The sequence below is a fragment of the Procambarus clarkii genome, unplaced genomic scaffold, assembly GCF_040958095.1.
Source record: "Procambarus clarkii isolate CNS0578487 unplaced genomic scaffold, FALCON_Pclarkii_2.0 HiC_scaffold_107, whole genome shotgun sequence".
Lineage (NCBI taxonomy): Eukaryota > Metazoa > Arthropoda > Malacostraca > Decapoda > Cambaridae > Procambarus > Procambarus clarkii.
In genome coordinates this window covers 2,417,719-2,534,856 of record NW_027189140.1, presented here as the reverse complement: position 1 = coordinate 2,534,856, position 117,138 = coordinate 2,417,719, and the positions used below count along the sequence as shown (strand labels likewise).

The 117,138-nt window shown below is 45.5% G+C and overlaps 1 protein-coding gene across 1 annotated transcript; it reads right to left on the bottom strand.

The window, feature by feature from the left end:
- Nucleotides 1–35,537: 35,537 nt before the first annotated feature.
- On the bottom strand, nt 35,538–88,925 carry LOC138360309 (origin recognition complex subunit 3-like). The gene is made up of 5 exons (XM_069320224.1): nt 88,819–88,925; nt 80,886–81,049; nt 59,026–59,262; nt 40,607–40,794; nt 35,538–35,890 (listed from the first exon to the last, which is right to left on the bottom strand). The coding sequence occupies exons 1-5, from the start codon at nt 88,919–88,921 to the stop codon at nt 35,785–35,787; spliced, it is 798 nt and encodes a 265-aa protein (XP_069176325.1). The 5' UTR covers nt 88,922–88,925; the 3' UTR covers nt 35,538–35,784.
- Between the last annotated feature and the right edge of the window lie 28,213 nt (nt 88,926–117,138).

Below are 117,138 nucleotides of genomic sequence, written 5' to 3'. Positions count from 1 at the left end.
AGGTTCTTCTCTTCCATTGGTTCATCCCTTGCAAATGATATTCCATCTTCCAGTACTGACATTAAGGACTATCTTACAGGTAACTATCCACAGTCTCTGTACCTAAAGCCTATTAACTCCACTGACGTCAATGAGATAATCCTTTCCCTTAAAACCAAGTCTGGTGCCCTTGAGGAGATACCAACTTTAATTTACAAAAAAACCTCCAGATCTTTAGCCCCTGCTATTGCTTTGCTCTTCAACAAGTCACTTGAACTCCAAACCTTTCCAGATATTCTAAAAAAGCGAGAGTAACGCCTGTCCACAAATGTGGTGACCCCACAGATGTTAACAACTACAGACCTATATCAATCCTGCCAAACTTGTCAAAAATTTTTGAAAAACTTATATATAAGCAGCTTTACTCATATCTAGCCAAACTCAATATACTTAGCCCTTGCCAATATGGCTTCAGACCCAAAAAAAGCACTAACGATGCACTTATTAGTATGCTTAACTCGATTCATACAGCTCTTGATAAAAAGGAGTTCCCTGTTGGGTTATTTGTGGACCTGCGTAAAGCTTTTGATACTGTCAACCACCATAACCTTCTTCTTAAATTACATCATTATGGAGTCAGAGGACACTCCCTACAATACCTCGAGTCCTACCTTACTGACAGGGTCCAATATGTTTCTGTGAATAATGCAATTTCTCCCACCCTACCCATCAACATTGGTGTTCCTCAGGGCAGCATACTTGGCCCTCTCCTCTTTCTCATCTACATTAATGACCTTCCAAATGCCTCCCAACACCTCAAACCAATTCTATTTGCTGACGACACAACCTTCATTTACTCCAGTCCTGACCCTCTTGCTCTAAATGCCACAGTAAATACTGAGCTAAATAAAGTCCATCTTTGGCTAACTGCCAACAAACTCACCCTTAACATTGACAAAACTTTCTATATTCTGTTTGGCAATAAATCCTCTAATCAAATAAATCTCAAAATAAACAATACCCAAATTTGTAACAAATTAGATGGCAAATTCCTTGGCATTCTCATTGACCACAAGCTGAATTTCCAGGGACACATTCTAAATATATCAAAAAAAGTTTCAAAAACTGTGGGCATTCTTTCTAAGATCAGATATTATGTACCACGCCCTGCCCTGGTGACTCTCTATTACTCCCTTATCTATCCTTATCTCAACTATGGTATTTCTGCTTGGGGTTCTACTACCCAAAATCACTTACGTCCTCTAATTACCCAACACAAAGCTGCTATTAGAACAATATCCAACTCTGGCCCCAGACATCACTCGGTACCCCTACTCAAATCTCTGAATATGTTAGATATTAAGTCACTGCACATTCTCTCATGTGTATTATACATATATAAAACGCTAAACTATAATGCCAATCCTGATCTTAAAAGCTTCATAGAAGGTTGTAACAGAACCCATGAGCACCACACCAGAAATAAATACAGTTTTGATATTCCTAGAGTACGTCTTAATCAAACTAGAAATGCTCTGCAAATCAAGGGGCCCAGAATGTGGAATGACCTTCCCAACCATGTTAAAGACTGTACCTCTCTCAACCAGTTTAAGATAAAAACTAAACACTACCTAATAAATTCCTTGTAATCTACCTCACTCCTCTATTGTCAACCCATGTCTGTTATTTTCTATTTTCTTTTTTTTTTTTTTTTAATCAACACTGTCAACCTATTGTATTTGTGCTGCTTTTTCAGTCATGTTCCCCCTTTTTTTATCTTTATTTGTATTTGTTCTCAACACTTTTTATTCTTTATGCTCAGTTAGTATTAAGTTCTAGATATTAATGTTTTTCTTGCCCGAAACGCATTGCGTAATAGTGGCTTTAGGCATTGTATGTACTAGCTCTATCTATATATCAATCCATTAATGTAACATCACTTGTATGTATATACCTTACCTGAATAAACATCTGAATCTGAATCTGAATTTAAATAGTTAAGAAGAGCCGCCAAATCTGAATATTTTGCGCCGTTTTGGAGAGTAAACAAGGTTCGAGAAGGTGCAGCCCCGCTGGAGAAGTTCCAACAACGCGCGCCCATATTGGTAAACAATACAATACAATACAATTTTATTTAGGTAAGGTACATACATACAATAAATATTTACAAGGATTGTTTGACTTATAGGTAGAGCTAGTACATACAATGCCTAAAGCCACTATTACGCAAAGCGTTTCGGGCATATGTATTACCAAACATCTAAGTTAACAAACATCTAAGTTAACGTTAACAAAAAAACCTATAAGTCCCTGTTAACCTGATGAGCTCCAGAAGCCTAATTGGACTTTAATAAAATGGTGTTTGCGTTTCATTGTTTCTGTGAACAAAAAATAAATAAAAAAGTGTGTGTGTGTGTGTACATTAGGCTCCCACACCTCTCACGGCCATGGGGGGGAGGGGGGTTACATAATAATGTTAATAAGGGTGATAGTGAGGATGCTGGTAGTTGTGAAGATGGTGGTATGTTAATATGGGTGATAGTGAGGATGTTGGTAGTAGTGAGGATGCTGGTATGTTATGCCCGAAACGCTTTGCGTAATAGTGGCTTTAGGCATTGTATGTACTAGCTCTACCTATAAGTCAACCAATCCTTGTATAAATTTATTGTATGTATGTACCTTACCTAAATAAAATTGTATTGTATTGTATTGTTAATATGGGTGATAGTGAGAATGTTGGTATGTTAATATGGGTGATAGTGAAGATGGTGGTATGTTAATATGGGTGATAGTGAAGATGCTGGCAGTTGTGAAGATGGTGGTATGTTAATATGAGTGATAGTGAGGATGTTGGTAGTAGTGAGGATGTTGGTAGTAGTGAGGATGCTGGTATGTTAATATGGGTGATAGTGAGAATGTTGGTATGTTAATATGGGTGATAGTGAGGATGCTGGTAGTTGTGAAGATGGTGGTATGTTAATATGGGTGATAGTGAGGATGCTGGCAGTTGTGAAGATGGTGGTATGTTAATATGAGTGATAGTGAGGATGTTGGTAGTAGTGAGGATGTTGGTAGTAGTGAGGATGCTGGTATGTTAATATGGGTGATAGTGAGAATGTTGGTATGTTAATATGGGTGATAGTGAGGATGCTGGTAGTTGTGAAGATGGTGGTATGTTAATATGGGTGATAGTGAGGATGTTGGTAGTAGTGAAGATGGTGGTATGTTAATATGGGTGATAGTGAGGATGTAGGTAGTAGTGAGGATGTTGGTAGTAGTGAGGATGCTGGTATGTTAATATGGGTGATAGTGAGAATGTTGGTATGTTAATATGGGTGATAGTGAGGATGCTGGTAGTTGTGAAGATGGTGGTATGTTAATATGGGTGATAGTGAGGATGTTGGTAGTAGTGAGGATGTTGGTAGTAGTGAGGATGTTGGTAGTAGTGAGGATGCTGGTATGTTAATATGGGTGATAGTGAGAATGTTGGTATGTTATTATGGGTGATAGTGAAGATGTGGTAGTAGTGAAGATGGTGGTATGTTAATATGGGTGATAGTGAAGATGCTGGCAGTTGTGAAGATGGTGGTATGTTAATATGAGTGATAGTGAGGATGCTTGTAGTAGTAAAGATGATGGTATGTTAATATGGGTGATAGTGAGGATGATGGCAATTGTGAAGATGGTGGTATGTTAATATGGGTGATAGTGAGGATGCTGGTAGTTGTGAAGATGGTGGTATGTTAATATGGGTGATAGTGAGGATGCTGGCAATTGTGAAGATGGTGGTATGTTATTATGGGTGATAGTGAGGATGCTGGTAGTTGTGAAGATGGTGGTAATTACCTAAGTGTAGTTACAGGATGAGAGCTACGCTCGTGGTGTCCTGTCTTCCCAGCACTCTTTGTCATATAACGCTTTGAAACTACTGACGATCTTGGCCTCCACCACCTCTTCTAACTTGCTCCAACCGTCTACCACTCTGTTTGCGAAAGTGAATTTTCTTATATTTCTTCGGCATCTGTGTTTAGCTAGTTTATATCTATGACCTCTTGTTCTTAAAGTTCCAGGTCTCAAGAAATCTTCCCTATCGATTTTATCAATTCCTGTTACTATTTTGTATGTAGTGATCATATCACCTCTTTTTCTTCTGTCTTCTAGTTTTGGCATATTTAATGCATCAAACCTCTCCTCGTAGCTCTTGCCCTTCAGTTCTGGGAGCCAATTAGTAGCATATCTCTGCACCTTTTCCAGTTTGTTGATGTGCTTCTTAAGATATGGGCACCACACAACCGCTGCATATTCTAGCTTTGGCCTAACAAAAGTCGTGAACAATTTCTTTAGTATATCGCCGTCCATGTATTTAAAAGCAATTCTGAAATTAGAAAGCGTGGCATAGGCTCCTCGCACAATATTCTTTATGTGGTCCTCAGGTGATAGTTTTCTATCTAGAACCACTCCTAGATCTCTTTATCAGAATTCTTTAAAGATTTCTCACATAATATATAGGTTGTGTGGAGTCTGTGTTCTCCTATTCCACATTCCATAACATGGCATTTATTAACATTAAATTCCATTTGCCAAGTGGTGCTCCATATACTTATTTTGTCCAGGTCATCTTGAAGGGCATGACAATCATCTAAGTTTCTTATCCTTCCTATTATCTTAGCATCATCAGCAAACATGTTCATATAATTCTGTATACCAACTGGATCATTTATGTAGACAATAAACATCAATGGTGCAAGAACTGAACCCTGTGGTACTCCACTTGTGACATTTCTCCAGTCCGATACATTGCCTCTGATCACAGCCCTCATTTTTCTATCAGTCAGAAATTTTTCATCCATGTTAGAAGCGTACCTGTCACGCCTCCAATATTTTCCAGAACAACCTCTTATGTGGAACTCTGTCGAAAGCCTTTTTTAGGTCCAGATAGATGCAGTCAACCCAACCATCTGTTTCCTGTAATATATCTGTTGCTCGATCATAGAAACTGAGTAAATTCGATACACAGGATCTTCCAGATCGAAAACCATACTGTCTGTCTGATATTATATCATTTCTCTCCAGGTGTTCTACCCATTTAGATTTAATTATTTTTTCCAATATTTTGACTATTACACTTGTCAATGATACCGGTCTATAATTAAGGGGGTCTTCCCTGCTTCCACTTTTGTAGATTGGAACTATGTTAGCCTTTTTCCACACATCAGCTACAACTGTAAACAGGGATGCCTGAAAAATCAGTTGAAGAGGAATGCTGAGCTCAGGTGCACATTCTCCCAGAACCCATGGTGAAACTCCATCTGGACCAACTGCTTTGTTCTTATTTAGCTCCTTGAGCATTTTTTCCACTTCGTCTCTAGACACCTCTATGTGCTCTATGTTGTTCTCTGGAGTTCTTATTGTGTCTGGTTCCCTGATGATTTCATTATGTATAAACACACTTTGGAACTTTTCGTTTAATGTTTCACACATTTCCTTTTCATTTTCCGTGAATCTATTTCCCATTTTCAACCTCTGAATATTATCCTTTACTTGCAATTTGTTGTTTATGATGTGACGGTAAAGCGTTGGTGTTCGGCTGTTTCAAAAGCTGGGGGCACGGCCTCGTCACATAACAAAAAAAAAAGAGAAGTTTGTCCTTTCGTCTGTGGTAAGGTAATGGGAAGACACACAAAACACAACGTATATAAACAATGAAATTTTAATTACTCTAGAAAACAAGACATGAATAAAGACAATCTCATAAAATTCAACACTGGTCAACAAACAAAATAACATGGATAATAACTGGCAATGAAAAGTTACTCTAAGACCAGAATGCACATTATAGTGATAGCAATATAAATTAAATAAGTGAGGTGCTGGAATACTGGCTTCAAGCTGCCACCTCCCTTACTACACGAAAGCCAAGGCTTAGTCTACTAGCGAGAGATGTCAACTCCAAGGAGCACAGAGATATTCTGAGGAGTATGGCGTGCTGCTGCCCAGACGACGACTCTTGGTGGTGGCGTGAGTGCAGGTGCGGCGAGACACCAGCCAATCAGCAACAGGCAGGCGGAGTATGAGCAGTTTGCTGGTTACGGCGGCTGTGGCCGGTGTCGGGGTGTGCATGGTACGATTTGCTTCCTGGGCAAAACGTTTGGCGATACTGGTGGACGTATCTTCTATATAGTATCTTGTATTTGAACGACGTAATGATGTAGGGAAGAGCAGGCTCAATCTCTCTTGAAAGAGATTATCGTCACAACTCTCCCCCGAAGCCTGCGGTTCTGGAAGAAGTTACATCTTCATGTGGTGGAGTGATAGTTGGAGTTGCTTCTACTTCATAGACTCTGGAGAGGGCGTCGGCTACGATGTTGTCAGAACCCTTGATATAGCGGATCTCCAGGTTGTAATCTTGCAGATATAAAGCCCATCGTAGAAGACGTTGGTTATTGAATTGGGCTTGATGTAAGAAGCGGAGAGGATTGTGGTCTGAGAAGATGGTGGTAGACCTGGCACCTTGTAGGTATGGAGCAAAGTGCTGGAGATTCAGGACGACTGGAGAGTAGCTCCTTCTCGATAGTGCTGTAGTTCCTCTGGTGGGGTTTCAACTTGTAGCTGTAGTAGCTGACAGGTAGAACCTCCTCGCCTCGTTGCTGCATCAAGACACCACCGATGCCGGTACCACTGGCGTCGACATGAAGGACGAAAGGCTTGGTGATATCTTTGGCAAAGGTGGACTTGCCCAGGTTGATGGTGAGGCCGGCTGTCAGGAGCTTGGCGAACAGTCGTTGCAGCTGGAGCAGATGTTCGCTCCAGGTGTTGGATGCTACGACGATATCATCCAAATAGGCGTAGGTGTTATCCAAGCCCTGGATGACGCGGTTGACAGCTCTCTGAAAGGTGGCTGGGGCATTACATAGTCCAAAAGGAAGGCGTTCATATCTGAAAAGTCCAAAGGGAGTGATAAAGGCAGATATTTCTTTGGCTCGCTCTGTTAGACACACTTGGTAATATCCCTTAAGCAAGTCCACTTGGGACAAGTACTGGGCATTACGAATGGCGTCAAGAATGTCATCTATCCTTGTTAAGGGGTATGCATCCTTGACAGTCACATTATTTAATTTACGGTAATCTGTACAAAGTCTCACCTTACCTTGGGGTTTTGGCACCAAAATACAGGGTGAGGCCCAGGGGGACTCACAAGGTGTAGCCAGTCCATGATCCAAGAGGTACTGCACCTCAGCACGCATGACTTCCTTCTTGCTAGGGCTGATTCGGTAGAAGGGTTGACGAATCGGCCGGGTGTCAGGGAGCAGTTAGATGTCGTGCTGGGTAACATTACACTCTTGTGGATCATCTCGGAACAACTCCTGATGTTCTTTGAAGATCTTGATGAGAGGTGCACTATGATTGTCCTGAAAATAATTGTGAAGATCAGTTAGGATTTCCGAATTGGAAAGCGCTGACTCCTTGTCAGTGCTTTCGGGAGGAGAAGCAGGGAAGGTCTCACTGTGGATGTACGGCTCTTTAAAGGAAGAATAGGTCATCATGACAGTGGGAGGAGTACCGTTATATAGCTTCAGGAGGTTGACGTGGCACAACTGGGTCTTCCGCCGCCTATCTGGAGTCTCGATAACGTAGTTGTGGTTGTTTCTGCACTCCTTGATGCGGTAGGGTCCTGAAAACCTGTTTTGCAAAGGAGAACCTGGGATAGGGAAACAAGCAAGCACGAAGTCTCCCGGTTTAAATTTCCTTACTTTGCTGGTCTGGTCGTAATGAGTCTTCATCCTCTCCTGTGCTTTTAATAGATTATCTTGGGCAAAACTGTGGACCCTCTCTAGAATGTGTTGTAGGTTTTGAAGAAACTGGGGCACATTCTGATGCTCACTGAAGGTGGCATCACGTAGAGAGTCTTTGAAAGTCTTGAGAGGAGTACGGCACTTACGTCCGTAGAGCATCTCATAAGGAGATACTCCTAGAGACTCATTGGGAAGACTTCTATAGATGCACATTATCAGGTCAATTTGCACATCCCAATCCTTAGAGGTTTCATTACAAAACTTCTTCAGGAGTGCTTTAATAGTCTGATGACTACGCTCAAGAGAATCCTGTGAAGCAGGATGATAGGGGCTGGACAATACCTGTTTGATGTTGAACTCTTCCAGTGTCCTCTTGAAGAGATCACTGGTGAAGTTGGTGCCACAGTCGCTCTGAACCTCCCTTGGAAATCCATACTGGGTGAAGATCTTCAATAAGTGTTTCACAACCGTAGCAGCCGTAATGTTCTTTACTGGAACTGCTATGGGGAATCTGGTGGTAGGACACAGGATGGTTAAGATATAGGCGTTACCTGAACTGGTCCGAGGTAAAGGACCAACACAGTCTATAATAAGTCTGTGGAAAGGTTCCGCAGGCACCTGTATGGGAGTCAGTGGTGCTCTGGGGATAGAGATGTTCGGTTTACCTGCCATCTGACATGTATGACACTGTTTGACGTACTGTTTGACGCTATTTACCATACCTGGCCAGTAGTAGTCTTGACGGATTCCATGGTAGGTCTTGTTAAATCCGTAGTGGGAGAGTGCTCCGTGGGCCAGGCGTAGAATAGTGGGCCGCAGGCTGCCAGGAATCACTAGTTGTTCGACGTTGGCCCAATCGTCCTTCTCCTTCAGTTTACTGGGTCTATATCTGCGGTAGACCAACTCGTTCTCTAGGAAGAACCCAGGAATACTGTCAGGTTGAGTCTCAGCCTGGAAAAATAATGGTGTCAAGGTAAGATCTTCCCTCTGTAACTTACGGAACTCCAACTTGGTCAGATTCGGGGGTAGTTTCTGAGGGTCTTGAGGGACAGCGGTAGCAGTAGGGTCAGCTGGCTGTGGTCGTGCAGCTTGTGCACGGGTGGTCACTAAAACCGGAGGAGAAACTTCATCACTCTCTTGAACCTTTGCTGTAACATACTCAAAGATGGGATTATCCATTACAGAGATGCACATCTGGGGTTTGTCCATGACGATCAGGTTGGTCGGTTGCAGGTCTTCTGCCAAGTCGTTGCCCAGGAGAAGTTGCACTCCAGGCATGGGAAAAGGCTTTTCCCTGACGGCGACTTGGACTTCTCCGGTTACGAAGGGACAATCCAGGTGGACTCTGGCGAGAGGATAAGGAGTGGTAGCAGTGAGGTCAGTGATGAAGACAGTTTCTCCGGTGTAGGCGATATTGGGCACAGCTGATTTCAAAATAATTGATTGAAGAGCCGCTGAGTCCCTCAAGATCTTCAGTTTGAAACGTCCCTCCGGATTTGAGCCGTTGGTAGAGACAGTTCCAGTATACAGGTGTTTACTGAAAAGAGAAAGATCATTAACATGAACACCAACATTCATCACAGGCTTACCGGACTTAGGAGGAGTCTGTTTGGGTTTAGGTGATTCGGTATTTCCTTTGTATTGAGACTTGTATAGTCTCACATACAACCAAAGTGTACTTAAGCTCTGCCTTTCCTTTCCAAAGGTGTTTATTTTTATTTTTATTTTAATTTTTACTTTATTTTTTGTTTGTCATCTTTGCCTGTTTTATACTCTTAATTATTTGTTCTTAGTTAATCCCCTTGTCACTAAACCTAGGGCTTTTTATTACCCTGTTAATTAACCATTACTAAGCTAATTATCTTCAAGATCATTTTTTTATGATTATTATTTTTCTTATTATTTTTTATTTTACATTTATATTGTCAGTCTCTACTGATTTTTTGTGTTTTATTTTATGTAACTTCTGTGTCCTCCCTGGCTAACTATTGGAGCTTTATTTTACTTCTAAATTGTTACTATTTTATTGTATCTGCTTTTATTCTTGTGTTTTGCTTTATCGTGTATCTTGTATCGTGATCCCTCTGCATCTCTATGCACACTGATATTGATCCTGATCAAAATCTTCTGTCTCATATCTATACCAACCAGCACATTGATCATCATTATTGTAAGTATTTCACAGCACACCAGGCTAAAAACAAACTCCAAAATAGCACCTATCTATCAGTTTATAACCAAAATGTTAGATCACTTGGTAAACATTTTGACGATTTAAATGCACTACTCACAGCACTAGGTACTAACCTATCGTTCATTATTTTAACAGAAACTTGGCTAAATAAAGACTATACCCAACTCTACAACTTAGCTGGTTATAAAGCCATTCATAACTGTAGGCCTAATAAAAAAGGTGGTGGCACAGCTATATATTACCGAGATACATTTATCTGCAACAGTGTTATTAGTGACAGAGATGACTATTGTGAATATACTTTTGCTCAGTTTACAATTAAATCCCGTAAATCCTCTTTGACTATTGGAGCCATCTATAGATTTCCTAATACTAACATAGCTTCTTTCTCAGACAACCTAAGGAATCTTATTATAAACAACAATCTCAACAAAAACCACATCATTCTGGGAGGAGACTTTAATATTGACCTGGGTCAACAAAACTGCTCTCAAGTTGACTATTTCCTTAACAGCATGAACTCCTGTATGCTAATCCCCACTATCACCAAACCTACCCGAGTCACTCAAACATCAGCCACTACCTTGGACCACATATGGACAAACATAACAGCTCCCCTTGTATCTGGTATAATCTACGACAGAACAACTGACCACTATCCTACCTTTCTCATAGCGAACATGGACATAACACCACCAAAAAGCAAGAAATTTTCATTTAGGCTACACAGTGAATCAGCTTTAGACAATCTTACAGAGGCACTTCACAATATTAACTGGGATTCTGAATTCAATAATACCCATGATATAAATTCATTAGCTAACCTCTTCCTCTCCAAAACTCTAAGCCTCTACAACCTTCATTGTCCCCTTCTTACAAAGCAAGTAACTGACAAAAGATTAAACAATCCATGGCTCACAAATGGCATTCTCAACTCAATCAACAAGAAACATGAATATGAAAAGAAAGTTAGGATTGGCCTAGTTTCAAAGGAAGTAGCTAAAAGGTACTCATCAATGCTTACCAGTATCATAAGAAAGGCAAAACTTGCATATTATGTGAATAGATTCAATGAAGCAAAAGGCAACATGAAAAACACTTGGAAAACTATCTCTAGTATCCTAGGAACTAAACAACACTCACATAACCAAATAAAACTCTACAAGGATGGGGATATACCGTCAACTGATTTAGAAATGGCAAATGAATTTAATAGTTTCTTTTCATCGGTTGGTGCTAATCTTGCCAGTAAAATCCCACAGACTCAGACACATATTAACACATATCTCTCAGGCAGCTATCCAAACTCTCTTCTCCTTTCACCAATCAGCCCGGCAGATGTTGTGTCCATCATACACTCTCTAAAAACCAAGGCAGGGAACACCAGTGAAATTCCGTCCATTGTGTACAAGAGAGCCTCCCATGCCCTTGCCCCACCCATAGCACTACTGTTCAACAAATCTATAGAGTGTCACACCTTCCCTGATATCCTCAAAAAAGCAAGAGTAACGCCAGTCCATAAAGGAGGCAATCCGGCGGACATAAACAATTATAGACCAATATCAAATCTACCCATTCTATCAAAAATATTTGAAAAAATTATTTACAAACAGCTCTATTCCTACCTCGTAAAATTCGACATACTCAGCCCCTGCCAGTTTGGCTTCCGGTCCCAAAAGAGTACCAATGATGCAATCATTAGTCTCCTTGACATTATCTACTCAGCCCTTGACAAAAATGAGTTTCCGATTGGACTCTTCATTGACCTAAGAAAAGCCTTTGATACTGTTAATCACAACTACCTCTTATTTAAACTCCAGCATTATGGAATCCGAGGCCTTGCCCTTGACTACATCCGATCCTATCTTAGTGACAGACACCAATATGTAACCATCAATGATACAACTTCTTCCACTCTACCAATTACCGTTGGAGTGCCACAGGGCAGCATCTTAGGACCTCTTCTATTTCTTATATATATAAACGATCTGCCTAATGTCTCTAATATTCTCAAACCTATATTGTTTGCTGACGATACTACCCTTATCTACTCAAACCTCAACCCACATACACTAAATAATGTTGTGAATAATGAATTAAAAAAAGTCCACTTATGGATGTCAACGAACAAACTAACGTTAAACATCGAAAAGACTTACTACATCTTATTTGGAAGCAAATCATCAAATGCAATTCAGCTACAGATAGACAACATTAACATCAGTAATAAAAATGATGGCAAGTTTCTTGGCCTATTCCTAGACAAGAGACTCAACTTCAGCACCCACATTCAACACATAACTAAGAAAGTCTCTAAGACAGTTGGTATACTCTCCAAAATCAGATATTATGTTCCTAACTCTGCTCTCCTCTCACTATATTATGCACTAATCTACCCCTATCTTAATTATGGTATCTGTGCATGGGGGTCTACCACTGCAAACCACCTTAAGCCCATCATCACACAGCAAAAATCTGCTATCAGAATAATAACTAACTCTGCTTTCAGACAACACTCAGCTCCCTTGTTTAAATCTCTAAACTTGCTAAATATTAACTCCCTCCACACATTCTCTTGTGTCAACTACATTTACAAAACCCTGTTCTTAAATGCAAACCATGCTCTGAAACTCTCCCTGGACAGATGTAATAGGACCCATTATCACCACACCAGAAATAAATATCTCTTTGATATCCCCAGGGTCAAACTTAATCTGTGTAAACACTCTATGCAAATTAAGGGACCTAGTCTATGGAACTCACTCCCTAGTGAATTGACAAACTGTAAAACTTTTGCCTTATTTAAAAGCAAAACCAAAAAGTACCTTACTTCATCTATTTAGTTTCCTACACTGAGCTTTAAATTTGCTCTGTACCTAGTGGTACCCAATCTCCTAATTTTTATGTAATATCAAACAACCTTATCATTGTGTTCATTGCTGTCTTCTTTTATGTGCTAGCCATATGCTGCATTGTGACTACCAATTTTTGTCAACTACCATTCAAGCTGTCATTGCAATCAATCTTATATTGTTTCTGCTGTATTGTGCCTACCAATTTGTTGTCAACTACCATTTTAAGCTGTCATTGCAATCAATCATAGCTACCTATGTGCTTTAATATACTGTACCTATAATTTTCTCTCATTTTTTTTTTCATTCCATGTAATCTGTTATCATTTTTTTTGTCTATAAATTTTGCAAGTATTTACCTCCTTAAAATTTTCTTAGATTAAGGACCTGCCCGAAACGCTGCGCGTGCTAGTGGCTTTACAAGACTGTAATTACCATAATTGTATCCTCACATTCCTTATGTACATTCTTGTATATGCATAAATAAATAAATAAATAAATAAATAAATAAATAAATAAATAAATAAATAAATAAATAAATAAACTTACCACATTTATCTATGGTATGTCCATAGAGTCTACAATACTTACAGTACAATTGCGAGCCAGCTTGATCGGTACTCACTTTCTCGTAACTGTACCAAGACTTCTTACTGGAAGATGGTTCTGGTGTCAGCCGGTGGATGAGGCTGTAAGTGTCAGCCGACTTAGCACACTTTAGGTAGTCGGTTTCTTCTTTATCTGCTAAATATAGACGAACAGGAGGCGGCACACGCCTCAAGAATTCTTCAACTAGCATGAGGTTGACGAGTTCTGCAAAGGTAGAGACATGTGCTGCTTCCAGCCATTTCATAAAATATCTCCTTTTCGTATTAGCAAATTCGAGAAAGGTAGTGGTACTTGCCTTCAGTTGGTCACGGAATTTCCTTCGATAACTTTCGGTGGAGAGAAGGTAGGCGTCCAACATTGCTTGTTTCAGAGTCTGGTAGTCATTCTCAGACGCCAAAGTACTGAGGGTAACTGCAGCTCTACCTGTGAGATGTACTCTGAGAAGGGTTGCCCATTGGTCAGCAGGCCAACTAAGTTGATTAGCAAGGGTTTCAAAGGTGGTGAAAAACACATCAACTTCTGTCTCTACGAATGGTGGCATTAACTTACTTGCATATGATATATTGAAACTGACGGGAAGATTGGCGGTAGCTTGCTGGCGTTGAGCGAGGTGTGTAGTTTCCAACGCGAATTCTCGTTGACGACATTCCATAGCCAGAGCTGCTTGTTGTTTGTCATGGTCGCGTTGCATCTCCAATTCGCGTAGTTTTGTTTCAAGCTGTATTCGTTCCCGCTCACGGAGTATTGCAATCTCACGTTCCTTGAGGGCGATTTCACGTTCTTTTTCTTCCTTTCGTATGGCAGCTGCTTCCCTTTGTTGCTCGAGGGCTTCTCTTTGCATGGCAGCTGCTTCCCTTTGCTGTTCGCGTTCCATCTTGGCCAGCTCTAGTTTGAGTTTCATCGTTGTCAAATCAGTTTTATCTGCAATAAAGTAAGTTTCGTGAGTTTCAGAGTCCATCTTACCTTCCTCTAAGAGATGATCCAGTAACAGGTTATGTATTTCATTTTTGTTGGCTTGGTAGGGAACTTGTAGTTGATACTCATGTGCAAGAGTTTGTAATTCAGTCCTCTTGGCACGACTTAAAGTCCCTATTTCACCTGTTGAATCTGTACGGAAAGTTTGGAGACGAAACATGGTGAAATTAGCAAATAAATGCACAACGAATATACTGTTGTGATATGGTGAATGTCAGAAACAGGACAACGTGGCAACTGGTACCTATCCTGTGGAATCGTTAACAATTAATGTTAATTTCAAGATGATAAATGATTAATAAATCAAGGTCGCAGGAAGTCTTGTACCCGGTACTCAATGTAAGAGGATAAGAGCAAGAAAATCCTACTAAACAAGCGAAACTGAGTTTCTAAAACAAATGAAACAGTTAATTGCCTCAAAAGTGAATTAGGTAGTCCAAGAATGTAGGCATACCTTGCCGAGTTTCTATAGGACATAAGCAAGTTTTCCCACTGAAATTAATATGATACTTACAGAATTAGCGAACTTTTGTGCTCTGAAAAAGAAGGCTAATTCCCTACCAATGTAAATATCATCATCTCTGACTGACGTGTAGGGGTGCGAGGTGTCAACTGGTGACGAGAACTGCTGCTGAGGTCCCAATTCAGCAACTAAAGTTCGTGCGAGAGGAACTATGGCCCTCTTCATCCTCCTACTGTCAGATTGCAGAAGATTAGGTGCTCTTGACCCGGGGACAGACCACAGTACCAGGTTACCAATATGATGATCTGCCGAAAATATGAGAAATATCCTAGGGACAAAAGATGGTAAACACGAGTAATAACACGGAGGGAGAGATGACCAATTAAGAGAATGACTGAGGCCTACAGTCACCACGTAATCCAAAGTTGTCTCACCTTCACCATATGCTACTCTCGGAATGCACAATACACACAGCACCATATGAAAATAAAATTGAATATTGAAAATAGTAAAAAGCTACTTTACCAAAGCCAAATACGCTTACCACAAATTTACAATTTGGCACCAGTACCTGAGTGAAGCTCCTAGGACAGGCCCCCATGTAATGTGACGGTAAAGCGTTGGTGTTCGGCTGTTTCAAAAGCTGGGAGCACGGCCTCGTCACATAACAAAAAAAAAAGAGAAGTTTGTCCTTTCGTCTGTGGTAAGGTAATGGGAAGACACAAAACACAACGTATATAAACAATGAAATTTTAATTACTCTAGAAAACAAGACATGAATAAAGACAATCTCATAAAATTCAACACTGGTCAACAAACAAAATAACATGAATAATAACTGGCAATGAAAAGTTACTCTAAGACCAGAATGCACGTTATAGTGATAGCAATATAAATTAAATAAGTGAGGTGCTGGAATACTGGCTTCAAGCTGCCACCTCCCTTAGTACACGAAAGCCAAGGCTTAGTCTACTAGCGAGAGATGTCAACTCCAAGGAGCACAGAGATATTCTGAGGAGTATGGCGTGCTGCTGCCCAGACGACGACTCTTGGTGGTGGCGAGAGTGCAGGTGCAGCGAGACACCAGCCAATCAGCAACAGGCAGGCGGAGTATGAGCAGTTTGCTGGTTACGGCGGCTGTGGCCGGTGTCCGGGTGTGCATGGTACGATTTGCTTCCTGGGCAAAACGTTTGGCGATACTGGTGGACGTATCTTCTATATAGTATCTTGTATTTGAACGACGTAATGATGTAGGGAAGAGCAGGCTCGATCTCTCTTGAAAGAGATTATCGTCACAATGAATTTATAGAATAGACCTGGTTCTGTTTAACATTTATCTGCAATCCCTTTTTCAAAATTTCTTTCTGCCTCTCTCCTCACTGCCGTGTAGTTGTTTCTCGCATCTTTGTATCGTTGGTATGTTTAGGGGTTTGGCCTCTTCCTGTATTGATTCCATTTTTGTCTTTTAGTCTCTGTCCCTCTCGTAATTTCTATTGAACCAATCCTGTTTCTTAGTTCTGCATCTCTGTTTTGGTATAAACTTTTTTGTGCCTTTATCATATATTTCACAAAACTTGACATACGTCTCATTCACTTCCTTGCCTAGCAACAGGTCTGTCCAATTATACTCAGTAAAAAAATTTCTAAGGTCGCCATAATGTCCTCTCCTGAAGTCAGGTTTTTCAACTGCTTCAACCTTCTTATTTTCTTCCAGATTATAACGCATTGCATACTTTATTCCCAAAAAGACATGGTCACTTTTACCCAAGGGAGGAAGGTACAGTACTGAATGTCAAATATCTCTTCCTCCTTTCTGGTAAATATCAAATCTAGCATGGAGGGAACGTCCCCTTCCCTCATCTTCGTAGCTTGTTTAACATGTTGATACAAGAATGCTTCCAGGATGAGGTCTACAAATCTACAGGTCCAAAAATCTTCTGTTTTAGCTTCATATGCTTACCAGTCTATGGATTTCAAGTTGAAGTCACCGACTATCAACAGTCGTGAACTATCGTTATCCGTTCTCGCTATGACCTCTCTCATTATTGTTATAAGACCTTCTCGTTTACTATCTAGCTCCTCCTTTGACCATGTGCTGCTTGGCGGTGGACTATATGCATTTGTGATCATTAGTTTATCATCTTCATGGCAGATCTCTAGTGCTATTATGTCAACTTCTTGTGGATTGGCAGTCATTATTTCGTTCACCTTTAGGTGTTCTTTCACCAGCACAGCAACGCCACTGCCTTTCATAATTTTTCTGTCCCGTCTCCAAATTGAGTAACCCCTTGAGAATATGACCTCATTTAAAATAGCATCTTCAAGTTTTGTGTCCGTGAGTGCAACAATGTCTGGTGTCTGCAGCTGTATTACATCAGTTAACTCCAGTATCTTCGATCTCACTCCATCTACGTTGGTGTATGCAATCTTCAGGAACTTGTTCCCCCTCTCCTTATTATTCACTCCCCCTCTCTCTATTGATTTTGTTGGTTTGCCTTTATGTACCACTTTACTGGTCTGCCTACCCCTATCACTTTGTAGAAAAAAGAATTTATTTCTTTTTCATTCCTGCTCTCATTTAAACGTTTTGCCTCGGCAAGGTTTAGTTTCAGCTTCTCTCTGTCTGTCTATCTCTCTGTTTTATCTTGGTTGCTGCAGTGTTTGGCTTCCTTTACTGCTTCTTCAATTTTTTCCTTCTCCTTGGCCACTTGTGCATAGGTGAGTTGCATATCTTTCTTGCATTGTTCTATTCCCTGTGTAACTTCCTCCATCTGTGCTGACAAAAGCTGTTTCTCCTGTTGAATTTCCTTACTTAACCTATTAACCATTAAACAAACTTGGAGCACAATTTCACAAATATTGGGATCAAAGAAATCTTTAAATAACAAACCGACTCTCCTGTCTAATAACGATGGTCAGCTTTCAGCCTCTGATTCTGCTATTGAGTTCAATAGGTTCTTCTCTTCCATTGGTTCATCCCTTGCAAATGATATTCCATCTTCCAGTACTGACATTAAGGACTATCTTACAGGTAACTATCCACAGTCTCTGTACCTAAAGCCTATTAACTCCACTGACGTCAATGAGATAATCCTTTCCCTTAAAACCAAGTCTGGTGCCCTTGAGGAGATACCAACTTTAATTTACAAAAAAGCCTCCAGATCTTTAGCCCCTGCTATTGCTTTGCTCTTCAACAAGTCACTTGAACTCCAAACCTTTCCAGATATTCTAAAAAAAGCGAGAGTAACGCCTGTCCACAAATGTGGTGACCCCACAGATGTTAACAACTACAGACCTATATCAATCCTGCCAAACTTGTCAAAAATTTTTGAAAAACTTATATATAAGCAGCTTTACTCATATCTAGCCAAACTCAATATACTTAGCCCTTGCCAATATGGCTTCAGACCCAAAAAAAGCACTAACGATGCACTTATTAGTATGCTTAACTCGATTCATACAGCTCTTGATAAAAAGGAGTTCCCTGTTGGGTTATTTGTGGACCTGCGTAAAGCTTTTGATACTGTCAACCACCATAACCTTCTTCTTAAATTACATCATTATGGAGTCAGAGGACACTCCCTACAATACCTCGAGTCCTACCTTACTGACAGGGTCCAATATGTTTCTGTGAATAATACAATTTCTCCCACCCTACCCATCAACATTGGTGTTCCTCAGGGCAGCATACTTGGCCCTCTCCTCTTTCTCATCTACATTAATGACCTTCCAAATGCCTCCCAACACCTCAAACCAATTCTATTTGCTGACGACACAACCTTCATTTACTCCAGTCCTGACCCTCTTGCTCTAAATGCCACAGTAAATACTGAGCTAAATAAAGTCCATCTTTGGCTAACTGCCAACAAACTCACCCTTAACATTGACAAAACTTTCTATATTCTGTTTGGCAATAAATCCTCTAATCAAATAAATCTCAAAATAAACAATACCCAAATTTGTAACAAATTAGATGGCAAATTCCTTGGCATTCTCATTGACCACAAGCTGAATTTCCAGGGACACATTCTAAATATATCAAAAAAAGTTTCAAAAACTGTGGGCATTCTTTCTAAGATCAGATATTATGTACCACGCCCTGCCCTGGTGACTCTCTATTACTCCCTTATCTATCCTTATCTCAACTATGGTATTTCTGCTTGGGGCTCTACTACCCAAAATCACTTACGTCCTCTAATTACCCAACACAAAGCTGCTATTAGAACAATATCCAACTCTGGCCCCAGACATCACTCGGTACCCCTACTCAAATCTCTGAATATGTTAGATATTAAGTCACTGCACATTCTCTCATGTGTATTATACATATATAAAACGCTAAACTATAATGCCAATCCTGATCTTAAAAGCTTCATAGAAGGTTGTAACAGAACCCATGAGCACCACACCAGAAATAAATACAGTTTTGATATTCCTAGAGTACGTCTTAATCAAACTAGAAATGCTCTGCAAATCAAGGGGCCCAGAATGTGGAATGACCTTCCCAACCATGTTAAAGACTGTACCTCTCTCAACCAGTTTAAGATAAAAACTAAACACTACCTAATAAATTCCTTGTAATCTACCTCACTCCTCTATTGTCAACCCATGTCTGTTATTTTCTTTTTTTTTTTTTAATCAACACTGTTTGTCAACCTATTGTATTTGTGCTGCTTTTTCAGTCATGTTCCCCCTTTTTTTATCTTTATTTGTATTTGTTCTCAACACTTTTTATTCTTTATGCTCAATTAGTATTAAGTTCTAGATATTAATGTTTTTCTTGCCCGAAACGCATTGCGTAATAGTGGCTTTAGGCATTGTATGTACTAGCTCTATCTATATATCAATCCATTAATGTAACATCACTTGTATGTATATACCTTACCTGAATAAACATCTGAATCTGAATCTGAATCTGAATCTATTGTAGTCATTTATGTTTAAATTTACTTTAACTTCTTCCAAAGCTATTTTTAAGAGTTTATTTTCTTCCATGGCTTTGCAATTTGTTTCCAATTGATTTTTATCCTTGCATAAGTCTTTCACTCTATCCTCAAGACATAAAACTTTGCTATTCAAATGGTCATTACTTTCTTTCAATTTACTAATTATTTCTACCTGAGAGTTCACTATATATTTCACTAAGTTTAGAGTTAAGAGTTCACTAAGTTTACCAACTTGTTGTGTAGACTGCTAATATCAATGCTTTCTTCATTGAATCCCGCAAAATCAAGCTCTGTTTTGTTTTTCCTCTTGCCGGCGGCCATCTTAGATGTTCTTCTCTGCACTGGAAACACTGGGGCAACTTTTTCTCATCCGATTTTTCACTTCCCTTGGCACATTCCTGTTATCTCACCTATTTTTCAAAAGCACTATACCTTTATGTTCTCTGGGACACCACTCACTATCATCAACCTGTACTACAATACTTAGGATTGTTGAAATATGCTGGAGCTCCTCTGATGCAAGTGTTGACCCTAGGGGTGTCACCTTTTGAATTTGAAAAAACCTTTTGAATAGTATTAAGAGAACCTTGCGCTACCCAAACTCGTGTATCCAAACTAACCCAAATCAGAAAACTGGCATTATCGGATAAATGACAGTCATAAAGTACATGGATGTCTGTATACGATTTGCGGCGTTTAAAGGTTAATCTACTTGGGCGTGGGGGTTATATAAGCTCACACCAATGCATAATCTGTCCACTGTATTCATTGTAAATGTAAATCATGACAGCACCTGGATTATTTTCATTTCATTTTCCTATAAGGATACTTCTATGAGGTGTGGAACAATGAAGGTCTGGTAGCAAGGGATGGGTCTCTGTACCATTAAGTGCCGTTAATATTATGTTGCCCATACATTATCTAATTAGACATCCACAGAGTCATTAGAGGCAACACCAATATGACTGGAAACTCAGTAAAATTCGACTCTTATATCTATTGAAGATGAGGAAGAGCCAATATTAAATTTGACAACTATGGGACATGAAGAGTTAAAAAGACTCCAGGGAAATGGGAGGATTGTGAAAGTCAACAATAATATGATATATATATATTGGTAATCATCTTTAGAACATATAAACCATCATAAAGCTCGGCCATAAAAATACTTGTCTGGAGGAGAGGGGACAAAAGCAGCACATAACGGTTACAACATAAAAATAACAGAAGGAAAGGGAAGAGAGGAGGACGAAGAGAAGGGGCAGCAGACATGAGGAGGATGGAGAGAAGGGGCAGCAGGCATGAGGAGGATGGAGAGAAGGGGCAGCAGGCATGAGGAGGATGGAGAGAAGGGGCAGCAGGCATGAGGAGGATGGAGAGAAGGGGCAGCAGGCATGAGGAGGATGGAGAGAAGGGGCAGCAGGCATGAGGAGGATGGAGAGAAGGGGCAGCAGGCATGAGGAGGATGGAGAGAAAGAGCAGCAGACATGAGGAGGATGGAGAGAAGGGGCAGCAGGCATGAGGAGGATGGAGAGGAGCAGCAGCAGGCATGAGGAGGATGGAGAGAAGGGGCAGCAGGCATGAGGAGGATGGAGAGAAGGGGCAGCAGGCATGAGGAGGATGGAGAGAAGGGGCAGCAGGCATGAGGAGGATGGAGAGAAAGAGCAGCAGACATGAGGAGGATGGAGAGAAGGGGCAGCAGGCATGAGGAGGATGGAGAGAAGGGGCAGCAGGCATGAGGAGGATGGAGAGAAGGGGCAGCAGGCATGAGGAGGATGGAGAGAAGGAGCAGCAGGCATGAGGAGGATGGAGAGAAGGGGCAGCAGGCATGAGGAGGATGGAGAGAAGGGGCAGCAGGCATAAAGAGGATAAAGCGTCTTGCTGCATGTGTATTTATTACTAGTTTACAATTATGTTTGTTTATCATTTTGCTTATCGCTTTTAAGTTATTATGTAAAGTCAGCTAGGTTAAGCTAGCTGCTGTGTCACAGGCCTCCGGCCTCTAGCTTTAAGTTTTTCATGGACTTGTATTTTCCATAAGTTTCCTTAATTTATTCTGAATTTTATGCAGTGTCAAGCTGCATGTTTTCTTTTGCTGGTTTTACATTTAGGTTTGTTTAACTTTTGCTTATTACCTTCAAGTTATTATGTAAAGTCAGCTAGGATGTGATAGTTGCAGGGATCGGGCCCTTGCCTCTTGCTTTAAGTTTATTCTGGCCCTGCATTTACGTTTAGTTTCCTCTGCAAATTTCCTGCATTTTACATCGCTCTTGCTGCATGTTTTACTTTACTGGTTTACAATTATGTTTGTTTAACTTAAGCTTCACCTTTAAGTTAAGTAAAGTCAGCTAGGATGTCCTAGACGCTGTCTTCGGGCCTCATGCCTCTCCCTTTAAGTTTATCTTGGACTCGTATTATGATTAGTTCCTTCAGCAATTTATTGCTAGTTATGCATTGCCTAAGTGTAAGTCATTTTACTTACCGTTTTACCTTTATACTTGTTTTCTCGACTTTGTCATTAAGTTATTAAGTACTGCCAGCTAGACAGTACCAGTTTCGTTTACCAGTACCAGTAAACGTTTCCAGTCGTTTTGTCTGCCCGGTGTAGCCCGAAAGAATCTGCTGCCTCCCGGCTGCTGGCTTATCCAGACATGTGTGGCCTCCCAGGCCGCTGGTTATCCGACATGTTGTCTGCTCGGTGTAGCCCGGAAGAATCTGCAGCCTCCCGGCTGCTGGTTTATCCAGACATGTGTGGCCTCCCAGGCCGCTGGTTTATCCAGACATGTGTGGCCTCCCAGGCCGCTGGTTATCCGACATGTTGTCTGCTCGGTGTAGCCCGGAAGATACTGCTGCTTCCCAGGCCGCTGGTTATCCGACATGTTGTCTGCTCGGTGTAGCCCGGAAGATACTGCTGCTTCCCAGGCCGCTGGTTATCCGACATGTTGTCTGCTCGGTGTAGCCCGGAAGATACTGCTGCTTCCCAGGCCGCTGGTTATCCGACATGTTGTCTGCCCGGTGTAGCCCGGAAGATACTGCTGCTTCCCATGCCGCTGGTTATCCGACATGTTGTCTGCTCGGTGTAGCCCGGAAGATACTGCTGCTTCCCAGGCCGCTGGTTATCCGACGTGTTGTCTGCTCGGTGTAGCCCGGAAGATACTGCTGCCTCCCAGGCCGCTGGTTATCCGGCGTGTTGTCTGCTCGGTGTAGCCCGGAAGATACTGCTGCCTCCCAGGCCGCTGGTTATCCGACATGTTGTCTGCTCGGTGTAGCCCGGAAGATACTGCTGCTTCCCAGGCCGCTGGTTTATCCAGACGTTTTTGTCTGCCCAATGTAGCCAGGAAAGTTGTCATAGCCACTGCCGTCTTGGCTGACTGCGTTCAGGGGCTGCTCTCCAGCCGACGTTCTTCCTGTGATGAGTTAAGCCGGCGATGTTATTCAGGTATTATATTTAAATTGGTCATATAAATATGCGGCCTTCCAGGCCGCTGGAAGGGTCTCTCACACTCACCCATTATGTTAGGGTCTCTCACACTCACCCATTATGTTAAGGGCTCTCACACTCACCCATTATGTTAGGGTCTCTCACACTCACCCATTATGTTAGGGTCTCTCACACTCACCCATTATGTTAGGGTCTCTCACACTCACCCATTATGTTAAGGTCTTTCACACTCACCCATTATGTTAGGGTCTCTCACACTCACCCATTATGTTAAGGGCTCTCACACTCACCCATTATGTTAGGGTCTCTCACACTCACCCATTATGTTAGGGTCTCTCACACTCACCCATTATGTTAGGGTCTCTCACACTCACCCATTATGTTAGGGTCTCTCACACTCACCCATTATGTTAAGGTCTTTCACACTCACCCATTATGTTAGGGTCTCTCACACTCACCCATTATGTTAAGGGCTCTCACACTCACCCATTATGTTAGGGTCTCTCACACTCACCCATTATGTTAGGGTCTCTCACACTCACCCATTATGTTAGGGTCTCTCACACTCACCCATTATGTTAGGGTCTCTCACCCTCACCCATTATGTTAAGGTCTCTCACACTCACCCATTATGTTAGGGTCTCTCACCCATTATGTTAAGGTCTCTCACCCTCACCCATTATGTTAAGGTCTCTCACACTCACCCATTATGTTAGGGTCTTTCACCCATTATGTTACGGTCTCTCACCCTCACCCATTATGTTAGGGTCTCTCACCCTCACCCATTATGTTAAGGTCTCTCACACTCACCCATTATGTTAGGGTCTCTCACCCATTATGTTAAGGTCTCTCACCCTCACCCATTATGTTAAGGTCTCTCACACTCACCCATTATGTTAGGGTCTCTCACACTCACCCATTATGTAAAGGTCTTTTACCCTCATCCATTATGTTAAGGTCTCTCACACTCACCCATTATGTAAAGGTCTTTTACCCTCACCCATTATGTTAAGGTCTGTCACACTCACCCATTATGTTAGGGTTTCTCACACTCACCCATTATGTTAAGGACTCACACCCTCACCCATTATGTTAAGGGCTCACACCCTCACCCATTATGTTCTTGATTGCCCGTTGATTAATGTATATAGAAACACTGAGATAAGGAATGTTCCTGAACAAATAGTCTGGATGTCTCACAACGGAAAGGTTGATGATATTCTTGAGAGATATAAGAATTGCAGTTCCTGCTCACAGAGTTTGCACCTGGAGTGCTCAGGATTGGGAGACCCGTCACCTGTAGCCACCTGCCACAGGTAACGGTAGCCACCTGCCACAGGTAACGGTAGCCACCTGCCACAGGTAACGGTAGCCACCTGCCACAGGTAACGGTAGCCACCTGCCACAGGTAACGGTAGCCACCTGCCACAGGTAACGGTAGCCACCTGCCACAGGTAACGGTAGCCACCTGCCACAGGTAACGGTAGCCACCTGCCACAGGTAACGGTAGCCACCTGCCACAGGTAACGGTAGCCACCTGCCACAGGTAACGGTAGCCACCTGCCACAGGTAACGGTAGCCAACTGCCACAGGTAACGGTAACCCAACCTGATCCTGGCAACCACTGTGTCCCACAGTCTGGTCCACGTTTTGTGCTGTCCATATATATAGGTTTCAGATCTGAACAAATCATAGCTTTTTATGCTTCTGCTTTCAGGTTGTTAGGAGTCAGTAATTTCTTTCCTATCAGACTTGAGTGTTTGGACCAATACAGTTTTGACAGCAGAGATGGGGATACCGAGATCTAATTCAACTTCATCTTTGTTACACGCTAATTTGGCTGCAATGTCTGTCTCATTTTGATGGGTTATATTTATGTATGATGGTATCCATACAAAGGAGATTCGAGACCCTTTACTCTGTGCAGTGATTGGGTCATTTATGATTGGTAGTATGAGGGGTCTTGCTGTCGATCTTCCAGAAGTTTTCGATTGCTAGAAGAGCAGACTTTGAATCACAAAATATTATTCCTACTCCAATGTTTTTTAATGTACAGGTAGCTAGTTGTAATGCCGCTAGTTCTGCTTGTGTGGAGGTCAGCCTGTTGTTTAACCTGACACTGACAGTCTTTATATAAATATTATTTCTAAAAAACGTACATGTTACTGCAGTCCGTCTTGTAGAAGATTGGACTGAGCCGTCGGTGTAGACACAGTGTTCGTGAGATCTGAAATTTTCTATGGAGGAGGCAATTGTTTCATGTGTGACAACTTTGAGAAGAGCAAGATTCTCATTACCTTTCTTGGTGACGGGTGTATGTTACTTGAAAGGTGGGGTACAGATAAATAGGAATATCAGAAACATATAGATAGATCTTAAAAGGAATGTTAAGTTAAATGAGATTATAGGCATTTTGTTATGTTCTTGTTATGTCATCTTATGTTCTTATATTGTATTGAAATAGATAAGAACAAAGAACATAAGAACTGACACTATCTAGCTCAAATTGAGCTAGATGGTGTTGAGATTGCAAAGTCAGATTGCAAAAAGGATCTGAGAGTTATGATTAGTAAGAATTTAAAACCAAAAGATCAATGCATGAATGTTTGTAATAAGGCAAATAGGACACTGGGATTTATTAATCGAAGCGTTAGTAACAAGACATTTGGCGTTGTTCTTTAGCAAAGCTTTTGATACAGTGCCACATGAAAGACTAATTAAAAAGATAAGAGGCTCACGGTATTGGGGGTGCTATATTAAGTTGGATTAGGGCATAACTATTCCAAAGGAAACAGAGAGTTAGTATAAATGGGGGTTAAGTCAGAATAGGATAATGTTGTAAGTGGAGTGCCTCAAGGCTCTGTCCTGGGACCTCTGTTGTTTATAATATATATAAATGATTTAGATTCAGGTTTGAGTAGCAACATTTGCAAATTTGCCGATGATACAAAAATCGGTAAGGAAATAAACACGAAAGAAGACTCACTATCACATCAAGTCGATCTAAATAGGGTTTTGAAATGGTCAAGAGATTCGCAGATGCAGTTTAATGCTGATAAATGTAAAGTTCTGAGGCTAGGTAATGATGATAGAGTTACAAGATACGAGATAGATGGGGTTGAGACTGCGAAGTCGGATTGCGAAAGGGATCTGGGAGTTATGATTAGTAAGAATTTAAAACCAAAAGATCAATGCATAAATGTTCATAATAAGGTAACTAGGACACTGGGTTTTATTAACTGAAGTGTTAGTAACAAGACACCTGGTGTTGTTCTTCAGCTATATCTGGCTCTGGTTAGGCCCCATTAAGATTATGCAGTTCAGTTTTGGTCGCCATAGTATAGAATGGATATAAATTCACTTGAAGGTGTTCAGCATAGGATGACAAAGTTAATTCCCAAAATTAGAAACCTATCATATGAAGAAAGATTAACAAAGCTTAAATTGCATTCACTGGAAAGGCGAAGAGTTAGGAGTGACATGATAGAGGTTTACAAGTGGATGAATGGACATAACAAAGAGGATATTAATAGAGTATTAAAAGTATCAACACAAGACAGAACACAAAACAATGGGTATAAATTGGACAAGTTTAGATTTAGGAAAGACTTTGGTAAATACTGGTTCGGTACCTTTAGAACAAAAGAACACAGGTAACTGCAGAAGGCTTATTGGCCCATACTAGGTAACTCATATTTATAACCACCCAATCACACTCATATACATGTCCAACCCACGCTTGAAACAATCGAGGGACCCCATCTCCACCACGTTACACGGTAATTGGATCCACAAAATCAACAACCCTGTTACTGAACCAGTATTTACCCAAGTCTTTCCTAAATCTAAACTTATCCAATTTATCCCCACTGTTTCGTTTTCTGTCTTGTGTTGATACATTTAACACCCTATTAATATCCCCTTTGTTATGACCATTCTTCCACTAGTAAACCTCTATCATGTCACCCATAACTCTTCGTCTTTCCAGTGAATGCAATTTAAGCTTTGTTAATCTTTCTTCGTGTGACAGGTTTCTAATTTGGGGAATTAACTTTGTCATCCTATGCTGAACACCTTCAAGTGAATTTATATCCATTCTATAGTACAGCGACCAAAACTGAACTGTATAATCTAAATGGGGTCTAACCAGAGCAAGATATAGCTGAAAATTGTAGATAATTATAGATATTGCTAGATATTATACATTAAAGTGGACTAATAATAATCTATAATTATGCTTACTTTAAAATGTACAAATAACTAGGCTATCCATCCTTAGCTGGAACATTGCATTCCTCAAAAAAAGGTTCTCAGATTTACATCACAAAGTAACAACTGAACAAATTGATATTGTATGTCTCCAGGAGTGCAGAGTTCCCGCAAGATCCTCACCCCCGAAATTGGCCTCATTTGTTTCTTACAACCTCAGATCCAGTAACTCTTGCATTCTGTACATTAAACGATCTCTTCCCCATCAACTTCTTCCAGAAAAGCAGACTGAGGGGCAACAATATCATGGCATGAGGATCTATGTGAGCAATGCTATCCTCAATGTACTTAATTGATCTATATGTTCCAGTAGGAAAGTTATATTATATTGATCTTCCGACCTGCGCTCAAGCAGAGCCAACCATCATTCTTGGTGACTACAATGCTAGACACAAGGACATTGGTGGCTCTCGCTTCAGTAACGGTAACGGGAATCAACTGCTGTCGCTACTAAATAGTCACCAAGATGTGAAGATTGTGGGTGACCTTGAACCCACGCATAGTTGTGGAGGCATTCTAGATCTGTGTGTTGGTTTCAACGTCTCTCACGTCTGGTGCACATCATCTATTGTAACAGATTTGTTGTCAGATCATCACCCTAGATTGACTGCTCTATGTATCGGAAATACCATCCTGCCCGGTGGAACTTTAAACGCAAGCGGCTCACTGTTCCTCCTGCTCGATGTGAAGACTTTGTTGCTCATGTGTCAGAGTGGTACAGCACCTATGATCCCTCCACAGTCCAGACATTTAACAACGGTCTAGTACAGAGCATTCAGATGTTCGCTGATCCTTTAGGTCGGCCCTCAGCACCATCCAATGGTGGGAACGATATGAAAAGTAATAAACACCATGCCTATTACAATGACCCCAAACTGCGTACTTTGAAGCGCACTGCCAAAAGAGTTGGACGTGCATACAGGGAAACACTTACACCTGAAATGGTCAAACACTTTCAGAAAGCTCTAGCGAAGGCGAGGGAGCGCATGACAGAGCTCAGGCAAGATAACTGGGAAACTTTTGCTAACAGTCTCAACTCTCACACCCCCTCAGTCAGGAACGGAAGGATATTAAAAGAATTAAAGGCGATAAGATCGGCCAAGTAGCACACCCTCACCCTCTACACAGAGCAAACGAGTTAGTCGATGCTTGGGCAACCACCTCTAGCTTCAATAATCTTCCTCTAGACACACAATACAGATTAAATGCTAGTTACAGAGATCGAAAAAGGCTCATTGACTTCATGCTCCACAAAGATGAAGAATGCAACGTGCCATTTACTGAGTTTGAGTTATTTTCGGCCCTAAACAAAGGTAAAGCCACATCCCCCGGTGAGGATGGTATCACTTATGACATATTGCGTCTGCTCCCTTTAGTACCAGGGAATCCCCTACTTGAGCTGTATAATATGAGCTATGTTACTGGGGAACTTTCTATCTCTTGGACCAACAGTATAATCCTTCCGATTCCCAAGACAAATCAAAAGAATGCTTTCCGCCCAATTTCCCTTACTAGCTGCATTTGCAAAACATTCAAGAGAATGGTCCTAAACCGTCTCCTCCATAGAATAAGAACCATGCTATACCCCCAGATATATGGTTTCAGGCATGGAAGGAGTGTGCATCATTGCATCACCACCTTTCTTACCCTGCACACTGAAAAGTCATATACCACCTTCCTAGATCTCAAGTCTACCTTTGATATTGTAAATAGACATGTTATCTTGAGTGAGCTTGCAAGAATGAATATGTGTGGTCGACTTCTTTGTTGGATCAGGGGTTACTTATCAAATAGCAAGTCATCTGTATTTTTCCAGGGGCATAGGAGTATAACAAAAGATTTTGAATTAGGTACCCCACAGGGTGGTGTCCTCAGTCCTACCTTATTTAATATCTTAATAAACACGCTGTTAAACTCTATACCGAACAAACCCAACGTCCACATCATTAGCTATGCTGATGATATAATGCTACACACCACTGGGTATGCTAACACGCAGAACACTCTTAACTCTGTATTAGACTCATGTCAGGACCTAGGCATGTTCAACATGCCTGTTCTATGCTACACATGCCAGCAGGTTTACCTTTCTCAGTAAATCATGGGCCAGTCCTCTACAGTGTCGTTACAGTATCAAAACACCACTTCACTTCCAGCAACACACTGGCCTCAATTATAACAAGTCTTAACTGACGGACATTTATTTATTTATTTATTTATTTTATTTATTTATATATATACAAGAAGGTACATTGGGTTTGTGAGAATACATTGGATAGTACAGTATTTACGTTCTTGTAAAGCCACTAGTACGCACAGCGTTTCGGGCAGGTACTTAATCTAGCAGATAATTTTAAGTAGGTAATTTCAATCAGAATTGATAAATGATAAAGATACATTACAAGAGAAAAATGAGATGAGAGAGATAAGTAAGTATATTAAAGCACATTGTTATATTAAAGCTCTGATTGATTACATTGACAGCTTGATTAGTAATTCCATCTCCTAACTCAACTTGGCAATCCCGGGATACGCTAGTCTAATCACCAATACTTCACCAAGTGTCACAGATAAATCACAGTCTACACCAACTCAACGACTTGTTCCCACTGGAACACGTCTTGAGTTCAGGACTACCCTGGGTGAACTGATTTCTGTCGACCAAGGTTCCACCCACATCACTTCTGAGGAGTAAAAGATGAATAGTAAGAATGAAACTACAGAGGTGTCAGTAAGATCATAGCCTTCTACCAGGGAACAGAAAAAGGGGACAGGTGTGCTCAACAGATGGAGTCGTCATCGTCACATTGCCCATATGCATAGGCTTTGGATTTTAACAAGTCATAGCATTTTATACTGGTGCTGGTGCTATCAGGCCTTTTGAGAAAGGTAAGGTTGTGTCATCAGCAAATAGAACTGGTTTCAGGTGTTGTGTAGGATTTGGTAGGTCATTGATGTAAATAAGAAAGAAGAGTGGCACAAGTACACAGAACTGCCCTGTAGAATGCCAAAGTTAATTGCCAGTGTGGGAGAAGCAGCATCATCCACAGACACTAGTGCCTGTTACTGAGGTAAGATCTGAAGTACTGTAGGAAGTGACCCCTGATTACATGAGAAGGTTATTGTGGTTAACTGTGTCAAATGTGTTATGCAGGTCAACAAACAGACCTATGGGGGTTACTCAGTTTTGTCAAGTCAAACACATTAATTAGAGCATCAAAAGGCCTTCAAATATTTTGGACAAGGCGGGCAGGATTGATACGGGTCTAAAGTTTATTATTTCAGTGAGATGACCATGTTTATGGACTGGGATTGGTCTAGCCTTTTTAAGAATATCAGGGAAGATTAAGTGATTTATTGTAATGTTAGGATAGAAGATAGAAGAAAAAGAGGTGATATGATCACTACATTCACAATAGTAACAGGAACTGACAAAATTGATAAAGAAGAATTCTTGAGACCTGCATCTTCAAGAACAAGAGGTCACAGACTCAAGCTAAGGAAACAAAGGCTCCCCCCCCCCCCAAAAAAAAAAAAAAAAAAATTAATTAGTTATCTTTTGTAAACAGAGTGGTAGACGGTTGGAACATGGTAAGTGAGTAGTTGGTGGCGGCCAAAACCATCTGTAGTCTCAAAGCATCATATAGCAATAGAGTACTGGGAAGATGGGACACCACAAGCATAGCAATAATCCTTTAACTACACTTAGGTAATTATAACTATTTTCTAAAGGAACGAGTGTACAGGCATAGGTAATTTCTATAAAATACGATATTATAAAATAAAGAACATCATAATTGTTGTATTAAATTAGCTGGAACTCTATACCTACACTTCACTTCTCAGCTTTGCCATTTTGAGCACCATTTAATATAGAAAGCCCTCCATGTTAATTTATGTTTCTAATATCAGTTTAAAACTGCATAAACTGAATAAAGAAAAAACAACAAGCATTCAATGTAATGAAACGCCATTTTCTGGATAAGACCCGGAGGCTTCCCGGAGCTATCCAGGCTGATATGGATATATTAGATTTCTGCCATCAGTCAATGTGCTAGGAGTTCTTGCCTACAGGGGACCACGAGCCAGAACCTGGCCCCTTCACAGAGGCACGAGGAGCAATGGCTTATAGAAACCCCCCGTGAGGTTGGAAGCATTCTATGTCTGCCATTGACTTGGTCAGGTACCCAGAAAGATAAGTGCCCCAAAACAAACCCCTGTTCTGGTTAAGAAATTGCTACTGAAAGCCGAACTAGTGGAAAGAACTACCCAAACGAAAACGAGTAAATGAGCATCACGTCTCCACGTCACCACGCCGCTTGTCTGTGCAGCACCCCCCCCCTCGCCAGAAGGGGGGAAGGGGAAGCTCCAGACCCCTGCCACTGGCTATCCACATCCCAGTTCTGAAGCTGGATGTCAGAAAACATGCAATCAACCACCGACCAGAGGGAGGGAGGGTTGCCGGAGAGCTTCCGGGTCTCATCCAGAAAATGGTGATTCATTACATTCAATGCTGGTTTTCTGGGGAGTGGGGGGGGGGGGAAACCCCTTCAGCTCCCTGGAGCTACTTACCCAAAGATAAAACAAGAGGGACAAACCCGGGAGATGATCGCCAACACAGCAAACACATAAACGTCCTGGGCACGATGATAAACCGCAGGCGGGCTGGACTGAAGGACCCAGCGGGCAACCTGGGAGGCCCGAACCCTGGAACAGGGAAGACATCAAAACCAGTCAAACCCAATGCGTGTCCCTGGCCACCAAGGCTATGGTGCGCAGGAAACGGCAGAGAGCCGCAACTAGACACAACACATGATGCACCCCAGCCAGACCAACCAAGCATCAACGACCCAAGGACCCCTCTGGAAAGCAGCCGTCTCATTCCTCGCTGGAAAAGGAGAACTGCAAACGAATAAAACAACTACCAGGACCAAAAGAGCAGAAACCCCTTGTGCCAGCGCAGGGCAGTGGGGGGGGGGGGGGTCAGGAGAGCATAAAGCTCCCTGACTTGACCCCCAGAGGCCAATGTCAACAAGAAAAAATCTTTGTCAAACAAACATGAACTGAAGAAGCCACCACAAACTGAGGAGAAGAGAGGAAGGAGAGCACCCGGTCCAACGACCATGACGGCTCAGGCAGTGCATGAGCAGGCCAGAGGTGAAACAGCACATGAGACATCTTGCTGAACGGCACGAAAATAATATCAACGCCGAATTCAAACTACAGCTGCTCCACCAGCGCCGCACGATACGAGGCAACAGTATTCAGCATAAGATGACGGTCCTTGAACAACCACGAAAGGAAAGACAAAACAACCTGAACAAAAACAGAAGTACACCTACGATGGAACAAGAAATAATGGAAGGACCACCAGGAAACTTCATACCACCGCCGAGACGAAGAACGCAGGTGGGACACCATCAACGAAGCCATCTGCTCACCACACAAGTGGTGATAAACTCGAGTCAGAAAGACCAAATGTGAAGACTCGAGGAGAAAATCGAACCAGCCACGTAACGGACTGGACCGATCTGCTGAATGAGGCGGAACCTGCGGGAAGGCCCTCAGGTTCAGACACCGAGCAAGCGACGCCTGAAACCAAGGCTTAGCCGGCCACCAAAGAGCCAAGAAGACTACTCTTTCCTGGTAAGTTTCCAAGCGAGCTAGGACCTGGAGCAACAGCAGTTCAGGGGAAAGAGGTACAGGTAACCCCACCTGTACATGTATGTAAAAATACCAATCTTATGTAATCTCACCAACCTATTAAACCTTTATGTAAATAAAAATTATTATTATTATTATGGCAGCCCTATAGCCTCAAGGCATTGACCCCGATGGCCTCACAGTTGGGGAAGGGCGCTACTTATACCAGAGACGCCTCGACCACGCCGATGCGAAAAGGTCCACCTCCGGGAGCTTGTACGTTTAGCAGAGCCAACTGAAGGAGTCGGGGTCGACTATCCATCCCGTGGAATGAATGGGAATGAACCGCAACAGGCTGTCTGCCAAGACGTTGGACACCCCCGAACGTGAACGGCCAGGAGAGCCAAACCCCGAGAACTCAGCAGACGAGTCACCCGAAGCGTTCAGCCAGCCAAGAGCCAAGGACTGCATCGAATCCCCTCGGTTCAGGCGATGAACTACCGGGGAGCAGTGCGAATGGAGCCGGATCGTCGATCCGCAACCCGAACCCTCCAAAGTGACATCCACACATCCGCGAACTCCTACACTGCGTTGTGCGCCCGACGGAAGAACGGACCCCACCGTCCCTGGCCAGCCTGGTGAGCACTGGTCATAAAGCCATAGCCAAGAGACGACGCGTCTGTGAACAAATCTAGTGAGGGCTCAGGTAGGCGCCAAGGCACTGAACCCCGAAAAACCCAAAGAAGAAGTCGGCGACGCAGCAGCTGACACAAGTCCCATGGGGGTCGAACCCAGCATTCAATAGAGGCGGTAGGACGTCCCCGAAGGAACCAGAACAGCCGACGAGGCCAAACCCAACCCGGCAGGTAGACCACCATCACAAGTTTCAGGCTCCTGCAAACACCTTCAAGCAACCGCCGGGTGACCCGGGAGCCCCCCCAGAAACAAGCACATGCGGGATTGCAGCCAAAAGAGAGACTATGATGGGAGAGACGAGGAAGAGGTCCAAGAGTCATACACAAGACCCAGCCAGGTCCGAACCTGGGAGGGAACCAGCTGGGACTTAATTCGCCAGTTCACCAGGAACACGAACCCGGCTAGATGGAAAAGCACCAAACCCCTGGCGAGCAGACACGCGAACTGACTGGGAGCTCCAAGCCAGCCAGTCGTCGAGGTAAGCCAACACCTGAACACCTAACAGATGCAGATGGGTCATGACGACCCAGGAAAGATGTGTGAATAGACAAGGTGCCAGGTTCAAATCGAAAGGGGGACAATGAAAGTGGTAACTCTGAAGCTCCACAACAAAACCGAGCCAGTCCCTGAACCGCTGATGAACCCCCCCATCGCCCCGTCAATGGGGTGAACCACAAGAGGGCTGATGCCACTTACAAGAACCCGACCTGCTCACAGAGCACCGCGCCGACCAGGTGCAGCCGGGATCAAAGGTGGCACCGGCTCCGAAACTGGCACCTGTGGCCTACCCCGACGAGTGGAACCGCGAGCCCTGGTACAACCCTTCCGGGAAGAACCCACCCGGGACCCCCGGAGAACCAACAAGTCAGACATAGGGAGGCAGCTAGAAGAAGCCGCTTGCATATGCCATTCGACCACAGAGGCCGCAAACAGCAAAGGACAAAAGGGCGAAGACAACCTAAGAGCCAGGGCCCAAGTGGACTCCAAGGACGAAGCAAGCACCACCTGTCGACACGCGAGATGCACCACGAAAAACCATGACAGAGCATTCCGCAAGATTGGCGCAAACAGCTTCAAAACTGCAGACGACGCATGAGCAGCCAAGATCAATTGCCACACCCAGGAACGGCCCCAAGCGCCTCCACATCCTCCTCAAGCCAATTCGAAGACAGCTCCTGGAGGGAAAAGATACCCAGGACTGAAGCCAACAAGCTACGCACACGCAAGTCCTCAGCCACAACCGCAGCCGACAGGTAAGGAACTTGCATGTGAAGCTGAACCGCGCCAACAGCCTGCAGAAGGGCAAGAGCGAAAAGGCACTTTTGTTGCCTTGTAATAGTGGGAATGTTGCCCACGATTTTTTTTTTTAAATGGCGTCTGTTTACAAGAGCCCTGAGGAAGCTGATGTGAACCGCATGTAGCTACAAGCCGTTTAAATCTTGCATGGTACCCCAAACGTCATATGAAGTGGTGCACACTTTCGCGACAGTTACTCAACATGTCATATGAATTGTTGCACAGTTCTAAGGGTTAAATTTGGAAGCAGTTAATAATACATTTAGTTAATGGTAAGTTAAGAGCAATACTGTACATCAGCCTTAATACAGTAAGCTTTTAACCTTTTAGCACTTGAGCCCAGACCTGTATTTGATGTTTCACTACAATAAAAAACAATAATTGGATAAAATTTTATTAAAAAATACAGATGCAGTTTTATTAAAAAATATTTTAACATTTATTGATTTCTTAATCATAAAATTCATAAAATTGTATTGAAAAATATAATCAAACAAAAATTAATAATTACTTTAGGAATCTTGACAATTGTTTGATTTAACCATTGCATAATAATATACTGGTTAAATAAATGACATGTGTTGTTAGAGGTGTCTTCGTCGCATGATGTTTAAGGCATTGGTGATGTTAGCACCCGCCCCACGTCAGCCTGGCCACATGATCAGTTTTGCGACTAGTTGCTTTAACAAAGCCTAAAAACTGTATTTCAGACACAGCCTGAACAAACCGTGCTCTGGTAAGCTGTTAAGGAAAACAATGGCTCCTAAGCTCAATTAAAATTTATCTTTACTTAATACTTAAAATAAATAAATAAATAAATAAATAAATAAATTATATAGAAGTGAGTACCACCTCTGGCTGGAAGAAGGGGGACCCTTAGCCTCAGAGGAAAGCACACACAATGCATTAGAAGGAATGTTTATATATATATTTTTTGTTCCACTCTTCCCATCCAAAATATGGGTTGTCTGCTTCTACCACACGATCCCTTCATTTCACCTGTGCGTGTACACTCTTCTCATCACACGTAACCATGCAGTCTACAGTCATATCTTGAGGTTATCTTGAGATGATTTCGGGGCTTTTTTAGTGTCCCCGTGGCCTGGTCCTCGACCAGGCCTCCACCCCCCAGGAAGCAGCCCGTGACAGCTGGCTAACACCCAGGTACCTATTTTACTGCTAGGTAACAGGGGCATAGGGTGAAAGAAACTCTGCCCATTGTTTCTCGCCGGTGCCTGGGATCGAACCCAGGACCACAGGATCACAAGTCCAGCGTGCTGTCCGCTCGGCCGACCGGCTCCCATTGTCTATACTATATGTCTATACTTTCTCAATGGATTGTGCTTCAGGCACTCTACAACACATTACATTCCCTCATCTCTTTTACTTGTATAATTCCTCATTGCTATACCCATTCCACACACCTATACCAGCTACAGAGATAAAAGTACTCATTTAAGGTTAGGAAATTATCAGGAAAAAGTGCTAAGCCAGTATAACTATATAGCACTTGGATGGGATATGAGGACAAGGAGGTGCAATAGGATAGGGCAAGGAATGCTGCCCAACCACTTAAGACAGTTGGGGCACCAATACTGAAGTGCAAGTAGTGAGGTGTTGGTCTACCAACCAGTACAAGTAGTTGAGCACTCATTTAAACTGCTGGTATTATTTGAGCCCTTCCACACTAACATAACTTCTCTTCATTATACTATTCACCTCTCCTACCTCTCTTCTCATCCATAAAGGCAGTATACAGCTCCTCTGTGAGGAGCCCCCCCCCCCTTGATGGCTTCCTGAAGCTATCTCACTCACTTCTCTGTCGCTCCTACTTCACCATCTAAACTCTCATTTATCTAATACTGCCCACAAGTCTATAGAGCTTACTACCTCTTCTAGTACCTCTTGCCAAATTTTTATCCTATAGTTGACTACTGTACTACAGTTCACTACTTTGCAACTATAAGGCTCCTCAAAATCCATGTTAATACAGTATCTATTTTTTCAAACCAAATACCCTTACTTTTTCTATAATTACTAATTTTCTTTCCTTGAACACACTACTGAAGTCATTCACAATATTTTTCCAATTCTTCCTCACTCTCAGCAAAGAACACATCATCTGCTTTACAGACATGTCAATAACCAGAATTTACCCCATCACAACAATACATTACATTGCTAATGAACTTCCACTTACTCAACAGTTCTTCATAACCACCAACAATGCTTCCTGATTATTCCAATCATATACATTTTTTTAAATCCATTAAGGCAGTATACAGCTCTTCTGTGAGGAGCCCCCCCCCCTTCCTTGATGGCGTCTTGAAGCTATCTTGCTGAGATGACTCCCCACTACTGGGTCACACGAGTCCATTTGCCCTACCAGATACCAGGGGTCAGAACCTGGCCCCTTCACAGGGGTGTAGAGAGCTGGGATGTATTCTCGTCACCTCACCGGAAAAGTATCCATAAAGTCAGAGTGAAGCTTTACAGACAACTGCAAGATTCATAGCACACAAGGCAATGAGACTGCCAAACGACTCAGCAATCTATTCAGGAGAAACAGTGAACCACTCAGACTAGAGTGGCAAGCGACATATAATAGAGTAAACCCATCACAGTAGTACCGCTAGCCACCATCAAACGGCCTGGAGCCCAGTCTCTCAGTTGACACCAAGGCTAGTACTTCCATTGATGCAGTGTTGTAAACATGGTGTAGTGGTGCTTCCTGGGTCATCGAAGTTTGCCCAAGTCAAATCTTTTATCTTTCTGGATCTTTTAGCCATGTGTCTGAACCTGGGCATTTTCCACGACTCCAACTCTTTCTGTTGGTTGGCCTAGCAACATTTCTCATTGGTTTCGGCCTTCTGCCCTGTGCATGTGGAGTTTCTGATGCAGGTCTTTGCCATTTGCATTGTGAGCAGTTGGTTGTGTTATTGGTGTCCCACCTGTGTCTGTCTTCATGGTAGGTGTATGTTGTCTGGTGCTCATTTCCCTCTTCTGTCCCTGCTCCTCCTGTTCTGTCCCTGCTCCTTCTCTTCTGTCCCTGCTCCTTCTCTTCTGTCCCTGCTCCTCCTCTTCTGTCCCTGCTCCTCCTCTTCTGTCCCTGCTCCTCCTCTTCTGTCCCTGCTCCTCCTCTCTTCTGTCCCCTGCTCCTCTCCTCTTCTGTCCCTGCTCCTCCTCTTCTGTCCCTGCTCCTCCTCTTCTGTCCCTGCTCCTCCTCTTCTGTCCCTGCTCCTCCTCTTCTGTCCCTGCTCCTCCTCTTCTGTCCCTGCTCCTTCTCTTCTGTCCCTGCTCCTTCTCTTCTGTCCCTGCTCCTTCTCTTCTTCCCTGCTCCTTCTCTTCCTGTCCCTGCTTCCTCCTCTTCTGTCCCTGCTCCTTCTCTTCTGTCCCTGCTCCTTCTCTTCTGTCCCTGCTCCTCCTCTTCTGTCCCTGCTCCTCCTCTTCTGTCCCTGCTCCTCCTCTTCTGTCCCCTGCTCCTTCTCTTCTGTCCCTGCTCCTTCTCTTCTGTCCCTGCTCCTTCTCTTCTGTCCCTGCTCCTTCTCTTCTGTCCCTGCTCTCCTCCTCTTCTGTCCCTGCTCCTTCTCTTCTGTCCCTGCCTCCTCCTGTTCTGTCCCTTCTCTTCTTCTGTCCCTGCTCCTTCTCTTCTGTCCCTGCTCCTCCCTGCTCTGTCCCTGCTCCTCCTGTTCTGTCCCTTCTCTTCTTCTGTCCCTGCTCCTTCTCTTCTGTCCTTGCTCCTCCTCTTCTGGTGTACTCTCTGGGGTTCCGTTCCAAGTGTTGTGCCTCTCCTGCTGCTGCCTGATTCTGTTTCCTCTTGCTGTTTGGTGTTGGCGGTGCTGCTGTTGATTGTGTTTGGCGTCATTACAGTTTTGGCATCATTCTGCAAGTTGTCTCTGACATTTGGTTCTCCTCCGACTGGCTCCATGCTCCTTCTGATCAGTCTTAGTCTCTTGATGAGGTTTTGGTCTTTCTTTCCCCTCCTCGGTTCATGGTTGCTCATTCAGTCTGGAGTCTTCTCATTACTATATGGAGTGGTATTTATGTGACTCTCACCTCCGGCTGAGAGACTGGTGAGTTTGTACTCTCCTCCGGAAGTGGAATGGGTGGGAGAGGGTTTGGTTTATTATCCACCTAGGGGGATGCAGCATTGTTATACCCAAACTAGTGGCATTTTGCCACTGCCTCTGTGCCATCAGTTCTGTCACAGTGGGCTACCATGTTAGTTGACCCTGTTTTCTTTGGTCCCTGTTCTTAGGCTCATTTTCCTCTAGTTCTTGGCAGTGTTTTCATGGCAGGTCTGCCTATAGTCTGTCCTCGGGGGGGGGCCCCGTGGTGTTAATTTGTACTCTGTGCTGGCTGCAGTTTTCTCACCCATGGAATGGGTTATTTTTACAGGCTCGGGGTTTTGGTGTTCAGACAGGGTCCTGTGGTGCCTTGTTTGGTTCTTGCTGTTCATCCTTGTCAATCGTGTGTGTGTATTGCTGGACAAGGTTCCCAGCCTGTTATCTCTTCTTTGTGATAGTATTTGCCATCTCTCCTACTCTCTGGCATGTCTCTTGACTCTTTTTCTCTCTGGATTGTTAGCTTCAGGAAGGCACCAAGACATTCCTCCCAGAAAACAGCATTGAAAGTAATAAAATGCCTCTTTCGAGTAGAGCCCTTGCTCCCTCTCTCCTTCCATACCAGGTTCATTGGTTAGGCTCTAGACTGGCTATGGAGTCAGCTGTGAGCTGGGGACTCTGGGTCGCCTGGGGGCAGCTAGAGGCATTAATGGGTTAATGCTAGTTTGAGTGGTTCACTGTTTTCTCCTGAGCAGATTGCAAAGTTGTTTGGCCGTCTCATTGCCCTAAGTGCTATGAACTTGCAGCCGTCTGTATAGCTTAAGTGACTTTCTGATGCTTTCCTCGTAGGGTGATGACAATATGACTCTGCTCTCTGTGTATCTGTGAAGGAGACACGTTCTGGCTCTGGTCCTTGGTAGGCCAATGGGCTCATGTGTCCCAATAGTAGGAAGCCATCTCGGCGAGATAGCTTCAGGGAGCTACTGGGACTCTACCTTGAAAGAGGCATTTCATTGCATTCAACGCTGGTGTCCCCTTAAACAAGAAACTTTGCAGTAACCATTTTCAGGGTAAATAAATGTTTTATACACATTCTTCCCTTCCAAAACATACGTTGTTCCATCCCTATCCTTTTCTTTGTTCTCTGTTACTCTCTCAACATACACCCTCGCACACACTTTTCTTGGGATGCTAATTAACAAAATCTTTCCTACTACCCACTACCTTCTCCCTAACATAAAGGTGTTCTATATGCAAGGAGAAGTTCTATTTCTTACTTCTGTGTTTACTGCACAATCACTATATTTGCATTTATACTTATACAAGTCAATAACATGGATGTACTAGTAAATACTTTAATAGCTTAAACAGTAAGAAAAGGATACTGAAGTCTCTGATCTATTGCATTCTTGCTGGATGTATCTTCCTCTGGATCAGCCACTGAAATATAGGCCTGAAGCCAGTCATACAAATTGATGAGGCGCCCACACTCCAAGTGAAGCTTGTAGACCACGCTGACGTCTGGTAAGGTTGTCACCACACTTGACGGCTCCTCCAGCTGACAACACTCGCACTGAAACACACAATACAAATGAATAATATTTATAAATATCTCAGATGTAACTGGACACTATTTACAATGTATAAATGATAACATCTAAAGAAATGATGTAGATTTATTGATTAGATCAGAGTAGCAACAGATCTGTGTCTCTAAATGAGCAGCTTCTCTCATCTGGTGATTACCAAATTAACAAGAATGGAATTTTTTTTTATGTTTAGCAGCCTTGAATTTTACTCATCATGGGTAAGTAGATGTGAGCTTGTGTAGTCCATATCAAGAAATCAAAATGTGACTAATACAATTTGGTAAACTCTCACCTTAGCATCTTTCTAAAGACACTACTACTGCATCACATATCATACTATTATTATTATTATTACAGTACTGTATAAGCTCGCTTATGCGAAGCCCACTTTACCGAATCTTTGGGTTATTCGGCTGTTTTTGAAGCCGGATAAAAACTTCACCATATCAGAAAAGAATTTGGATAACCGAAGGTTTTGCAGGATAATGCAGTTAGGCATCGGGTCATACTGTAGCAGTGGCTTGAGATGCAGGGTATGGGAGGGGTTGAGGTGGCTGGTTTCAGGGTAGGGGGTGTTGGAGAGAGGGTAGAGTTGGGAGGGACTGTCTGGGATGTGGTGGGTGTGTGTATGTGTAGGTTGGTGTGGGGTGTGTGTGTGGGCTAAGGATGTGTGTGTGTGTGTGTGTGGGGGGGCGAGTGTGGGATCTGGTGGGGTGTGTTTGTGTAGGGATCTGGTGGGTGTGTTTGTGTAGGTGAGTGGTGTGAGGTGTGTAGGGGGTGTGGGTGGATGTGGAGTGCATGTGTGTGGGTGAGTGTGGGGTGTATAGGGTGTGTGTAGGGTGTGGGTGGATGTGGAGTGCATGTGTGTGGGTGGGTGTGTGGGGTGTATAGGGGTGTGTGTAGGGTGTGGTTTTATGTGAGTGCATGTGTGTGCAACCCGTTCTCGCAAATCTAATAAGTCAATATTGACTTATTAAATATGTGCATAGGTGACATACTTAACATAATAGATACCCTTAAAAAGATTCATAGAAAACACCGACCTTACCTAACCTTGTTAGTATCTTAAGATAAGCATTTTATTGCTTCGTAATTACAATTATTACCTAACCTATAATAGGTATAGGTTAAGTAATAATTGTAATTACGAAGCAATAAGATGCTTATCTTAAGATACTAACAAGGTTAGGTAAGGTCGGTGTTTTCTATGAATCTTTTTAAGGGTATCTATTATGTTTAGTATATCACCTATGCACGTAGTTAATAAGTCCATATTGACTTTACGAATTTGCGAGAACGGGTTGGTGTGTGGGTGAGTGTGGAGTATGTAGAGGGGTGGGGGTGTGGGTGGGTGTGGGGTGTATAGCGGTGTGTGTAGGGATGTGGGTGTATTTGTGTGGGGGTTTGGGATGTGTGTGTGATGTGGGGGGTTTGGGATGTGTGTGTGACGTGGGGGGTGAGTGTGGGATGTGGGGGGTGTGTATGTGCAAGTGGGTGTGTGGGTGTATTTGTGTGGGATTTTGAGATGCCCGCCCTCCCTCCCTCCCTCCCTGCCTCCATCACTGCCTGACTCCATCTTTCCCTCCCTGCCACTCTCCATCTACCATCCTTGTGAACACTCAAATCCTCCCCTTCTACCCATGCCATGCCCTCATTCATCCCATTCCGGAAGAGCTAGGAGGGGAGGATGGGGATATAGCATGGTAGAAGGGGGATAATTGAGTGTTCACGAGGGTTGGAGGGAGGGAAGGAGGGAGCCATTGGAAGGGATTATGCAAGCACACAGGATGGCTGGAGTGGGTGTGGGGGATCTGGAGTGGGTGTGGCGAGGGAGCCGGTCGGCCGAGCGGACAGCACGCGGGACTTGTGATCCTGTGGGACCTGGGTTCGATCCCAGGCACCGGCGAGAAACAATGGGCAGAGTTTCTTTCACCCTATGCCCCTGTTACCTAGCAGTAAAATAGGTACCTGGGTGTTAGTCAGCTGTCACGGGCTGCTTCCTGGGGGTGGAGGCCTGGTCGAGGACCGGGCCGCGGGGACACTAAAAGCCCCGAAATCATCTCAAGATAACCTCAAGATAAGTCTCTGAATGTGGTTGTGGGTGTGAGGTGTGGGGTGTGGTGGGTCTCTGAATGTTATGTGCCTGCCTACCAGCCAGTTAGAAATCCATCTATTCATCCAGCCCTTCCTCCTTCCCTGTCTGTTCACCTACTTGCCTCACCCACCTACCAGCCAGCCACACACTAATTATAGTGTGTGTGGAATTTAAATTATGTTGGTTGTGGTACCAAAAATTGCTAACATATTCACTTTTGAACTTCCCGGTAAAAATACTGCTTTTTTACCTGAAACGCCCACAAATTGTGGGACCAGGTATGAGCGAATAGAGCAAGCCTCTTTCCCTATCACCCTGTCAATGGGACAAACTGCGAAAGCGTCGATGCCCCTTACAAGAACCCGACCTACGCACAGAGCCAACACCTCGCCAACCAGATGATGACGGTTCTGAAGGTGACGCCACAACGAAACTGGCACCAGTGGCCTACCACGACGAGCGGAACCCCGAGACCTGGCACGATCCCTCCGGGAAGATCCCCCCGGGATCCCTGGAGAACCAACAAGTCGGACATCGGATGACAGCTAGCAGAAGCCACCGGCATATACTCTACCACCGCAGAATCGAAAAACAGCAGGGGAACAAAAAGGCATAGACATTCTATGCCTTTTCTATTCTAAGCCAGGGCCCAAGCAGATTCCAAGCAAGAAGCAAGCACCGCCTGCCAACACGCGAGCCAGGAGGCATAAAACAGCGACTCTGCATCCTGCAGGATCAGCGTAAATAGCTACAACAAGGCAGCCGACGCAAGTGCCGCCGAGCCCAAGGCGCCAGACCCAGGAACGGCCCCAAGCTCCTCTAAATCCTCTTCAAGCCAGTCCAAAGACAACTCCAGAAGGGAAAAGAAACGCAAAGCTGAGACCAGCAGACCACGAGCGTACAAGTCATCAGCAACCAGTGCAGCCAAAAGGGAGGGAACCTGCATGTGAAGCTGCACGACACCCAAATCCAGAGGAGGAGTAGGGGCCAACAAGTACTCATTGAGGTGCTCAAACTCGCCCCTCCAGGAAAACCTGGACCACCGTCAACACCTCACGTCACTCAAGCGTGCGGGAATGACAGAAGGTATGCTAAATCTCCAAAGCAAACACAGGACAGTCCGCCAGCGAGGACAAATCCGGATCCTCATACAGAATCCAGTAGGGAAACGAAGACCCAAACCTGAACGTAGTCGGATCCATGATAAAGGTGTAATTTGGGTCGCGCAGGAGGTAAGCCGCAAAGGCCTCCTGCACACAGGAGGGTGAAATGCAGGAAGCCGAAAACCTCCGGAAAGACGGAGGGACCCGAAGGGACACGGAACCGAACCCAAGAAGGGTCAGACACCAAATCCAACTCGTACAAAGAGGGGGGGGGGAAAGAAACCCTACTCCCTGTAACAGTAAGCCCCGCTCAGAGGGGAAGAATAAACCCAGGCGGGGGCCAACGGGGCCCAAGCCCCCAAGTCAGTCCCTCCCTAGCCCCCGGGAACCACCACATCAGGATCCGGGGTCGAGTCATCTCTCAAAACCTCGGCCTCAAAAGAAAAGGCTGGCACAGCCGTAGAAGTCAGAAGAAGAGGGACCGACTGGTCAGACCCAGACGTTTTGGCAGGGAGGAATGACTTGAATGCCTCCGTCGCCAACCCGGAAGGGGCATCCCCCGAGTCTCAACACCACCTAAACCCTGCCCCGACCCCGAAACCCTCAGATATTTTTGGAGCTGGATGCAGGGGAGGGAGGGGACCAGACCAAAGCACAGCAGAGGAGGGACAAGGGGGTGCGAACCCCCTTGACCAAGGCCGAAGTGAACAACACCCCCAAAGTCCGGGTCCCTATAACCAAAACGGGGCAGCCTCGGGGCTTCCGGGTCAGCAACCAAACCTAGTGCATTGCAACAACCGAAACCTAACATGCAACGCTTGCACTGCTTGTACCCGAATATCGTCATCAATAGACTTGATGAACCGAGTCACCAGCAAGCAACAAAACTCGCAAGACTCCGGGTCAAAGTGTCGCTGACCCAGCAGGCAGTGTGATGGAGACAAAAATAATGATAGTCACCGAGACAAGGGGACAGAGCAACCCTCGAACTCACACAAAGTGAAGGGAAACTCAGGGGTCACATCCATCGGACCCACGCGCCGTCGTGGGGATTCCTAGGGTCCTGAGACGGAACACACGCTCAGGGAAGCCCAATCAGGGTACTGCTAACCGGCTTTCAAGCCCACCAAACAACTTTCTAAATAACTGAACCCCTGGGACGTGTACACTCACGGGAGCCATGCAGGGGGTACCACCAGAACAGACACACTAGGGTCAACAACAAAAGGAAGATCCCCCTACTAAGCAGGGAAAACAAAAAGAAAAACAAAACCCCGCAAGAGCACAGTTACCCAGGCGGAACAGAGCCGGCCGCTATGAGAGGTGAAACTAGCTGCACAGAACCCTGCACCCCTATGAGAGGTGAAACTAGCTGCACAGAACCCTGCACCCCTATGAGAGGTGAAACTAGCTGCACAGAACCCCTGCGCCCCTACCAATACAAACTGCCTCTTACCCTAAGGTGAACAAGGATGCCAGAACCCTGCGCCCCTACCAATACAAACTGCCTCTTACCCTAAGGTGAACAAGGATGCCAGAACACTGCAGCACACAAAGGGCGGCCAAAAGCTGAGCAGCAAACACCCAAGGAACTTGTGGAAGGAGGCTCCAAGCCCCAAGGACAGTACTTACCGGGCACCTAGGGAAAGTAAATCTAGGCGCATGTAGCCCGAGTACTGAAGAATTATTTCTGGCTTGCACACGCCCCAATAAGACAGCCACCACACCACACAGGCACAGAGCTGAGCACCAATGCAGGAGCCAGAGCACACGACTTTCTCCAAGAACATCAGCCTGAGAACTGGGGGTCTTGGGTAGCCGACAGGAGGGGTCTGGGGCTCCCCATTCCCCCTCCCGGGGAGGGGGGAAAGCTGCGCAGATGGCAGCGCGGTAACGTGGTGACGTTATGCTCGTTTTTGTTTGGGGAGTTTCTGTCCACTAGTTCGGCTCTTGGTAGCCATTTTTAACCAGAATAGAGGATTGTTTTGGGATGATTGCCTTTCTGGGTGCCTGACTTAGTCAATGGCAGACATAGAATGCGTCCAAACCACATGGAGGTTTCTATAGGCCATTGCTCCTCGTGCTTCTCTGAGGGGGTCAGGTTCTGGCTCGTGGTCCCTGGTAGGTCTAAAGACCTCCATTCACACTGACTGATGCCAAAATCTAATATTAGCAATATCAGCCTGGATAGCTCCGGGGAGCTGACGGGGCTACCTCCCCCCCAGAAAAACAGAACAAAACAAAGAATGAGAAGTCAGATACTGTGATAGTATCAGAGACTTTTCTTGTCAGTGTTGGGACAAGAAGTCATTGAGCGCTACAAAATATCACTTCTATTCTGCAAATTATGTCTATCCCATTTTATCTGAGTAATGAACATAAGAACATAAGAATGAAGGTAACTGCAGAAGGCCTTTTGGCCCATACGAGGCAGCTCCTATTTATTCCCACCCAAACTCGTTCATTACACTTCAAGAATTCAATTTCTTGAATTTTACAATTCAAGAAATTGTTCACGACTTTTGTTAGGCCAAAGCTAGAATATGCAGCAGTTGTGTGGTGCCAATATCTTAAGAAGCACATCAACAAACTGGAAAAGGTGCAAAGACATGCTACTAAGTGGCTCCCAGAACTGAAGGGCAAGAGCTACGAGGAGAGGTTAGAGGCATTAAATATGCCAAAACTAGAAGACAGAAGAAAAAGAGGTGATATGATCACTACATACAAAATAGTAACAGGAATTGATAAAATTGATAGGGAAGATTTCCCGAGACCTGGAACTTTAAGAACAAGAGGTCACAGATTTAAACTAGCTAAACACAGATGCCGAAGAAATATAAGAAAATTCACTTTCGCAAACAGAGTGGTAGACGGTTGGAACAAGTTAGGTGAGAAGGTGGTGGAGGCCAAGACCGTCAGTAGTTTCAAAGCGTTGTATGACAAAGAGTGCTGGGAAGACGGGACACCACGAGCGTAGCTCATCCTGTAACTACACATAGGTAATTACCACTTAGGTAATTACACTGTATATGTCTAACCTACACTTGAAGTTGTGGGTGAAGCTTGGGGAACTAGGGGAACTAGAGGAACACTTAGTGTTGCCCTAGTTTGTGGCACAGTCCACCCAAAGAACACTGAGATCACAGCAAATATTAAATGACTTTTCTGCTGAGAAAACTCCAGAAATATCCTAAATACAGGTATGTCACTCAGAAAATTGCAAATTTTTCCATCCCAAAACTGTGTTCAAATTAACAAAACAAGAAGGAATATTTTAACAGCCTGCCCAAACCCAAAATGATAGGATGAATTATGAGAACTTTCAAATCCAGGAATCCCTTCACAATGGTTGGACTATTCAAATCATTTGTACTGTCCTGTCTTGAGTACTGCTTAGTACTCACTTCTCCCTTCAGAGCAGGAGAGATTGTTGAAATAGAGGGAATACAGAAAAACATATACGGCATACATAGACGCGATAAAGTGATAAAGCACCTAAATTATTGGGATCGTCTCAAAGCTCTATAAATGTACTCACTAGAAAGGAGACGAGATAGATATCAAGTACTATACACATGGAAAATACTAGAGGGCTAGGTGCCAAAAAAATAACATACTGGAGTGAACGATATGGAAGAAAATGCAAAATAAGAACCAGTGAAGCGCAGGGGTGCCATAGGCGCAATCAGAGAACACTGTATAAACATCAGAGGTCCGCGGTTTGTTTCAACGTCCTCCCAGCGAGTATAAGAAATATTGCCAGAACAACCGTGACATCTTCAAGAGAAAACTAGATAGCTTTCTTGCAAGAAATGTCAGACGAATTGGGCTGTGGTGGATATGTGGGCCTGCGGGCCGCTCCAAGCAATAGTCTGTTGGACCAAGCTCTCACAAGTCAAGCCTGGCCTCGGGCCGGGTTTGGGTTGTATAAGAACTCCCAGAACCCCATCAAGCAGGTATATCAAAGGAACAAATTGAATGAAATCAAAAGAACTACATTAAGAATATAGCAACACCTGTACATACCAGGGAGGTTTTAAAGTAAGAGAAGAGGAAAAGAATGGCAAAAAGTGCCAAACTCGGTCAAATGCTAGACAGGACACAGATAATGTGGCACCCCTACAAGAACCACAAATATTAAACAAAGTAAAAGACCCAGCCCTTCCACACATAAGCTAACCTTCTCTCATATTTGCCAACATACAAGGTACAGGTATGTTGACAAATATGTTCACTTTATTCACTTTATAAAGTGCCTCTTAATGACCCGCCAGGACCCTGTTCAACCTCCAAAAGCCCCATGCCCGAATGTCAGCCCAGGACATGTTACTAAAAACATCAGCCAAAGCTGCGAACTTACAAATGTCATAGGTACGGGATAGACTGCAGGCTGGCTGAACCGAATAATCCTGTGGACAACCTGAGAGGCCCGCCCCCTGGAACAGGGAAGAAGGGAAATCGGGTCAACCCAAAGCGTGTCCCCTGCCATGAAGGCCTTGGCACGCAAGTAATGGTGAAGAGCTGCAACTGGACACAAAACATTATGCCCGCCCAGCTGAACCAACCAAACCTCAACAAGGACCCCCAACAGAACTAACCCAAGGACACCTCTGGAAACCAGCAGCCTCATTCTTCATCAGAAAAGAAGGAGATGGCTGCAAAGAAACAACCCCGACCACCGGGACCAAACGAGCAGAAACCCCTGCGACAGAGAAGACCATGAAGCTCCTCGACCGACCCACAGAGGCCAATGCCACCAAGAAAAGAGCCTTAGAAAAGCATTCCTAAACCGAAGGGGTTACCACAAACCGAGGAGAACAGAAAAAAAGAACACTCGGTCTAAAGACCTGGTCCTTTTTTTGCTAGTTCGGCATTCGGGTTTGCAATTTTTAACCGGCTGTAGTTTGTTTTGGAATTCCTATCTTTCTGGTGCCTGACCTGGTAGATGGCAAAAACTGCTTCCAATTACACGGGGATGTCTATAGGGCCATTGCTCCTCATGCCTCTCTGAGGGGGGCCAGGTTCTGGTGCTGGTCCCCAGTAGGCTTAGAACTCATCGATTGACTGTTGTCACAGTCTAATATATACAACATCAGCCCGGGGTTTCTGGGGAGCTGAAGGGGGTCTCCACAGAAACAGTACGTGTTATTGTTCAAAGAATATAGCATTTAACTGATACAGTGACAAGAATATATCTGTGTGTACCAATATTCTATACAGTCTATAATACAATAAGTATTAGTGACAGCTCATAACATTACACTTGAAAAACCATGGTAAAAATATTCAAAACACTAAAGAAAATATATATTCATGCAAAATATGCGTGACTAAGCTGAACTCTGATAACCAGTTATAAATTATACACTCACCAGAATGCTCAGTGCATTTCTGGTGAGTGTAATATTTCGCGTTTCTGGGTTCAGGACTGAGCCAGTCCCTGAACCCCGGATGAATCGGGACGTGCCAATAAGCGTCCAAGAGGTCCAGGGACAACCATCCAAGAGAAGCGCAGGGAAAGAGGCCTACCCTGCCAGCCTCAAACTCCCCGGAGCCTCAGGCCGAAAGGAAAGGACCCGAAACGCCCTCAAACCGTGGGATCAGGCGTAAGTGAACAGTGGAAGCCTGCCCCCTCCCATCGCCCCGTCAATGGGGCGAACCACGAAAGGGCCAGCGCCCCTTAAGAGACCCCGAACTTCGCACAGAGCGAACACACACACCAACCAGACGAAAGTGGTTCCGAAGGTGGGGCCGGACCGAACCTGGCACCAGTGGGCCTACCACGACGAGGGGAACCCGAGCCCTGACACGACCCCTCCGGGAAGGCCCTCTCTTGGAACTCCTGGACAACCAACAAGTCAGACATAGGACGACAACTAACCGATAGCAGCCTGCAAATACTGCGCCACGGCAGAATCCGCAAAACGCAGAGGACAAAACGGAGAGGGACATCCCAAGAGCCAGGGCCCAGGTCGATTCCAGAGAGGATGCAAGCACCGCCTGCCGACACGCAAGCCGGGAAGCATAGAACAGCGAAACTGCATTCTGCAGGATCGGCACAAAGAGCTTCAACAAGCAGCCAGCTGAACCCAAAGCAGCGGACCCAGGAACATCCCCAAGTGTCCCTGGTTGATACCTGGTTGATGGGGTTCTGGGAGTTCTTCTACTCCCCAAGCCCGGCCCGAGGCCAGGCTTGACTTGTGAGAGTTTGGATCCACCAGGCTGTTGCTTGGAGCGGCCCGCAGGCCCACATACCCACCACAGCCCGGTTGGTCTGGCACTCTTTGGAGGAATAAATCTAGTTTCCTCTTGAAGATGTCCACGGTTGTTCCGACAATATTTCATATGCTTGCTGGGAGACGTTGAACAACCGCGGACCTCTGATGTTTATAGTGTTCTCTGATTGTGCCTATGGCACCTCTGCTCTTCACTGGTTCTATTCTGCATTCTCTTCCATATCGTTCACTCCAGTGCGTTGTTATTTTACTGTGTAGATTTGGTACTTGGCCCTCCAGTATCTTCCAGGTGTATATTATTTGATATCTCTCTCGTCTTCTCTCTAGTGAGTACATTTGGAGGGATTTGAGACGATCCCAATAATTTAGGTGCTTTATTGCGTCTATGCGTGCCGTATATGTTCTCTGTATTCCCTCTATTTCAGCAATCTCTCCTGCTCTGAAGGGGGAAGCGAGTACTGAGCAGTACTCAAGACGGGACAACACAAGTGACTTGAAGAGTACAACCATTGTGATAGGATCCCTGGATTTGAAAGTTCTTGTAATCCATCCTATCATTTTTCTGGCTGTCGCAATATTTGCTTGGTTATGCTCCCTAAACGTTAGGTCGTCAGACATTATTATTCCCAAATCCTTTACATGCTGTTTTCCTACTATGGGTACAATTGATTGTGTTTTGTACTCTATTATGTTTAAGGTCCTCATTTTTACCGTACCTGAGTACCTGGAATTTATCACTGTTAAACATCATGTTATTTTCTGATGCCCAGTCGAAAACTTTATTAATATCAGCTTGAAGTTTTTCAATGTCATCAGCCGAGGTAATTTTCATACTGATTTTTGTGTCATCTGCAAAGTATGATACGAAGCTGTGACTTGTATTTTTGTCTATATCTGATATGAGAATAAGGAAAAGCAGCGGTGCAAGGACTGTACCCTGAGGTACAGAGCTTTTAACTGCACTTGGACTAGATTTTATATGGTTGACCGTTACTCGCCGAGTCCTGTTTGACAGAAAACTGAGTATCCAGCGTCCTACTTTACCAGTTATTCCCATTGACTTCATTTTGTGTGCTATCACGCCATGGTCACATTTATCATGTCCATGTATATCACATCAGCATTCTGTTTTTCTTCTAATGCCTCAGTGACTTTATCGTAGTGCTCAAGTAGCTGTCAGGCACGATCTTCCCGCTCGAAATCCATGTTGGCCTGGGTTGTGAAGGTCATTGGTCTCCATGAAATTGGTGACCTGACTCTAATCACTCTCTCAAATACTTTTATGATGTACGATGTTAGTGTAACTGGTCTATAATTCTTTGCCAATGCTTTGCTCCCTCCCTTGTGTAGAGGGGCTATGTCTGCTACTTTAAGTGCATCTGGTATCTCCCCCGTGTCCAAGCTCTTCCTCCACATTATACTGAGTGCCTTTGCTACTGGCACTTTGCATTTCTTTATAAATATTGAATTCCATGAGTCTGGACCTGGGGCCAAGTGCATGGGCATGTTTTCAATTTCTCTTTCAAAATTTAGTGCGCTCGTGTTGATATCAGTTATATTTACAGAGGTTTGAATATCCCGCATAAAGAAATTGTCTGGATCTTCCACTTTCATGTTGTTTATTGGAGTGCTAAACATGTCCTCATACTGCTTTTTTAGGATTTCACTAATTTCTTTGTCATCCTCCGTGTATGAACCTTCACTTGTACGAATAGGTCCAATACTGGCAGTGGTTTTTGCTTTTGATTTCGCATATGAGAAGAAATATTTTGGACTTTTCTTTATTTCCTGAATTGCTTTCTGTTCTAACTGCCTTTCTTCAGTTTCATATGAGTGTTTCAATTTCCGCTCGATTTCTTCAATCTCCCTATTTAAATTATTCCTTCTTTGACGGGAAATTCGTGTCTGCATAAGCAGTTCCGTTATTTTTTTCCTGCGTTTATAGTGTAGTCTGCGTTCTCTTTCTACGTTAGATCTCTTTCTGGCTTTCCTCAAAGAAACATGTTTCAGACAGACTTGATACGCTTCCAAAGTAAGTTTTTCTATTCCTTCTGTAGGACTTGTATTACTTAGAACAGTTTCCCATGGAATGTTTGTAAGTTCCCTGTTTATTATCTCCCAGTCTATACTTTTATTATTAAAATTGAATTTACTGAATAGCCCCTCTCGCTTTATCAACGTTTTAGGTCTATTCTGAGTATTGATAGTCGTTTGCACTTCAATGACCTTGTGATCTGAGTATGTGGTATCTGATATCGTAATGTGTCTGATAATGTCTTCATTGTTCGTAAAGACCAGATCTAGAATATTTTCATTTCTCGTTGGCTCCGATATCTGCTGATTGAGTGAAAATTTGTCACAGAATCTAAGTAGTTCTCTAATCTGTGGTTGGTTAGGTCCCGATAGATTTCCTGGTATAATATTATTGTTTGCTATTTTCCACCTGAGACTAGGCAAGTTGAAGTCACCTAGGAAGATAATATCAGGTATCGGGTTCTCCAAATTATCAAGACTATTCTCTATTTTGTTTATCTGTTCTGTGAATTCCTCAGCCGTTGCATCTGGCGGTTTGTATATTAGAATAATCACCAAATTTATTTTCTCCATTTTTAATCCCAGTACCTCTACCACCTCATTTGTAACGTTTAGGAGCTCCGAGCATACAAGGTCTTCCCTAATATACAGACCCACTCCTCCATGTGACCTAATTTTCCTATCACACCTGTATAGGTTATATCCTGGAATCCAGATCTCACTGTCCAACAATTCCCCTGCATGGGTTTCTGTGAAAGCTCCAAATACTGCATTTGACTCCGTGAGGAGGCCATTTATGAACTGTACTTTGTTGTTTGTTCTTGTTTTCAGTCCTTGTATGTTGGCAAAGATGAATGAGGTTACTCTATTAGTGATAGTTTGAATGGGAGACTTTTTCGGCAAGCCCATTATGCGTGGACATAATGAGTTTGTTCTGACCAGTACTGATTGTTGTAGGGCAGTTGCCTGTCGTAATTGTAGTTCCTTTTCGGTGTGTAATTGTATCTGTAATTCTGGAATGCAAGTGGATCTGGCATTCAGTTCCATACACTCTCCATGCTGCTCCTTTTGAATTATCTGTCGGTCTGGTATAAAAAATTTATAGAGTTTCCTCCAAATTCATTACTCTGCTTGCCACTCTTTATGTAGCGTTCCGTGCCTTTCATGTGAAAGTGTGGGCAGCTGAGGTCATAGCATTTTCTGTCCTCCAGTGAGGTTTGGCACATGTCAGGATGGAAAAACCTACATATTGATCCAAATCGACACTCACCTTTCCTAAGCATATTTAAACATTTTTTGGGATGTTGGTAACTGCATTCTAATCCTTTCTTATTACCAGATAAGCAAAGCAAACACAGGACAGTCCGCCAACCAGGACGACTCCGGAACCTCGTAACAGACCCAGAAAGGGAACGACGTCCCAAACCTGAAAGAAGATGGATCCATAACCGAGGCATAATCCGGGTCACACTAGAGGTAAGCTGCTAGAGCTACCTGCACCGCAGACAGTTTGATGCAGGAAGCCGAAAACCTCTGGAAGGACGGAACCAACACACCCAGGGGGGACACGGAACCAAACCTAGGGAGGGATAGATACCAAATCCAATTCGTACACACACGGGGGGGGGGGGGGGAAGAGAACCCCACTCTTTGTAACAGTAAGCCTCAGAGGGCAGAAAAACCCAGGCGGGGTCCAACAGGGCCCAAGTCCCCAAAGTCTGCCCCTCCCCAGCCCCAAGATCCTTTACCGCAGGATCCGAGGCCGAATCATCCCCCAAAGCACCGGCCTCAAAAGAAAAGGCCGGCACAGCCACGTAAGCCGCTGAAAATCACTGGAGCAAGAGCAACGACCTTCGCCTCTAACATCAGCCTTAGAAATGAGGGGTAGATAGCCGGCGCGAGGGTCTGGGGCTCCCTCCCCCTTGGCCCCTCCCGGGGACGGGAAAGCTGCGCAGACTGCGGCGCGGCGACGTGTGACATGATCGTTTGCTTGTTTCCTTTTGGGGAGTTTTATCTACTTGTTCGGCTTTTGGTAGCAATTTTCACCAGAATAGGGCTTTGTTTTGGGACACTTACCTTTCTGGGTGCGAGACAACAACCCAAGGTATAGCATTCTCCAGAAAAAAGGGAGAACGGCCGCAGACGAAGAAAACCTAAGACCACGACAATAGGAGTCAAAAACCACTGCGCCTGAGAAGAGCAAGAAGCTCTGCCACACGGCCCCCAGAGGCGAATGCCAACACAAAAAGAAAACCGAGGCAAAGCAAACCTGACCCCAAGGAGCCACAACCCCCAAGGAGAAGAAAAACAGGAGAGCACCCTGTCCAAAGACCAGGACGACACAGGCATAAGCAGGCTGGAGGTGTAACAACGCACGATACAACCTGCGAAACGGCGCAGAAGGAATATCGATACCGAAAGCTAGCAGCAGAAACCAAGGTGCCAGACCCAGGAACGGCCCCAAGTGCCTCTACATCCTCCGCAAGCCAATCCTATGACAGCCCCAGGAGGGAAAAGAAAACGCAGGACCAAAACGAAAATGCCACAAGTGTGCAAGTCCACCTCCACAAGTGCAGCTGACAGGGAAGGAACTCGCATAAGGAGCCGCCCCGCACCAACATCCTGTAGAAGGGCAGGAGCGAAAAGACTCATTAGGAGGAGCAATCTCGCTCCCAGGAAAACTAGGAGCACCGAGGCAGTGTGAAGAGAAGAGGTATTCACAAAAGAACAAAAAGGCCAACACCCAGAAGCTGCTGGGAAAAGGACCTACAAGCCCTAGAAAGGACCGGAGGGAAGCTCAACCGAATGACGACAAACGCACCAGAAAACGGGAAGGAGCAAAACAGTCCCGAAACCTCGAGAACAAAAAAGCAAACACAGAGGACGAAGGCCCCAAAACCCCGTCGCACCCGAGACCCCTGCAGGCCCCGGGGCCGAGCTGTCCCCTCAAAGTCCCAGCATCAAGAAAACCCCGGGGCAGCCGTGAAAAACACGAAGGAAGGGAGACCACTAGGCTCTGGAACTTGAACCGAAACCAGAGGATAGGCGAGGGGCGAGACGAAGACCCCAAGCTCATTCCCAGCCAGCACAATGAGGCGAGGACAAGACAGTCAAACCAAGGAACATGGAAAAACCAGGCCCGGCACGGCAAGACCGGCAAGGAAGGAGAGCTCCAGAGGGAGCACGGAAGGGCCGAACATAACGCCACAACCAACCCCGACATGCAGCTGCAGTACCAAAACCGCAGCAAAACGTCACCACACTCCCCGAGGAAGCGACAGAGAAGATAGATAAATCGTACACGAGTGGCACACAAGGGGACATAGGCGGAAACCAAGCACCCAACTGAGCCACAGGGACGGTAGAAGAAACGTGTGCAGTGTAACAGGCAATCAAAGGAACACATTAGGCAGCCCAACATGGGCTGACCCCATACACAGCCCCAAGAGCAGAGATGAGAGTGCCCAAGAAGTACAGAATCCGCCCGACAGGCAAACGACAGGGAAGAGGCGGAAACAAAGCCAGAACCCAACCTGCAAACACAAGGAGGCGAACACAAAACCTCCGACACAGGAAAACTTACTACCAAACAGGCACCCCCACCGTTGCACTGCGAAACAAGGTGGAGGCGGGGCCCCGAACTCAAGCAAGGTTAGACAAACATAGGAGAGGGGCAGGAGTAGTACAGGCAGGAACCGCCTCGGAAGGGACAAGAGGCCACCTGCAGACACCCATGAACCGAGGAAGGAATCAGGTGGAGAGGACAAGAGCTGCCCAGTATGGGCTAATAGCCCTGCGTTAGGCACCTCGGGTGATACGGTCCACGTTCTCAAGTACGTATGTACACCCATTCCTACTCCCAAAAACAAAAACAGCGTCAGGACGAAGGAGACGCCAAAACCGCACCAACTCACCTGCAGAACATAGGCCCTGAAGGGCCATGACGCAAGCGTTCGAGGCCGCATCCGCCGGAGGCGGCCAGTGCGCCCATGCTGGAGAGGAGGAGGGGAGCAGCGAAAGAGGCTCCCCACCCTAGAATGCAGGGAAAAACCTCATGAATCCCACACAGCGGCACCCCAGAACACCCCCAAAGCAACGGGGCACGGATGGGAATAAGAAAAGAGCGAGAGGCGAAGCCCCCTCCGAGAGAATTGGAGCAGAACACGTGTGCACTCCGCCAGGAACCAAAACAAACTCCCACGGCGCATGCGCAGAACGCAAAAGAAAGTAGCCCAACCAGGCGAGAAGTAGCCCAACCAGGCGAGAAGTAGCCCAACCAGGCGAGAAGTAGCCCAACCAGGCGAGAAGTAGCCCAACCAGGCGAGAAGTAGCCCAACCAGGCGAGAAGTAGCCCAACCAGGCGAGAAGTAGCCCAACCAGGCGAGAAGTAGCCCAAACGGCCACAAAGGAGCCCAAACGGCCACAAAGGAGCCCAAACGGCCACAAAGGAGCCCAAACGGCCACAAAGGAGCCCAAACGGCCACAAAGGAGCCCAAACGGCCACAAAGGAGCCCAAACGGCCACAAAGGAGCCCAAACAGCCACAAAGGCGCCCAAACGGCCACAAAAGAGCCAAAACGGTCACAAAGGAGCCCAAACGGCTACAAGGAGCCCAACCTGTCCAGAACAGAAGGAACCAGTATGGAGGCAAACTCCGGGACACGCAGGAGGAAGCAGCAAAGGCCAACCGCACCGCAGGCGAAGAAATGCGGTTAGCCGAAAACCTCCTGAAGACGGAACCGAAGAAACCACAGGGACATGGAACCGAACCCGGGGAGGAGCAGAACCCAAGCCCAAATCGTACGCAGAGGGGGGAAAGAAAACCCCACTCCTCTTAACAGTAAGCCCCGCTCAGAAGGACGGAAATCCAGACGGGGCGCAATGGAGCCCAGGGCCCCCAAGGCCGCTCCTCCCCAACCCCAGGAGCCTCTGCACAAGGCCCCGGGACCGAGTCGACCTCCAAAGCCCTGGCCTCACAAGAAAAAGCCGGGGCAGCCGAGAGAGCTGAAAGAGAAGGGGGCCCACTGGTCAAAACCCCAGAGCATCGGCCGGAGGAACAGACTCAAATGCCTCCGCAGCTACCCCGGACGGGGCAACCCCCGAAACTGCCCAAGTCTCAGAACCTGTAACCCCGCCCCGACCCCGAAGCCTGCAGACGCGTAGGGGGAAAAACAAGGGGGGCGTGGAGGGAACCAAGGCCGAAGCGACCAAAACCACCCAAGTCTGGGTCCCTACACAAGCTGGGTAGCATCGGGGCGTCCGGGTAAGTGACAAACCAGAGCGCGTTGCAACATCCTACCCTGTAACGCGCGAGTTGCCTGCACCCACGGGAATTCATCAGCAAACTGCGTGAATGGAGTCACGAACAAGCAACAAAGCTCGCAGGACTCAAGGGTCGAATGTGTCACCGACCCAACAGGCAGCATGGCGGAGGCAAAAACAAGGAGAGTCACCCTGAGACAAGGGACAGAGCAACCCTCAACTCGCCCAAAGCGAGAGGGGACGCAAGGGTCTCCACTATCGGACCTGAGAGCCCCCGGGGGGTTTCCCAGGGCCCCTAGACTGGGTCTGCTAAGGGTTATCCCAGGCAGGGTACTGCTAACCGGCGCCCCAAACTACCAAGCAAACTGCTAAAGCTGAACCCACGGGACGTGTCCACTCGCAAGGGCAAAGCAGGGGGTGCCACCACACAAACGAACCTAATATAGGGGGGGGGGAAACACATGGAAGACCCCCCTACCAGGCAAAAACAAAAATAAAAGAAAAAAACACACAAGTGGACAATGTACCCAGAGGGAACAGAGCCGGCCGCTGTCATAGGTGAAAACCAGCTACGCAGTACCCTGCGCCCCACCAGTGCGATAACTACCACTTACCCCAAGGTAAACAAGGGAGTGAAACCCCCAAACCCTCGGGGCGGCCAAACGCTAAGCAGCGAAAAGCCAACAGAGGTAGACCCAAGGTGACTTGTGGAAGGCAACCCCAAGCCCCAAGGGCGGTACTTACAGGGCACTCAGGGAAGGTGACCCTAAGCACATGCAGCCTGAGCACCTGAGAATACTACTACCAGCTCACACGACCACCGTAAGAGCAGCACTGCAAACAAGTCACAGCACTGAGACAAGACTGGAGCTGGAGCCACACGACCGTGCATGATCCCATCAGCCGAGGAACTGGGGCGGGGATCGCCGGCGTGGGGGTCAAGGGCTCCCCCTTCCCGGGGAGGGGGGAGCTGCGCAGACATGCGGCGCGGCTCGCGTGACGTCATGCTTGTTAGTTCGTTTTCCTGGGGGAGTTCTGTCCACTCGTTTGTCGATTTTTGTTGTTTAACCAGAATAGGGGTTTGTTTTGTGGCGCTTACCTTTCTGGGTGCCTGTCCCGGTCGATGGCAGATATAGAATGCTCCAAATCACATGTGCATTTCTATGGACCATTGCTCCCCGTGCCTCTCTGAGGGGGCCAGGTTCTGGCTCGTGGTCCCCGGTAGGCCTAGAACTCCACCCACATCGACTGATGCAAAATAGTTAGGGTATCCATATCAGCCATGGATAGCTCCGGGGAGCCGTAGGGGCTCCCCCCCAAAAAAAGAATAAACATTTTTGGCGTTGCCGAGCAGAACATTGAGATGTCCGGAATAGTTTGAGCCGGGAACGTGCCGACAGTTCAGAATATTAAAGCATTCAAACATTAAAGGATACTGTACAGTACTTGGAAACATGCAACATGAAGCATAATACAACTAACTCACCTGTAAGTAGTGGTGGGGATTTGACAAAGCTGTAGTGAGAGGAGCTCTTGGCATGCCCACCAGATGTTGCTTCACTGACGACGAAGATTCGAAGAAGAGTATCTCGTGAGGTGGCTGTTTATTTACAGGTTGTAAGTGTAGTTCAAAAACATTTGACAGCAGTTGTAATACTTCTGAACGTAGCAGCTCATAAGCATTTGGTCTCTTGTTTTTCTTCTTTGCAATTTCAAGTAATTTCTGAGAAAAAATAGCATGAAAAAATAACACGAACATAGTTTTTTTTGTTTAGAATTCATAATTAAGCAATATTTTTAATACAAGATACAAATGCCACTCTGGTTGAGACCTGGTGGTTCCCTGAAGCTACCTTGCTGATATAGCTGCCACCTACTAAGTCACATCAGCTGTGAAGCTCTGTTGGCATTCCAGAACCCAGAGCCAGAACCTGGCCCCCACACAGAGGCGGAGAGCAGGTGACACTCCGCCACCCCCACTGTTGGCATACCAGAACCCAGAGCACCGAAGCCTGGGCCCCCACACAGAGGCGGAGAGCAGGTGACACTCCGCCACCCCCACTGTTGGCATACCAGAACCCAGAGCCAGAACCTGGCCCCCCACACAGAGGCGGAGAGCAGGTGACACTCCGCCACCCCCACTGTTGGCATACCAGAACCCAGAGCCAGAACCTGGGCCCCCACACAGAGGCGGAGAGCAGGTGACACTCCGCCACCCCCACTGTTGGCATACCAGAACCCAGAGCCAGAACCTGGCCCCCCACACAGAGGCGGAGAGCAGGTGACACTCCGCCACCCCCACTGTTGGCATACCAGAACCCAGAGCCAGAACCTGGGCCCCCCACACAGAGGCGGAGAGCAGGTGACACTCCGCCACCCCCCAGTGAGAAGTGACACTCCGCCACCCCCACTGGGAAATAATTAAGAAAGCCAGTGAACAAATACAGACTACTGCTGGGTTTAAAATGACCAAAGCCTCAAAACTACCTAACGAACTTCCACACACAAGGTAACCAAACGAGTGAATCTCAGGAAACTAGCACGAACTCGTTAGCACCAACTCCTCCCACCCCCATGCCAGTTGGGGGGATAGAAAGTTGGAGCTCCAAGTTCCTGCTAGCTCTCCACACCAACTGTGGAGCAAATGTGCAGAACCAACCAACCAACAACCTGGACGGGAGGGAGAGGGCAATCAGGGAGCCACCAGGGCCCTCCCAGGAGGAGGTTTTTCTTTATATTTAATACTGCTTTTCTGGAGGAAGCCCCTTGTGGATCCCTGAAGCTAATTACCCAAGGAGAAGACAGACAAGGGCTTATTATGGAGAAGAAACTGAAAACAGTCAAGACGAAGACGAGACACTTGGCCGAGAGGAATGACCCAAGCGACGCGACAACCCCAGCCGAGAGACGACGCATCCGTGTACACATCGAGCGAGGGCTCGGGTAGGCGCCAAGGCACTGAACCCCGAAAAACCAGAGAGGAAGCCTGTGACGCAGCAACCGACGCAAGGCCCCCGGGGATCGAACTCTGCGATCGCGAGAGAGGCGGAAGGGGGAACCCCGAAGGAACCAGAACAGCCGTCGAAGCCAAACCCGACCCGGCGGGTAGACCACCATCGCGAAGTTCAGGCTCCCGCACAGCCCCTCGAGCAACCACCGGGTGACCTGAGGGCCCTCCAGAAACAGACGAAGGCGGGACTGCAGCCGCAGGAGAGACTCCGGAGGGAGGGAGAGACAAGGAGGCGGTTCGAGAGTCCCAAACAAGACCCAGCCAAGTCTGAACCTGAGAGGGAACCAGATGGGACTTTCTCCAGTTCACCAAGAACCCGAACTCGGCGAGCTGGGAAAGAACCAAATCCCTGGCTAGCAAGCAAGCTGACTGGCTGGGAGCCCAAACCAGCCAGTCGTCGAGGTAGGCCAACACCCAAACACCTAGGAGACGCAAACGAGCCACCACAACCCGTGTAAGGCGCGTGAACACGCGAGGTGCCAGGTTCAACCCGAACGGGAGACAACGAAAGCGGTAACTCAGACGCCCCACAACAAAACCGAGCCAGTCCCTGAACCGCGGATGAATCGGGACATGCCAATAAGCGTCCCGGAGGTCCAGGGACACCATCCAAGCTCCCGGCTCCAAGAGGAGCCGAACCTGAGACAGCGAAGTCATCCGAAAGGAGGGGCAATGAACCCAGGGGTTCAGACGGGACAAGTCCAGAATGAACCGCAGGTCCGCGCAGTCCCGTTTCGGAACCGGAAACAGACTGGAAACCCATCTGAGGGATGACGTCGTTTCGACGACGCCCAAGCGTACCCACTCCAAGACGACTCGACAGAATGCAGGAGAAGAAACCTGCCCTGCCAGCCCCGACCCCCCAAAGGGAGGAGGGGCCACCCAACGCCACCGCAGGCCGCGAGACACGACCCGAAAGGCCCACGAATCGTGGGACCAGGCGTGGCAAACAGCGCAAGCCGCCCCCCCCATCGCCCCGTCAAGGGGGCAAACCGCGAAAGGGCCGGCGACCTTTACGAGACCCAGAACCCCGCACAGCGCGAACACCACACCGACCAGACGAGGGAGGGTCCGCAGGAAGAGCCAACCCCAAACCTGACACCAGAGGCCTACCACGACGAGAGGAACCCCGAGCCCTGGCACGACCTTTCCGGGAAGACCCACCCCGGGACCCCCGGAAAACCAACAAGTCCGACATCGGACGACAAGCCGCCGACGTAGCCTGAATAAACTGCGCCACGGCCGACTCCCCAAACAGGAGAGGACAAAAAGGTGAAGAACGCCTAAGAGCCAGAGCCCAAGCAGATTCCACGGAGGAACCCAGCACCGCCTAACGACATGCGAGACGGGAAGCATAAAACAGGGAAACCGCATCCCGCAAAATCGGCGTGAACATCTTCAACAAGGCAGCCGACGAACGCGCAGCCGAGGACAAGGTGCCGGACCCCGGGACGGACCCAAGCGTCCCCACATCCTCCATGAGCCAATCCGAAGACAGCTCCAGGAGGGAAAAGAACCGCAAGGCCGAACTCAAAAGGCCCCGGGCACGCAAGCCCTCCGCAACGAGCGCCGCCGAAAGGGAGGGAACCTGCATATGGAGCTGAATAACGCCCACATCGCGGGGAAGGGCAGGGGCAAACAAGCACTCATTCAGGTACTCAAGTTCGCCCCCCAGGAAAACCTGAAGCACCGTGGAAGCTTCCCGCCACTCCAGCGTGCGGGAACGACAGAAGGAATGCCAGGAATCCAGACCAAACAAGGGGCAGTCTGCTAGCCAGGACGACTCCGGAACCTCGTAACGGAGCCAGAAAGGGAACGAAGTCCCAAACCTGAACGTGGACGGATCCATTTCCGAGGCATAATCCGGGTCACGCAGGAGGTAAGCTGCAAAGGCCGCTCGCACCACACCAGGTTGGATGCGATAAGCCGAAAACCTCCGTAAGGACGGTACCGACGTACCCGGGGGAACACGGAACCGAACCCGGGGAGGGGCCGACACCAAATCCAACTCGTACGCAGAGGGGGGAAAAGAAAACCCCACTCCTTGTAACAATAAGCCCCGCTCAGTGGGAAAAAAAACCCAGGCGGGGTCCAGCGGGGCCCAAGGCCCCCAAGTCAGCCCCTCCCCAGCCTTGAGGTCCTTCACCACAGGACCCGAGGCCGAGTCCTCTCCCCAAGCCCCGACCCCACAAGACAAGGACGGAGCAGCCGGAAAAGCTGGAGGAAGGGGGGCCCACTGGTCAGACCCTGAAGCTTCGGCCGGGAGACAAGACTCGAATGCCTCTGCCGCCCCCCCGGAAGGGGCAACCCCCGAAGCTGCCCGAGTCTCGAGATCAAGTAACCCCTGCTCCGACCCCGAAACCCTCAGACGCTTCGGGGCCGGAAGCAGGGGCGGGGGACCAGAACGAACAGAAGGGGAAGGACGAGGAGGTGCGGACTGAACCAGGATCGAAGCGACCCCCACCCCCAAGTCCGGGTCTCGAAAAGCAAAGCGGGGCAGCCCCGGGGCATCCGGGGAAGCAACCGAGCGCGTTGCAACAGACGAAACCTAGACTGCAACGCACGCGCCGCTTGTACCCGAATAGAATCATCAGAGGATTGGGTAAATTGAGTCACAAGCAAGCAGCACAACGAGGGTCACCCTGAGACAAGGGGACCGAGCAACCCTCAAACTCGCACACAGCGAGTGGGGACTCCGGGGTCACATCCATCGGACCCACGCGCCCCCTAGGGGATTCCCAGGGTCCTGAGCGTTTACTTTAAGAGGACTCGCGCTCAGGTAGTCCCAGGCTGGGTGCTGCAAACCGGCGCCCAAAACTACCAAGCAAACTTCTAAAGCTGAACCCCAGGGACGTGTACACTCACGGGGACCTAGCAGGGGGCGCCACCGAGGAGAACAGTGGAAGGGCAAAAACAAACTGAATAAAATGACAGAACCCCCCACCAGGCAAACACAAAAAGAAAAACAAAACCCCGCAAGAGGACAGCGAACCCCAAGGAACAGAGCCGGCCGCGATGTCGGGAAATACAAGCTGAGCAGCACCCTGCGCCCCTACCAGTGCAAACTGCCTCTTACCTGCTCGTAACAAGGGAGAACAGAACACCCAAGAGCCCAACAGGCGGCCGAAAAACCGAAAGGTAAAACGGACCAGCAGAGGCAGACCCCGAGGAGCCTGTGGAAGGTGGCCCCAAGCCCCAAGGGCAGTACTTACAGGGCACCTAGGGAAGGCAGCCCTAGGCGCATGCAGCCCGAGTACTGGAGATAACTCCTGGCTCTCGCACCCACAAAACCAACACCACACGCAAAGCACAGTGCAGTAGCGACACCGGAGCCAGAGCACACGACCATCGCCTATAGCATCAGCCTCAAGAACTGAGGAGTGGGTAGCCGGCGCGGGGGGTCTGGGGCTCCCCCTTCCCCCTCCTGGGGAGGGGGGAGCTGCGCAGACAGCGGCGCGGCGGTGTGTGACGTCACACTAGTTTGCTTGTTTTCGGTTGGGGAGTTCTATCCACTAGTTCGGTTTTTGGTAGCAATTTTAACCAGAATAGGGGTTTGTTTTGAGGCGCTTACCTTTCTGGGTGCCTGTTCCGGTCGATGGCAGACATAGAATGCTTCCAACTACACGGGGGCTTCTATAGGCCATTGCTCCCCTTGCCTCTCTGAGGGGGCCCGGTTCTGGCCGTGGTCCCCGGTAGGCCTAAGAACTCCATACACATGACTGATGCCAAAGTCTGACATTAGCATATCAGCCTGGGATAGCTCCGGGGAGCCTCCGGGACTCGCCCAGAAAATGGCGTTTCATTACATTCAACGCTGGTTTTTTGCTGTAATATTATTCAATAGTGTGTAGTGTGATTTATTTATATAATAAAATGAGTGAATCATCACTGTACTCAAAAATATGGTGTGCATATTGTTGATTCAATTGTGTTCATCAAACAGTGAACAAATACTTTGTCGGTTATTACACTACATACACAGGTTATATATAAGTATCTGCATGTTTTGTTCACCATAACTGTACATCTAAGCTTGTATGGTGAGTAAAGGCACAAAGACGTAGGACCTCACACAGTCAGCTGATGTCTGCCGCCCTCAAGGCCAGACGCACTAATATTTCTCCTCCAACAATACTGTGTGGTGTTATTATGCTATATACACACATTATATATAAGTATCTACTAGTACCTGTTTTATTCACCATACTTGTACAAGTAAACTGGTATGGTGCCCAAAGACCATCGTGGTCATCAGTAAACAAGTTAAGTCCTGCAGACGACGCTCCTCCCTCACCAAAATGGCGGCTCCCAACCTACCCATCTCGCTGTTTATACCCTCTATGCACACGTTATATGTAAGTATCTACATTTGTGTTCACCATAGCGAACCACTAAGCTGGTATGGTGAGTGCAGTCAATAAAAGGTGGCCACACACAGTCAGAAGATAAGGCAACTACCCTCCCTCCCACAGCATTACTCCTCCCTCCATGGAGCACAGCGCTAAATATCACCACAATCCTGCTATTATCAGAACTCTGGTCAGTTTTATCAGTCAGGGGTCTTCTGTAATAATATCATCGCTACATAATAGCATGAACAAGAATATTATGGCATTTTTAGGCGATGCTGTGGTCACAAGCTGAACAGCAGTGCTGTGAGTTCATGCTGCGTGCGTCAGGTTTGGTTGCTCACTCAATACTGAGGCCAATAACACCCGGGAGTTTGGCCCACGATTTTTTTTTAAAATGGCGTCTGTTTACTAGAGCCCTGATGAAGGTGCGGTGAACCCCGTGTATCTGCGGGCCGTTTAAATCTTGCGTAGTACTCCAAAGCATCATATGATGCGATGCGCAATTAAAGGGTTAAAAAAAAAAAAAAAAAAAAAAAAAAAAAAAGCGTTAACTGTAATGAAACGCCATTTTCTGGGTGAGTCCCGGAGGCTCCCCGGAGCTATCCAGGCTGAATGGATATGTATAACTTTCTGGCATCAAAGTGCTAGGAGTTTTTACCTACCAGGGACCACGAGCCAAAACATGGCCCCCTCAGAGAGGCACGAGAGGCAATGGCCTATAGAAACCCCCTTGTGGTTTGGTGCATTCTATGTCTGCCATTGATCGGGATAGGCACTCAGAAAGGTAGACGCCCCAAAACAAACCCCCTATTCTGGTCAAAATATTTCTATCAAAAGCCGAACGAATGGACAGAACTCCCCAAACAAAATTATCAAACTAGCATGATGTCATCACGTTGCCGCGCCACCGTCTGCGCAACCCCCCCTTCTCTGGGAGGGGGAAGGGGGGAGCCCCAGACCCTCCACCCCGGCGATCCAACTGGCAGTTCTTAGGCTGGATGTCAAAATACGCAAAAAATGAGGCCAACTGGGAGGGAGGGAAGGATGCCGGGGAGCCTCCGGGACTCACCCAGAAAACGGCGTTTCATTTACATTCAACGCTGGTTTTCTGAGGGAAGCCCCTATGGCTCCCCGCAACTACCTCACCACAAATAAGGAAAATAGGAAAGGATCCAGGAGGCGCGATGCCACGCGCCCTAACCTAAAAAACCAAGACCACAGACGAAACAAAGACCCTGCAGACCCGAACCCCGAACAGGAACGAGGCAAGGGAACGCGAACAACCAAAACGCATCCACGACCCCAGATGCCAAGACGTGCAGAGAACAGCAAAAAAACTGCAACCGAACAACAAAGGAAGCAGCCCCCCCCCTCTGCCAGACTAACCAAGCAGCAACCCAAAGACCAAAACGAGAAGAAGATAGATCACCCAGGCCAACGACCAGGACAGCACCAGAACTGAAGAGCAGGCCGGAGGTGAAACAATACCCAGGACAGCAAGCGGAACGGAGCAGAAGGAACCGCAACACTGAACGCAAGCTGGAGCTGCTCCACCAGCACCACCCAATAGGAGGTGACAGTACACGGTCCCAGACGACGAACCCGGAACAACCCCGAAGGGAAGACAAGCCAACCCTATCCGAGAACGAAGGACCCTTCGCAAGTGATAGGAAATCGGAAGGACCGCTAGGAAAACCACACACTGCCCACAAGACGAAACACGCAGGTGAGAGACCAATAACGAACCTACCAGTGCCGACACAAACGACGAGAAATGAGCACCATCAATGAAAGCGCAAAACGCGAATCGAAAAACAGCGACCCCGCAACCCAAAGGAACAACATAACCAGCTCCAGCAGGGAAGAAAGACGCAAGCGTCCCTGAGGCATCCAAGAGGAGAACTACGTAGGACATTAACCGCAGGAAAGCAAACATAGCCATTTCGGAAAAGGATCAAAGAAAAACCGGAGCCAGGACCGGAACCCAGCTACCGGTTCCAAGAAAAGGCACCAGTAAGGCAGAGCGGCGGACTGCCCCACAGACAGTGAAACACCGAAGCCTGCAGTAAGTCACAAAGAAAATCGTAGGAACTCAGAACCAAAACGGAACACCAGAGAAGTCCAAAAGCAGGGAACTGAACATGGACAGACCCACCTGAGCACCCAACATCAGGATAGTCAAGAAGCACCGACCCAGATACACAGACAAGTGTAGCATAGGAGGAGGAAAAACGGAAATAGGCAAGGAAAACGCCGAATACGGATCAAGGAGCAGCCGGGAAGTAATGCACACGACCAACCACAACATGTGTAGTGGAGGCCGTACATACCCGAGGGACCTCATGGACAGCAGGGTGCAGTCAGGCACCGAAGATAGGCAAGGAATGAGTGTCCAGATAGAGAAAAGACCCAGGTGCCAACAAACGAAATCAAAAGCACTGAAATGCGGGGCAGAGCCCCACAGGACAACAAAGAACAAGATACATGGACAAAAGAAAGCCACTGAAGACACACAAGGTGACCAAACACAACACACTACACCTTCTTCACCACCTTCTCCCCTACAAGTTAGGGGAGAAGGTGGTGGAGGCCAAGACCGTCAGCAGTTTCAAAGCGTTATATGGCAAAGAGTGCTGGGAAGACGGGACACCACGAGCGTAGCTCTCGTCCTGTAACTACACTTGGGTAATTACCAAACACCCCTGTTAGAAGCCATCGACGCAACCCCGCCAAGTGGGGAAGAGACAGTAAACAAGGATGGAGCAGTGACCAAGGGTGGCACATGCCACCCTTGAGGCATGTTTTGTACAAGAAACAATGGGTATAAATTGTTTAAGTTTAGATTTAGGAAAGACTTGAGTAAATACTGGTACAGTAACAGGTTTGTTGATATGTGGAACCAATTACCGCATAACGTGGTGGAGGTGGGGTCCCTCGATTGTTTCAAGCGTGGGTTGGACATGTATATGAGTGGGTTTGGGTGGTAATAAATAGGAGCTGCCTCATATGGGCCAATAGGCCTTCTGCAGTTACTATGTTCTTATGTCATATGTTCGTATGCACAAGGGGACATAGGAGGAAGCTGAGTACCCAAAGGAGCCACAGACATGAAAACGAACCTGATCAAAGTCAGAAGAGATAGAAAGTGGAAAGCACTAGGAAGCTACGTGGGGGAGGCAGACTCCACCCACAGGAGTAAACGCAGATAAGATAGAGCCCAGGAGGCTCTGGAAACTGCACAACCGTCAACTGACAGGAGAGAGGCGGGGCCAAAGAGCCAGAGCTCAACCTCTGCAAGCATAACTAGTCAAGCACCCCACCAAAAAGCCAAGAACCAGCACCTTGCCGACAGAGGCGCCAGACGTGACAATCTCACCTGCAGAGCAGAGACACGACAGTGCCACAACACAGGCGAGCCAAGTAACATACCAGGAGCATCGCTAGTGGTGCGTTTGAACGCCATGCATACTAGAGGCAGTAGGCATTGTATGTACCGTTACCTGAACAAAAGTTGGAAGTCTAAGGAGAAATACGTCCAGAGGCGCGCGTCCCGCAGAAGACAAGGAGCAGTACAGAGGGGGAGGAGGAGGCGCCACTCCGAGGCATCCCACACCCGGAAGCAGAGGAAAGAACGAAGTGATGCCCCCATATATAAAACCCAGAACACCCCCAGGATCCAGAGGGCTACGACTGGAGGGAGAAAACGAGCAAGAAGCCAAAGAAAACCTCGGAACACACGAGCATACTGCCCATAAACAAAACGCACACCCCGGCTCCAGCGCGCGAGGTACGAAACGTACCACCTGTCCACCGGGTGGGGTGGCTCGTACACCAGGTGGACACACATATCGTGCAAAACATCGTATACATCGTATACACACATCGTACAAACACCAGGAAGGCATACGTAACGAAGACGAGGAACATCGAAACTGGAAGGAGAGACGACGCAAAAACAAAACAAGGCGAAACTGAAGCGAAAGAAGACAGAGGACGGAAGGTAACCAACGAGGCCGACAAAAGACCAGAAGGAAAACCACATCGGAAGTCAACAGACGTTCCAATAATATTGAAAGGTAAGAAGAGACGAGTGAACCAACGAGAACCATGACAAGTAAGCACAAACACACGGAGGTACATATGGACAAAAATATACCCCTGATCAAGGGACACACAGGGATGCCGATACAAAGGGAACAGTATCGTGACGTAAGCGCAAAAAGGGTAAGAAAAATGGGCGAAACACACCCCCAGGAACGACAGGAACGTGAACTCGAAGGGACATGGAACCGAACCCAGGGAGGTGTACTGTATACCCAAAACCAACATGAACACAGATGGGGGAAGGAACAACCCCACTCTGAGGAACTGCCAGCCCCTCACCAACTGTACAAAGACCCAAGAGGGGCAAATGGGGCCGAGGCCCCCCAGGCAACTCCTCCCTAACCCCAGGAACCTCTACGGCAAGACCCAGGGCCGAGCTGCACCCCCAAAGCCCCAGCTTAACAAGGAAAAGCCGGGGGAGCCGTACAAACACTAAGGAAGGGAGCCCACTGGTCAGACCCATACGGCACAGCTGGAGGAACCAACTCGAGTGCCTCCGCCGCCAACACGGAAGAGGAAAATCCCCCGAGACTGCCCGAGTCTCAACCCAACCAGACCCCGCTCCAACCTCGAAACCCGCCTATGGTTCGGAGCCGGAAGCAAGGGAGGAAGTGTGCAGAACAGCAGGGGAAGGACGAGGAGCAGAAGGAGCCAGAGCCGAAGCGACCCCCTCCCCCAAGTCCGGACCCCAACAACCAACAAAACAGGGCAGCCTCGGGGCATCCGGGGCCACAAACAACCAAGAGCATTGCAGCAACCTACACCCAGCAAGCAACGCAGCAACCGCTTGCACCCGATTATTATGACTAGTGGCCTGGGTGAACGAGAGAACGTATCGACAACACCCGTCACATGACTCCGGGTCACAAGAAACACTGACCCATCAGGTAGCATGGCGGAGGCACAACCGGTGAGTGTCACCCTGAGACAAGAGGACAGAGCAACCATCAAACTCGCAGGATGCGAGGGGGGACTCCGGGGACACACACCCATAGGACCACGGAGCCCCCGTGGGGTTTCCCAGGGCCCTTAGCCTTGGGTACATGCTAAGGGAAGCCCAGGCAGAGTACCATGAACCGGCCCAAGTCTACCAAACAAACTTCTAAAAGCTGAACCCCCGGGACGTGTCCACTCACGGGGGCCAAGCGGGGAGTACCACCAACAGAAAATATCAAAATAAAAACACCTAGAACAGTAAAGGGGGACCATAAAGACAGACCTCCCCCAACCAAGCAAAAACAAAAACAAAAGAAAAACCCTGCAAGAGGACAACGTACCCAGGCGGAACAGAGCCGGCCACTGTTATTGGTGAAAACTAGCTGTATGGTACCCCGCGCCTCTACCAGTGACGAAAACTACCACCTACCCAGAGACAAACCAGGGCAACAAAACCCCAGTCGATTCCAAGGGCAGCCCAGTATCGAGCAGTAAAGGACACAGTGGAGGTAGAACCCAAGGTGACTTGTGGAAGGTGGCCCCAAGCCCCAAGGGCAGTACTTACAGGACACCTAGGGAAGATAAGCCTTAAGGTTAAGCGCATCCAGCCCGAGTACTGTGGAATCTCACTCCTGGCTTACACCCCACCGGTAGAGACAGTCCACACCACAATGCATAGAACTGAAACAAAAACCGGAGCTAGAGGCACTAGACCGGCCAGTAATTCCATCAGCCAAGAACTGCCAGTTTGATTGCCGGCATGAAGGGTCTGGGGCTCCCCCTTCCTCCTCCCGGGAAGGGAGGGGGCGGGGGGGTTGCACAGACAGTGGCGCGGCGACGTGATGATGTCATGCTAGTTTGATATTTTTGTTCGGGGAGTTCTGTCCACTCGTTCGGCTTTTGGTAGCAACATTTTCACCAGAATAGGGGTTTGTTTTGGGGGCACCTACCTTTCTGGGTGCCTATCCCAGTCGATGGCAGACATAGAATGCTCCCAACCACAAGGGAGTTTTTATAGGCTATTGCTCCTCGTGCCTCTCTGAGGGGGTCAGGTTCTGGCTCGTGGTCCCTGGTACGCAAGAACTCCTAGCACTTTGACTGATGCAAGAAAGTTATACATATCCATTCAGCCTAGATAGCTTCGGGAGCTGACGGGGCTCCCCCCAGAAAAAGCTTACTTTGACTGTGGCACGTGGAGAAAGTGCAATGAAACATCATCAGGGTCTGTGCGTATGTGCAGGAAGCTTCCACAGGCTGTCACACGGGCCATTTATGACTCACGAGTTGCCACAAATATATTTACATTAATTTTTTCAATGAATTTTCAATGCTTTATACTTAGTTTTATTTGTAGTATATTGTAACGGGGGGTGGGGGAAATAGCTCTATCTTGTCCATTATTCCACCCCCCAGTTAACTAACGAAGCCGGGGGAAACCGCTCTCTCTAGTCCGTTATCCCGTCTCCAGTTAGCTAACTATTCTAGAGCACCCTCCAGAGTTCCTAAGGCAGCCTCTCTCGTTCAACACCTTGTAACCTAGGTATTTGACTACCTAGGTGCTAAGACTACAAGGCGTCGTAACTTGATCAGTTACCCGAAACTCTAGAGAGAACTCTAGAATACAGAATCATTGCCACACTAATAGACAAACGTATAAGAGGAAACGAAAGGAAAGAAATGAATAGTGAAGTAATTAGTGAGGGTTTGGGGTAAGAGGTAGGGAGGTGGGAGGAGCGAGGAGGGTCATTAGTTGAAAGTGAGAGTTTAGAGATGGGTGGAGGGAGAGGTGTAGATAGGTAGAAGTAGAAGAGTAGATAGAAGTAGAAGAGTAGATAGTAGAAGACGAAATGCTGCCACCATCCATTCATGATCATTACATACAAGACAAGGAATGGAACTTGTCTGTATCACAAAATTCTCAAAAGATGTTATCAAGAGATCATTATTAGTATGTTCCCTCTGTACCATGTATCAACTCCAAACATGTACTCGTTAATATCATGAAACCAGTAACCACAGAGGCTTTCTCACCTCAACTCAAAGCTCTAGGGAACAAAGTTAAACACAATTTAAATAATAAATTCATAATTATATTTCACATGAAGTATCATAATTTAGCAATTCAATTAAAATGTTCCAGTTTAATATGCAAAGTGAGTCATCATCCAAGAATTCGAGAACCCTACAACTTGACTGCCCCTGATCATCACACAACATATGTAAACACGACCAAGTCACCTTAATGTTCACTCACCGAGGACTGAGTCTAAGTTGAATAGAGAGGGGGGGGGGGGTCTGTAGTTGACAGAGACTCCCGCCCTTGCCGGCCGACAGCCTTCCTGCTAGGCCGTCTCTTCTGCAATCCTGACTGCCGTTCTGTCTGTTAATGCCTCATGCTGGATAGCTCTCCGAGTTTATATTGGGGAACCTAGTAGCTAACTCCGCCCACAAGTAGATAGCCTCCGGCACTACCAAGCCACTCCTTAAACGTCGGCATGTTTGAAGGCTACCCGGCTCCAATTATACGCTTAGCGGAAGCAAGGTGAAATTATCATGATCTGACCTCAGGTCACTTGGGGTCATTAACGGTTAGAGGTGTGAGATCTCAGGCAGACAACTGGCGCCTCTCAGATCCTTGTCTGTGACTCGTGTACTCTATATATATTTTAAATAAACTAACCCAAACACTTTTACAGTGTTACAATATGATGTACATTTGTGTCCTTTACAATATATATACATGGTACAGTAGAACGTTTATAATGTTCCAAGGAACTGTGATACATGTCTCACTAATGGGTTCACAACAAATGTTCATTGTCACAATATTACCTGTTCAAAATTAAATATATTTACAATATGTGCACTTTCACACACTGTACTACACACTCAGTACTTCGGAAGTGAATGATAATCAAAGAAGCAGTCCATGGTACACAGAGCAACTTTGCACTCGATGCACCAGGTACACAGATTTTCGCTTCCCGTTTCTTTGTTCTATATGCTTGCAAACAATGCACTCACGTACACCCTTGGCTTTGGTTCCCATAAGTGGTATGTAGCCAAGCTTGTGAAGTGTAAGGTAGTCTTGAAAAGATCTAGGAAATGCTCAATGACAAAATTCTGTCCTGGTATCTCATATCTGTCCTGGTAACACTCATATCTTCTTCTTAAGATCTTAAGGTTATCTTAAGATGATTTCGGGGCTTTTTTAGTGTCCCCGCGGCCCGGTCCTCGACCAGGCCTCCACCCCAAGGAAGCAGCCCGTGACAGCTGACTAACACCCAGGTACCTAATTTACTGCTAGGTAACAGGGGCATAGGGTGAAAGAAACTCTGCCCATTGTTTCTCGCCGGCACCTGGGATCGAACCCAGGACCACAGGATCACATGTCTCGCGTGCTGCACCGATCCCCTCCCCAGTATATGGGAAAGTGGGTGCAACACCAACATCAGAATCATCCAATTGTGGTTTATGTGTTACAAAATTATCACAGTCCTCCCTTGCAAATTCACCCGTGCTCCATGTATTGCCACCACCACCACTGGCAATAAACATCACCATGGAAGCTGCTAACTCTGTTCATCTATGCTACTTGTATCAAGAGGCATCATCATTGAACCCAGGAAATGCTTCATCTATAATATCATCTATAAAAATTGGTGATGACAGGTGAGCATGGGTGGCGCTCAGCCACTACTGGATACGTTTGCTGTATCGTCCACATCGGTGCTACATCACTTGTATCCGACCCTTGTGTTAGGTCCTTATTGTGCTTAGCTTCATCATTATCATGATCCGTATGTTCTTCAAACAATAAGGTCTGAATTTCACCAACAGAGAACGATCATTCAACACCGCGTCTGACAAGGAAATAGGAACCAGAGGCGCGTGCACCACCCATGGTTGCTCACTCAGAACTGAGCCAACTAGCAGCCCTAGGGCATTCTTGGATTTTTTTCAAGATGGCTGCCTCACACAGGAGGTCCCAGGAGTCCATTTCATACCCAACCTACCGCACACGGGTTTTGATTTGTATGATATCTTAAAATCGTATTTTCTCAGCCTGCGCGCCGCCAGCCGAGAGTATTGTCGGCCAGCACAGTGCAATGGTTAATAAATAATTAAATATGCATTACAATACTCAAAGTCTTACATATTTACAGTTTACAAAAAACCAGCGTTGAATGTAATGAAACGCCATTTTCTGGGTGAGCCCCGGAGGCTCCCTGGAGCTTATCGGGCTAATGTATGTTATGTTAGACCGGGACATTAGCTAAGGAGTTCAGACCTACCAGGGACCAGCGCCAGAACCTGGCCCCTTCAGAGAGGTTTCAGGGAGCAATGGCCCTGGAAAACCCCATATGGTTGGGGGTTTTCCTTATCTGCCATCGACCGGGGTTAGGCACCCAGAAAGGTAGGCGTAACAAAACAAACCCGACATGGTAAGAAACTACAACAAAAACCGAACAGAGAGGTAGAAAACTCCCTACAATCCCAAGGAAACAAACAAACAAGCAAACATCACACTTTACTGCCGCGCCGATCGTCCGCGCAGCCCTCCCCACCCGGGAGGGGGAGGGGGGAGCCCCGGACCTACCGCGCCGGCTGCCAAGCTCCAGTTCGGAAGCTAAGCTTCAACCAACGCGAAAAAACCGCCGACCGGTGGGAGGGAGGGTTTCCAGGGAGCCTCCGGGGCTCACCCAGAAAATGGCGTTTCATTACATTCAACGCTGGTTTTCTGTGGGGAGCCCCTACGGCTCCCTGGAGCTTCATACCCAAAGAGAAGGAAAAGAAAGGGCTAACCCGGGAGGCGGCCGCCACAAACTCTGCAACGCAAAGCCAAGACAACCGGTCGCAAACCTGCGACCCAAGGCAACAAGAACGCCCAAGAACAGACGCACATATGGATGGGCGGCCAAAAACCTGTGCGACCCACAAATCCCTGCGCCCGAAATGAGCCCGAGACGTCACCAACACAGCAGCAAAAGCTGCAAACGTCTGAACAGCACGGGCGCAAAGACAGACCGCAGGCTGGAAGAAGGAAAACACTGCGGACGACCTGGGAGACCCGAGCCCTGAAAACAGAGAACGAAGAAACCGGATCAACCACAGCGCATCCCCAGGCACGGTACGCCGGCAACAGCAAAAAGCACAACTGGACAACACAGGACGCACCCCCGGCCAAACCAAACAAGTACCAATACCCCAAGAACCCCTCCGGAAAGCAGCCGTCTCGACCGTCGCCAGGACAGAGAAAGGCTGCACACCAATAAAGCTACCACCAGTACCAAAGAGGAGGAAACTGAAACCGAAGGGGCTACCACAAACTGAGGGGAAGAGAAGAAGGCACCCTGAACAAGGACCAGGATGGCTCAGGCGACTCATGAGCAGGCCGGAGGGGAAACAAAACGCGAGAAGACGTAATAAACGTCATACATTCTCCAAGACGAAGCTCGCAGGTGGGACACCGTCAACAAAGCCACCTGAACACCATAGAGATGGCGATACCTGCGTCAAAATACCAGACGCGAAGAGCCAAAGAGAAGGCCGAACCAGTCACGGACAGGACCGATTCGGCCTGCTGAAAGAGGCGAAGCCTCAGGAAAAACGCCCCGGGTACGGACACCTATCAAGCAGCGTCTGAAAAGAAGGCCGGGCCGGCCACAGTGGAACCATAAGGACTGTTCTCGTGGGAATGGGCAGCAACTGAGCCAGAACCCGAAGGAACAGCTGGACCGGGAGAAGAGGTACAGGTACCCCCACCTCGACCAGGCCTGCCGAAAGCCTCCACCGTGAAGCTCCCCACCTCGACCAGGCCTGCCGAAAGCCTCCACCGTGAAGTCCTCGCAGGTGGGAAGGGCGCCACAAAACGGGCGACGCCTAGACCACGCCGACCCGAAGACGTCCATGGCCAGGAGTCCATAAGCCCAACAGAGCCAACAAAACGAATCGGCGACGACTGGCCAACCCACGAAGAGGAATGAACCGAGACAGCTGTCCACCAGGACGCAGGACACACCCCGGACACGAACCACACGGTTAACCAAACCCCCTGTGGTTCCGGCAAGAACCACCAGAGAACAGTCCAAACAGAGCTGAATGGTAGAGTACCTAGTGACCCAAACCCTCCGAAGCGCAAACCAGACAGCCATGAACACCTGAACCGGGCTGTGAGCCCGACGGACAGACAGACTCCATCAACCTCGGCCGACCTGGTGAGCACTGGTCACAAAGCCCCAGCCGAGAGACGACCCGTCCGTGAACACATCGAGCGAAGGCTCGGGGAGCCGCCAAGGCACGGAACCCCGAAAACCCCAAAGAGGAAGCTGGTGACGCAGCACCAACACCAGATCCCCAGAGGAACCCAAGGAATGCAAGAGGCGGAAGTGGAGTCTCCGTAGGAACCAACCGACGCCGGAGCCAAACCCGACTCCGCGGGCAGACAAGCACGCCGAAGTGCAAACTCCCGCACAACCGCCCAAGCAACCGCTGAGCAACCCGGGACCCCCTCCTGAACAGCCAAAGGCGGGACCACAGCCACAGTAACACTTCTGGAGGGAAGACAATGAGGGGCCCAAGAGCCTGAAACAAGGCCCAGGTCCGAACCCGGGACGGAAACAGAAGGTAAAACCTCCAGATCACCAGGAAACCAAACCCAGCGATCTGGAAAGAACCATCCCCTGGCGAGCAGACAAGCGGACTGACTGGGAGCCCACTCCAGCCAGTCGTCGAGGTAGGCCAGACACCGAATCTCAGACGCAGACAGGGCACTAAGATCCGGTAAAGATGCAAAGAGTATACAAAGTGCCCTTCACAAAATAGGGAATGCAATAAAAACAGCAAACCTGAAGCCCCACACCAAAGCATTGTATGACAATCATATGAAGACATATTATGACATATGACAATCATTATATGACAATATGACAATTATAATCAAAGCATTATATGACAAAGAGTGCTGGGAAGACGGGACACCACGAGAGTAGCTCTCATCCTGTAACTACACTTAGGTAAGTACACATAGGTAATTACCAACCGTGCTAGCCCCAGAAAAACTGGAGAGGAACGTGCCAAGAAGTGACCTGGAGGTCCAGGTCCACCATCCATGCACCCGGCCCTAACAGAATCCGAACAGGAGACAACAGTCCTCCGAGCAGGGCAGAGGATCCAGGGCGCAGACGGAAGTAGTCCAGAAGAACTGCAGACTGGAAAAGCTCATGACTGCAAAGAGCAGACGGGAAAAGCTCATGACTGCAAAGAGCAGACGGGAAGCCCAGAAGGATGGGGCGGATCGACCACGCCCCACGCACCCACGAAGAGGAAATGACGAAGCGCAGGGAAGAAGCCCACCCCGCCAGCTCTGAACCCCCCCCAAGGGGGAGAAGCCGTCCTCCGACGCCAGCAGAGGCCGGAAGACAACCCAAAGCGCCCACCAACAGCGGGACCAAGCGAGAGGCAACAGAGCAAGCTGCTCCCCCAGCGCCCAGTCAACAGAGAAGGGAACAGAACCCCTTCAGAAAGAAAAAGTACACTACCGAAGTCATGAGGAGAGACTACGGGAATGAAACCACACTTCGCTGGAAGAGGAAGTGAGGGGAGACCTGATCACCACATACAAGATACCCAAGGGAATCGACAGGGTTGAGAAGGACAGGCTATGTAACACAAGGGGCACACGCACTAGGGGACACAGGTGGAAACTGAGTACCCAAAAGAGCCACAGATAGAATTAGTTTTTTTTTTTTTTTTTTTTTTTTTTTTTTGAGTGTCAGAATGGGAACGGGAAAGCACTAAGAAGTAATGTGGCGACTCCTCACACAAGTAACGAGGCTGACCCCCATACAATGTCACATGTAGACATGACAGAGCCCAAGAGGCACAGGAACCGATACACCTGTTGACGGACGGTTGAGAGGCAGGACCAAGGAGCCAGAGCTCAACCCCCACAAGCACAACTAGGTGAGGACATATATTGTAAAAGCACAAGCCGCCGACTAGTGGCAAAGAGCACTACGCCGGCCAGGCAAAGAAGGCACAAAACTGCATCAAAAGGCCCACCTCGACAGCAAAACCACAAAGTCCCAGCACAACCACAACATGTGCCAAGACCCAAAAAGCTCAGTCTGCAAGCCAGGAAGACCCCGGAACCCCAAAAGGCAGAACCGGGTCACACGAGGAAACAAAGTCCCCTGAACCCACAAAAGGGGGCCCAAGAGGAAGAAACCTCCAGAACGAAACCAAGGAACCCAAAGGAACCCAGAATCGAACCAGGGGGAGCCCAAACCACCACATTTGCCGGCGGAGAACACCACTAAAAGGCAAAGCACAGACCCCAGCAGAACGCCCTGGGAAAACGGTCCCAACAGACCGAAAACCGAGGGGCAAGGTGTGGGAGCAAGCATACCAGCCAGGGGCACTGAGCCTAAACCCAGAGGCTCAGACCCAAAATCAACACCCAAACGTTCCCAGAGGAACAGGCAACGGCAAGAAAACACCAGAAAAACAAAGAAACGACAACAGGAGAACAAAAACCCTGCAAATTTTTTGAAAACTCACCAGAGACGCTCGCTCGCACACCCAGACGCATGTAAACAAACCGCAACGCCGCCCTGGTGGCCACGCCGGGAAACCGGCAGACGAAAATGGCCGCCAGCAGGGGCTGTGACTGACGCTTAATACACAAAAACACGCCAGCAAATGTGGGAAGCTAGCAGACTGGAAGGGCGAAAAACGACGCCCAACAGCAGAAAAACCCCTGAAGGGGCAAAACCGCCCCAGAACTGCTAGCAGGCAACCCCCACAGCCCCGGGAACCAACAACAGAGGCCCCGGGGCAGAGCCGTCCTCCAAGCCCTCCGCCCTTAAAGAAAAGCAAGAGCCCATGGGAAAGGCAACAAGAAAGGGCCGCTGGTAAGACCCAGAAGCCTTGGCAGGAGGCACAGGCTCAAACCTCCGTCCCCAACCCGAACGGGGCATCCCCCGAAAAACCGCCCGAGTCTCTGCCGCAACTGAACCCCGCCCCGACCCCGAAAACCGCAGACGGTCCGGAGCCGGGAACATGGAGAGAAAGGGGCGAGCAGCACCTAACCAAACGGGGCGGCCACGGGGCATTCGAGTGGGAAACCAACCTAGCATGTTGCAGCAACCTAACCTAGCTTGCAACACGGATGCCGCCTGTACTCTGAACAGTAATAACATCAGGAGAGTACTGGAGAACAAGCAGAGAATCACTCGCAAGACTCCGGGTCAAGGTGTCAGTGACCCAACAGGCAGCATGACGGAGGTAAAAATGGCGACTGTCACCCGGAGACAAGGGAACAGCAACCAACGATCCCGTTCAAGACGGGTTGGAACCCGGAAGACACATTCAATGGTCCCCCGAGCCCAGACAGGGGTTTCCAGGGCCCGTAGGGTAACAACTACGGGAAGCCCGGGCAAGGTGTTGCTAACCGGTTAAGAAACCCAAACATAACAAGAGGGTAGATTATAGCACTGAAAACCCCTGAGACGTGTACAAGCACGGGGGCCTAGCAGAGGGCTGCCAAACACTACCAGTGGAACTATAACCACCTTAGGCAGACCCCCACCAGGCAAGAAAATGAAAAACAAAAGAAAAACCCCGCAAAAGTACACCGTCTCCAGAGGCAACAGAAACCGGCCGCCGCTTAGGTGGCAGGCTGCGCAACACCTTGACGCCCTAACCAGCACAATACCAATCCCTACCCAGGGCCAAACTAGGGCCCCAAGCCCCAGCTGGCCCCAAGGGCGAGGCAAATGCCGAGCAGCAAGAACCTCTACGGGAATGGTTCCCGAACGCCCCAGGGAAGATAACCCTGTTACGCAAGGGCAGTACTCACAGGGCGCTTAGGGAAGTCAGCCACTAAGCACATGCAGCCCCGGCACTGATGAAGTACTCCTGGCCACCGCACACCACAACACACGGCAGTGAACGCCACACAAGGCAAACACCGCCTAGGAAACTGAGGCCAGAGAAGCGTCAATCCCGGTTGACATTAGCGAACGAACTGAAGCTTGGCAGCCGGCGCGGTAGGTCCGGGGCTCCCCCTCCCCCTCCCGGGGTGGGGAGGGCTGCGCGGACGATCGGCGCGGCAGTAAAGTGTGATGTTTGCTTGTTTGCTTGTTTCCTTGGGATTGTAGGGAGTTTTCTACCTCTCTGTTCGGTTTTTGTTGTAGTTTCTTACCATGTGGGGTTTGTTTTGTTACGCCTACCTTTCTGGGTGCCTAACCCTGGTCGATGGCAGATAAGGAAAACCCCCAACCATATGGGGTTTTCCAGGGCCATTGCTCCCTGAAACCTCTCTGAAGGGGCCAGGTTCTGGCGCTGGTCCCTGGTAGGTCTGAACTCCTTAGCTAATGTCCCGGTCTAACATAACATACATTAGCCCGATAAGCTCCAGGGAGCCGTAGGGGCTCCCCACAGAAAATAATATGAAAATGAAGAAATACAACAAATAGCCACTAGAATATTTGGGACAACAAGCATTGCCTAATGGAAACAGACAAAAATAAAGTCAGATTTAGAAATAAAATATAATAAATTCGTGGGTGGTTATTGTTCACCATCAGGAAGCATAGTGGAATGTTCCAATAATGGAGTGTTTTGGGGCTCCAAAACTTTCCAAGGCTTTGAAGTGTGGACCAAAGAAGTTAACACTTCAGAGGTCTTCCTATTGGCTTGAGCTTGGCTCCCTGAATTTAAACCCGACACTGCAAAGTGGTGCCTCAAGGTTCTGGCTCTGATGTGATAAGCCATTGACCTATCTTGAGTATATTAACTGGGTTACTAGTTTTTACACAAATGCACAACATTTAAGACCTGATCACAAGACATTCCTATTGATACAAATTAAGACCAGCAACTGGCAACTGAAAACCTTGTCACAAAACACAAGCCACTCTACACTATTCTGAGACTAACCTCCTTTAACTGAAATCTGTCAGATGATTGGATGTTGAGGGGCAGTTCCTCAGATGGCGAGTTATCAATTACTTGGTCCAGCTGGTCCAAACTATTCAAGCGTCCTAAAATTACAGCTAATTCGTCATATAACACTGATAATTCTTCATCTTTGTGTAGCCATTCTGTGGAGGAGAAAATGTAAACGTGAAATCAGTCTTTAAGTGAGGCACAGGATACATGACGTCTCATTTAAAAATGTGGCTTTCAGTAGACAAGAGAACGAGCCACTTGCAGCTAATATATAAGGTCGTCGTCGTGGGAGGGAAGAGGGCTGGGATGCTCCAGTCTCTCATGTGGGTGGAGTTCTAGGCCTACCGGGGACCACGAGCCAGAACCTGGCCCCCTCAGAGAGGCACGGGGAGCAATGGCCCATAGAAATGCACATGTGATTTTGGAGCATTCTATATCTGCCATCGACCGGGACAGGCACCCAGAAAGGTAAGCGCCACAAAACAAACCCCTATTCTGGTTAAACAACAAAAATCGACAAACGAGTGGACAGAACTCCCCCAGGAAAACGAACTAACAAGCATGACGTCACGCGAGCCGTGCCGCATGTCTACGCAGCTCCCCCCTCCCCGGGAGGGGGAACGGGGAGCCCCAGACCCCGCGCCGGCGATCCCCGCCCCAGTTCTGAGGCTGGATATCAAAACCGTGAAAAAACCCACCGACCGGAGGGCGGGAGGGTGCCAGGGAGCCTCCGGACTCACCCAGAAAATGGCGTTTCATTACATTCAATGCTGGTTTTCTGGGGGGAGCCCCTACGGCTCCCCGGAGCTACCTCACCAAAGACTACCTAAAAACAAAGGGACATACCCGGGAGGCGGTCGGAGAATCACTCCACAATACGAAGTCGAGACAACAACCCAAGGTATATCATTCGCCAGAAAAAAAGGGAGAACGGCCACAGACGAAGAAAACCTATGATCACGACCATAGGAGCCAAAAACCACTGCGCCTGAGAAGAGCAAGAAGCTCTGCCACACGACCCCCAGAGGCGAATGCCAATACAAAAAGAAAACCGAGGCAAAGCAAACCTAACCCCAAGGAGCCACAACCACCAAGGAGAAGAAAAACAGGAGAGCACCCTGTCCAAAGACCAGGACGACACAAGCAGTGCATAAGCAGGCCGGAGGTGTAACAACGCACGATACAACCTGCGAAACGGCGCAGAAGGAATATCGACACCGAAAACTAGCAGCAGAAACCAAGGTGCCAGACCCAGGAACGGCCCCAAGTGCCTCTACATCCTCCGCAAGCCAATCCTATGACAGCCCCAGGAGGGAAAAGAAAACGCAGGACCAAAATGAAAATGCGACAAGTGTGCAAGACCACCTCCACAAGTGCAGCTGACAGAGAAGGAACTCGCATAAGGAGCCGGCCCGCACCAACATCCCGAAGAAGGGCAGGAGCGAAAAGACTCATTAGGAGGAGCAAAATCGCTCCCAGGAAAACTAGTAGCGCCGAGAGTGTGTGAAGAGAAGAGATATTCACAAAAGAACCAAAAGGGCCAACACCCAGAAGCTGCTGGGAAGAGGACCCACAAGCCCTAGAAAGGACCGGAGGGAAGCTCAACCGAATGACGACAGACGCATCAGAAAACGGGAAGGAGCAAAACAGTCCCGAACCTTCGAGAACAAAAGAAGCAAACACAAAGGACGAAGGCCCCAAAACCCCGTCGCACCCGAGACCAAAAGTCATGCAGAACACCCCAAGATGAGGACATGACGGAAGAAGGCCCATCCCGGAAAAAGGGGCGAAGATCGTAGAAAAGCACCCACCGACTGGACGGAAACAACGGGTACAACGGACAAGGAAACCAAGCCCAGGGAGGGGCCGATGCCCACAAAGCACGTGCGGAGAGGGGGAACGGAAAACCCCACACCACAAAACTGCAAGTCCCCCCCAGAGGGTTAGAAAACACCCCGGCGGGGACCAACGGGGCCTGAGGCCTCTCACGTGAGCCCCACCCCAGCCCCGGGAACCAACCCTGCAGGCCCCGGGGCCGAGCTGTCCCCTCAAAGCCCGAGCGTCAAGAAAAACCCCGGGGCAGCCGTGAAAAACACGAAGGAAGGGAACCCACTAGGCTCTGGAACTTGAACCGAAACCGGAGGATAGGCGAGGGGCGAGACGAAGACCCCAAGCTCATCCCCAGCCAGCACAATGAGGCGAGGACAAGACAGTGAAACCAAGGAACATGGAAAAAACCAGGCCCGGCACGGCAAGACCGGCAAGGAAGGAGAGCCCCAGAGGGAGCATGGAAGGGCCGAACATAACACCACAACCAACCCCGACACGTAGCTGCAGAACCAAAACCGCAGCAAAACGTCACCACACTCCCCGAGGAAGCAACAGAGAAGATAGATAAATCGTACACGAGTGGCACACAAGGGGACACAGGCGGAAACCGAGCACCCAACTGAGCCACAGGGACGGGAGAAGAAACGTGTGCAGTGTAACAGGCAATCAAAGGAACACATTAGGCAGCCCAACATGGGCTGACCCCATACACAGCCCTAAGAGCAGAGATGAGAGTGCCCAAGAAGTACAGAATCCGCCCGACAGGCAAACGACAGGGGAGAGGCGGAAACAAAGAGCCAGAACCCAACCTGCAAGCACAAGGAGGCGAACACAAAACCTCCGACACAGGAAAACTTACTACCAAACAGGCACCCCACCGTTGCACTGCGGAACAAGGTGGAGGCGGGGCCCCGAACTCAAGCAAGGTTAGACAAGCATAGGAGAGGAGCAGGAGTAGTACAGGCAGGACCCGCCTCTGAAGGGACAAGAGGCCACCTGCAGACACCCGTGAACCGAGGAAGGAATCAGGTGGAGAGAACAAGAGCTGCCCAGTATGGGCTAATAGCCCTGCAGTAGGCACCTCGGGTGATACGGTCCACGTTCTCAAGTACGTATGTACACCCATTCCTACTCCCAAAAACAAAAACAGCGTCAGGACGAAGGAGACGCAAAAACCGCACCAACTCACCTGCAGAACATAGGCCCTGAAAGGCCATGACGCAAGCGTTCGAGTCCGTATCCGCCGGAGGCGGCCAGTGCACCCATGCTGGAGAGGAGGGGAGCAGCGAAGGAGGCTCCCCACCTTAGAACGAAGGGAAAAACCTCATGATTTCCCCACAGCAGCACCCCAGAACACCCCCAAAGCAACGGGGCACGGATTGGATTAAGAAAAGAGCGAGAGGCGAAGCCCCCCGAGAATTGGAGCAGAACACGTGTGCACTCCGCCCGGAACCAAAACAAACTCCCACGGCGCATGCGCAGGACGCAAAAGAAAGTAGCCCAACCAGGCGAAAAGTAGCCCAACCAGGCGAGAAGTAGCCCAACCAGGCGAGAAGTAGCCCAACAAGGTGAGAAGTAGCCCAACAAGGCGCGTAGCCCAACCAGGCGCAAAGTAGCCCAACAAGGCGAGAAGTAGCCCAATAAAGCGAGAAGTAGCCCAACAAGGCGAGAAGTAGCGCAACCGGCTACAAGGAGCCCAACCGGCCACAAAGGAGCCCAAACGGCCACAAAGGAGCCCAAACGGCCACAAAGGAGCCCAACGGCTACAAAGGAGCCCAAACGGCGACATGGAGCCCAAACGGCCACAAAGGAGCCCAAACTGCTACAAGGAGCCCAAATGACTACAAGGAGCCCAAACGGCTACAAGGAGCCCAAACGACTACAAGGAGCCCAACCTGTCCAGAACAGAAGGAACCAGTATGGAGGCAAACTCCGGGACACGCACGAGGAAGCCGCAAAGGTCAACCGCACCGCAGGCGAAGAGATGCGGTTAGCCGAAATCCTCCTGAAGACGGAACCGAAGAAACCACAGGGACACGGAACCGAACCCGGGGAGGATACCTGGTTGATACCTGGTTGATGGGGTTCTGGGAGTTCTTCTACTCCCCAAGCCCGGCCCGAGGCCAGGCTTGACTTGTGAGAGTTTGGTCCACCAGGCTGTTGCTTGGAGCGGCCCGCAGGCCCACATACCCACCACAGCCCGGTTGGTCCGGCACTCGTTGGAGGAATAAATCTAGTTTCCTCTTGAAAATGGCCACGGTTGTTCCGACAATATTTCTTATGCTTGCTGGGAGGACGTTGAACAACCGCGGACCTCTGATGTTTATACAGTGCTCTCTGATTGTGCCTATGGCACCTCTGCTCTTCACTGATTCTATTCTACATTTTCTTCCATATCGTTCACTCCAGTACGTTGTTATTTTACTGTGTAGATTTGGTACTTGGCCCTCCAGTATCTTCCAGGTGTATATTATTTGATATCTCTCTCGTCTTCTTTCTAGTGAGTACATTTGAAGGGCTTTGAGACGATCCCAATAATTTAGGTGCTTTATTGCGTCAATGCGTGCCGTATATGTTCTCTGTATTCCCTCTATTTCAGCAATCTCGCCTGCTCTGAAGGGGGAAGTGAGTACTGAGCAGTACTCAAGACGGGACAACACAAGTGACTTGAAGAGTACAACCATTGTGATGGGATCCCTGGATTTGAAAGTTCTCGTAATCCATCCTATTATTTTTCTGGCTGTCGCAATATTTGCTTGGTTATGCTCCTTAAACGTTAGGTCGTCAGACATTATTATTCCCAAATCCTTTACATGCTGTTTTCCTACTATGGGTACATTTGATTGTGTTTTGTACTCTTGTATTATGTTTAAGGTCCTCATTTTTACCGTACCTGAGAACCTGGAATTTATCACTGTTAAACATCATGTTATTTTCTGATGCCCAGTCGAAAACTTTATTAATATCAGCTTGAAGTTTTTCAATATCCTCAGCCGAGGTAATTTTCATACTGATTTTTGTGTCATCTGCAAAGGATGATACGAAGCTGTGACTTGTATATTTGTCTAAATCTGGTATGAGAATAAGGAAAAGCAGCAGTGCAAGGACTGTACCCAGAGGTACAGAGCTTTTCACTGCACTTGGACTAGATTTTATATGGTTGACAGTTACTCGCTGAGTCCTGTTTGACAGAAAACTGAGTATCCAGCGTCCTACTTTACCGGTTATTCCCATTGACTTCATTTTGTGTGCTATCACACCATGGTCACAGTTATCGAAAGCCTTTGCGAAGTCTGTGTATATCACATCAGCATTCCGTTTCTCTTCTAATGCCTCAGTGACTTTGTCGTAGTGCTCAAGTAGCTGTGAGAGGCACGATCTTCCCGCTCGAAATCCATGTTGGCCTTGGTTGTGAAGGTCATTGGTCTCCATGAAATTGGTGACCTGACTCCTAATCACTCTCTCAAATACTTTTATGATGTGCGATGTTAGTGCAACTGGTCTATAATTTTTTGCCAATGCTTTGCTCCCTCCCTTGTGTAAAGGGGCTATGTCTGCTACTTTAAGTGCATCTGGTATCTCCCCCGTGTCCAAGCTCTTCCTCCACACTATACTGAGTGCCTGTGCTACCGGCACTTTGCATTTCTTTATAAATATTGAATTCCATGAGTCTGGACCTGGGGCCGAGTGCATGGGCATGTTTTCAATTTCTTTTTCAAAATTTAGTGTGCTCGTGTTTATATCAGTTATATTTACTGGGTTTGAATATCCCGCATAAAGAAATTGTCTGGATCTTCCACCTTCATGTTGTTTATTGGAGTGCTAAACATGTCCTCATACAGCTTTTTTAGGATTTCACTAATTTCTTTGTCATCCTCCGTGTATAAACCTTCACTTGTACGAATAGGTCCAATACTGGCAGTGGTTTTTGCTTTTGATTTCGCATATGAGAAGAAATATTTTGGATTTTTCTTTATTTCCCGAATTGCTTTCTGTTCTAACTGCCTTTCTTCAGTTTCATATGAGTGTTTCAATTTCCGCTCGATTTCTTCAATCTCCCTATTTAAATTATTCCTCCTTTGACGGGAAATTCGTGTCTGCATAAGCAGTTCCGTTATTTTTTTCCTGCGTTTATAGTGTCGTCTGCGTTCTCTTTCTACGTTAGATCTCATTCTAGCTTTCCTCAAAGGAACATGTTTCAGACAGACTTGATACGTTACTGAAGTCAGTTTTTCTATCCCTTCTGTAGAACTTGTATTATTTAGAACAGTTCCCCATGGAATGTTTGTAAGTTCCCTGTTTATTATCCTCCCAGTCTATACTTTTATTATTAAAATTGAATTTACTGAATAGCCCCTCTCGCTTTATCAACGTTTTAGGTCTATTCTGAGTATTGATGGTCGTTTGCACTTCAATGAGTTTGTGATCTGAGTATGTGGTATCTAATATCGTAATGTCTCTGATAATGTCTTCATTGTTCGTAAAGACCAGATTTAGAATATTTTCATTTCTCGTTGGCTCCGATATCTGCTGATTGAGTGAAAATTTGTCACAGAATCTAAGTAGTTCTCTAATCTGTGGTTGGTTAGGTCCTGATAGATTTCCTGGTATAATATTATTGTTTGCTATTTTCCACCTGAGACTAGGCAAGTTGAAGTCACCTAGGAAGATAATATCAGGTATCGGGTTCTCCAAATTATCAAGGCTATTCTCTATTTTGCTTATCTGTTCTGTGAATTCCTCAGCCATTGCATCTGGCAGTTTGTATATTAGTATAATCACTAAATTTATTTTCTCTATTTTTAATCCCAGTACCTCTACCACCTCATTTGTAACGTAGGAGCAGAACCCAAGCCCAAATCGTACGCAGAGGGGGGAAAGAAAACTCCACTCCTCGTAACAGTAATCCCCGCTCAGAAGGACGGAAATCCAGGCGGGGCGCAATGGAGCCCAAGGCCCCCAAGGCCGCTCCTCCCCAACCCCAGGAGCCTCGGCACCAGGCCCCGGGGCCGAGTCGACCTCCAAAGCCCTGGCCTCACAAGAAAAAGCCGGGGCAGCCGAGAGAGCTGAAAGAGAAGGGGGCCCACTGGACAAAACCCCGGAGCATCGGCCGGAGGAACAGACTCAAATGCCTCCGCAGCCACCCCGGACGGGGCAACCCTCGAAACTGCCCAAGTCTCAGAACCTCTAACCCCGCCCCGACCCCGAAGCCTGCAGACGCGTAGGGGCCGGAAGCAGGAGGGGGAAAAACAAGGGGGGCATGGAAGGAACCAAGGCCGAAGCGACCAAAACCACCCAAGTCTGGGTCCCTACACAAGTGGGGCAGCATCGGGGCGTCCGGGGAAGCGACAAACCAGAGCGCGTTGCAACATCCTACCCTGCAACGGGCGAGCTGCCTGCACCCACGGGAATTCATCAGCAGACTGGGTGAATGGAGTCACGAACAAGCAACAAAGCTCGCAGGACTCAAGGGTCGAATGTGTCACCGACCCAAAAGGCAGCATGACGGAGGCAAAAACAAGGAGAGTCAACCTGAGAAAGGGACAGAGCAACCCTCAACTCCGACCCGAGAGCCCCCGGGGGGTTTCCCAGGGCCCCTAGACTGGATCTGCAAAGGGTTATCCCAGGCAGGGCAGTGCTAACCGGTGCCCCAAACTACCAAGCAAACTGCTAAAGCTGAACCCACGGGACGTGTCCACTCGCGAGGGCAAAGCAAGGGGTGCCACCACACAAACGAACCTAATATAAGGGGGAGGGGGAACACAAGGCAGACCCCCCTACCAGGCAAAAACAAATATAAAAGAAAAAGCCACACAAGTGGACAACGTACCCAGAGGGAACAGAGCCGGCCGCTGTCATAGGTGAAAACTAGCTACGCAGTACCCTGCGCCCCACCAGTGCGATAACTACCACTTACCCAAGGTAAACAAGGGAGTGAAACCCCCAAACCCTCGGGGCAGCCAAACGCTAAGCAGCGAAAAGCCAACAGAGGTAGACCCAAGGTGACTTGTGGAAGGTAACCCCAAGCCCCAAGGGCGGTACTTACTGGGCACTCAGGGAAAGTGACCCTAAGCACATGCAGCCCGAGTACCTGAGAATACTACTCCCAGCTCACACGACCACCGTAAGAGCAGCACTGCAAACAAGTTACAGCACTGAGACAAGACTGGAGCTGGAGCCACACGACCGTGCATGATCCCATCAGCCGAGGAACTGGGGCGGGGATCGCCGGCGCGGGGGTCTGGGGCTCCCCCTTCCCGGGGAGGGGGGAGCTGCGCAGACATGCGGCGCGGCTCGTGTGACGTCATGCTTGTTAGTTCGTTTTCCTGGGGGATTCTGTCCACTCGTTTGTCGATTTTTGTTGTTTAACCAGAATAGGGGTTTGTTTTGTGGCGCTTACCTTTCTGGGTGCCTGTCCCGGTCGATGGCAGATATAGAATGCTCCAAATCACATGTGCATTTCTATGGGCCATTGCTCCCTGTGCCTCTCTGAGGGGGCCAGGTTCTGGCTCGTGGTCCCCGGTAGGCCTAGAACTCCACCCACATCGACTGATGCAAAATAGTTAGGGTATCCATATCAGCCATGGATAGCTCCGGGGAGCCGTAGGGGCTCCCCCTAGAAATATGTATGAATACCAGCCAAACAGACAGAATCGAAAAAACCAGAGTTGAATGTAATGAAACGCCATTTTCTGGGCGAGTCCCGGAGGCTCCACGGAGCTATCCAGGCTGAATCGATATGTATAACTTTCTGGCATCAGTCAAGGTGCTAGGAATTCTTGGGAAAGATTGCCAGACATGAAGCAGTCAATGACATCATCAAGAGAAGTTTGGCTTCAGCTGGATGCCCAGCACAAAGGGAACCTCAGTTGTGCAGACCTGACAACAGCCAAAAACGCCCAGATGGAGTCACCCTGCAGCCGTGGAGGGAAGGTAAACAGGTCGTGTGGACTACACGTGTGCATCCACATTGGCTGATACCTATCTACCTTACAGCGCAGCTGAGGGAGGCGGGGAGGCCACCTTCAGGGAGACCCAGAAAACTAACAAGTACAGGGCCCTAGAACGTTGTTACAGGTTCGTGCCAATAGGCTCTGAGACTCTGGGCGCCTGGCGTAAATGTGCACTTAAGTTCCTGAAGGAGCTGGGCGAGGAACTCATTGGAAGACTAGAGACCCAAGAGCGGCCAGTTTTATGTTTCAGCGCCTCAGTGTCGCTGTTCAGAGGGGAAATGCGTGCTGTATCTTGGGTACGCACCCGACCCCCGAGGAGCTGGACGAGGTCTTCGAACACTGATTGATATATTGTTGTATAAGTGTGTGTTTTCTGTAAACTGTAGCATTGCAATAAAAAAAAAAAAAAAAAATAATAGGGGTGGTAGGAGAGGAAAAGATTAAAGTATTCAGTGAGAATCCACAAGGTCTTTTCTGAACACTATTTATTTTCTTCTCCGAGGATGTGGGTCCCTATAATTAATTAAGTGGTGGTACCCCTATATATATATATATATATATATATATATATATATATATATATATATATATATATATATATATATATATATATATATATATATATATATATATATATATATATATATATATATATTGACCAGACCACACACTAGAAGTTGAAGGGACGACGACGATTCGGTCCGTCCTGGACCATTCTCAAGTCGATGAGAATGTCATCGACTTCAGCCCTGTTGCTCATGTTGCTGGCTCCATTAAGGAACATATAATCTCTTCCCACAACCAGACCATCACCTGAGAAGTCTTAACAAAAAAACGGAAATCATCGATATATACAGCGACAGCAGGCGGCTTGATATCTGCGAGGCACTACACATTAAGAAGTCAACACCAGCAATCAACAGCCAATTAATGCATAACTATATTCTACCCACTTCAAGACTCCTCACCAATATAGAAGCATCAAGAAACATGGTCCAATAGGCCCTTTGCATTCGTGTTCTATCTTGTGTTGAAAGTTTGTTTTCACCTCATCCAAAACTGTTGTAACATATCACCTCACCCAAATGCATGTATATAAAATGAAAAGCCGTTTGAATTGTAGCATAGTAAGAAATCTGTTTGCAGGTTATAGTTGTGTGTGTGTAAACTAAAGTCTTTGAAAATGTAATAAGTTATTACGAAACGCGTTCAAGTGTTGCGTCTGACTAGAAACTTCACTGTTGGTGGTAATTCAACAATCAATTCTCCAAAATTCATTTTTATTTCTAGTCTGACGCGACACTTGAGCGCGTTTCGTAAAACTTATTACATTTTCAAAGACTTTAGTTTAAACATACACAACTGAATAGAACTTACACATCTCCGATTTGTTTATATCTACATTTGAGTGAGGTGGATGGGGTGAGGTGGTATTTATGTATATTTATGTATATTTATGTATTTATGTATGTTGATATTTATGCATATCCAGGGAATATAAACCTGGATATGCGTATGGAAATGTCAAGACACACAAGCCTGGAAACCCACTTCGGCCAATCATTAGCCAGATACCCACACCCACGTACAGACTAGCGAAGCGACTCAACGGCCTGCTGACTCCTTATGTCCCTTGCACCTTCAGCCTGAAGTCGCCAAAGGAATTTGTTGACTTACTGCGGGGCACACAGGCCACAGGAATAAGAGCCTCGTTGGACGTAGAATCGCTGTTCACCAACGTACCAGTGGACGAGACAATCGGGATGATAGCCGAAAGAGTGTATCGTGATCCAGCCTGTACTCCTCTTGACATACCAGAAAATATCCTAAGGAAACTACTCCAAGCTTGTACTAAAGAGGCACCCTTCTTGAGCCCGGATGGGCACATGTATAAGCAAGTAGATGGGGTCGCCATGGGTTCTCCCCTAGGTGTCCTGTTTGCAAACTTCTACATGGGTACCATCGAGCAAAAAGTCTTAGTCGACATGAACTTGAAACCGGCCATATACTGCAGGTATGTTGACAACATTTTTACACAGGTACCTGATGTCAGCCATCTGCAGGAGCTGAAGGAGGCATTTGAGCGGAGTTCCGTGCTGCGTTTCACTTACGAGATGGAAAAGGATGGGAAGCTGCCCTTTCTAGATGTAACAGTCATGGAAAAGAGCGGAGGTTTCCACACTGCAGTCTACACTAAGGAAACGAACATAGGAATGTGCCTAAATGCCAAAAGCGACTGCCCAGATAAGTACAAGAGGAGTGTTGTTAACGCATATGTCGACCGTGTTCTCAGCCACAGCTCAGAATGGAAGCAAGTCGATGAAGAATTCTGTAGGGTAAGGCAGGTCCTAGTCAACAACGGCTTCTCCAATGGTTTCGTCGAGGACATCATAAGAAGGAAAGTGAAACGCCATGCAACCTCTGAAGAGACAACCAACACAACACCTATACCCCCTATTAGACTATTTTACAGGAACTTCTTTTCCACAGCTCATAAACGGAGGAAAGGGTCCTGAAAGATATTGTTAATAGAAACGTTATCCCTACAGACAAATATCAGAGGATACAACTGACGATTTACTATAAAACCAGAAAAACGGCCAGCCTACTGATGAGAAACTCTCCAGACACAAAGCAGAACGCTTTAAAAAAGACCAACGTCGTCTATGCCTTCAAATGCCCTCTTGGGGACTGTAAGCTCCAAAAAACCCAGTATATAGGCAAGACAACAACATCTCTTTCTAGGCGTTTAACGATGCATAAGCAACAGGGCTCCATTAAGGAACATATAATCTCTTCCCACAACCAAACCATCGCCAGAGAAATCCTAGTAAACAACACAGAAATCATCGATAGATACAGCGATAGCAGGCGGCTTGACGTTTGCGAGGCACTACACATCAAGAAGTCAACACCAGCAATCAACAGCCAATTAATGCACAACTATATTCTACCCACCTCAAAACTCTGCTCCAATATAGAAGCATCAAGAAATATGGACCAATAGGTTTTCTACAATGACTTCTATTCAATACCCATTGTTTCGTGTCCTGTCTTGTGTTGATGAAATTAATACCTTATTAAATACCACCTCACCCCATCCACCTCACTCAAATGTAGATATAAACAAATCGGAGATGTGTAAGTTCTATTCAGTTGTGTATGTTTAAACTAAAGTCTTTGAAAATGTAATAAGTTTTACGAAACGCGCTCAAGTGTCGCGTCAGACTAGAAATAAAAATGAATTTTGGAGAATTGATTTTTGAATTACCACCAACAGTGAAAAGAAATGTACGACAGATTGAGAAAATTCGTGTTAGAATTATTAATCTTACTTTTTCGATCATATTTAATAATATATGTCTACAGGAAAGACTGCTACCAAAATATACTATTATATATATATATATATATATATATATATATATATATATATATATATATATATATATATATATATATATTATATATATATATATATATATATATATATATATATATATATATATATATATATTTATATATATATATATAAATATATATATAATGTGTTTATCTCGTTTATGCCAGCCTGGGAAAATCTGAAGTGGGAATTGAAAACTGTCACCTGCACGGGAGGGGGTGGTGGGAGGGTGCGACATATAACACCACTTTAACGCGCGGGGCATCAAAGACCACACACCAGTACAGTTCTCCTACATTGAGGTATGTGGGCTGCCTCATGGCCTATGTGCCGCTGCTGCTATGTGGCAGAGTGAGCTGTGACAGGAGTGAGTATGGTGCACCGTATTGCTGTCATTTCCGGCAGATGAGTCTCACTCTTCAAGAGGAGAACGGTTCAAAACATTGGCTCCTGCACTCATCCATGTGCCATGTGGTGACACTTCCCAGGTCTATGTGGCGGTATGTGGTCCTGCTTCTTACCACTCTAGAAAGTCAGGGAGTGGAGGGAGAGGGATGCCCCACCCACCCTGATTACAAAAAACAGTACGGGTAAATTCACACCCTCATTTGTTACTATGACCTCCATCCGTGTACACCTCTTGACTACAACATGAAGATATTGGAGACCCCCACCACTGGCAAAGAATTGGTAAGAAATATTTACACTACATAAAACAGAGACCCGCGCAATCAGTCAAAGCCGCCGCCACCTGTTCCCTTCCCTTTCCCCTCCTTCTCCCACCCCTTACCCATCTTAAGAGCCTGGTCTCCTACCCTCTCAGGGGGGGGGGGGACCTCCTCCCTCCTCAACATATCCTTGCCAGGTAGGGGGGCCCCTCCCTCCTCTACATAACCTACATCCTCCCATCTATCTATCTACACACAGGATTAACTCTATGGCACTTACTCATACATATTCATCTACTACTACTCCTCTCCTCCTCTCCTTTTCTCCTCCTCTTCCTTTACTCTCCCTTCATGACCACATACAACCACATAGCCTCCCGCCTCCACTCCAACACAACCCTCGGTCAAAGGCCCTGTGCACCCACACGCCATGCACCGACACGTGCCAAACACCTGGGAACCCCCCAAAACACCGTGCGACTAGCTACCTGTGCATCACCTGTGGCAGGTGAACCCTTTGGGCTCATCTGCGCAGGTGGTGCGCGCGGTTCTAGTCGCACTTTACTAGGAGGATGGTACCAACACTGGTGTTGACCCAGTTCGGTGCGGCCAGGCTGGGCTGTGCCCACACTCTCCCACATTGTCCAGTTCAATGTCTGTATCACTAGTGTCCGACGTCTGTGTTAGGTCTTTTTTTTAGTCTTCAGTATCACTGATATGGTCATCATCAAACAATATGTCCTGTATTTCCATATCTGATGAGTCACACATGGTTGCTACTTTGAAACTGAGACTCCACACTGCTGTGGGGCTTGCTGGGAATAGTAAAAAATGTCGGAGGCTCACTGGAGGCCTGTTGCCTCTATCTCGTACCCAAGATTCCATGTGCTAGTTTGAATCCTAAAATATGCCTAAGATCGCCTTATGGCGCTCTGTGCAGCCTCGATCCAGCGCCATAAGGCGCCCTGCACAGTGCAGTGGTTAATATTCGGAGCATGATGGTCCACGTAACCAATAAGCATCCTTAGGGAGCCCTGATGTGTAGTCCCATACACACACACACACAAAACCCTGATGAATAGCGCCACTCAGGGAGCTCTAATGTCTGTTTGCACTCACTGAATCCTGAGGTGTAGTCCCACTCAGTGAGCCCTGATGTCTAGTCCCACTCAGTGAGCACTGGTGTGTAGTCCCACTCAGTGAGCACTGGTGTGTAGTCCCACTCAGTGAGCACTGGTGTCTAGTCCCACTCAGTGAGCACTGGTGTCTAGTCCCACTCAGTGAGCACTGGTGTCTAGTCCCACTCAGTGAGCACTGGTGTCTAGTCCCCACTCAGTAAGCACTGGTGTCTAGTCCCACTCTGTGAGCACTGGTGTCTAGTCCCACTCAGTGAGCACTGGTGTCTAGTCCCACTCAGTGAGCACTGGTGTCTAGTCCCACTCAGTGAGCACTGGTGTCTAGGTCCCACTCAGTGAGCACTGGTGTCTAGTCCCACTCAGTAAGCACTGGTGTCTAGTCCCACTCTGTGAGCACTGGTGTCTAGTCCCACTCAGTGAGCACTGGTGTCTAGTCCCACTCAGTGAGCACTGGTGTCTAGTCCCACTCTGTGAGCACTGGTGTCTAGTCCCACTCAGTGAGCACTGGTGTCTAGTCCCATTCAGTGAGCCCTGATGTCTAGTCCCACTCAGTGAGCCCTGATGTCTAGTCCCACTCAGTGAGCCCTGATGTCTTGTCCCACTCAGTGGAACCCTGGTGTGTGACCACCCCTCAATGAAGCCCTGATGTCTAGAACCCAATCAGTGAGCCCTGGTGTCTAGTCACACTCAGGGAGCCCCTGAGGTATAACCCACTCAGGGAGCCCTGAGGTGAAGTGGGCGCATATGAAAGATTTATCCACAGTTATCAATCATTTCACATAAAATTAATGAAACACCGTAGATGGACAGTGAACTTTATCCGCCTTACGGTCACGTAAAGGCGATAAAAAATTACAAACAAGGAGCGATATCTCAGTGTTGTGGTACTGCAACTATTTATTTATTATCTGACACTGACACTGTATTATGTAATGGTTATTGGGTGGGTTGGGAATACAGTTTAAGGCTTCTCACCTGGCTGGAGATCCGGATAAATTCATCGATGGATTGAACAGGCATATGGTTCTCAGCCAAGCTGCCAGTGGTCACCACCACATCATATGTGTCTGGCAACATCACACAAGATAAACATAATCAGCAGCAACATTATCAACACAAGTATTGCGACATGATCATACATGATGTCATTACATTAGTTGCACTGAAATCCTAAAAAATAAAAAAATATAAATCAAAACAGGAGACATTTAAATAAAACATCATATTTAATATAAATATAATAATTATACAGAATTTTTCAGTCAGCTTATTATATATAAGTGGACATTTCTACCCTTGACAAAGTACTCAAAACATCGTTATTATATTCAATTTGTCAAATTATTACATTTTAACATTAAAGTATATTTTGAGAAAGGACGTACTTGTGTAAGGTAGGATGTACTTGAGGATGGTAGGATGTATTTGGAGAGTGTATGATGTACATGAGGATGGTAGGATGTACTTGAGGATAGTAGGATGTACTTGAAGATGGTAGAAAGTATGTGGGATGTACTAAGGTTGGTAGGATGTAGTTAAGTATGGAAGGATTCACTTAAATATGGAGGGATGTACTTAAAGATTGTAGGATGTACTTGAGAAATTTAGGATGTACATGAGTATTGTAGGATGTACCTGAGGGTGGTAGGCGTATACTTGATGATGCTAAGATATACTTGAAGATGATAGATGTACTTGAGGATTCTAGAATGTATTTGAGGATTCTAGGATGAACTTGAAAAAGGTAAGATATACTTGAGGAGGGTAGGATGTTCTTGAGGATGGTATGATGTAATTGAGTATTTACAGATGTACTTGAGAATGGCTGAAAGTACTACAGAATGGTAGGATGCACTTGAGGATGGTAGGATGTACTTGAGTATTTTAGAATGTACTTGAATATAGTACGATGTTCTTGTCGATGGTGGTAGGATGTAGGTTATCTTGAGATGATTTCGGGGCTTTTAGTGTCCCGCGGCCCGGTCCTCGACCAGGCCTCCACCCCAGGAAGCAGCCCGTGGCAAGCTGACTAACACCCAGGTACCTATTTTACTGCTAGGTAACAGGGGCATAGGGTGAAAGAAACTCTGCCCATTGTTTCTCGCCGGCGCCTGGGATCGAACCCAGGACCATAGAATCACAAGTCCCGCGTGCTGTCCGCTCGGCCGACCGACTCCCTCGGTCGGCTCCTTGTACTTGAGGAAGGTAGGATGTACTTGAGGATGGCAGGATGAACTTGAGGATGGTACGATGTACTTGAGTATGGTATGATATACTTAAGGATGGCAGGATATACCTGGTTGATGGGGTTCTGGGAGTTCTTCTACTCCCCAAGCCCGGCCCGAGGCCAGGCTTGACTTGTGAGAGTTTGGTCCACTAGGCTGTTGCTTGGAGCGGCCCGCAGGCCCACATACCCACCACAGCCCGGTTGGTCCGGCACTCCTTGGAGGAATAAATCTTGTTTCCTCTTGAAGATGTCCACGGTTGTTCCGGCAATATTTCTTATGCTTGCTGGGAGGACGTTGAACAACCGCGGACCTCTGATGTTTATACAGTGTTCTCTGATTGTGCCTATGGCACCTCTGCTCTTCACTGGTTGTATTCTGCATTTTCTTCCATATCGTTCACTCCAGTACGTTGTTATTTTACTGTGTAGATTTGGTACTTGGCTCTCCCAGTATCTTCCAGGTGTATATTATTTGATATCTCTCTCGTCTTCTTTCTAGTGAGTACATTTGGAGGGCTTTGAGACGATCCCAATAATTAGGTGCTTTATTGCGTCTATGCGTGCCGTATATGTTCTCTGTATTCCCTCTATTTCAGCATCTCTCCTGCTCTGAAGGGGGAAGTGAGTATTGAGCAGTACTCAAGACGGGACAACACAAGTGACTTGAAGAGTATAACCATTGAGATGGGATCCCTAGATTTGAAAGTTCTCGTAATCCATCCTATCATTTTTCTGGCTGTCGCAATATTTGCTTGGTTATGCTCCTTAAACGTTAGGTCGTCAGACATTATTATTCCCAAATCCTTTACATGCTGTTTTCCTACTATGGGTACATTTGAGTGTGTTTTGTACTCTGTATTTTGTTTAAAGTCCTCATTTTTACCGTACCTGAGTACCTGGAATTTATCACTGTTAAACATCATGTTATTTTCTGATGCCCAGTTTAAAACTTTATTAATATCAGCTTGAAGTTTTTCAGTGTCTTCAGCCGAGATAATTTTCATGCTGATTTTTGTGTAATCTGCAAAGGATGATACAAAGCTGTGACTTGTATTTTTGTCTATATCTGATATGAGAATAAGGAAAAGCAGCGGTGGCTAAGGACTGTACCCTGAGGTACAGAGCTTTTAACTGCACTTGACTAGATTTTATATATTTTTGACCGTTACTCGCTGAGTCCTGTTTGACAGAAAACAGAGTATCCAGCGTCCTACTTAACCGGTTATTCCCATTGACTTCATTTTGTGTGCTACCACGCCATGGTTACATTTATCGAAAGCCTTTGCGAAGTCCGTGTATATCACATCAGCATTCTGCTTTTCTTCTAATGCCTCAGTGACTTTGTAGTAGTGCTCAAGTAGCTGTGAGAGGCACGATTTTCCCGCTCGAAATCCATGTTGGCCTGGGTTGAATACTTGTTGATAATGGTAGGATGTACTTGAAGATGGTAGGATGTACTTGAAGATGGTAGGATGCACTTGAAGATGATAAGATGAAATGAATGATTGTAAGATATACTTGAGGAGGGTAGGATGTACTTGAGGATGGTATGATGTACTTGAGTATTTCAGGATGTACTTGAGGATGGTATGATGTACTTGAGTATTTCAGAATGTACTTGAGGATGGTAGGATACTTGAGGATGGTAAAATGTACTTGAGGATAATAGGATGTAACTGAGGAAGGTAGGATGTACTTGAGGATGGTAGAATGTACTTGTCGATGGTTGGATATACTTGAGGATGGTAGGATATACTTGAGGATGGTAGGGTGTTTTGAGGATCATAGGATGTAATTGAGGATGGTAGGATATGCTTGAGGATAATAGGATGTAATTGACGATGGTAGGATGTACTTGAAGATAGTAGAATGTATTTGAGAATGGTAGGGTGTACTTGAGGATGGTAGGATGTAATTGAGGATATTAGGATGTACTTGTCGATGGTAGGATGTACTTGATAAGGGTAGGATATACTTGAGGATATTACGATGTAATTGAGGATGTTAGGATGTACTTAAATATGGTAGAATGAATTTGAGGATGATATGATATACTTTAGGATCGTAGGATGTACTTGAGGATGGTAGGATGAATTTGAAGATGATAGGATGTACTTGAGGATGGTAGGATGACCTTGAAGATGATAGGATGTACTGGAGGATGGTAGGATGTACTCGAGAATGGAAGGATGTACTTGAGGATTGTAGGGTGTACTTGAGGACAGTTAAATGTACTTGAGGGTTGTATGATGTACTTTATTAATTTAGGATGTACTTAGTAAGGTAGGATGTACTTGAGGATATTAAGAAGTTCTTGTGGATAGTAGGATGTACTTGAGGATGGTAGGATGTACTTGTTGTTGGTACGATTTATTTGTGGAAGGTAGGAGTTTCTTCTGGATGGTATTATGTACTTTAGTGTTTTAGGATGTACTTGAGTATGGAAGGATGTACTTGAGGATGGTAGGGTGTACTTGAGGATGGTAGGATGTACTTAAGGATGGAAAGATAAACTTTTGCCTGGAAGGATGTACCTGAGTGTGGTAGGATGTACTTGAGGAAAGTAGTGTTTACTTGAAGTTTGGATGTACTTAGGATGTAAGAAGCACTTTAGGATCGAATGATTTACTTGAGGATGGTTGGATGTACTTGTGGACGGAAGGATGTACTTAAAGATTACAGGATGTTCTTGAGAATGGTAGGATGTACAAGGAAAACGATAGGATGTACTTGCGTACTTTAGAAAGTTCTTGAGTATGGTAGTATGTACTTTAGGATGGTAGGATGTACTTGAAGATGGTATGGTGTAATTTAATTTTTTAGTGTGTACTTGAGGATGGTAAGATGTACATGAGGATGGTAGGATGTACTTGTCGATGGTAACATGTACTTTAGGAAGGTTGGATATACTTGAGGAAGGTATGACATACTTGAGAATATTAGTATGTAATTTGAGGATGGAAGGATGTACTTGAGGATAGTAGAATGCATTTGAGGATGGAAGGATGTACTTGAGGATGGTAGGATGTACTTGGGGTTGGAAAGATGTACTTGAAGATTGTAGGATTTACTTTAGGATTTTAGGATGTACTAAAGGATGGTAGGATATGCTGGAGGATGATAGGATTTACTTGAGTATGGTGAGATATACTTGTCGATGGTAGGATGTACTTGAGGATGGTAGGATGTACTTGAGGATGGTAGGGTGTACTTGTGGATGGTAGGATGTACTTGAGGATAACAGGATGAACTTGAGGATGGTAGGATGTACTTGAGTATGGAATGATATACTTGAGGATGGTAGGATGTACTTGAGGATGCAAGGATGAAATGAAGGATTGTAAGATATACTTGAGGAGGGTAGGATTGTACTTGAGGATGGTATGATGTACTTGAGTATTTCAGGATGTAATTGAGAATGGTAGGATGTACTTGAGGATGGTAGGATACTTGAGGTTGGTAAGATGTACTTGAGGATTGTAGGATGTACTTTTCGATGGAAGGATGTACCTGAGGATGGTAAGATACACTTGAGGATGGCAAGGTGTACTTGAGGATGGTAAGGTGTACTTTAGGATAATAGGATGTAATTGACGATGGTAGGATGCACTTGAGAATAGTAGTATGTATTTAAGGATGGTAGGATGTACTTGAGGATGGTAGGATGTACTTTGAGGATATTTGGATGTACTTGTCAATTGTAGGATGTACCTAAAGAGGGTAAGATATACTCGAGGATATTACCTGGTTGATGGGTTTCTGGGAGTTCTTCTACTCCCCAAACTCTCACAAGATGACTTGTGAGAGTTTGGTCCACCAGGCTGTTGCTTGGAGCGGCCCGCAGGCCCACATACCCACCACAGCCCGGTTGGTCCGGCACTCCTTGAAGGAAACAATCTAGTTTCCTCTTGAAGATGTCCACGGTTGTTCCGGCAATATTTCTTATGCTTGCTGGGAGGTCGTTGAACAACCGCGGACCACTGATGTTTATACAGTGTTCTCTGATTGTGCCTATGGCACCCCTGCTCTTCACTGGTTCTATTCTGCATTTTCTTCCATATCGTTCACTCCAGTACGTTGTTATTTTACTTTGCAGATTTGGGACCTGTCCCTCCAGTATCTTCCATGTGTATATTATTTGATATCTCTCTCGTCTTTCTAGTGAGTACACTTGGAGAGCTTTGAGACGATCCCAATAATTTAGGTGCTTTATCTCGTCTATGCGTGCCGTATATGTTCTCTGTATTCCCTCAATTACAGCAATCTCTCCTGCTTTGAAGGGGGAAGTGAGTACTAAGCAGTACTCAAGACGGGACAACACAAGTGATTTGAAGAGTAAAACCATTGTCATGGAATCTCTGGACTTGAAGGTTCTCGTAATCCACCCTATCATTTTTTTGGCTGTCGCAATACTAGCTTGGTTATGCTCCCGAAACGTTAGGTCGTTGGACATCATTATTCCCAAATCCTTGACATGCTGTTTTCCTACTATGGGCAGATTCGATTGTTTTTGTACCCTGCATTATGTTTAAGATCCTCATTTTTGCCGTATCTGAGTACCTGTAATTTATCACCGTTAAACATCATGTTATTTTCTGCTCCCCAAGCGAAAACTTTGTTAATATCTGTTAGTAGCTTATCAATGTCTTCAGCAGAGGTAATTTTCATGCTGATTTTTGTATCACCTGCAAAGGATGACACGAAGCTGTGACTTGTGTATTTGTCTATATCTGATATGAGAATAAGGAACAGCAGCGGTGCAAGGACTGTAACTAGAGGTACAGAGCTTTTAACTGCGCTCGGACTCGATTTTACTTGATTGACTGTTACTGTTCGACAGGAAATTGAGTACCCAGCGTCCTACTTTACCAGTTATACCCATTGACGTCATTTTGTGTGCAATCACTCCATGGTCACATTTGTCTAATGCCTTTGCAAAATCTGTGTATACGACATCTGCAGTATGTTTTTCCTCTAATGCCTCAGTGATTTTGTCATAGTGGTCAAGTAGCTGTGAGAGGCATGATCTTCCTGCTCTAAATCCATGTTGGCCTGAATAGTGGAGGTCATTGGTTTCCATGAATCTAGTGACCTGACTCCTGATCACTCTCTCAAATACTTATATTATGTGGGACGTTATTGCAACTGGTCTATAATTCTTTGTCAATGCTTTGCTACCATTGGCAAATTACGATATAATTGAGGATGTTAGGATGTATTTAAGGATGGTAGAAAGTATTTGAGGATGATAAGATATACTTTAGGATGGTAGGATGTCCTTGAGGTGGGTAGGATGAACCTGAAGATGATTGGATGTACTGGAGGATGGTAGGATGCACTCGAAGATGGAAGGATGTGCTTGAATATGGTAGAATGTACTTTAGGATTGTAGGATGTACTTTAGGATTGTAGGATGTAATTGAGAATATCATGATGTAATTCAGATTTTTGGATGTGATGAGGATGGTAGGATGTGCTTGAGGATTATAGGATGTACTTGAGGATAGTAGGATGTATTGAGGATGGAAGGATGTACTTGAGGATGGTAGAATGAACCTTGAGGATTGTACGAGGTACTTGAGTACGGTAGGATGCACTTAAGGATAGTAGGATGTACTTGAAGAATGTAGGATATACTTGAGTACCTTAGAATGTACTTGAGTATGTTAGGATGTACTTTTGGATGGTAAGATGTACTTGAGAATAGTGTCATGCAATTGAGTTTTTAGCATGTGTTGAAAATGGTAGGATGTACTTGAGGCTGGTTGATTGCACTTCAGCATGGTATGATGTAATTGAGGATGCTAAGATGAACTTGAGAATGGTAAGATATTCTTGAGGAGAGTAGGATGTACTTGAAGATTGTATGATGTAATTGAGTATTTTAGGATGTACTTGAGTATTATAGGAAGTACTTAGGGATGGTAGGATATACTTGAAGATTGTAGGATGTACTTGAGGATAGTAATATGTACTTGATAATAGTAATATGTGTTGATATTGTTAGAATGTACTTGAGTATGGCAGGATCTACTTAAGCATGGTAGAGTATTTTTGAGTTTGCCAGTATATATATGAGGATGGCATGACATTGTTGAGGATGATAGGATGAACTTGAGGATGGTATGATGTACTTGAGGATGGAAGGATGTACTTGAGGATGGTAGGATGTACTTGAGGATGGTATGATGATCTTTTGCATTTTAGGATGATCTTGAGAATGGTAGGATGTACCTGAGGATGGTACGATGTACTTGTGTATAGTAGAATGAAATTTGAGGATTATACTAAGTACTTAAGTATGGTAGGATGTACTTAAGGATGGTACTATGTACTTGAGGATGGTAGGATGCACATGAGGATGGTAGGATGCACTTGAGGATCGAAGGATTTACTTGAGGATGGTAGGATTTACATGGGGATTGTAGGATGTACTTGAGGATGGTAGTGTGGACTTGAGGATGGTAGGATGTACTTGAGGATAGAAGAAAGTATTCAATGAGAGAAGAATGTACTTGAGGATAATAGGATATACTTGAGAATGGTAGGATGTACTTGAGTATGGAAGGGTGTATTCGAGGATTGTATAATGAACTTGAGAATAGCAGGATGTACTTGAGTATGGTAGGCTGTACTTGAGGATGGTAGGATGCACTTGAGGATCGAAGGATTTACTTGAGGATGGTAGGATTTACATGGGGATTGTAGGATGTACTTGAGGATGGTAGTGTGGACTTGAGGATGGTAGGATGTACTTGAGGATAGAAGAAAGTATTCAATGAGAGAAGAATGTACTTGAGGATAATAGGATATACTTGAGAATGGTAGGATGTACTTGAGTATGGAAGGGTGTATTCGAGGATTGTATAATGAACTTGAGAATAGCAGGATGTACTTGAGTATGGAAGGCTGTACTTGAGGATGGTAGGTTGTACTTGAGGTAGTAGGACGTTCTTGAGGATGGAAAGATTTACTTGAGGATGGTAGGATGTACTTGAGGAAGGTATGGTGTACTTGAGGATGGTAGGATGTTCTTGAGGATGGTAGGATGTACTTGAGAATGGTAGGATGTACTTGAGGATGGTAGGATGTACTTGAGGATGGTAGGATAAACTTGAGGATGGTAGAATGTATTTGAGGATGATAGGATATTTTTGTGAATAGAAGGAAATACATGAGGATCGTAGTCTGTACTTGAGTATGGTTGGATGCGTTTTTGGAAGGTGGGATGTACCTGAGTTTGGTAGGATGTACTAGAGGATAGTAGGATGTAGTTGAGGATGTTAGGATGTACTTGAGGACAGTAGGATGTACTTGAGAATACTAGGATGAGCTTGATGATGGTAAGATATACTTGAAAAGGTTAAGATGTACTTGAGGATGGTATGATGTATTTGAGCATTTTATAATGTACTTGAATTTGATTGGATATTCTTTTCGATGGTAGGATATACTTGAGAATAGTAGGATATACTCGAGGATGGAAGTACATACCTCAGGATATTAGGAAGTAAATGAGGATGGTAGGATGTACTTGAAGATGGAAGAATTTATTTGAGGATGGTTGGATGTACTTGAGGATGGTAGGGTGAACTTGAGAATGGTAGGATATACTTGAGGATTGTAGGATTCACTTGGGTATGGTAAAAAATATTTGAGGAAGGTAGGATGTACTTGAGGATGGTAGGATGTACTTGAGGATGGGAGGATGAACATGAGAATGGTAGGATTTACTCGAGGATGGTAGGATGTACTTGAGTATGGTAGGATGCACATAAGGATGGAAGGATTGTTGGAAATAACCAACAGTTTAATACATCTTTATATTTTTATACAACTTTTGTATTAACCACAAGTAGTTACTAAAATTACTAACGTGTAGATTTAATCAACATCATGATTTATATTAAACATATTGCCAGGTTCTTCCTAGTCAGTGACGACGCGAGGAACGACAGGCAGAAACATGAATTCTTTCCACATTTAGTTGGATTTATAACAGAGTCCAGTTTATCATTTCTTTTACTAAAATTAGTTACTTACTAATAAGTTTAATTTCGTAGTATACTACTGCTTACTGGAACACCTTTATTTAGTTGATATCAAACATTCTAGAGTAAATTAATTTAATGTAAATGATTTCACCTTGATTTCCTCGATTAGCTACGTGACTTTAATAAACCAATTTATGTTACGCAAAATTATATTTTATCACAGAACAATTAAATGTGACATCAATACTCGTCACTATCTCTTCTTTCCATACTTAATTACGATATATATATATATATATATATATATGTATATATATATATATATATATATATATATATATATTATATATATATATATATATATATATATATATATATATATATATATATATATGACAATGTCAGACCACGGAGGAAAAATGAAACAGGAAATTTCCTTAAGTACTTTCGTATATTAAATACATCTTCAGAAGGTCATTTTACAGATCGAGTGATGGGTATAAATAGGCAGGAGAGAGTGGTGAAGTAAGGTGAGGTACAATACTTGGACAACGCAGAAGGCCCATTGGCCCATCAGATGCACCCAATTGGCCCATCCAATGTAGCCCAATGGCCCATCTGATACAGCAGACATACAAGCATAATGCTTGTATGTCTGTCAATATAATGCATAGGTAATTATAACATAAAGAGGTAAATATATACAATAAATTAGTGAGACAAATGTTTTTCAATGATTCTACTTAAATCGCCCTTTAGCTGATCTATTAGAAATGGATCTAAGTTATATAGACCACTGCTAATATTCAAATTACTTTCTTTGGTGATCTGTATCAAAGCGGATTCAATTATGTTTCTGTTATAGGTGCTTTTACAATTTGTTATTGAAGACGCACTCTCCCAATCAATTTGGTGAGCTTGTCACATTCTTAATCACGTGTTTATTTTCGTGATATACACACATAATATATATATATATATATATATATATATATATATATATATATTATATATATATATATATATATATATATATATATATATATATATATATATATATTTCGTTCCCACTAACAGTAGAGCGGTGCCACGTCCTTTGGCACGTCACAGCCGTGTCCCAGAGCTAGCATATCTGCAATTCCATAGTCAACGCCCTTCAAGCAGCAGCTGGAGGACAAGGAATGCACAGTTCTCTACATCACGGACACGCGGCTCGGCAACTATTATTTCCTTTTTGTTACCATGTGGCTACAGTTAACATTTAGGCTAGTTTTCGTTATGCCGTATATAAAATAACAAATTCCCGTACGTGTCTTCTCTAACAGTTATATAATCTAAATAGGCGATTATATTCAAATTTCTGTAGAAGAAATTTACAATGCTTGAACATAAATTACATAGATATTAGCAGGAGATTTCTACAATGACTATCATATCCTTTAGGAAGATTTCCCTAATTTAGGATGTAATTGTAGTTACCATTAGTGGAATTCTACAATGTAATTGCCTTCCAGCTCCGGGTCGACGCCAACCGAGGTGCTAGGCTTCCCCACCTTCACGTGCAACAATTTGCCCTATGCAACACGTCATCGGTGGAACGTGACAACCGATTACATCTCTCTAGTTTTACAGCTAAGCTGATCATGTTATCCGTAGTAATAACTCTGTAGTTATATTAGTGATCCCCCGAGATAAATTATACTAACCCATTGATTTACTACATACTGTACTATTCTATCCAATAATATATTGATGTGTATTTACCTCTAATTAATATTATATAATCAACCTTATTTACTTTCATAATTTATTTACTCTGGTGAAGAACCAGCACCAGAATAATGCTAGGGATGCATTAATCTTTTAGCATGTAACCCCCCAATTTTGTGCAGGTTAATTAGTCTCCCTTTATATAAGAAATACAGTCTCGCTAAGATCCATAGTACACTAGTTCTTGGTATCAGTTTAATCCATTGTCTCATTTTGTTTTCCACTTTTCTCAAAAAGTGGTGGTCCTTCACAGCTATCGAATTATTTTATTTAATTACAAAATATTAAAGTTAGATTTTCCCACACAAAATTTTGGTCCTTAACGAACTGGATCAGTCACAACTAATATTAAAATCTATACCGGTTCTCAGAGTCCAAAACAAAATTTTGGTTCACCGAACTGGATGTACCATTAATCATTTAGGGTACAGTATATTCACCCAAATTACTGGCCCCACACAATTAACCATTTACTAACACTATTTATCATGTGTTATTACTCGTAGGCTATTTACCAGTATATTTCGTTATTTACTGCTGTCAGCAGACTGCCCATATTACAGTCTAAAACTCATTAATTATCATTAACATTTCTATTAATACTTATAGTGTAAAGTAGCCTTAGTGGGACATAGCCAATTGCCCACAACCCTTAGACCTATACTTCACACCGAGGTGAGAATTTTTAGGTCACCTGGAGCAACTGCTCACAATTTTTACAACAACCGCTTTTTTTACATTAAAACTATTTTCATATTAACCACTGCGTTAGAATAGCCTCACCATTTAACCATAATTAATCTAGGTGGCAATGATATCCATCCCACTCGTCAACCAACCAAAATAATTAACCATTTAAAAACTATTATCAGTTCCTTTAAATAAGTTAGCAACTCTGTGGTATTCACATTGGTGGAACCTCGCCAACTGAGAAGTGATAACCGTTGGGAAGTGAGTCCTGAACATTATCAGCGTTCTGCTAAATACATAAACTTTCGGCTGAGAAAAAGGGTGAGATTGGAAGCCACTTATATTCATTTCACCGCCAGACCATATCAATACTATTAATCATCGTAAACGGTTGTGGCTAGCAAGTCAAACTTAGTGTTATATATTTATAATTTTTCACTTGTATTTCTAAGCACAAACATATATATCAAAACCAAAACTCCCAAAAACATAGCACCATATATTCGTATTACTGCACCATTGCATATATGCCAACCTCTGATGAGGTAGGATATTTAGACTGTAATTGTACTGATGTTTGTACAAATGCAGCCTAAACCATTTAGTCATTCCTAAATAGGAATTCTTTAGCGAGTACTGTACTAGACAGTGCTGGTGTACATACATATTATTTAGATTGTGCTGACCCTAATTTAGGGTGGGATCAGCAAAACATTTATTGTGCATTTAACATATTATATCGTGTATTAAGTTTTTGAGTACTGCTGAATGTTCACTGTTGGATCGAATGGTGATAATTGAGGAGCTAACTGGACGAAATTCCAATAGTGGCATTCGAGTACTACTCAAAATATTAGCTAGCTATTGTTAGGTAGGTAAATTAACCTTTAAATGAAGTAATATAGTCTATTCAAATACATTAGGCTATTATATTGATATTGAGCTCCATTGAATGAGCCAATATCCCAGTTACATTAGTAACAACTATTTACTATCAGACCAGCCCTTACCCAGCAAGATGGAAGTGGCTGACAAAATGAAAAAGACCCTTATCGGTCTGAAAGGTCACTTGACCCGACAGATTACCAAGTGTCAAAATCTGTTACAACAGTCACCTGTTGACTACATTGAATTAGAGGACTTGCTTCAAGTTGCCGAAAGTAATTTCAAGCATATTAAACAACATATGAATCTGTACTTGACAGAACTTTACCAAACCTCAATAAGCGAAACTGAACTTGAGGACATTGTAAATGATTTAGCCCAGCACGAAGATGATGTACAGGTTAAACTTCAACCCTTCAAAAAGCAGATCGCTAAAAGCAAATTAACAACAACCTCTGCTGCACATCCAGATCCTGATGTCAAATTACCTCAGATCAGTATACCCACATTCTCTGGTAACGAGAATGAGATCTGGGATGATTTCTGGAGTTTATTCGTGGATGCAGTAGACTCTAAAACTAACATCCCCAAAACAACTAAGTTCACTTATTTACAGCGCTTGTTACGAAATAAAGCCTTGAAGGTAATCTATAACATAACACTGACCAGTGATGGTTACGACCTAGATGTTCAATTGCTTAAGAGCAACTACGATAACAAGGAAAGAACTATTACTATCTTAGTCCAAAAATTGCTGGATTTACCAACTGCTAATAATTCTACAGATTCTCTCCAAACTTTCAGACTAGAGCTAGAGTCTCTACTCAAGGCCTTAAGCCATAAAGTCCAAATTCAGACTGCTGAATGGATGACAAAGGTAGTTGTAAGGCGCAAATTACCGAGAGAAACATTAGATAAATTGTCTACTATGTACAATAAAACCTCTCTGACCATAAACGAGATCACAGAAGGTTTATATACCCTAGTCGAAAGACAAAGAGCCAACCAAGATGGGAAGAGTGTTTCAAACTTCTCTACTAACTCTCATCATAAACCCCAACGTACTGCAACTACTGTAGTAAAACCAGATTTCAATAAATCATCTCCGAAATGGAAATCTGGAAATGTAGGTGCATACACAGTGAACCCATCAAACCCCGTAGTGAGCAACACTCCTACGACTTCTCCTACACTGAAGAAGTGTTTGTTCTGCAATAATGAACATCTTACTTATAAGTGTAGTACTTACCCAGACCATAACACCCGAGTTCATCGTTTGCAAGAGTTACACAGAGGCACAAGGTGCACAGGTCCTCATGACCCCAATAGCTGTACTGTCTCCTTACGTATGTGCCCCAAGGGTAGACACCATTACTCCTTGTGTGGTAGTGATTAATCAAGATCAACCAATCCTCATAAGAAAATTACAAAATTTACTTCAGTACAGTATTGCAAAGTGCATCAAGACATAAATGTACTTGCGACAGAGTCGAATAACACAACTACGTTGCCAATAGCTCAATTAAAATTAATTACCAAAGGATCTAGAATTTCCATTCATGGTCTCTTTGACCAGAAAACCTTTATTTCTCAACAGCTAAGTTGATCAGTTGAAACTGAAGCCTATTGCTCGAGTGAATTTGAATATCTCTGGATTCCTAACCAATAGTGGCCCTCGTGACTACCAGGTTGTTAAAGTCTTGGTACGTTTAGGAGGCTGCACCAGCCCAACACAAGCCATAGTCATTGACAAGATCCCCTCAGATTTACATGTTACAGGTCTCGCTCAAACAGTCAAATTTCTTAAATGCAGCGGTATTAGGCTAGCGGATCATAAAATAAATACAGATTGTCTCAACGATGTAGGTAATCTTATTGGAGCTGATTATTACTATAGATTTATTACTGGATGCACCAGGGAACGAGGTGTAAACTTGTTACTGTCAGCTGGGGGTAAACTACTCACAGGACCGGTGTTGATCCAACAATATTCTAAGTCTACTAGTGATCAACCAACTAATTCAATAGTGGCGTGACTAGGCCTAGAGCAGTCACCACTACATGTCAGAGACGAAACCGAGGATGATGAGTCCAATCCCCCTGTTCACAAATTATGGGATTTGGACACCTTAGGCATAATCCCTGATCAACCCAGTCCAGATGATACATGGACGTATCAACAATATCTTGATACTGTTATTTTTCAGGATAATCAATATAGGGTGAGACTCCCATGGAATCTGAACCACCCACAGCTTCCAGTAAATTATTTCATTGCCTCAACCCAATTAAATTCTCAATTAGCTAGGCTACAGAAGCAACCAGATAAATTGCAACTGTATCATGCTTTGATACTGCAACAACTTGTTAACAAATTTATAGAAGTTGTTGAAGAAGAAAACCATAAAACAGGCCATTATTGGCCGCATCATGCTGTCCTGAAAGATTCAGTTACAACACCAAACATGATTGTATTTAATTGTAGTGCCAAATTAAAGGCAGACAGCGTGTCTCTAAATAATTGTCTACAAACTGGACCTAGCCTAACCCAAAGACCTCAAGATGTTTTATTACGATTTCGCTCTGGTGTTTTCGCCTATACGGCCGACATTAATAAAGCCTTTTTAAGAGTAGGCTTACAAGAGACAGATCGTGATTTTACTAAATTTCTCTGGGTGAAAGATCCACAGGATCCTATTAGCGAAATCATTACTTATAGATTTGCCTCAGTACTGTTCGGAGCGACATCTTGACCATTCTTACTCCAGGCTACTCGGGATACAAATCTTAAAAAGTCTAATAACCCCTACAAGACTGAGATTAGCAACAATTTATACTTGGACAATTTTCAAGGAACCACTAATGACGACAATAAACTAGTGGAAATCTACCATGAGTCTAATCGTGAACTATTAGGAGCTAACATGCTCTTACAGTCGTGGGCCTCCATTAATAAACAACTCAACCAAATAATCGAGGAAGAATTCCCTGATTATAAGGTACCTCACAAATTGAAAGTCTTAGGTATGGAATGGAATACTTCCACAGACAAATTGAATATCAAGTCAGTGGAGATCAACCATTCACCTCTAACCATGAGAAAACTACTCCCCCATGTCAGTAAGCCATTTGACCCTTTAGGACCTACTCAGTCCTATTCTAATTAAGGGTAAACCCCTTATGCAGGAGTGCTGGCAAAGGAATTTAAGGTGGGATGAAACGTTGCCGGAGGATCTCCAAGAAAAATGACAGCAGTTGATTCTTGATTAGAACAAACTTTATATTCCAGAATTTCCTCGAAATACTTTAGGACTAAATTTTCCCACAAATTTACATGTATTCTGTGATGCTTCAGGCAAAGCATATGGCTCAGCAGCCTATCTAGTTAATACTCGACAATCATTTTTGCTTACATCCAAGGCAAGGGTAGCCCCGATTAAAAGGAGGTCACTACCCCAAATGGAATTAACTGCCTTATTAGTAGGTGTAAGACTGGCTCATTGCCTGATCAAAACCCTCAGTAATGTTCACCTTGGTGAAATAGTAGTGGTCAGACAATGAGGCAATATTGCAGTAGGTAAAAAACGACAACAGCAAAACTTTCTATGTCAGCAATCGAGTAAGGGAAATTCGAGAATTGTCTGCTGGTTATAAATTAAGACATGTCCCCACCAAGGACAATCCAGCTGATTACTTATCCAGAGGTTGACTTTGAAGCAATTAGTTAAAACCGAGATGTGGTTTAATGGACTTCAATGGCTATTTAGTGGTCAGTGGCTCCAACAGAAGCCACAAGTCATTGTGACCAATATCACTACCCCTGTTGTGGATCCAGAACCCTCTCGAACTTTAGCTATCAATCCTCATCGTTATTCCAATTTAAACAAATTACTAAGAGTTACAGAAATGGTATTTGATTTCATCAACAAGATGGGGATCAAGTATCGATTTCCTAGTTCCATCAAATAATGGGTCAAACAAGCTCAACAAGAGACTTATGGGAAGGAACATGAACATCTCCCAGAAAGGTTGAGTAAGTCTCTGGGTATCTAGCTTGACTCAGACAACTATAACATTTTGAGATGCGGCGGACGTCTGCTTCATGCAAAAATAAATTTAGATGCGAAAAACCCTATACTTCTACCACGTCACCACATCATTACTAAACTCATAGTTTTACATTACCATGAGCATAATACATTGCATGGTGGAGTATAAAATACTCTTACTGAACTCAGACAACGTTTTTGGCTTCCCCAAGGTCGCCAAACAGTCAAATCCTTAATCAAGTCTTGTGTAATCTGCAAGAGATATGATGTTCGAGTGTGTCCTTATCCAGGACCTCCGCCCCTACCTAAGGAGCGAGTCGTCCACCTTCGTCCCTTTGAAACTACAGGTGTCGACTCCACAGGAGCACTAATTTTAACAGGCACACCGAACAAGATTCCAGTGAAAGTCTACATTTGCCATTTTCACGTGTGCTACCACACGTGGAGTACATTTAGAAGTCACTTCTGACATGAGTGCAGAAGTTTTTCTGCAAGCCTTTCGTAGATTTGCTGCACGAAGATCTTGCCCAAAATTAATGATCTCAGATAATGGATCTAACTTCGTGGCAGGAGAAGCTTGCTTACATGAAATATGGAACCATCCAGAAGTACACTCTGTGCTCAGAGACAATGCTACTGGAAATTTATCCCTCCAAGAGCACCATGGCATGGCGGTTTTTTCGAAAGAATGGTGGGAACTGTTAAAAAATGCCTAAGAAAAGCATTACACCGACAGAAAATTAATCTCACCGAGTTACAGACCCTTGTCGTGGAAATTGAAGCACGAGTCAACAACAGACCTCTAACCTACTTATCAGAAAATTTCTCCCAAAGAGAACCCCTAAGCCCCTCTCATTTGAATCATGGTGGGCTTCTGAGTCCTCTAATATCTATAGGAGACGAGGATCCAGATGACCCTTTATGTGCCAAGGTGAGTGACTTAATGGAGAGTTATAGGACACCTTTCAAGAGTAATAGATAAATGGAATGAGGTCTGGACACGTGAATATTTAAATGCTTTAAGAGAATATCACTATGGAGCTGCAAGCCCATACAACAAAGTTTAACTCAAACCAGGTGATCTTGTCCTAGTAGACAGTGATGGACCCAGGTCAGATTGGCCTATAGGTAAAATTGTTGATTTCCATCCTGATCGCCATGGTATTTTACGAATTGTTAAGGTTCTGTGTCAAGGCACTACTACCTTGAAAACACTAGAAAAATTAGTACCTTTAGAGTTAGCAGAAAATGAGTGTTCTACAGATATACCAGTAACCCAAGTTTCAGAGAACAATAATTCTACTCAACCGAGCACAAGGCCATCTAGAGTCTCTGCTCAGAACTGAAAACAGAAACTTAAACAATATTTTGATTCTATTTAAGTGTAGGTAACTTATAATTTAAACTTGAGGTGGCCATGCTGATGCAGTGATGAATTGATGTCCAGTAACTAGATAGTTACAAGTCATAGTGACGCTGCACAGTAGCTTCACTGTATTGATGAGGTCTCCTTGATCTTAAATGATCTAATTATTCATCATTTATTTTTCATAATATCACTCTGTTTCTTACAGAAAATTATTCAATTAATTACAATGTTTATTTACGTCCCCATGTTGACTTAGAGTCATCTACCACAAATTCGGGACATTCGTTAGGTGCGTACTAACCTACTAACCCATAATTATAACTTCAGGATAGACAAACAGGTGTACGTTAGTATTAAGACCTGAACTACGACCCGAGTTTTCTCCCCCCCCCCCCCGGAGTTATGTTAGAAATAACCAACAGTTTAATACATCTTTATATTTTTATACAACTTTTGTATTAACCACAAGTAGTTACTAAAATTACTAACGTGTAGATTTAATCAACATCATGATTTATATTAAACATATTGCCAGGTTCTTCCTAGTCAGTGACGACGCGAGGAACGACAGGCAGAAACATGAATTCTTTCCACATTTAGTTGGATTTATAACAGAGTCCAGTTTATCATTTCTTTTACTAAAATTAGTTACTTACTAATAAGTTTAATTTCGTAGTATACTACTGCTTACTGGAACACCTTTATTTAGTTGATATCAAACATTCTAGAGTAAATTAATTTAATGTAAATGATTTCACCTTGATTTCCTCGATTAGCTACGTGACTTTAATAAACCAATTTATGTTACGCAAAATTATATTTTATCACAGAACAATTAAATGTGACATCAATACTCGTCACTATCTCTTCTTTCCATACTTAATTACGATATATATATATATATATATATATATATATATATATATATATATATATATATATATATATATATATGTCGTACCTAGTAGCCAGAACTCACTTCTCAGCCTACTATGCAAGGCCCGATTGGCCTAATAAGCCAAGTTTTCATGAATTAATGTTTTTTCGTCTACCTAACCTACCTAACCTAACCTAACCTAGCTTTTTTGGCTACCTAACCTAACCTTACCTATATATATAGGTTAGGTTAGGTTAGGTAGGGTTGGTTAGGTTCGGTCATATATCTACGTTAATTTTAACTCCAATAAAAAAAAATTGACCTCATACATAGTGAAAAGGGTAGCTTTATCATTTCATAAGAAAAAATTATATTAAAATATATTAATTCAGGAAAACTTGGCTTATTAGGCAAATCGGGCCTTGAATAGTAGGCTGAGAAGTGAGTTCTGGCTACTAGGTACGACATATATATATATATATATGTATATATATATATATATATGTATATATATATATATATATATATATATATATATATATATATATATATATATATATATATATATATATATATATATATATATATATCCATTTACGCTCTAGATGTCTATCGAGATCCGCACATTCGCAATTGGGAAGAGGGAGAAGACGCGAGAACATGACCAGCCACCACACAACTCGGACGCCATTAGTAGCATGCAACAGAGAGCTACATTGCGATCGTGCTTATTTCGTTCCCACTACCAGTAGAGCGGTGCCACGTCCTTTGGCACGTCACAGCCGTGTCCCAGAGCTAGCATATCTGCAATTCCATAGTCAACGCCCTTCAAGCAGCAGCTGGAGGACAAGGAATGCACAGTTCTCTACATCACGGACACGCGGCTCGGCAACTATTATTTCCTTTTTGTTACCATGTAGCCACAGTTAACATTTAGGCTAGTTTTCGTTATGCCGTATATAAAATAACGAATTCCCGTACGTGTCTTCTCTAACAGTTATATAATCTAAATAGGCGATTATATTCAAATTTCTGTAGAAGAAATTTACAATGCTTGAACATAAATTACACAGATATTTAGCACGAGATTTCTACAATGATTATCATATCCTTTAGGAAGATTTCCTTAATTTAGGATGTACTTGTAGTTACCATTAGTGGAATTCTACAATGTAATTGCCTTCCAGCTCCGGGTCGACGCCAACCGAGGTGCTAGGCTTCCCCACCTTCACGTGCAACAATTTGCCCTATGCAACACGTCATCGGTGGAACGTGACAACCGATTACATCTCTCTAGTTTTACAGCTAAGCTGATCATGTTATCCGTAGTAATAACTCTGTAGTTATATTAGTGATCCCCCGAGATCAATTATACTAACCCATTGATTTACTACATACTGTACTATTCTATCCAGTAATATATTGATGTGTATTTACCTCTTAATTAATATTATATAATCAACCTTATTTACTTTCATAATTTATTTACTCTGGTGAAGAACCAGCACCAGAATAATGCTTAGGGATGCATTAATCTTTTAGCATGTAACCCCCCAATTTTGTGCAGGTTAATTAGTCTCCCTTTATATAAGAAATACAGTTTCACTAAGATCCATAGTACACTAGTTCTTGGTATCAGTTTAATCCATTGTCTCATTTTGTTTTCCACTTTTCTCAAAAAGTGGTGGTCCTTCACAGCTATCGAATTATTTTATTTAATTACAAAATATTGGAGTCAAGGATGTACTTGAGGAATGTAGGATGTAAGTGAGGATGTTAGGATGAAATGGGGGATGGAAAGATATACTCCTGGAGGGTACTATGTACTTGAGGATGGTAGGATTCGTGAGGATGATACGATGTACTTGAGGATGGAAGGATGTACTTATGGATAGTTGGATGTACTTGAGGATGGTAAGATATACTTGAGGAAGGTAGGATGTACTTGAGGATAGTAGGAGGTACTTGAGGATGGAAGGACATACATGTGGATGATAGGATGAACTTAAAGATGGAAGGATGTACTTGAGGAAGGTAGGATGTACTTGGGTATGGTATTATTTACTTGATGATGGTAAGATGTACTTGAGGATGGTGGTACATACATATGGACGGTAGGATGAACTTGAGGATGGTAGGATGTACTTGAGGACAGTAGAAAGAACGTGAGGATAGTAGGATGTTATTGACGTTGGTAGGATGTACTTGAGGATAATACAAGTATGATAGTACAACTATGTTGACCAGATCACACACTAGAAGGTGAAGGGACCTACCTTACCTTGAGGTGCTTCCGGGGCTTAGTGTCCCCGCGGCCCGGTCGTCGACCAGGCCTCCTGGTTGCTGGACTGATCAACCAGGCTGTTAGACGCGGCTGCTCGCAGCCTGAC

What these genes read in the sequence shown, in the direction of transcription:
- LOC138360309 (XM_069320224.1), bottom strand. Translation starts at nt 88,921, where the DNA reads ATGCACGGTCGTGTGGCTCCAGCTCCAGTCTTGTCTCAGTGCTGTAAC. An exon ending in ACAGATTTCAGTTAAAGGAG is followed by an intron (nt 59,263 to 80,885) that starts GTTAGTCTCAGA and finishes ATTTTTTCTCAG; the next exon opens with AAATTACTTGAAATTGCAAA. An exon ending in GCAATAGATCAGAGACTTCA is followed by an intron (nt 35,891 to 40,606) that starts GTATCCTTTTCT and finishes ACAGCTTACCAG; the next exon opens with AGCACGGTTTGTTCAGGCTG.